The 141,774-nt window shown below is 47.4% G+C and overlaps 5 protein-coding genes and 1 pseudogene across 14 annotated transcripts; 2 read left to right on the top strand and 4 right to left on the bottom strand.

Moving 5' to 3' along the window:
• The first annotated feature begins 25,941 nt into the window (after positions 1-25,941).
• LOC133381768 (alpha-2-macroglobulin-like) lies at positions 25,942-62,347 on the top strand. Its single transcript, XM_061621190.1, is given in 21 exon segments — positions 25,942-26,032; positions 29,902-30,044; positions 30,312-30,461; positions 32,252-32,425; positions 39,852-40,107; positions 40,442-40,568; positions 41,835-41,956; positions 43,670-43,724; positions 45,030-45,110; positions 47,856-47,940; positions 49,174-49,330; positions 50,371-50,445; positions 51,848-52,013; positions 54,057-54,289; positions 55,061-55,094; positions 55,097-55,275; positions 56,194-56,321; positions 59,053-59,143; positions 59,838-59,906; positions 60,981-61,083; positions 61,610-62,347. Coding segments are annotated over 18 exon segments (2,310 nt in total). The 5' UTR covers positions 25,942-26,032; positions 29,902-30,044; positions 30,312-30,461; positions 32,252-32,360; the 3' UTR covers positions 61,894-62,347.
• LOC133382652 (5S ribosomal RNA) lies at positions 42,046-42,164 on the top strand (annotated as a pseudogene).
• Positions 62,348-65,725: 3,378 nt separating the features above from the next.
• LOC133381767 (zinc finger protein 345-like) lies at positions 65,726-89,371 on the bottom strand. Of its 2 annotated transcripts, XM_061621188.1 has the most exons (5): positions 89,286-89,371; positions 88,603-88,680; positions 87,157-87,362; positions 76,318-78,793; positions 65,726-67,041 (listed from the first exon to the last, which is right to left on the bottom strand). In XM_061621188.1, the coding sequence occupies exons 4-5, from the start codon at positions 78,709-78,711 to the stop codon at positions 66,328-66,330; spliced, it is 3,108 nt and encodes a 1,035-aa protein (XP_061477172.1). In that variant the 5' UTR covers positions 78,712-78,793; positions 87,157-87,362; positions 88,603-88,680; positions 89,286-89,371; the 3' UTR covers positions 65,726-66,327. The 2 variants fall into 2 exon arrangements, with proteins under 2 accessions (XP_061477172.1, XP_061477171.1); XM_061621187.1 differs by lacking the exons at positions 65,726-67,041; positions 88,603-88,680 and adding an exon at positions 88,108-88,214 and having other exon boundaries at positions 75,650-78,793; positions 89,286-89,350.
• LOC133381781 (zinc finger and SCAN domain-containing protein 31-like) lies at positions 67,174-71,206 on the bottom strand. The gene is made up of 3 exons (XM_061621244.1): positions 71,187-71,206; positions 69,548-70,010; positions 67,174-67,328 (listed from the first exon to the last, which is right to left on the bottom strand). The coding sequence occupies exons 2-3, from the start codon at positions 69,953-69,955 to the stop codon at positions 67,236-67,238; spliced, it is 501 nt and encodes a 166-aa protein (XP_061477228.1). The 5' UTR covers positions 69,956-70,010; positions 71,187-71,206; the 3' UTR covers positions 67,174-67,235.
• A 7,767-nt stretch (positions 89,372-97,138) lies between the features above and the next one.
• Positions 97,139-114,252, bottom strand: LOC133381772 (zinc finger protein 850-like). Of its 3 annotated transcripts, none has more exons than XM_061621205.1 (6): positions 114,174-114,252; positions 113,711-113,939; positions 112,875-113,054; positions 112,471-112,610; positions 106,053-106,137; positions 97,139-100,623 (listed from the first exon to the last, which is right to left on the bottom strand). In XM_061621205.1, the coding sequence occupies exon 6, from the start codon at positions 100,110-100,112 to the stop codon at positions 98,274-98,276; it is 1,839 nt and encodes a 612-aa protein (XP_061477189.1). In that variant the 5' UTR covers positions 100,113-100,623; positions 106,053-106,137; positions 112,471-112,610; positions 112,875-113,054; positions 113,711-113,939; positions 114,174-114,252; the 3' UTR covers positions 97,139-98,273. The 3 variants fall into 3 exon arrangements, 2 of the variants coding, with proteins under 2 accessions (XP_061477189.1, XP_061477190.1); XR_009761731.1 differs by lacking the exon at positions 97,139-100,623 and adding an exon at positions 103,593-103,779; XM_061621206.1 differs by lacking the exon at positions 112,471-112,610.
• Positions 114,253-128,059: 13,807 nt separating this feature from the next.
• LOC133381777 (zinc finger protein 420-like) lies at positions 128,060-133,228 on the bottom strand. 7 transcript variants are annotated; one of them, XM_061621231.1, is made up of 4 exons: positions 132,997-133,207; positions 131,088-131,171; positions 130,452-130,575; positions 128,060-130,291 (listed from the first exon to the last, which is right to left on the bottom strand). In XM_061621231.1, the coding sequence occupies exon 4, from the start codon at positions 130,209-130,211 to the stop codon at positions 128,748-128,750; it is 1,464 nt and encodes a 487-aa protein (XP_061477215.1). In that variant the 5' UTR covers positions 130,212-130,291; positions 130,452-130,575; positions 131,088-131,171; positions 132,997-133,207; the 3' UTR covers positions 128,060-128,747. The 7 variants fall into 7 exon arrangements, 6 of the variants coding, with proteins under 6 accessions (XP_061477215.1, XP_061477216.1, XP_061477212.1 ...); XM_061621232.1 differs by lacking the exon at positions 130,452-130,575 and having other exon boundaries at positions 128,060-130,294; positions 132,978-133,207; XM_061621228.1 differs by lacking the exon at positions 130,452-130,575 and having other exon boundaries at positions 128,060-130,294.
• Positions 133,229-141,774: the final 8,546 nt, after the last annotated feature.

Raw genomic sequence — 141,774 nt, 5'->3', positions numbered from 1 at the left:
AGGGGGTGGTGGTGGTGGTGCCACAGCAGCAGCAGCGGCGGCAGCAGCCTCTCCTTCCCTTGGGCGATGGTCTCTTCTTCCTGCAGGCACTGGGTCTCCGAGGCCACCTCAGCCAGCCGGCTTATGTATCCCTCCAAAGAGGGACAGGTGATGGAAATTAGTCACAGCTGGCTGGGTACCGGGGACCTGGTCCTGCCAGGCAGAAGTCCCACAGGGGAGGGTGGTGGAGGTGGTGGTGCCACAGCAGCAGCAGCGGCAGCAGCAGCCTCTCTTTCCCTTGGGCGATGGTCTCTTCTTCCTGCAGGCACTGGGTCTCCCAGGCCACCTAAGCCAGCCGGCTTATGTATCCCTCCAAAGAGGAACAGGTGATGGAAATTAGTCACAGCTGGCTGGGTACCGGGGACCTGGTCCTGCCAGGCAGAAGTCCCACAGGGAAGGGTGGTGGAGGTGGTGGTGCCACAGCAGCAGCAGCGGCGGCAGCAGCCTCTCCTTCCCTTGGGCGATGGTCTCTTCTTCCTGCAGGCACTGGGTCTCCCAGGCCACCTCAGCCCGCCGGCTTATGTATCCCTCCAAAGAGGGACAGGTGATGGAAATTAGTCACAGCTGGCTGGGTACCGGGGACCTGGTCCTGCCAGGCAGAAGTCCCACAGGGAAGGGTGGTGGTGACACAGCAGCAGCAGCGGCGGCAGAAGCCTCTCCTTCCCTTGGGCGATGGTCTCTTCTTCCTGCAGGCACTGGTCTCCCAGGCCACCTCAGCTAGCCGGCTTATGTATCCCTCCAAAGAGGGACAGGTGATGGAAATTAGTCACAGCTGGCTGGGTACCAGGGACCTGGTCCTGCCAGGCAGAAGTCCCACAGGGAAGGGTGGTGGAGGTGGTGGTGCCACAGCAGCAGCAGCGGCGGCAGCAGCCTCTCCTTCCCTTGGGCGATGGTCTCTTCTTCCTGCAGGCACTGGGTCTCCCAGGCCACCTCAGCCAGCCGGCTTATGTATCCCTCCAAAGAGGGACAGGTGATGGAAATTAGTCAAAGCTGGCTGGGTACCGGGGACCTGGTCCTGCCAGGCAGAAGTCCCACAGGGAAGGGTGGTGGAGGTGGTGGTGCCACAGCAGCAGCAGCGGCGGCAGCAACCTCTCCTTCCCTTGGGCGATGGTCTCCTTCCTGCAGGCACTGGGTCTCCCAGGCCACCTCAGCCAGCCAGCTTATGTATCCCTCCAAAGAGGGACAGGTGATGGAAATTAGTCACAGCTGGCTGGGTACCGGGGACCTGGTCCTGCCAGGCAGAAGTCCCACAGGGAAGGGTGGTGGAGGTGGTGGTGCCACAGCAGCAGCAGCGGCGCGAGCAGCCTCTCCTTCCCTTGGGCAATGGTCTCTTCTTCCTGCAGGCACTGGGTCTCCCACGCCACCTCAGCCAGCCGGCTTATGTATCCCAACAAAGAGGGACAGGTGATGGAAATTAGTCACAGCTGGCTGGGTACCGGGGACCTGGTCCTGCCAGGCAGAAGTCCCACAGGGAAAGGTCGTGGAGGTGGTGGTGCCACAGCAGCAGCAGCGGCGGCAACAGCCTCTCCTTCCCTTGGGCGATGGTCTCTTCTTCCTGCAGGCACTGGGTCTCCCAGGCCACCTCAGCCAGCCGGCTTATGTATCCCACCAAAGAGGGACAGGTGATGGAAATTAGTCACAGCTGGCTGGGTACCGGGGACCTGGTCCTGCCAGGCAGAAGTCCCACAGGGAAGGGTGGTGGAGGTGGTGGTGCCACAGCAGCGGCGGCAGCAGCCTCTCCTTCCCTTGGGCGATGGTCTCTTCTTCCTGCAGGTACTGGGTCTCCCAGGCCACCTCAGCCAGCCAGCTTATGTATCCCTCCAAAGAGGGACAGGTGATGGAAATTAGTCACAGCTGGCTGGGTACCGGGGACCTGGTCCTGCCAGGCAGAAGTCCCACAGGGAAGGGTGGTGGAGGTGGTGGTGCCACAGCAGCAGCAGCGGCGGCAGCAGCCTCTCCTTCCCTTGGGCGATGGTCTCTTCTTCCTGCAGGCACTGGGTCTCCCAGGCCACCTCAGCCAGCCGGCTTATGTATCCCTCCAAAGAGGGACAGGTGATGGAAATGAGTCACAGCTGGCTGGGTACCGGGGACCTGGTCCTGCCAGGCAGAAGTCCCACAGGGAAGGGTGGTGGAGGTGGTGGTGCCACAGCAGCAGCAGCGGCGGCAGCAGCCTCTCCTTCCCTTGGGCGATGGTCTCTTCTTCCTGCAGGCACTGGGTCTCCCAGGCCACCTCAGCCAGCCGGCTTATGTATCCCTCCAAAGAGGGACAGGTGATGGAAATTAGTCACAGCTGGCTGGGTACCGGGGACCTGGTCCTGCCAGGCAGAAGTCCCACAGGGAAGGGTGGTGGAGGTGGTGGTGCCACAGCAGCAGCAGCGGCGGCAGCAGCCTCTCCTTCCCTTGGGCGATGGTCTCTTCTTCCTGCAGGCACTGGGTGTCCCAGGCCACCTCAGCCAGCCGGCTTATGTATCCCTCCAAAGAGGGACAGGTGATGGAAATTAGTCACAGCTGGCTGGATACCGGGGACCTGGTCCTGCCAGGCAGAAGTCCCCCAGGGAAGGGTGGTGGAGGTGGTGGTGCCACAGCAGCAGCAGTGGCGGCAGCAGCCTCTCCTTCCCTTGGGCGATGGTCTCTTCTTCCTGCAGGCACTGGGTCTCCCACGCCACCTCAGCCAGCCGGCTTATGTATCCCTCCAAAGAGGGACAGGTGATGGAAATTAGTCACAGCTGGCTGGATACCGGGGACCTGGTCCTGCCAGGCAGAAGTCCCACAGGGAAGGGTGGTGGTGCCACAGCAGCAGCAGCGGCGGCAGCAGCCTCTCCTTCCCTTGGGCGATGGTCTCTTCTTCCTGCAGGCACTGGGTCTCCCACGCCACCTCAGCCAGCCGGCTTATGTATCCCTCCAAAGAGGGACAGGTGATGGAAATTAGTCACAGCTGGCTGGGTACCAGGGACCTGGTCCTGCCAGGCAGAAGTCCCACAGGGAAAGGTCGTGGAGGTGGTGGTGCCACAGCAGCAGCAGCGGCGGCAACAGCCTCTCCTTCCCTTGGGTGATGGTCTCTTCTTCCTGCAGGCACTGGGTCTCCCAGGCCACCCCAGCCAGCCGGCTTATGTATCCCTCCAAAGAGGGACAGGTGATGGAAATGAGTCACAGCTGGCTGGGTACCGGGGACCTGGTCCTGCCAGGCAGAAGTCCCACAGGGAAGGGTGGTGGAGGTGGTGGTGCCACAGCAGCAGCAGCGGCGGCAGCAGCCTCTCCTTCCCTTGGGCGATGGTCTCTTCTTCCTGCAGGCACTGGGTCTCCCAGGCCACCTCAGCCAGCCGGCTTATGTATCCCTCCAAAGAGGGACAGGTGATGGAAATTAGTCACAGCTGGCTGGGTACCGGGGACCTGGTCCTGCCAGGCAGAAGTCCCACAGGGAAGGGTGGTGGAGGTGGTGGTGCCACAGCAGCAGCAGCGGCGGCAGCAGCCTCTCCTTCCCTTGGGCGATGGTCTCTTCTTCCTGCAGGCACTGGGTCTCCCAGGCCACCTCAGCCAGCCGGCTTATGTATCCCTCCAAAGAGGGACAGGTGATGGAAATTAGTCACAGCTGGCTGGGTACCGGGGACCTGGTCCTGCCAGGCAGAAGTCCCACAGGGAAGGGTGGTGGAGGTGGTGGTGCCACAGCAGCAGCAGCGGCGGCAGCAGCCTCTCCTTCCCTTGGGCGATGGTCTCTTCTTCCTGCAGGCACTGGGTCTCCCAGGCCACCTCAGCCAGCCGGCTTATGTATCCCTCCAAAGAGGGACAGGTGATGGAAATTAGTCACAGCTGGCTGGGTACCGGGGACCTGGTCCTGCCAGGCAGAAGTCCCACAGGGAAGGGTGGTGGAGGTGGTGGTGCCACAGCAGCAGCAGCGGCGGCAGCAGCCTCTCCTTCCCTTGGGCGATGGTCTCTTCTTCCTGCAGGCACTGGGTGTCCCAGGCCACCTCAGCCAGCCGGCTTATGTATCCCTCCAAAGAGGGACAGGTGATGGAAATTAGTCACAGCTGGCTGGATACCGGGGACCTGGTCCTGCCAGGCAGAAGTCCCCCAGGGAAGGGTGGTGGTGCCACAGCAGCAGCAGCGGCGGCGGCGGCAGCAGCCTCTCCTTCCCTTGGGCGATGGTCTCTTCTTCCTGCAGGCACTGGGTCTCCCAGGCCACCTCAGCCAGCCTGGTTATGTATCCCTCCAAAGAGGGACAGGTGATGGAAATTAGTCACAGCTGGCTGGGTACCGGGGACCTGGTCCTGCCAGGCAGAAGTCCCACAGGGAAGGGTGGTGGAGGTGGTGGTGCCACAGCAGCAGCAGCGGCGGCAGCAGCCTCTCCTTCCCTTGGGCGATGGTCTCTTCTTCCTGCAGGCACTGGGTCTCCCACGCCACCTCAGCCAGCCGGCTTATGTATCCTTCCAAAGAGGGACAGGTGATGGAAATTTGTCACAGCTGGCTGGGTACCGGGGACCTGGTCCTGCCAGGCAGAAGTCCCACAGGGAAAGGTCGTGGAGGTGGTGGTGCCACAGCAGCAGCAGCGGCGGCAACAGCCTCTCCTTCCCTTGGGCGATGGTCTCTTCTTCCTGCAGGCACTGGGTCTCCCAGGCCACCTCAGCCAGACGGCTTATGTATCCCACCAAAGAGGGACAGGTGATGGAAATGAGTCACAGCTGGCTGGGTACCGGGGACCTGGTCCTGCCAGGCAGAAGTCCCACAGGGAAGGGTGGTGGAGGTGGTGGTGCCACAGCAGCAGCAGCGGCGGCAGCAGCCTCTCCTTCCCTTGGGCGATGGTCTCTTCTTCCTGCAGGCACTGGGTCTCCCAGTCCAACTCAGCCAGCCGGTTTATGTATCCCTCCAAAGAGGGACAGGTGATGGAAATTAGTCACAGCTGGCTGGGTACCGGGGACCTGGTCCTGCCAGGCAGAAGTCCCACAGGGAAGGGTGGTGGAGGTGGTGGTGCCACAGCAGCAGCAGCGGCGGCAGCAGCCTCTCCTTCCCTTGGGCGATGGTCTCTTCTTCCTGCAGGCACTGGGTCTCCCAGGCCACCTCAGCCAGCCGGCTTATGTATCCCTCCAAAGAGGGACAGGTGATGGAAATTAGTCACAGCTGGCTGGGTACCGGGGACCTGGTCCTGCCAGGCAGAAGTCCCACAGGGAAGGGGGTGGTGGTGGTGGTGCCACAGCAGCAGCAGCGGCGGCAGCAGCCTCTCCTTCCCTTGGGCGATGGTCTCTTCTTCCTGCAGGCACTGGGTCTCCGAGGCCACCTCAGCCAGCCGGCTTATGTATCCCTCCAAAGAGGGACAGGTGATGGAAATTAGTCACAGCTGGCTGGGTACCGGGGACCTGGTCCTGCCAGGCAGAAGTCCCACAGGGGAGGGTGGTGGAGGTGGTGGTGCCACAGCAGCAGCAGCGGCGGCAGCAGCCTCTCTTTCCCTTGGGCGATGGTCTCTTCTTCCTGCAGGCACTGGGTCTCCCAGGCCACCTAAGCCAGCCGGCTTATGTATCCCTCCAAAGAGGGACAGGTGATGGAAATTAGTCACAGCTGGCTGGGTACCGGGGACCTGGTCCTGCCAGGCAGAAGTCCCACAGGGAAGGGTGGTGGAGGTGGTGGTGCCACAGCAGCAGCAGCGGCGGCAGCAGCCTCTCCTTCCCTTGGGCGATGGTCTCTTCTTCCTGCAGGCACTGGGTCTCCCAGGCCACCTCAGCCCGCCGGCTTATGTATCCCTCCAAAGAGGGACAGGTGATGGAAATTAGTCACAGCTGGCTGGGTACCGGGGACCTGGTCCTGCCAGGCAGAAGTCCCACAGGGAAGGGTGGTGGTGACACAGCAGCAGCAGCGGCGGCAGAAGCCTCTCCTTCCCTTGGGCGATGGTCTCTTCTTCCTGCAGGCACTGGTCTCCCAGGCCACCTCAGCTAGCCGGCTTATGTATCCCTCCAAAGAGGGACAGGTGATGGAAATTAGTCACAGCTGGCTGGGTACCAGGGACCTGGTCCTGCCAGGCAGAAGTCCCACAGGGAAGGGTGGTGGAGGTGGTGGTGCCACAGCAGCAGCAGCGGCGGCAGCAGCCTCTCCTTCCCTTGGGCGATGGTCTCTTCTTCCTGCAGGCACTGGGTCTCCCAGGCCACCTCAGCCAGCCGGCTTATGTATCCCTCCAAAGAGGGACAGGTGATGGAAATTAGTCAAAGCTGGCTGGGTACCGGGGACCTGGTCCTGCCAGGCAGAAGTCCCACAGGGAAGGGTGGTGGAGGTGGTGGTGCCACAGCAGCAGCAGTGGCGGCAGCAGCCTCTCCTTCCCTTGGGCGATGGTCTCTTCTTCCTGCAGGCACTGGGTCTCCCAGGCCACCTCAGCCAGCCGGCTTATGTATCCCTCCAAAGAGGGACAGGTGATGGAAATTAATCACAGCTGGCTGGATACCGGGGACCTGGTCCTGCCAGGCAGAAGTCCCACAGGGAAGGGTGGTGGTGCCACAGCAGCAGCAGCGGCGGCAGCAGCCTCTCCTTCCCTTGGGTGATGGTCTCTTCTTCCTGCAGGCACTGGGTCTCCCAGGCCACCCCAGCCAGCCGGCTTATGTATCCCTCCAAAGAGGGACAGGTGATGGAAATGAGTCACAGCTGGCTGGGTACCGGGGACCTGGTCCTGCCAGGCAGAAGTCCCACAGGGAAGGGTGGTGGAGGTGGTGGTGCCACAGCAGCAGCAGCGGCGGCAGCAGCCTCTCCTTCCCTTGGGCGATGGTCTCTTCTTCCTGCAGGCACTGGGTCTCCCAGGCCACCTCAGCCAGCCGGCTTATGTATCCCTCCAAAGAGGGACAGGTGATGGAAATTAGTCACAGCTGGCTGGGTACCGGGGACCTGGTCCTGCCAGGCAGAAGTCCCACAGGGAAGGGTGGTGGAGGTGGTGGTGCCACAGCAGCAGCAGCGGCGGCAGCAGCCTCTCCTTCCCTTGGGCGATGGTCTCTTCTTCCTGCAGGCACTGGGTCTCCCAGGCCACCTCAGCCAGCCGGCTTATGTATCCCTCCAAAGAGGGACAGGTGATGGAAATTAGTCACAGCTGGCTGGGTACCGGGGACCTGGTCCTGCCAGGCAGAAGTCCCACAGGGAAGGGTGGTGGAGGTGGTGGTGCCACAGCAGCAGCAGCGGCGGCAGCAGCCTCTCCTTCCCTTGGGCGATGGTCTCTTCTTCCTGCAGGCACTGGGTCTCCCAGGCCACCTCAGCCAGCCGGCTTATGTATCCCTCCAAAGAGGGACAGGTGATGGAAATTAGTCACAGCTGGCTGGGTACCGGGGACCTGGTCCTGCCAGGCAGAAGTCCCACAGGGATGGGTGGTGGTGCCACAGTAGCAGCAGCGGCGGCAGCAGCCTCTCCTTCCCTTGGGCGATGGTCTCTTCTTCCTGCAGGCACTGGGTCTCCCACGCCACCTCAGCCAGCCGGCTTATGTATCCCTCCAAAGAGGGACAGGTGATGGAAATTAGTCACAGCTGGCTGGATACCGGGGACCTGGTCCTGCCAGGCAGAAGTCCCACAGGGAAGGGTGGTGGTGCCACAGCAGCAGCAGCGGCGGCAGCAGCCTCTCCTTCCCTTGGGCGATGGTCTCTTCTTCCTGCAGGCACTGGGTCTCCCACGCCACCTCAGCCAGCCGGCTTATGTATCCCTCCAAAGAGGGACAGGTGATGGAAATTAGTCACAGCTGGCTGGGTACCAGGGACCTGGTCCTGCCAGGCAGAAGTCCCACAGGGAAGGGTGGTGGAGGTGGTGGTGCCACAGCAGCAGCAGCGGCGGCAGCAGCCTCTCCTTCCCTTGGGCGATGGTCTCTTCTTCCTGCAGGCACTGGGTCTCCCAGGCCACCTCAGCCCGCCGGCTTATGTATCCCTCCAAAGAGGGACAGGTGATGGAAATTAGTCACAGCTGGCTGGGTACCGGGGACCTGGTCCTGCCAGGCAGAAGTCCCACAGGGAAGGGTGGTGGTGACACAGCAGCAGCAGCGGCGGCAGAAGCCTCTCCTTCCCTTGGGCGATGGTCTCTTCTTCCTGCAGGCACTGGTCTCCCAGGCCACCTCAGCCAGCCGGCTTATGTATCCCTCCAAAGAGGGACAGGTGATGGAAATTAGTCACAGCTGGCTGGGTACCAGGGACCTGGTCCTGCCAGGCAGAAGTCCCACAGGGAAGGGTGGTGGAGGTGGTGGTGCCACAGCAGCAGCAGCGGCGGCAGCAGCCTCTCCTTCCCTTGGGCGATGGTCTCTTCTTCCTGCAGGCACTGGGTCTCCCAGGCCACCTCAGCCAGCCGGCTTATGTATCCCTCCAAAGAGGGACAGGTGATGGAAATTAGTCAAAGCTGGCTGGGTACCGGGGACCTGGTCCTGCCAGGCAGAAGTCCCACAGGGAAGGGTGGTGGAGGTGGTGGTGCCACAGCAGCAGCAGTGGCGGCAGCAGCCTCTCCTTCCCTTGGGCGATGGTCTCTTCTTCCTGCAGGCACTGGGTCTCCCAGGCCACCTCAGCCAGCCGGCTTATGTATCCCTCCAAAGAGGGACAGGTGATGGAAATTAATCACAGCTGGCTGGATACCGGGGACCTGGTCCTGCCAGGCAGAAGTCCCACAGGGAAGGGTGGTGGTGCCACAGCAGCAGCAGCGGCGGCAGCAGCCTCTCCTTCCCTTGGGTGATGGTCTCTTCTTCCTGCAGGCACTGGGTCTCCCAGGCCACCCCAGCCAGCCGGCTTATGTATCCCTCCAAAGAGGGACAGGTGATGGAAATGAGTCACAGCTGGCTGGGTACCGGGGACCTGGTCCTGCCAGGCAGAAGTCCCACAGGGAAGGGTGGTGGAGGTGGTGGTGCCACAGCAGCAGCAGCGGCGGCAGCAGCCTCTCCTTCCCTTGGGCGATGGTCTCTTCTTCCTGCAGGCACTGGGTCTCCCAGGCCACCTCAGCCAGCCGGCTTATGTATCCCTCCAAAGAGGGACAGGTGATGGAAATTAGTCACAGCTGGCTGGGTACCGGGGACCTGGTCCTGCCAGGCAGAAGTCCCACAGGGAAGGGTGGTGGAGGTGGTGGTGCCACAGCAGCAGCAGCGGCGGCAGCAGCCTCTCCTTCCCTTGGGCGATGGTCTCTTCTTCCTGCAGGCACTGGGTCTCCCAGGCCACCTCAGCCAGCCGGCTTATGTATCCCTCCAAAGAGGGACAGGTGATGGAAATTAGTCACAGCTGGCTGGGTACCGGGGACCTGGTCCTGCCAGGCAGAAGTCCCACAGGGAAGGGTGGTGGAGGTGGTGGTGCCACAGCAGCAGCAGCGGCGGCAGCAGCCTCTCCTTCCCTTGGGCGATGGTCTCTTCTTCCTGCAGGCACTGGGTCTCCCAGGCCACCTCAGCCAGCCGGCTTATGTATCCCTCCAAAGAGGGACAGGTGATGGAAATTAGTCACAGCTGGCTGGGTACCGGGGACCTGGTCCTGCCAGGCAGAAGTCCCACAGGGATGGGTGGTGGTGCCACAGTAGCAGCAGCGGCGGCAGCAGCCTCTCCTTCCCTTGGGCGATGGTCTCTTCTTCCTGCAGGCACTGGGTCTCCCACGCCACCTCAGCCAGCCGGCTTATGTATCCCTCCAAAGAGGGACAGGTGATGGAAATTAGTCACAGCTGGCTGGATACCGGGGACCTGGTCCTGCCAGGCAGAAGTCCCACAGGGAAGGGTGGTGGTGCCACAGCAGCAGCAGCGGCGGCAGCAGCCTCTCCTTCCCTTGGGCGATGGTCTCTTCTTCCTGCAGGCACTGGGTCTCCCACGCCACCTCAGCCAGCCGGCTTATGTATCCCTCCAAAGAGGGACAGGTGATGGAAATTAGTCACAGCTGGCTGGGTACCAGGGACCTGGTCCTGCCAGGCAGAAGTCCCACAGGGAAAGGTCGTGGAGGTGGTGGTGCCACAGCAGCAGCAGCGGCGGCAGCAGCCTCTCCTTCCCTTGGGTGATGGTCTCTTCTTCCTGCAGGCACTGGGTCTCCCAGGCCACCTCAGCCAGCCGGCTTATGTATCCCTCCAAAGAGGGACAGGTGATGGAAATTAGGCACAGCTGGCTGGGTACCGGGGACCTGGTCCTGCCAGGCAGAAGTCCCACAGGGAAGGGTGGTGGAGGTGGTGGTGCCACAGCAGCAGCAGCGGCGGCAGCAGCCTCTCCTTCCCTTGGGCAATGGTCTCTTCTTCCTGCAGGCACTGGGTCTCCCAGGCCACCTCAGCCAGCCGGCTTATGTATCCCTCCAAAGAGGGACAGGTGATGGAAATTAGTCACAGCTGGCTGGGTACCGGGGACCTGGTCCTGCCAGGCAGAAGTCCCACAGGGAAAGGTCGTGGAGGTGGTGGTGCCACAGCAGCAGCAGCGGGGGCAACAGCCTCTCCTTCCCTTGGGCGATGGTCTCTTCTTCCTGCAGGCACTAGGTCTCCCAGGCCACCTTAGCCAGCCGGCTTATGTATCCCACCAAAGAGGGACAGGTGATGGAAATTAGTCACAGCTGGCTGGGTACCGGGGACCTGGTCCTGCCAGGCAGAAGTCCCACAGGGAAGGGTGGTGGAGGTGGTGGTGCCACAGCAGCAGCAGCGGCGGCAGCAGCCTCTCCTTCCCTTGGGCGATGGTCTCTTCTTCCTGCAGGCACTGGGTGTCCCACGCCACCTCAGCCAGCCGGCTTATGTATCCCTCCAAAGAGGGACAGGTGATGGAAATTAGTCACAGCTGGCTGGATACCGGGGACCTGGTCCTGCCAGGCAGATGTCCCACAGGGAAGGGTGGTGGTGCCACAGCAGCTGCAGCGGCGGCAGCAGCCTCTCCTTCCCTTGGGCGATGGTCTCTTCTTCCTGCAGGCACTGGGTCTCCCAGGCCACCTCAGCCAGCCTGCTTATGTATCCCTCCAAAGAGGGACAGGTGATGGAAATTAGTCACAGCTGGCTGGGTACCGGGGACCTGGTCCTGCCAGGCAGAAGTCCCACAGGGAAGGGTGGTGGAGGTGGTGGTGCCACAGCAGCAGCAGTGGCGGCAGCAGCCTCTCCTTCCCTTGGGCGATGGTCTCTTCTTCCTGCAGGCACTGGGTCTCCCAGGCCACCTCAGCCAGCCGGCTTATGTATCCCTCCAAAGAGGGAGAGGTGATGGAAATTAGTCACAGCTGGCTGGGTACCGGGGACCTGGTCCTGCCAGGCAGAAGTCCCACAGGGAAGGGTGGTGGAGGTGGTGGTGCCACAGCAGCAGCAGCGGCGGCAGCAGCCTCTCCTTCCCTTGGGCGATGGTCTCTTCTTCCTGCAGGCACTGGGTCTCCCAGGCCACCTCAGCCAGCCGGCTTATGTATCCTTCCAAAGAGGGAGAGGTGATGGAAATTAGTCACAGCTGGCTGGGTACCGGGGACCTGGTGCTGCCAGGCAGAAGTCCCACAGGGAAAGGTCGTGGAGGTGGTGGTGCCACAGCAGCAGCGGCGGCGGCAACAGCCTCTCCTTCCCTTGGGCGATGGTCTCTTCTTCCTGCAGGCACTGGGTGTCCCAGGCCACCTCAGCCAGCCGGCTTATGTATCCCTCCAAAGAGGGACAGGTGATGGAAATTAGTCACAGCTGGCTGGGTACCGGGGACCTGGTCCTGCCAGGCAGAAGTCCCACAGGGAAGGGTGGTGGAGGTGGTGGTGCCACAGCAGCAGCAGTGGCGGCAGCAGCCTCTCCTTCCCTTGGGCGATGGTCTCTTCTTCCTGCAGGCACTGGGTGTCCCACGCCACCTCAGCCAGCCGGCTTATGTATCCCTCCAAAGAGGGACAGGTGATGGAAATTAGTCACAGCTGGCTGGATACCGGGGACCTGGTCCTGCCAGGCAGAAGTCCCACAGGGAAGGGTGGTGGTGCCACAGCAGCAGCAGCGGCGGCAGCAGCCTCTCCTTCCCTTCGGCGATGGTCTCTTCTTCCTGCAGGCACTGGGTCTCCCAGGCCACCTCAGCCAGCCTGCTTATGTATCCCTCCAAAGAGGGACAGGTGATGGAAATTAGTCACAGCTGGCTGGGTACCGGGGACCTGGTCCTGCCAGGCAGAAGTCCCACAGGGAAGGGTGGTGGAGGTGGTGGTGCCACAGCAGCAGCAGCGGCGGCAGCAGCCTCTCCTTCCCTTGGCGATGGTCTCTTCCTGCAGGCACTGGGTCTCCCAGGCCACCTCAGCCAGCCGGCTTATGTATCCCTCCAAAGAGGGACAGGTGATGGAAATTAGGCACAGCTGGCTGGGTACCGGGGACCTGGTCCTGCCAGGCAGAAGTCCCACAGGGAAGGGTGGTGGAGGTGGTGGTGCCACAGCAGCAGCAGCGGCCGCAGCAGGAGCCTCTCCTTCCCTTGGGCGATGGTCTCTTCTTCCTGCAGGCACTGGGTCTCCCAGGCCACCTCAGCCAGCCGGCTTATGTATCCCTCCAAAGAGGGACAGGTGATGGAAATTAGTCACAGCTGGCTGGGTACCGGGGACCTGGTCCTTCCAGGCAGAAGTCCCACAGGGAAGGGTGGTGGAGGTGGTGGTGCCACAGCAGCAGCAGCGGCGGCAGCAGCCTCTCCTTCCCTTGGGCGATGGTCTCTTCTTCCTGCAGGCACTGGGTCTCCCAGGCCACCTCAGCCAGCCGGCTCATGTATCCCTCCAAAGAGGGACAGGTGATGGAAATTAGTCACAGCTGGCTGGGTACCGGGGACCTGGTCCTGCCAGGCAGAAGTCCCACAGGGAAGGGTGGTGGAGATGGTGGTGCCACAGCAGCAGCAGCGGCGGCAGCAGCCTCTCCTTCCCTTGGGCGATGGTCTCTTCTTCCTGCAGGCACTGGGTCTCCCAGGCCACCTCAGCCAGCCGGCTTATGTATCCCTCCAAAGAGGGACAGGTGATGGAAATTAGTCACAGCTGGCTGGGTACCGGGACCTGGTCCTGCCAGGCAGAAGTCCCACAGGGAAGGGTGGTGGAGGTGGTGGTGCCACAGCAGCAGCAGCGGCGGCAGCAGCCTCTCCTTCCCTTGGGCGATGGTCTCTTCTTCCTGCAATCACTGGGTCTCCCAGGCCACCTCAGCCAGCCGGCTTATGTATCCCTCCAAAGAGGGACAGGTGATGGAAATTAGTCACAGCTGGCTGGGTACCGGGGACCTGGTCCTGCCAGGCAGAAGTCCCACAGGGAAGGGTTGTGGAGGTGGTGGTGCCACAGCAGCAGCAGCGGCGGCAGCAGCCTCTCCTTCCCTTGGGCGATGGTCTCTTCTTCCTGCAGGCACTGGGTCTCCCACGCCACCTCAGCCAGCCGGCTTATGTATCCCTCCAAAGAGGGACAGGTGATGGAAATTAGTCACAGCTGGCTGGGTACCGGGGACCTGGTCCTGCCAGGCAGAAGTCCCACAGGGAAGGGTGGTGGAGGTGGTGGTGCCACAGCAGCAGCAGCGGCGGCAGCAGCCTCTCCTTCCCTTGGGCGATGGTCTCTTCTTCCTGCAGGCACTGGGTCTCCGAGGCCACCTCAGCCAGCCGGCTTATGTATCCCTCCAAAGAGGGACAGGTGATGGAAATTAGTCACAGCTGGCTGGGTACCGGGGACCTGGTCCTGCCAGGCAGAAGTCCCACAGGGAAGGGTGGTGGAGGTGGTGGTGCCACAGCAGCAGCAGCAGCAGCGGCGGCAGCAGCCTCTCCTTCCCTTGGGCGATGGTCTCTTCTTCCTGCAGGCACTGGGTCTCCCAGGCCACCTCAGCCAGCCGGCTTATGTATCCCTCCAAAGAGGGACAGGTGATGGAAATTAGTCACAGCTGGCTGGGTACCGGGGACCTGGTCCTGCCAGGCAGAAGTCCCACAGGGAAGGGTGGTGGAGGTGGTGGTGCCACAGCAGCAGCAGCGGCGGCAGCAGCCTCTCCTTCCCTTGGGCGATGGTCTCTTCTTCCTGCAGGCACTGGGTCTCCCAGGCCACCTCAGCCAGCCGGCTTATGTATCCCTCCAAAGAGGGACAGGTGATGGAAATCAGTCACAGCTGGCTGGGTACCGGGGACCTGGTCCTGCCAGGCAGAAGTCCCACAGGGAAGGGTGGTGGAGGTGGTGGTGCCACAGCAGCAGCAGCGGCGGCAGCAGCCTCTCCTTCCCTTGGGCGATGGTCTCTTCTTCCTGCAGGCACTGGGTCTCCCAGGCCACCTCAGCCAGCCGGCTTATGTATCCCTCCAAAGAGGGACAGGTGATGGAAATTAGTCACAGCTGGCTGGGTACCGGGGACCTGGTCCTGCCAGGCAGAAGTCCCACAGGGAAGGGTGGTGGAGGTGGTGGTGCCACAGCAGCAGCAGCGGCGGCAGCAGCCTCTCCTTCGCTTGGGCGATGGTCTCTTCTTCCTGCAGGCACTGGGTCTCCCAGGCCACCTCAGCCAGCCGGCTTATGTATCCCTCCAAAGAGGGACAGGTGATGGAAATTAGTCACAGCTGGCTGGGTACCGGGGACCTGGTCCTGCCAGGCAGAAGTCCCACAGGGATGGGTGGTGGTGCCACAGTAGCAGCAGCGGCGGCAGCAGCCTCTCCTTCCCTTGGGCGATGGTCTCTTCTTCCTGCAGGGACTGGGTCTCCCAGGCCACCTCAGCCAGCCGGCTTATGTATCCCTCCAAAGAGGGACAGGTGATGGAAATTAGTCACAGCTGGCTGGGTACTGGGGACCTGGTCCTGCCAGGCAGAAGTCACACAGGGAAGGGTGGTGGAGGTGGTGGTGCCACAGCAGCAGCAGCGCAGCAGCAGCCTCTCCTTCCCTTGGGGCGATGGTCTCTTCTTCCTGCAGGCACTGGGTCTCCCAAGCCACCTCAGCCAGCCGGCTTATGTATCCCTCCAAAGAGCGACAGGTGATGGAAATTAGTCACAGCTGGCTGGGTACCGGGGACCTGGTCCTGCCAGGCAGAAGTCCCACAGGGAAGGGTGGTGGAGGTCGTGGTGCCACAGCAGCAGCAGTGGCAGCAGCAGCCTCTCCTTCCCTTGGGCGATGGTCTCTTCTTCCTGCAGGCACTGGGTCTCCCAGGCCACCTCAGCCAGCCGGCTTATGTATCCCTCCAAAGAGGGACAGGTGATGGAAATTAGTCACAGCTGGCTGGGTACCGGGGACCTGGTCCTGCCAGGCAGAAGTCCCACAGGGAAGGGTGGTGGAGGTGGTGGTGCCACAGCAGCAGCAGCGGCGGCAGCAGCCTCTCCTTCCCTTGGGGCGATGGTCTCTTCTTCCTGCAGGCACTGGGTCTCCCAGGCCACCTCAGCCAGCCGGCTTATGTATCCCTCCAAAGAGGGACAGGTGATGGAAATTAGTCACAGCTGGCTGGGTACCGGGGACCTGGTCCTGCCAGGCAGAAGTCCCACAGGGAAGGGTGGTGGAGGTGGTGGTGCCACAGCAGCAGCAGCAGCGGCGGCAGCAGCCTCTCCTTCCCTTGGGCAATGGTGTCTTCTTCCTGCAGGCACTGGGTCTCCCAGGCCACCTCAGCCAGCCGGCTTATGTATCCCTCCAAAGAGGGACAGGTGATGGAAATTAGTCACAGCTGGCTGGGTACCGGGGACCTGGTCCTGCCAGGCAGAAGTCCCACAGGGAAGGGTGGTGGAGGTGGTGGTCCCACAGCAGCAGCAGCGGCGGCAGCAGCCTCTCCTTTCCTTGGGCAATGGTCTCTTCTTCCTGCAGGCACTGGGTCTTCCAGATAGTCTCCTCCTCTGTCCTCACCAGTTTTTCTCCTCATATGTTGGTGATGGCTAAAGGGGTCATCGTGCAATCGGGGACCCACGTTCTGCCTGTAGAGCACAGACAAGGTAAATGCCACCCCATTCCGGTTTCTCCCCCTTCATTCTGGGGTGCCAGCCTCCTGGGAGTTAAGAGTGTGCCGATTCCACTCATGGGGATGGGCCTTTTCATTCAGCACTGCCACCCCCTGTCCAAGGACATTCTCAGGGTAGAAACACACTCCCTGTTCTGCCGGTTCCAGTGCGCCTCCACCTCTCTCTTCTGAAAACCAGGGCACACGACGCTAGTCAAACCCCGCCCCTTTATCCCGCAAAACCTTTTGGGATTTCTTTCAAAGAGATTCTGCCACTGATCAGCAGATCAACCCATTTTCCCCCTCCAGGTGTGGCTGACGGCAACATAGGCAACTAGTGGGCTCACAGCCTCAGGCTCTTCCCTGCTGAATGCACAAGAATATTGCCCCATAGCAGTGGAGAGGTGTCTCTCCCTTCATCTGCAGACACCTCCCCACCCCTTCCACTTTCTCACATTGCAAGCAGATGGTGCAGAAACTGGGCTCTTCCTGTCTTGCACTAGTCAGGAGTGCAGCAGAGTTGGCCCTGATATTAGGCAGAGTGAGGCTGTATCCTGGGAGGGGGGCAGTGTCCCTACCTGTTTCTCCCGAATCTCCCCCCCCAGTTGTTGTTGTTATGTGCCTTCAACTTGATTACGACTTCTGGCGACCTCATGAATCAGTGCTCTCCAAGAGCATCTGTCGTGAACCACCCTGTTCAGATCTCGTAAGTTCAGGTCTGTGGCTTCCTTTATGGAATCAATTTATCTCTTGTTTGGTCTTCCTCTTTTTCTACTCCCTTCTGTTTTCCCACCATTATCATTTTTTCTAGTGAGTCATGTCTTCTCATTAGGTGTCCAAAATATGATAACCAAAGCCAAATTAATTTCACCCTGAGCCAGTGAATCATAGAATAGTAGAATGGAAGGGGCCTACAAGGCCATCGAGTCCACCCCCCTGCTCAATGCAGGAATCCAAATCAAAGCATTCCCGACAGGTGGCGGTCCAGCTGCCTCTTGAAGGCCTCCAGTGTCGGAGAGCCCACTACCTCTCTAGGTAATGTTTGTAGTGATGTCTGCTTGTTGCTGGCCTGTCCCTCTTGCCTAGTCTTTTCCCAATGCCTCACAGAGAGCACTGCTTGGGGAAGACCCTGGACTCTGAGAAAGCAGCCAAAGAGACAGCCAGGCCAGGCAGCCACATGCTGCAGCAGGCATTCTGCATCTGCACACGCACATGAACACACGCACACTATCATTTTCTGCATTGCATCTGCTTGCGTAGGTAGTGAGGAGGTCCCAAGCGGAGATGGCGCGATGGAGGAGAGAGCTGTGTGTGCACCACCCAAGCTGCCACCTCTGTGCCTTCAGGTGTGGCAGAGGATGCTTTCTTGAGTTGCCAGTGTGGAAGTAAGATAAAGCAGCCTTGGGCAGGAAGCAGAAGGGTCCAGAGGCTGGGAAAAGCAGGATAGCAGAGGGCTTTTAACTTCTGGTTCTCGTATGACCTACTTCAACGTTTTCCTCAGTTTTATCCTCTGCCACAGCCTCTCCCAGCCTGTCACCCGGAGAGATTAGCATCCGCACACCAAGAAGCTTCTAAAATACAAAAGGCAGAAAATAAGGATAGAATCATAGAATAGTAGAGTTGGAAGGGGCCTACAAGGCCATCGAGTCCAACCCCCTGCTCAATGCAGGAATCCAAATCAAAGCATTCCCGACAGATGACTGTCCAGCTGCCTCTTGAATGCCTTCAGTGTCGGAGAGCCCACTACCTCTCTAGTAATTGGTTCCATTGTCATATGGCTCTAACAGTTAGGAAGTTTTTCCTGATGTCCAGTCGAAATCTGGCTTCCTGCAACTTGAGCCCATTAATCCGTGTCCTGCACTCTGGGACGATTGAGAAGAGATCCCGGCCCTCCTCTTTCTGACAGCCTTTCATGTACTTGAAGAGTGCTATAATATCTCCCCTCAGTCTTCTCTCCTCCAGGCTAAACATGCCCAGTTCTTTCAGTCTCTCCTCATAGGGCTTTGTTTCCAGTCCCCTGATCATTCTTGTTGCCCTCCTCTGAACCTGTTCCAGTTTGTCTGCATCCTTCTTGAAGTGCAGAGACCAGAACTGGATGCAGTACTCAAGATGAGGCCTAACCAGTGCTGAATAGAGCAAAGCCAGTCAGTCAGTCAGTTTTTATTACGGTCAAAGACCAGAATACAAAGGTAAAATAGAACATCAAAACTACAATTATTATTAGAATGATATCTTATTCAATTAAAATTAATTAAAATCAATTTCCAAACCGTATGGAATATTTATTATTCATTAATAATTAACACCGTAATAAACCAATTATTATTATAATAATGCAGAATACATTTTAAAATTGATTAAACTAATTAAACATTGGTTAAACTCTAACCTGCTTTTAAGACCATATAAAATAAAACAATAAAATTCATTTTCAGTAACTTTTACCCGATTTCTCCTGCAGATAATAGCAGCTGTGCAAAATTTTGCAACTTTCTCTGTGATTAATTGCTGGTGATCTCCAAGTAAATGATCCAAAAGCATTTCTTCATTTCTACCAGGCACAAGATCAAGAATAGGTCTAATTATTTGATTTCTAAGGTCTAGGTAGTAAGGACATCGTAAAAGGACATGAGCAATTGTTTCAATCTCATCCACACTGCAAGGGCATTTCCTCTCATAGTATGGAATTTTATTGAATCTTCCCTCTAAAAGTTTTGAAGGTAAGGTATTCATTCTTGCGAGAGAAAAAGCCCTGCGGTAATTAGGAATAGTAAGAAAGGATAGATAAGGCATTGGGGTTAACAATTTTGGATTATATCTATGCTTCCTAACCTGTAGTAAATGATGTTGAAAGTCTATATCCTTAATTCTTTGTAATATACTCAACTTGGCTTTTAAATAACCCATTTCCTGAATCACAGAAATAGAAAAGCCCAAGGACAGTAGTTTATCCGTTATCATTTTAACCTAGGGAGATTGAAAGTTATCTCTTAAGATGTTAGAAGAGAGCCCAGTAGGGTTAAATAACAATTTGAGCCAAGTAGAAATTCTCAAGGCCCAAATCTTAGATTCTATAGTGGGTAAACATGCCTCAAGTCTAAGGATAAAACTAGGAATGCATTTAGGAACCGCAAAAATAGCTCTTAGAAAGGAATTTTGAATCGATTCCAAAACAGAAAAATTCTCAAAAGTGGTAACCTGGACCCCATAAAGTAGCTGAGAGACTACCTTTGCAGAAAAAACTTTGATTACTGGGACAATAAGCTGACCACCCTTATTGTAAAAATATGACAGAAGGGCTTTCAATGTTTTTTTTGCATTCCAGACCATTGTTTTAATCTGCATCTGCCATGATCCTGACGATTGAAATGTTAAACCTAGATATAAAACGGAATTTATTTGCTCAATTGTCTGGCCGTTAATTTGGCAACGATGAATTAATCTTTTTTTAGTAAATATTAAGACCTTAGTTTTCTCATAATTAATTAGCAGCCGTTCCTCCAAGCAATATGTAGACAAAGCTGTTAGAAGTCGTCTAAGGCCCACCAGAGATCTTGCCAATAAGACTATGTCATCTGCATATAGAAGTATAGATCTTGAACAGCCAGCTAATATTGGGGCATGTGAAGAGATAGTGGCCAGGGAATCGACTATTCCATTTATATATAGGTTAAACAGAAGAGGCGCTAAAACACATCCCTGTTTAACCCCTTTAAATGTAGGGACAAGATTAGATAAGTGACCCATGTTGTTACATCTGATCCGTAAAGACGTGTCAGTATATAGTCCCCGTATTAATATCAACAGTCTTTTATCGATATCCATGGCATTTAATTTCATCCAGAGCCTCTCGCGAGAGATGGAGTCGAACGCCGATCTAAAATCAATGAAGGCTGTATACATCATAGTATCTGGCTTAGTCGAATATTTAGAAATAAAATGGTTTAGAATCAGGGCCTGGTCTATAGTTGAACGTCCAGACCTAAAACCAGCTTGTTCTTGGGCCAGTAAGTTCTTTTGTTCTACCCAGGCATTCAATTTATCATGCAAGTGGGTCGCATAAAGTTTACTGATTATATTCAGTAAACTTATTGGCCTATAATTGGCTGGATCATTATGAGAACCTTTTTTATAGAAAGGAATAATTATAGCAAGCCCCCATTCTTTAGGGATTTGCATTGAATTATTGATGTAAGTAAAGAGGGCAGCTAGGAGTGGGGCCCACCAGTCCGGGTTTAGTTTAAAAACTTCCGCAGGAAAATTATCACTGCCAGGGGCTTTCCCTGATTTAAGCCTAGCAATTAAATCAAGGATCTCCGGTATGGTGACCGGGGGCCATTTAGGGGCTTCAGCTTCCGTATAGTGTATTACTGTAACATTATCACGATTCTTTTGGTATAGCCTGGCAAAGTAGTCCTCCCAAATAGCTGGAGGTATGCAACAGTCTAGATTGGATAACGACTTTGGCCAGTTATAGGAGACAAGTCTCCAAAACAAGGTGGAATTTTTTAGCTTGGAAGCATGTAATAAGCGTAACCAGGTTTTATTCAGTTCTATTTTCTTTTTGTAAGTTAACAGATGCTCTGGTGTTCTATTTAGTTTATAAGATTTGTAGGTCAATACTAAATGTTTTTTATTATCACGGCATTCTTGATCAAACCATGTCTTGGAATTCTTTGGTATATTTCTCCTGGTACTATTAGAGATTATTAAAGGAGATTTTTGAAAAGAGGCTATTAGCTGTTGAAAATAAAGTAATGGATCCTCCGGATATATTGATGTAATAATTAGATCTTTTAACGCTAAAGTATCAGGGGTGTTTAGCCATACAATTAGTTCTTTTTCAACTTTAGGTATCCATTTCAGCCTTCCTGGTCGGCTGACTATCTCATTATTAGTGAAAGTCCGGTGCCTCAGTAATAGAGATGAAATATTACAATTAATTACAATAGTTATAGGCCGATGGTCACTTTCCGGACGGTCTTCCACTTTGAGATTGTCCACTAAGTGGAAAAGCTCATGGGAGACAAAAGCCAAATCTATTTGAGATGTACCTCTTGGAGAAAGGTAAGTAAGTTCCCCTTGATAATCTCCACAGGTGCGGCCATTTAGAAGTACTAGGTTTAGTTTGATTAATTTTTGCATCAAGTAGATGCCAGTATAATTTGACCCATTATCTCTTGATTGCCTTATAGGGATGTTACAAAAACCTTCTATATGAGGAAGAGTCAAATGATATTTAGAGTATAAGGCAGAATCAGAGGGACCTAGTCTGGCATTAAAATCACCAGCAACTATAAGAGAGGCTTCAGGGTGTTTCACGGATAAGTTCTCTAAATAACCCTCCAAGCACATTACTTTGTCAATAGCATCGTTTTTGTCTTTGCTAGGCGGTAAGTACACATTGACAAGCAGTAATAACCGGGAGGGAAATTTTAAACTTATAGCAAGAGCTAAATTTGGCAGGGGATCAAGCTTTACAATCTGTATATTAATTTTTGTAGATGCAAATATACAAATGCCACCTTTTGAATGGCCACCGTTAGTACTTTGTCTAGCTTCTAAATAGAAAGAAGTATAACCATCTAGTTGTGGTTCGTCAACTAACCAGGTTTCTTGGAAGAAAATAATATCAAATTGTGCTAAAAAATCAGTTGTATATGGATCAAGATCTTTATTCTTCTAGCCTGCTATATTCCAAGAGGCAATCTTGAGTTGTTGTAAATTTGGAGGTGGGTTTTGTCAGGTTTTAACAAGCTGTGGAGCAGATACAGCCTCAATTGCTATTTCTTTCCCAGCCTTCAATTCCAAAGGATACATAGTATTAGCCTGACATAAGGAACTAGACATTAATAAAGTATGAGAAATTAATTTTTGTCTAGAATTTCCCCCTTCCAGAGTCACACTAAGATCCTTGCTCTCTTTCCCAGTATGACTACTATTATTAACAGCATCAATTTGTCCCTTCCTTTTTGCTTTTAAAGCGGATACTAAGTTTTCAAAGTTAGCCAGAATTTCTGACTGTACTTCAGCTGAAAGTTCAGTATATGATTCCAGCAAATATTGTTCTTCCGGGATATGAAACAGTTCTTCCTCATTTATAGTAATCCTAGGGTTAATTTCTTCACAACTTGCTTGTACCTCAATAATATTTGTGGATAATTCTTCAGGGGACGCCAGCAATGGAGCCTGGTCACTTGCCTCCCCGTTTGATTTTAAAGATCGGGATTTAAGCCCATTTAAATTTGAAGGTAATAGGCTTTGTACCGGGGCTATATTTTCAAAGACTCTGAGACACTTTAAGTTCTGCAAAAGAAGTAGATTTCTATTTTCATATATGAGGCCAGCTATTTTTTTATCATGAAATGAAAGTATGGCTCTGGCTTCTACATAGTTATAGAAAAGGTATTCTATTGAGGCAACTTCCATACACCAATCTATTCCAGGTAAAATATGTTCCATTATGGATTGAAAGTTCTGTCTTCGTTGAAATTGAGTCAATGCTCCTTTCGGTTTAGGATAGTTTATTATAGCTAATTTTGCCTTATTTAGGACTAATTCCCACGATTTAATTTTGGGAATCTTGGCCAATTCAGGATCCTCCAGAGTCACTTTTTTTGTTGTAAAGGAGATTTCACATTAGTAGGGATGGGTAGTGTAATTAAGGTATTAGACTCCAATCTAAGAGGTTCTTGATCAGCAACAATATTATTTTGTTCCATTTGAATCGATATGGATGTATTTGCCCTCTTTTCCAGCTTTGTTTTCTTAGACTTCCTTTTTCTCCTCTTTTTCCTCTTGTTAGGAGCAATAGGAGTATCCAGTAATCTAAAAAGTTTATCAAATCTCATATGAGATTTATGACGAATTTTGCAGGATTTAATGTTTTTGCTCTTCTTATGGTGTTTATGTTCCTGCGATTTTGACTTTTTAGATGATATGCCATAAAGGGATTTCATTCAAATGGAATGCGTGGGTTGTATGGATGTAGGTAAGTTTACTATTGGTTCTTTATGATGATATTCTTGCTTGGTAATAACATCCATTAGAATAGAAAGCAGAGAATTTGACTCAGCTACAAATTTGGAAATTTGAATCAAAGATTGGGACACCATTTGGGACCAGTTTTCATCCACCACAGAGCCTTGTTGGTTGTTCACAACCAGATCTTCTGTCTCTTTCTGGGAGTGACGAAATTCTAAGGAGTCTTGTGTTCTCCATAGATAGATGAGGATTCAAGTGGGGGCATTGAACTGGAAACACTTACAGCTGAGATATTAGCTGCCCTTCCCTGTATAGCTGAGTCATAGAAGGAGGAATTTTCCTCCGCAGCTGTTATTAATTCTTGAGCCAAGCTGGGCCCTGTTGAATCCTTGGCATTAAGTAACCATGCCAAGGAATTATTTAACAACCAGTCATTAATATCATCATTTTTAGTCACTGTAGTTTCCACCTCCTTCCTTTGTCTTACTTCCTTTGTTGTCTCTTTTATATTATAGAAATGCGTTATCTTAGTCTGCATTCCTTTGGTTTGTAAAGAGTCAAAATCAGTGCATAGTTCTATTCCAAGGTCTTTACATTTTTTCCTAGTAAGAACCACCTTTTTAGCTTTTAGCTTTTTACTTGATAAATGAATTCAGCTGCAGCTGCAACAGGACTAAAGATTGACGACTCTTAAGATAACGCAGTCAAAACAGAATCCAACTTCAATGGTGAGGCAGCAAATATTTATATCCAAAAGGGTTAGAGAAAGCATAGTCTAAAATAAATCATGGCAAACTTTGTTAATTATTAGTCAGTTATCTAATCATTAAAAGTACTTGTTTGCAGTACTTGTTTGTAGATAGTCTTTACCTCTGCCGGCGTTTTGGGACGTCAGGTGAATTTTTCTCTTTCTGCAGAAGGTTAGCTTTAAAATCATAATTTTTCCAATGTTCTTTTAAGTTGGTAGATTAGAAGATTTTTCCAATTATCTAGAGCAAAGCCATTTGATGCCTCTGTAGTCTCTGCATATCAAAGGAGAAATCAAAAGCATGCAAAAAATATGACGGCCGGTGAGGATCCTCCCCCGGGTAAGACACTTATCCAGCAGCTCGTGGAGCTAGTAGCAATTATATCTGAAATAATACCCAACATAACTTGGAATTTTGAATTTTGAGTCTCCTTTGCCAAGCTGATTTGCTGAGGTTCTTTATTACTCAAGACAGGTTAAAAGTAATAAAAGAGAGGCAGCAGAGCGAAGCCTCATATACTTGGACTAATTGCCGCCATTAACCTGACTAACTGCTGCAATTCACTGCTATAATCTATGCTGCAATCTATGCGAGAGTAATTAGAACGCCTTCTAATTTGAGTACAAAGCGGTGTGAGGCAAACATATCAACAGATAGATTGGAGTGAGGGGTGTAAGAACCCCAGTGCATTGACTGCAAGTAACGATTTAAAGGAAGATCTTTGCTAGTATAAATATAAGGAAGTGGGGAAGTGCTCAGTTATGGAGGATGGAACTGGATTAAAGGATCGACAAACAAAGATAACTAATTATTTTCCCCGTGCTCAAGAAATACCCTGTCCTTTTAGGACTACACAAATCTCTCAGTTAAAATACCCTACACGGGCAATGCCTCATGAATGGCCATTGGGAAAATCCTTCTTAGTAAATAAATATACAGAGAATGCTGCTAGAATATCAGTTACAAACTTAGAGGAGGAGCTCATAGATGCAGGCTTCAAATGTTCTTATGACCCTTTTAACTTATCTGACGATCTACCACCTTCGGAACCTGTCACTATTGACTCTTATCATGAGCCACTCAGTGGAAACTCCTCCATTTTCAACTCTCCTGGATCCCTTGAATTATGTTCGTCAGTATCTGCGGCACTTGATGATTCTAAACCAGCAGAACCTGACTGGCAACACATTATCTTTCAGGAACTGAGATTAATTAAATCCTTTATCACTGAAACTAACAACCTACTTACCACCCTGGTGAAATATAAGGGGTCTCTTACTGCATGTGATAATGTGGAGCAGTCATTGCCGCCCGTGGTGGATCCTGTCTCTTCACAGCAGCAGCCATCTGTAAAAGAAACAGATAAAAATAAAAAAAAGAAGAAGAAGAACAAACATCAGCAGCCCAAGGTCATTTCTGGTGGGAGAGGAAAGTTAAGGCAAACAAAGAATACAAAGAAATCTAAAAACTACAAAAACTCAGAAACCCCAGCACCGGCAAAAATGAACTTTAAACCTTTATTTAAACTGCTTGAACAACCAAGACCGGATCCCAAGCTAAGAGAGCATGTTTTATCTAAACAAAACAATCATCAGACTGTACCCTCCACATACTTCATGGATAACTCTGCAAGCGAAACTACAATAACATCGGGGAACGAGAGCCTTACCTTAGAGCTCACTCAACTGGACAAAAAGACATGCTGTACCAAAACGTATTCCAGACCTTGGGAACTAGTTTTGCAACCTGATAAATTGGCAATAACGTACAACTCTAGGACTTTAAGAAGATGCCCCCCCTTTCCAAGTGTGCCCTTTCTGGACAATTATTTTGCTCGCTTTTTACACCCTGGACAACCCACTAACTATGTCAGATCTTTGATTAATGAATCTTCTAAATCTGGAGTGTGGCGTTTGATTGTGACATTCCATTCCTCGATAATAGCTAATCAGATATATCGTGTAAGAGAGGAGCTACACTATAGCGGCCTCTTAATACAACGTTATTACATTAACGCCTCTGCCCCAGTACCCTTATGGACTCACACAGGGAGATCAGTGAGTTCTTCCTCCGCAGAATCTGAGATAGATATGAACTATGCTTATTCTCAAGACAAGGAACGATCTCCTGTTGCACCACCTGTTTCGGCCCTATCGTTTTCGACCTTGCTGGGTGAATTGGAACCGGAAGAGATCCAACTTACTGCATTATGTTCTCAAATATCAGATCTGGAAAGAGACATGGTTATCCAAAGACTATATGGCCTGATACAACGTCTTACAACTACGAACCAACAAAAGGGCTCCATTGGGGACAAGTCTACTTCTTGCAATTCTGGGAGGACTACGCCCTCATATGTAGTACCCCGATCCCAGGTTGCAACTCGGAAAATGTGCCCATCTTCAGGGGCGGTATTTAATGACAATCTGGGCATTCTGAATCACATAGAAGAGTTACATTGACAGCCCCAGATTATATCACCCTTGCCAGCTGGGGACTCCAAGCCCATCCGTAAGTGTATTACCTCAGTGATGAATGACACTCCATTACACCTGCTGTCCTGGAATATAGCAGGATGGTCATCCAAACAAAATATTCCAGATTTTATTGATTTTTTAAATCATCAAGATGTAATTTGTTTACAGGAAACTTGGTGTATTAATGACCTAAACTTAGATGGTTTTAACTCTACAACTTTACCAGCTGTTAATCAAATAGACAAAACGAAAGGACGCCCTAAAGGAGGTCTGGCAATCCTCATCTCTACAGGGCTAAATGTACACTGTAACAGTATCCCAGCATGCCATAACTTAGCTATGGCAGTTCACTTGACGTTTGACAAACTAGCCTTTCTATTAGTAAACGTCTATATTCCCCCTGCCACTTCCAGAATAATTATGGATCAAATATGGGAAGAATTAGACCACTATATCACGGAGCTGGAGTCCCGATTCCCCAGAGCCTTGGTAATCATCATGGGTGATTTTAATGCTAGGATCGGCCAGGATAATGAGAGTCTCCTGTCCTCCAGATTATGGAGGGGGGAAACTAACTCTCATTTAGTTATGGACCTAGAGAGAACCTCAAAAGATCATACTGTGAATTATCAGGGAATTTGTTTAACTCGTACTGTCGGTAGCCACAACCTTGTCATCTTAAATGGACTAAAGCCCCTTGATGCCTGTGCGGAATATACATACATTTCAAATAGAGGAAGCAGCGTGATCGATTATGCTATCACGTCCCCCCATCTCCTGAATTTAATTACAAAATTCTCAATTGGCAAGAGACTAGACAGCGACCACTTACCTATTACCCTTCTACTACAACCAAAGGTGAACTGTAGGTTAGTGGCAGAGTATAACCCGGTTATTAACCAAATGTATTTTAAATACAAACGGCCCATGTGGACCTCATTAGTTGCCGCCAAAATTGAGAAATTCATAGATTCTCCCCTGGCCAAGAATATACAAGAGTCTATTGAGAATTCTTCCAATCTTTCTCAAACTTTAATTATATTTGACTCCTTGGTTGAGACTCTCCAACCTTTGCTAATCCCGAATAAAGTGCCCAGCAGAGCAAATATTTACAATGGCCCACATAAATGGTTTGACCAAGATTGCCTAAATCTAAAAAGACAACTCAGAAGCATATATCTATGCTATCGCCATCAAAATGCTAAAATCTTGCCTGAGGCCTACTATAAAACCAAAAGGATCTATAAAGCCCTTATAGCTAATAAAAAGAGACAAGCATTACAGCTGGGATGGGAGTCCTTAAGACAGGCAGCCAAAGATAAAAATTCAAAAAAGTTTTGGTCACTAGTTAATGGCTGTATCAGACCCTTTAACCTTGCCACCTGTAACATCCTCCCAAGTGTTTGGGAACAACATTTCGCCGACTTCCAAATGGACTTTCATTATTTTCCTTTAAAGTCCCCTCCTGTAGCTGATCACGGATCCCTTCCCATCTGGCCGCCGGTCACACAGATAGAAATACTCGATTTGATTAAAAACTTAAAACTGGCTAAAGCTCCTGGTGGAGATAATCTCCCCCCTGAGCTTTTAAAAACACATCCAGATTGGTGGGCGCCTATTTTAGCAAATCTATTTACTTTGATTAATAACAAGGGTCACTTCCCACAGTCCTGGAAGGAAGCCATAATTGTGCCAATCTATAAGAAAGGTTCCAGGACCGACCCTGCCAGTTATAGACCAATCAGCTTACTTTCTGTGATTGGAAAGCTATATGCTAAATATTTAAAGAACAAATTGGCCAACTGGATGGAGGAAGAAAATGTCCTGGGTGCGGAACAGGCAGGCTTTAGGAGTGGTAGATCGGTTATGGACCATTGCCTCCTTCTTAATCACCTTGCGGAAAAATATAGCAATCACGTAGGGAGTGGTTTATACGTCGCTTTTATTGACCTGAAGGCTGCGTTTGACTCAATTCCACGGGATTTGCTGTGGGCAAAACTGGCTAAAACATCGATGGATAAAAGATTACTGTTTTTGATATATAAGTTACACCAGAACACTTCCCTCCGCGTTCGCTGCGGCCAAAATGGTGATCTCTCCAACTCAATCATCACATCAAAAGGGGTCAGACAAGGCTGTGTGTTGGCCCCGCTCCTTTTTAATCTTTTCCTTAATGATTTGGCCTCCAATTGTCTCTCTGCTGACCTTCACTCGCCTAAAATTAAAGGAAGTAGATGCCCCATCTTGCTTTATGCTGATGATGCAGCCTTGCTCTCCTTTTCAAAAGTTGGCCTAAAACGTTTGATTAGAATTTTTATGAAATATTGTTCAGAGAATGTATTAACAATCAACTTCTCCAAAACTAAAATTCTAGTCTTTGCAAAATCATCATTAACTCCGGAATGGAAAATCAATGGCCATGTAATTGAGCAAGTTAGAGCATATAAATATTTAGGCATCTTATTCCATTCTTCCCTTTCCTGGGTGCCTCACATCAGTGCGGCTGTTGCAACGGCCCGAACAGCGATGAAGAGCATTGTCCGATATTATTATAATAATGGGGGGCAATACATTCCAGCAGCATTACAGGTGTTCAGAGCTAAAATATTACCCCAACTTTTGTATGGTGTCCAGATTTGGATATATGCTTTCAACCCTAAAGTGGAGTCAGTGCTATCTATTTTTTTGCGTCGAATTTTTGGAGTCCAAAATTGTGTTCCTAACGCCGCCTTGAGAATGGAAGCGGGATCTTACTCAGTTGAATGCTTAGCATGGTTATTTTCCTTTAAGTTTTGGACCAAAATCATGTATGCATGCCCGACAGGTTATCTTTCATCTCTTGGGGAAGAAGGTCACCTATCCACTTGGATGAAATGCTTTTTGGACAAACTACCCTATTTAGGCCTTTCGATTGAATTTCTTTCTTCTATAGAGTTTAGTAAGGCCAGACAGATTATTAAGGATAGGCTTAAGGATATTGATAGACAATCCACAACACAGGCGGCAGCTAAAACATGTTCCCCTTCCCAGCATAATCTCGGTTTTCACTTTCCAAAATACGCCCCATACCTAGATGTCCTAACGAATCCTAAATTCCGTCTAGCCTTTACCAAGGCTCGTTTCAACTGCCTGGAGTCTGCGCTCTTGGAGGGCAGATTCAAGGGCATGCCCTTAGCCCAACGTTTCTGTATATGCAGAAAAGGACACTTAGAAACACTTCACCATGTCCTGTTTGCCTGCCCACTTTATATTGAGGAAAGGGACTTATATATTGCACCCCTTATACAAAAACAATCCAATAGATCTCCAGAACAGTGGTTAACATGGCTTCTATCTGGCAAAAATAGCTCTTATTTGATTCCAGTCGCTAAGTTTTTTTATACAGCACAACGCAAACGTATGTTATCTAATCCTATATTGTAATGTCTATTGCTTTTTTATCTTGTATGTAACTGGCTGTAATTTTATTTTCTTGACGGGTCATTGACCGTAATAAACATAACGGTAACGGCAAAAAATATATGAAATCATAGCCATAATGTTTCACCCTAGATGCCAGTGTTTAAGTAAACTAAGGCTGCGATCCAGTACACGTCTACTCAGAAGTAAGCTCCATTGGGTTCCATGGGACTTACTCTCAGGGAAGTGCATTTTGGATTGCAGCCTAAACAACCAGTCTGGTTAGCAACTGTTCCAGCTCTGAGCAGCAAGGAGAAAAGTTGGGGAAATGGTATAGCTGAGAACTTTCAACTTCTAGTTCTCGTACGACCTTACTTCGACATTTCCTCAGTTTTAACCTCCTGCTCCTCTGGGCAGCTGAAGCTCAGCCAAACGGGTACCATTGGAATGAACTCCCTCTTGCCTCCCTCTCCTACTCGTCTTGTGGATTACTTTATTTACCAGCCAAAGGGGTGTTTCTTCTGGACCTCTCTGTGGGCGCAGATACTGCACCATTGGCCCGTCTGCTTCTGTACGCGATTTTGTCCAGCGGGGAACTAGCTGCTCACTCGGCAGATTTCGCTGTGGAGAACTGCTTCGCAAACAAGGTGAGGTTGTGGGGACTCTCTGAGGCCCAGTGCAGACATGGCCAAGGGGTCATTGGTCATTCCAGGGTGGATTCTCACCAAAGGTCTCTCTTTGCTCAGCTGACTGGTTACCCAATAAAGCACCGCTTTAGTGGCTGGACGTGTAAAACACCTTCGTTGCCGGCCATGGAGGGCAATCCAAGCTGAGAAAACAAATCCCATGGGGGATTATTCTATGCTTTTGTGCAAGGGAATGAACTCTTCAAAGGCCCTTTATTATGTTTCCAGGTGAAATTGTGGTTCTCTGATGCCGAAGGCCTCCCTGCCAGCGGAACGCACCTCCACCTTAAAACCGCCAAAGGTTCCCTCTGTGCCATCCACGCTGTTGATAAGAGCGTCTTTCTCCTGAAGCCTGAAGCTGAGCTCTCCCCTCAGACTGTGAGTCCACGCTGCCTCTGAAGCTGTCTTTGGGTGAAAAATTTCTAGAGCCATTTCCTTCGCTTTAGTGGCTCTAGAGCCAAAGCTCTTTCGATAATCAGCAGGCAAATGTAAATGAGGTGGGGAAGACTTGAAGCGCAGGAACACAGGCTCCTTTTTTTTTTAAAGATGCTTCAGAGTGTTTTTAGTGCTTTTGTTTGCTGCCCTGGGCTCCTACTGGGAGGAAGGGCAGGGTATAAATCTAATAAATAAATAAAAGAAAGTTTCATAAATGCAGGAGATGTTAGCTCTATTCTTTTTTCAAGAATGAAAAAGTCTGTCAATATGGTGGGGATCTTGCATTCCTGTTTCTCTACAGAATACTTGGGTGTTTATGTGCATGTTAAACTAATCTGTCACCTCATTCATAAACCTTCTAAAAACAGTTTGCAAAAGTCCTATGGGATTGGGGGCTAGAGCATTACTTGGCTCCAGTGGTGGCACAGGCACTAGCCAATAGGAGCCTTCCCCTGCCACACGCACCCATATTAACAGAGTAAGCTGCCTTATACTTAAACAGGCCCTTGGTGCATCTAGCTCAGGATTGTGTATTCTGTCTGGCCTTGGCTCTCCAAGCAGGGGTCTTTCTCACCCCTACCTGGAGATGCATAGGTTTGAACTATGGATGAGTAGAACTGCTGGTTCCACTGTGGCAATCGGCCGAACGCACTTGCTCATCTTTCCCAAAATTCTGTAGCTGATTGTGCGGCATCTGGAATGGAGTCTGCAATCCACTTCAAGTGATAGTAGAGAGGTCTGATTGATTTCATCCCACCCCTAGAGAGGACAAGCGCTGGCCATAAAGGGACTGCGGAATGGCTGGCTGTGCGGAACATAAGGCGAGCCTGTTGGATCAGGCCAATGGCCCATCTAGTTCAGCATCCTGGGAAGCCCACAAGCAGTGACTGAGCACAAGAACGCTCTCACCTCTTGAGGTTTCTAGCAACTGCTATTGTGAAATATTATTATTAAAAATATTGCTGTCCCGCCTTTCTACCTACAATGGGGTACTCAGGGCAGCTTACAATGCCATCATACACAGTAAAACACACACACACACACACACACATTAAAATACAGTAGGGCCCCGCTTTTTGGCAGTGTGCTTTTCGGCATTCCGCTAATATGACGGCTTTCAGTTAGAGTGAGGCCCCATTCATACGGCGCTTGTTCTGCTTTTACAGCTTTTTTCAGGCGTTGGGCACCATTTTATTGATGGAGTTCTGCTTTTCGGTGGGTTTTGCTTTGGGGCGGAAGTCTGGAACGTAACCCGCCGTATGAGTGGGGCCCTACTGTAGATAAAAATACACAAAATACAGTTAACTATTCCAGGTGAGTGATATTAAAAGGGAACAAAAAAGGTTAGATTAGGAAGTGGGGGGAAATAAAATCAATTTCAGGCTATATCTTCAGTCCCCTATCAAAGGCTCTCCAGAACAAGATGGTTTTTCAGAAGTCTCCAGAACACCATCAGGGAGGGAGCAGAGTGGGCTTCTTGGGATAGGGCATTCCAGAGCTTGGGGCCACAGCTGCAAAGGCCCTCTCCCGTGTTCAAGCCAGTCTAACATCTTTCATTCCAGGCACGCAGAGGAGATGATCTTCAGCCATGGCCATGTGTTCTTAAGTCATTGGCAGTTACATATGGGTGTGAGCTGTCCCTTAGGTCCATTGGTCCAAGGCCATCCAAGTATATGGCCTCACTGTGAAGGCAATTTTCAGCTCAGGCTGAACTGTGGCTGCTTTGTTTTCAGGTTTACAATTTGCTCCCTGTGAAGAGTCTCAAAGGCTATCGCTATGGATACCACAATCTGGATGAACCAAGCAGTCGTCCCTGTGTGGATAGGAGAAAGATAATTGAGGATGGCATCCGCTACCACTGTGAGCCTTATTATTATGGTGAAGTTGACACTTATGCAGTTCTCCAGGTGAGCACCAAATTCACTGTGAGGTCATGTGTTGTAGGGACCCCGTGTGTCAGGGGAGGCTCAGACAACCAATAGCAGGAGCAGGGACGTAAAAAGGCACATTCCGCCCTGTGTTCACCACATGCTGGCAATGTTTCTGTTCCGCTGCATTGTGTCTCCCACCAAAAAAGTATGTTATGAATGAATGAATGAATGAATGAAACTTTATTTTTACCCCGCCCTTTTTCCAAACTGGAACTCAGGGCGGCTTACAAATAAAACTACATGCAGTTAAAAGCATACAAAAACATACAATTAAAATACAATTAAACTATACGCAACCTTAAAACCATGAAACGGGCACTTAAAATACTAAAAAATGATTTAAAATAATACAAATAATGGCATAAAACAATAAGCCAAACCTTGTAGAGCACAATCCTAAACACCTTCTATCCCAAAAGCCTGTCGGAATAAAAAAGTCCGCTGTAGTGAAATTGTCTAACCTGTATCTCATTACTTAAATGATATTGTCGTTATGTCATTATAACTGATATGTTTCAGTGCACGCATTCCGGACACGGGATGCATAAGTAAACATAGGCAATTTCAGCTCTTCTTTCCGTTTTCGTCCGAATTCTCTGATATCCCTAATTAGAAGTAACCTTTTTTTACATAGGAAAATGTGTGTTTGCTAAAAAGGGACACTTCAGACTGTCACTATTTTGTGGGAGGGTTTCAAGGATGTACCAGAACATTAGGTTTTTGACAAAAGGGCTTTGTTGCCCATGCACAACAAATCCACTGAAAAAAAAACAAAGCTGGACTTTTTTTTTTGCTATTTGGGAAGTATCAGGGAAATGTGGCCTGATGTAACAGGAAGATGTGCAAACTTCCTGTGAGCAAAGCAGGATTCATGCTCATCACCATATAACTGCCCTGTGAACAAATCAGAATGAATGTTCAATAAAGACTGGGTAGGTCCCATGCTTTGGATACTCTGTTCATAGGGATGAAAGTTGGACAGTGAAAAAGGAGGATAAGAGAAAAATCAACTCATTTGAAATGTGGTGTTGGAGGAGAGCTTTGTGCATACCATGGACTGTGAAACAAATTAAACCAGAACTGTCACTAGAAGCTAAAATGATGAAACTGAGGTTATCATACTTTGGACATATCATGAGAAGACATGATTCATTAGAAAAGATAATAATGCTGGGGAAAACAGAAGGGAGTAGAAAAAGAGGAAGGCCAAAGAAGAGATGGACTGATTCCATAAAGGAAGCCACAGACCTCAACTTACCAGATCTGAACAGGGTGGTTCATGACAGATGCTCTTGGAGGTCACTGATTCATAGGGAATCATAGGGTCGCCATAAGTCATGGGAGACCACCTGGGAACCATATGTAAGCCACCTTGGGTTTAATGAAAATAGAAAGACGGGGTATAAATGTAACAAATAAATCATAAATAGGGTCTAATCACCACATAAGCTTTGTGCAGGCAAATCAGGATGAATGCTGAATAAACACGTTGTCTGTAGGAACTACAAGTGATTTTTTATTTTAAAAAGGTGGGAGAGCCAATCCTGGGCCCCTCACATTGTAAGTAGTTTGGCTCTGAGAAGTCAAAAGAGTCATGTTAACAGATAGAGAAAGATAAAGGCAGGATCAGCATCCTCAAAGAGTTGTCAAATTGCCCCCATTGTTTTGGGAGTCTCCACTGCCAAACCCTGGCACATCATCACTGCCCAGCAATAATAATAATAATAATAATAATAATAATAATAAAATTTTATTTGTTAGTCGCCTATCTGTCCGAATTAACGGACACTCTGGGCAACTTACAGCAGCAACAAAATACAATACACAATACAATAAAATACAATACACAATACAATAAAATACAACCACATTCATCAATTAAAACTAACATCAAAAACATCACCTTGTGGCCATGGTGTTTTCTTCTTGCTCATCTGCACCAAAGACATTTATGATAGAGTGATCCAATCTCCAAGCAGAATGGATGTGAGGCCACTGGAGAGATTTGTAAGATAAGAGGGAGGGAAAGTAAAGAATGGAGAAGCCAGTGGTGGATGTAATTGGTGTGAACAATAATGAATGCAAACCAAAAGCCCTGTAGAGCTGGACAGGGCAATGGGGGCCCAACTAGTCCAGCATCCTATTGTCACAGTGGCCAAACAGATGACCCAATGGGAAGCCCACAAGCAGGACCTGAGTGCAAGAGCACTCTCCTCTGTTGCGGCTTCTGGCAACTGGTTTTCAGAAGCATATTGCTTCCTACTATGGAGGCAGAGCACAGCCATCGTGGCTCATAGCCATTGATAGCCCTGTCCTCCATGAATTTGTCTAATCTTCTTTTAAAGCCATCCAGATTGGTGGCCAGCACTGCCTCTTGTGGGAGCGACTTCGAGCTTAATTGGATGTCCACAAGTTCTAGCGTCATGAGAGAGGGAGAAGACGTTTTCTCTATCTACTTTTTCCATGCCGTGCATAATTTTATATTTTTATATATTTATATTTTTATGTGATCTCAGTTGTGACGTTAGACGAGAAAGAGCTGATGTTCAAGGAAGAAAGCTGAAAGCTGAAAGCAAGAAGAAAGAAAATTGAGGCGTTGAGAAGGGACAAGTTGTTCCAGTAGTTTGTGGATGGAAGGAAGAAGTGAGGGAAGGGAGAGAAGCTCCAAAAAAGGGGGTGGTGGCTGTTTTTAAGAATGGATGACAACACCTAAACAATCAGAGCAAGAGAGGAAAGAAGAGGAGGGGCATCAGTTAACAAAAGAGCAGGAGGAAAGGGGTTCAGGAGGAATCCTCCTGCCTTTGCCTGTAATGTCCTAGGAGGTTCTTGTCTTTTCTCTGACCCCACCTCACTCTGATGACTACTTTCCCTACAGAAATTGAAAGGGAGGCGGTGGTGGTGGGGTGCGAAAAGATTAGTCTAGGGTGCAGAAAGATCTGCTTTTGGCAGCCTTCAGGATAGGCATCACCATCTCCATCTGTGCCACCCGTATGTAATTTGCCAACAGGCCATCTGGTGTTCTCGCATATGGGATCCATCTGCTGTCTTCCCGTCCCAGAGCTGCAGCTCCCAGAGCAGTTTAACAGTTAATCCGTCTTACCAAGGAACTCTGGGAATTGGAGCTCCGTGAGAGGAAAAGGGAGGTGTCCCCTAACAGTTCTCAACGCTCTAAACAAACCAGTTCCCAGGATTTTGTGGGGAGGAAAGCTATGACTATTTAAAAGTGGTATAACAGCTTTAAGCTTAACTATCTGTACTCTTTAAATAATATTCCATGGTGGCTCATGCGCTTGTTTTTTCAGGACTTTGGTTTGAAAGCTTTTTCCAGCACTAAGATGCACAAGCTTACATTTGCTATGGAATGTATGGTAAGAACTTGAACCAGTGGTGGAGGTCTCCTGTAGTTACCGTCGCTTCCTTCTCCATTATGTGGTCAAAGCCACAAGACGTAAGCTCTGGAGATACAAGAAAAGTGCTCATCCAAATTCCTCTTAAGGGCTTTGCTGTGGTACCCAAACCTCCCCTGAGTTAGTAGCTCTGTAGCTGTAATTTTAAATATTAAGATTTTTGGTGGGAGGGCTTTCCAGGGGTGGAGGTTATAATTGTTCTGTCGCTATTCATGAATTTGTTCCCTTCATCATTGTGGTATAGTAATGTATATAACTTAACAAAGTATTGTTATATTATTGCAATGTTAGATAGTGATCTAACATTGGGGGAAGGGCTGTAACTCACTGATAGACTACCTGTTCTGTATGCACAATGTCCCAAGTTCAGCTCCCAATGGGGGACATCTTCAGGTACGGCTGGGAGAGAATCGTGCCTGAAATCCTGGACAACTGCTATTGGTCAGTGTAGAAAATACTGTGCTAAGATGGACCAATGGTCTGACTCAGTGGGAGACAGTTTTCCTATGCTTCCTATCAGTTTATCTGGCCTTATGAATCTGGTATGTATTCAACTGTTCTACTTATTGTTATACAGCCACGAGGGTGGCTGTATACTACAGCGTGGGTTTTTCACATTCCGCAATGTTCAATTGAAAATACCGCCATGCCATTGTGATGCTTCCCATCAGCTCCTTTCAAAATGAAACCTTACAAAACTTACAGTCCTGAACTCAGAAACACTCTCTAAGTGTTCAAGGCGATACACAAAATAGTCAGAGAGAATCGAGTTCAAAGTGTAAAAAGAGAGGAAAGAAACCCAGACCCCTTTTTTTCTGTCAGAGTTCTCATAATTTGTTGAAATTTGTAGGAATTTGAGCAAGTGGCAGTTTGTGAGAAGGGGATAAGATCCAAGTTAAATATGAAAGGAGAAGGGGAGGAGAAATTAGAGGAGATGAGTAAAAATAGGTTGGGAGGTGAAGGGAAGGATATAAAATAAAAGCCCCCTCTACTTAAAGGAGGACCAAACGATTGTGGGGAGTAGGCACTTGGGAAGAAATTCAGTTCAGTCCACCACTGAAAGGCAGATCAACTTAGTTCATACTTTTCTGAAATGATACGAGAGGCAAGACATAGCCATCTTTTGGAAATCCACACTTCTCTGAATTTTGCAATGAAGTTCTCCAGACAAGCAAAGTGTACAAAAATGCATATACTCAGGTAAAGCATGTGTTAAAAAATGCACATGAAAATTGTCAAGAACAGCTAAGTTGGCCAAGGTAAAAATGGGATTATGGGGAAGATCTTCCATGGCTTTCTGGGATGCTCTAAGCTGGGAAAAATTAGTCCAAATGCAGCTCCGTAGCCGAGAAGGGAGGCAGCTGAATCTTATCTGTGCTGCCTGACATTCAAGGTCAGGAGGCCTGAGCAGCTGTAAATTCGTGGGCCTGCCCTTGCGGTGAGCATCCAGACTATTCCATCACCAGGAGGTGTCATGATTGGCTAATTGGCCCTCTTGCTGTTGCCGGGCAAGTTCCCATAAAAAGAGGGGCAATCCTTCAGCTAGTTGCCCCATTCCATCCTGACTTACTTGTGTGATGTTTGCTGGTATAAGGAGCCAAGGGGACCGGCTCTTAATACTTTCCTGTTTGTGAGTATTCAGCCTTGAAGAGGTGAGCGTTGTTGTTTGGACCTCCTCACTGCGCGTTGCTCATGCCTAACTCTGTTTAAGGGTGCTTGGCTTAAAGGAATTGTATGTTGCTCTTCTTATACCAGCATATTTTAATCAATGAACTACCTCATATTATCTGGAGTGCGTTACTTGGGACATTGTGGCTCTGAATCCAGCACTTGAACACAAAGCTACTGACTCCTTGACTCAGGGTGGGAGACCAAGTTAAGACATGCTGGCAGTCTGCCTACTTTACAGTGTTGGTGTTTAGTTTAATTCAGCCCTGGAAAGGGAGGCACAGGTTGTGCCTGGCTGGGTTCAATTGCCCGGGGGCTGGAAGTTGATCCCAGTGTTATTGACAAAATGATATGCAAAAATGTGCAGCATCACACACACACACAGCATATCACAAACTGATCATAGAATCATAAAATAGTAAAGTTGGAAGGGGCCTATAAGGCCATTAAGTCCAACCCCCTGCTCAATGCAGGAATCCAAATCAAAGCATTCTCGACAGATGGCTTTCCAGCTGCCTCTTGAATGCCTCCAGTGTCAGAGAGCCCACTACATCTCTAGGTATTTAGTTCCATTGTCATATGGCTCTAACCAGTTAGGAATTTTTTCCTGATGTCCAGTCGAACTCTGGCTTCCTGCAACTTGAGCCCATTATTCCGTGTCCTGCACGCTGGGACGATTGAGAAGAGATCCCGGCCCTCCTCTGTATGACAACCTTTCAAGTACTTGAAGAGTGCTATCCTATTTCCTTTCAGTCTTCTCTTCTCAAGGCTAAACATGCCCAGTTCTTTCAGTCTCACCTCACAGGACTTTGTTTCCACTCCCCTGACCATCCTTGGTGCCCTCCTCTGAACCTCTTCCAGTTTTATTAGAAAACTGAGAAACGGAAAACATAAAACTGACAGATTCAATCATCTCAGGGGGGGGGGAGGAAGGCCCTTATTGCAGTCCCTGGAAGGCAAAGAGGGTGAAAATGGGCACGACAGCTTTCCCTGGTGGTGGCCCCCCTCCCAGGGAAGATCAGGCAGTCCCCTTCCTTGGCCACATTCAGGAGGAATTTGAAGGCTTTTTCATCCAGGCCCTTGGAAAGGGAAAAATATGCCCACTCCAGCACCTTGGCTCTCTCACATAGCGGTAAATCCCTCCGGTGAGACAGTTGAATGCCCCAGCAGTTTGTTTGCTGAAGGGTGCCTTAGAATTCATCCTCATCTTCTGTGTTCTCCTGAGTCCCAAAGGGGCCCTGACCCAACTGGTGATGACTTCCCTAGCCGCTCTTAAGAGGGAGGCTGATGCTCCTGTTGTCATTCCAAGACAGGTCTCTAAAAGCTAGTTCCCAAGATGGCCTGACCACTGACCACTAAAGTCAGGATCATTGAGACCATGGTATTCCCGATCTCTATGTATGGATGTGAAAGTTGTGAAAAATGCGGATAAGAGAAAAAACCACTCATTTGAAATGTGGTTTTAGAGAAGAGCTTTGTGCATACCATGGACTTCGAAAAATACAAATAATTGGGTGTCAGAACAAATTAAACCAGAACTGTCACTAGAAGCTAAAATGATGAAACTGAGGTTATAATACTTTGGACACATCATGAAGAGACATGATTCACTAGAAAAGACAGTAATGCTGGGAAAAACAGAAGGGAGTAGAAAAAGAGGAAGGCCAAACAAGAGGTGGATTGATTCCATAAAGGAAGCCACAGACCTGAACTTACAAGATCAGAATAGGGTGGTTTATCACAGATGCTCTTGGAGGTCGCTGATTCGTACGTCGTAATTGACTTGAATGCATACAACAACAAAAAGAGCTGCCTTAGCATAGCGGCTAAGAGACTGAGGTAATATTGACATGTGCTCCAAGTTTGTTGAAAGGGTGAGGCAGTGATGGCCACCAAACATGGATGGGTTTAAAAGGGATTTAGAGAAATTCATGGAGGCTATGGAATGCTACTAACCATGACGGCTGTGTTCCACCTTCAATGTTGGAGGGAGCGTGCTTCTGAATATCAGTTGCTGGAAATGGCAGAAGGGGAGAGTGCTTTTGCACTCAGATCCTGCTTGCATGCTTCCCAGAAAAGGCATCTGGTTGGCTACCGTGAGAACAGGATGCTGGACCAGATGGGCCGCTGGCCTGATCCAACAGCAAGACTCTTCTTATGTTCTTAAGTTACAATGAGGCAATGCATGCAAAGTGCTTTGAACACTTGGAAGGTGCTGTATATATTGCCATTGCTACATGAGTCGGCCTGGCAAATGAGAAGATTGCTTGCTGAAAGGTGCCCTAGCGATGTTCCTCACCGTTGTGTTGTTCCCCTTTGTCCTTCAGTGACGACCTCTTGACAGCAGAGGCTGGCGTGGAAAGCCAAGCCGACATCCCTTTGACCATTCCGGACACCATCACGGAATGGCGAGCGGGAGCCTTTTGCATGTCGGCGGACGCGGGCTTTGGCCTGGCCCAGACGGCCTCCCTCAGGGCCTTCCAGCCCTTCTTCCTGGAGCTCACCTTACCCTACTCTGTGGTGCGGGGCGAAGTGTTCACACTGAAGGCCACCGTCTTCACCTATCTGCAACGCTGCATCAGGGTGAGAAAAGCCCCGAGCTTGGCTCCCGATTCCTGAAACCTCCTTGCCCTCTTTCCTTGCCACAGAGCTTGGACCACCTGGGCACAGAATCATGTATTTGCATGAAGTGTGCACTCAGCCCGCTTATGCTAACCTGCAATATGCCGACAACAGAGGCTCGCTCTCCCTCCGGCCATGAATTCTCATGCCATGGTGACTTCATAGGCTCACCTGACCACTGCCATGATGTCTTGTGTTCCACCTTGACCTCTTCCTCCTCCCCTTCTGAATCCTTTTTCACAATGGAGCAACATTGCATTCTCTCCCCAGTAACACCTCTCTTGTCTGTGGACAGGTCCGAATATCTCTGGCACCTTCCTCTGAGTTTGTGGCTTCCCCTGTGGAGAAGGAGGAGGAATCTTATTGTCTGTGTGTGAATGAAAGGAAAACGGTCTCCTGGATGGTGACCCCAAAATCTCTGGGTAAGCACAGCAGCAACCCTAACATCTCACGGTCTCATTTAGTGGTACAACAACAATCTAATCCCTTACTTAGGTCCAGAAGGAGAGAACATAAGAAGGGATTGCTGGATCCGGCCAATGGCCCATCTAGTCTAGCATTCTGTTCTTGCAGTGGCCAACCAAGCAAGCAGGACCTGAGCACAACAGCTACTCTCCTCCTGCAGTTTTTAGCAAGTGGTCTTCAGAAGCATAAAGCCTCTGACTATAGAGGAAGAGCTTAGCTTATAGCAGGATGGGTTTAAGAGATAACCAAAGGCTTTAACACATGCATATAATAAATGCAGATATCAATTGCCCTGGGGAGGTGAATTATTTAACAGTTTAACTGATTTACAGCACAATCCTGTGCGTGCTTACTCAGAGGTGAGTCCTGCTAAGTTTATTTATTTTGTTTTATTTATTTATTTATATTTCCATTTATAGACCGCTTACTGTCTGAAAGATCTCGAGGCGGTTTACAACAGAATACACAAGGTGCAAAAAAAAAAATCAAATTAATTTAGAAAGCAAAATAAATGAATAATATCCATATACATAAACACAGTATAAATACAGAGTTCAATTAAACTTACCCGCAGGTAAGTATGTATAGGATTGCACACCTTAACTTTTTTAAAAAAAATATTGTTCCTGTTTTTATCATCATCATTAACAACAACAACTGTTTAATAAAATTATACCTAACCTGGCCCAAGGCATGTAAATATTTAGACAGCACTCTGCCACCACTTCCCTCATGGCCCTTAAAAGAACAATGCTATATTTTGGACTGCGAAAAAGACAAATAATTGGGTGTTAGAACAAATTAAACCAGAACTATCACTAGAAGCTAAAATGATGAAACTGAGGTTATCTATCATACTTTGGACACATCATGAGAAGACGTGATTCACTAGAAAAGACAATAATGCTGGGGAAAACAGCAGGGAGTAGAAAAAGAGGAAGGCCAAACAAGAGGTGGATTGATTCCATAAAGGAAGCCACAGACCTGAACTTACAAGATCTGAACAGGGTTATAACAGATGCTATTGGAGGTCATTGATTCATAGGGTCGCCATAAGTCATAATCAGCTTGAAGGTACATAACAACAAATATTTTGGGAGTTTCTTGAGTTATCTCCCAGTTCTTAACAGACTGAGAAGAAGGGAAAGTCATGCAAGAGAGATGGGCAAGCAGGCTCTTGACAGATGGGATGAGATGGCCATATCCCCCCTCCTTTGTTCTAGGGGAAGTGAACTTCACCGCCAGCGCTGAGGCCCTGAACTCCGACCAGCCCTGTGGGAATGAAATAGTGGAGACGCCCAGCAAGGGACAGAAGGACACCGTCATCAAATCCCTTTTAGTGGAGGTAGGAGGGCAGCTTTTTAATCTTGGTGCATGGGGGCAGGGGAGGGCTAAGTGATAGTATAGACATAATTGCACATATTTATGCTAAAGAACTACAGCCATACTACCCTGAACACGCCCAATCTCATCTGATCTGGGAAGCTAAGCAGGGTCAGGCCTGGTTAGTACTTGGATGGGAGACCGCCTGTGAACACCGGGTGCCGTAGGCTTTGAGGAAGGCAATGGTAAGCCACCTCTGAATGCCTCTTACCATGAAAACCCTATGAATATGAATATATACATAAAGAATGATGGGGTCGCCATAAATCATAATTGACTTGAAGGCATATAGCAACAACAGCAAGGATGCTGGAGAACAATACCATAAAGATCACAACATCCTGCCACATCAGCCTCTTTCAGAAGTTACCCTCCATGCGGTCCAAGAACACACATTGGCTCCCACCATGTAATCAAGGATGGGGGGAACGTGGGTAGGGGTGGCACATGCAGCCCCCTCCTCATCTCTATGTTCTTGGAATGTGGAGGGTCCCTCCTGAAGGGGGTTATATAATGATTTGCCAGTGTCAGTTTTTGTCCCTGAAAATGAGTATTGGGGTCTAAACCCATTTTTCCATTCAGTATTTTTCCATCTAGTTTATTTATTTATTTATTTATTAGATTTATATCCCGCCCTTTCTCCCAGTAGCAGCTCAGCTAGTTATTGATTTTAGTCCACAGTTTCTAAGGAAAATAATTATACATCCACGAGAGTAGCTGTAGACAGCATGGATTTTTTGCATTCTGCCTTGTTAAATTGAAAATACCCACATGCCATTCTGTTGCTTTCCACAAGCTCATTTCAGAACAAAATCTTACAAAACCTATAGTCCTGAACTCAGAAACACTTGCTTAACAACCGTTGAAGTTTTCATGGCAATACACAAAACACTCAGAGAGAATCCAGAATTCAAAGTCTGAAACATGAGTAAAAAAATCCAGACCCTTGTTGGACTTTTTTCTGTCAGTGGTCTAATAATTTGTTGAAATTAATTGAAAGCCAGGCATATTCACAGAGTACATTTAATCCTGTTACTGACCTTGCCCCATACTCTTTCATCTGATTTTTAATTAATTTAAGAAAATTTGCATTGGAGCCTATGATAAGCACAGGCATGCTCACTAAGAACCAACTGTCAGTGTTCTAATCTGTTCTGTTTGGCTTGGCTGATCTGGGAGCCATGCCTACACCAGACTAACTACAAAACTACTCATTTCTGATGTACAATGTAATATTTGCTTCCAATAATCTTACGCAAATACACAATTCCACAACATGCGTTAACATTAGCCAATTTACATTTTCAGCATTTGAAATGATTCAGAGTAGATCTTATTCAGCCTGGCTGGTGTTATCTGCCATCTAAGAAACGATTTGTACTGTGGTTCTTGAATGCCAAGATTTAAAGAGACTAGTTCAACGGTGACCAAGCAAGTGGCTGTTTTATAGGTCTGTCCTTTGCCCTGGATATAGACAGTTGCTAGGAAATAAGCAATAGCCTGTCCTGAGAAATCAGTGCTCTTCTGCATTCTCCTCTCTTTCTCTGGTGTTCTCTTTCTCCCACACATATATTTTATTTCCTTCTCAGCATAGACATTACTTATGCAGGTACCTACTCAGATTGTCTCATACTCACTTTTCCCCATTTTCCTCCTCCTTTCTCTCATCGTGAAGCCCGAAGGGGTCGAGAAGGATGTGGTCTTTAGCAACCTGCTCTGTGCAGCTGCCGGTAAGTGCCTGGTGGGGCTCCCTCTCCCCGTTTCACTGCATTTCACTGCATAAAGCTCACACTGCGGGTAAGCTCATATCCACACCAAACATCTGAAACATTCTTATGCCTCTTGTAACAGGCATGGCTCCCCCCCAAAAAAAATCCTGGGAACTGTAGTTTGTTATGGATGGTGAGAGTTGTTAGGTCAACCCTCACAGAGCTGCAGTTCCCAGGATGATTTGGAGGAAGCCGTGACTGCTAAAGTGGAAGTGCTTTAAATGGATGGTGCGGATGTGACCTTGACAAAGTTGATCTATGATGATCAGAGATCATCTCTCCAAAGGTGATTGGGCTCAGTAGGCACATTGCAGCAACACGCCCAGAGCTGATCTCGAAGGGCACCTCTTCCAAAGGGGCCTCTCTGGATATGCTGAGGCTTGCCAGGGTTGCTGCTCTCTGTGTCCTACTGAGACAACACCTGCTTCTTCCCCGTTTTCTAGAATGAGGCAAGTCACAGCCTCAGTATTTCTGCACTACAAACCTAGGCCATTCTATCTATACCACTTTTATCTCCCTCAAAGAATCCTGGAGTTGCAGTTTCATGAGGCTGCTGGGAATTCCATGTTAGGGGTCCATAAGGGCTCCCCACCCCTGGCAGAACTACAGTTCCCAGCCTTTCCTGGGGAAAGGAATGACTACTAAACAAGCTTCAGTCTGTAGTACAGCAGTAGCTGTGGCCCTTGGGGTGTTGCTGGTCCAGCCAGCATGGCTAGTGGTCAAGGATGGGGAATGGAGTCCAACAGCATCTGGACAGCCCCGTAGGTCCACTACCCCTCCTGTAACTCATGCACTCCCTTTCATAGGGGTGCTCCAAAATCCAGCTCCGCCCCCTGAGTCTGGAAACAGAGTTCACTTGGATTTACTTTGTGCAGGTACAGAGTTTAGTATTGGGCCAGCTTCTACCAATGGACCAAGAGTATGCCTGGTCCTAGAGGGGTGACGGCTCTCAAATCTAGAAGGAAAGAAGCAACAGGCTCACAAACGTTCCCACTAACTGGAGAGAATAAAAAACGGGTGAGGAACAGAAGACCTCTTGGTTGCCAGGCCCAGTCTTGAAAAGGTCTTCTGCATCTTTAAAAGTTGTGCAGGATGAAGGGAGAATTCCATCTTGTGGTTTTTCCCATTAGAGAGTTGCAAGAACATCTGCAGTTGGCTGATTTTCTCTTCTCCTAAAGATACAGGATCAGTCTGAGGCCCTGAACCTGGCAACCCTATCTTAGGGGGGCACAGTGATGATCAAAAAACTCTCTGTTTTGCTTGCAGAAAAGCCATCGGGAGCTGTTTCCTTAAAGCTGCCAGAGAATGTGGTGGAGGGCTCAGCCCGGGCCTCCTTCTGTGTGCTGGGTAAGTGGTGCAACCCTGCCCGGGCTCCTGCTTCAAGGAGCTGCTCCTGCTCTGAATTCCACCCCATCTGGCCCAGCCTTCACCTTTTTCAAAAATCTTCTTATCCACCCACCACTCTTACTTCAAAGGTCCAGGGTGGAGTGCCATTGCTTATGCAGCCAAGAGAGAGTTGCAGGAGGCTTGGAGGAAGCCCAAGATGTACAGAAGTACCAAAAATCTTTACTGGGCGGGGGAAGAACAGAACAATCCCAAGAGAAAGCTCAATGAGGATTGAGCATGCTGCATGGCCATGGATACTAACTGACGTTTGGGAAGGGAAACCAGGTGGGAAGGGAAGTGGAATAGAGCAGCCTGGAAAAGGGCATGGCTGGCAGACTGGAGCCCTGAACGGGAGTGCTTTGCATTGCAACATTTCATTGTGGGCCTCTTTTCTGCTCGCCTTTCCTCAGTTCTAGCATGTTATTTCCTGCCTTGGTCATCTCAGCGGCGAGACCACCTGTGAGCCAAGCAATGAAGCGTACAAAATTCACAGGGCAACCCTTTGCACCTCTACTTGGAAGCTAGACCCGCTGAATTCAGTAACGGTGTACAGGAGGGCAGCCTCGCTCTCTAGGTGTAAATGTCCAGGTACCCCGTAAACCTTCTAGGCTAACGCTCAGTTTGCACCCCAAAGTGAGTGCTGTTTGTAGTGACTGAATGAAGGTCAAGGAGGGTCTCCACTCAAGGCACCGCAAATGCTGTCCTCTGTGTCACCGGGCTGTGGTTCAACAGCTTCCCTCCGGTAGCCTCTGTGCCCCATGAGAGCCTCTGTCCTTTGGGACAGCTGCCTGGGAGTCAGGCATGGATTGCCCTGGAGAGACTGAAGTGCTTCCTCCAATGCCCATCCTCCCAGGACACTCCACTCCTGCCCTCCAACATTCTTGCTTCCCTTATTCTCATCAGTGCTTAAAGTCTCTCCTTCTATCTGGCCGTTTTTTCTTACACTTTCACCCTCTTCAGCCACCTTCCTCCTCTCCGATTTCCTTCCAGGATCCCCTTGTCTCTCACATTGCTTCACTGTGTTCTGTTGTTAAGCATTTCATTCCTCCAGTCTCCAGAGCTTCCCCATATTCCAAACGGCCTCTTGTCTCTCTCTCTGTCCTCCTTCTCTTCCTATGTCCCAGGAGACATCCTGGGCACGGCCATAGAGAACCTCCACCAGCTCCTCCGGATGCCCTGTGGCTGTGGGGAGCAGAACATGGCCCTCTTCGCACCCAACATCTACATCCTGGATTATCTGAATAAAACAGGGCAGCTGACGGAGGAGGTCAAATCCAAGTTTGCTGACGACACTAAATTGTTCAGGGTTGTTAAAACAAAAAGGGATTGCGAAGAGCTCCAAAAAGACCTCTCCAAACTGAGTGAATGGGCGGAAAAATGTCAAATGCAATTCAATATAAACAAATGTAAAATTATGCACATTGGAGCAAAAAATCTGAATTTCACATATACGCTCATGGGGTCTGAACTGGCGGTGACCGACCAGGAGAGAGACCTCGGGGTTGTAGTGGACAGCACGATGAAAATGTCGACCCAGTGTGCGGCAGCTGTGAAAAAGGCAAATTCCATGCTAGCGATAATTAGGAAAGGTATTGAAAATAAAACAGCCGATATCATCATGCCATTGTATAAATCTATGGTGCAGCCACATTTGGAATACTGTGTACAGTTCTGGTTGCCTCATCTCAAAAAGGATATTATAGAGTTGGAAAAGGTTCAGAAGAGGGCAACCAGAATGATCAAGGGGATGGAGCGACTCTCTTATGAGGAAAGGTTGCAGCATTTGGGGCTTTTTAGTTTAGAGAAAAGGCGGGTCAGAGGAGACATGATAGAAGTGTATAAAATTATGCATGGCATTGAGAAAGTGGATAGAGAAAAGTTCTTCTCCCTCTCTCATAATACTAGAACTCGTGGACATTCAAAGAAGCTGAATGTTGGAAGATTCAGGACAGACAAAAGGAAGTACTTCTTTACTCAGCGCATAGTTAAACTATGGAATTTGCTCCCACAAGATGCAGTAATGGCCACCAGCTTGGACGGCTTTAAAAGAAGATTAGACAAATTCATGGAGGACAGGGCTATCAATGACTACTAGCCATGATGGCTGTGCTGTGCCACCCTAGTCAGAGGCAGCATGCTTCTGAAAACCAGTTGCTGGAAGCCTCAGGAGGGGAGAGTGTTCTTGCACTCGGGTCCTGCTTGCGGGCTTCCCCCAGGCCCCTGGTTGGCCACTGTGAGAACAGGATGCTGGACTAGATGGGCCACTGGCCTGATCCAGTAGGCTCTTCTTATGTTCTTATGTTCTTACTTAGTGGCTGGTGAGAAAGACTCTTGTGGGGCTGGAAGGGAGGAATTCTGCTCTTGTTGTTTTCCGTGGGGTGGGGCGGGGAGACAGTATTAAGAATCAGATGCTGCTGGGTTTAATCAGTACTTTTACCGTTTGATTGCTTGGAGCCACATTTAATCAGTCCAGAGCATGCTTGCTTATCCTTTGAACCTATTTTGAGTGGCTCTTCAATGGGAAAAGAAAAAAACTAAGACTAAACCGCTCAGAGAGCTTCGGCTATGAGGCAGTATATAAATGCAATCAATCAATCAATCAATCAATCAACCAATCAATGTGAGCTTCTTTTCCAACAGTGTGAGCACTTCCATTTACTAAACAGCATTGAGATTAAAAAAAATCGAATTCTCCCTCCATTTCAGGCTACCAGAGGCAGCTGAACTACAAGCACTCTGATGGCTCCTATAGCGCCTTTGGAGAACGCCACCAGGGGCCAGGAAACACCTGGTGAGAAATTGACAGAGAGAGACTCATATATGCAGGGCTCTCTCTGTGTGTGTGTGTGTTGGTGTGTGTGTGTGTGTGAGATTCTGCAGGACCCGTAAAAACCTGTAGCCCATATTGTTGGTCATGGGATCCAGCTTCCTGAAAAGCAAGTTGCTAGCCTTTATGGGTGTAAAGTTATGCTTGTATGTTTGTGGGTAATAACTAGTGAAATCTGGGGTGGTGGTGTTAATGTTTCATTGCCCAGCAAAGGCCCCTGGCCCCCTCTGTGATAACAAAAGCAGAATAAAGCATGCACAATAGTAAAAATTGCAGAACGTGGAATGTGAAATAAAACTGATCAGTTTAAACAGGTAGCAGAATGTGAATCACCTTAGTACGGAATATATATCCCACATAGACTTGCTTATCTGTCACCAGGAGGCCAACAATAAACTAAGCCTTGAATTGTGCAAAAGCCAGTGGTCGATGCTCCATCCTCCCTTCTTCAAGAAGGAGGACCCAAGCTGGGGCGATGCAGGTGGGGAGGGAAGACTCTGAAGGTGGGGACAGGCCAAAAGAGCAGATGTCCCTCTGTGCTGTCCCAGTGAGATCCTCAAGTGTACTGACTCCTTCCCCCACCCAGAAGTGAATATCTCTCATTCATTCCTATGGAAAAGCTCTGCTCTTGGCAACAAGGATGTGGTGAGCTGGGAACCTGCTTGGTGCCCTTGATCCTGGGAAGCCCACCCCTCACTGTCAAGGCTCCCACAAGGGTGGATCCCTGTAAGTCAACGCCTCTCTGCATACAATGCACACAGAGTGATACAATTTGCACCCTCCGGGGGCCATTGCAATGTACCAGCCCACCCTGTCAACAGATATCGCAGCCATCACGAATGAGAGGCTGTAGGAGCAGCTGCGCATCCCAGGTGAGGCAGAGGCCCTCTGCTTCCCCCTGGGAATCCATCGGAACCGTGACTGGTGGGGCTTCACACAGCAGAGAGGACCTATTTATTCCCTGGGGAGGAGACTTCATAGCCCTACCATAGCTGCAACTATGCATGAGGCAGAAATTCAATTTAGTTTGCATTTAAAGGCAAAGCAAAACGCAGCCATCCTTTGACATTCACACTTATCCAAATTTTGCAATGCAGTCCTCCAACTCAAAGAATGTTTACAAAAAGACTTCACAGACCCCGCTGAGTCCAGGATGCTGCAGCCCAGGAGCTGACTCGGCGCCGGTCTGTCTTGCAGGCTGACGGCGTTTGTGCTCAAGTCCTTTGCCCAGGCCAGGCGCCACATCTTTGTGGAAGAAAAGCACATCCAGGATGCTCTGGCCTCGCTGGCCGCCAGGCAGAAGGAGAACGGCTGCTTCCGTAGCACTGGGACCCTCGTGCACAACGACCTGAAGGTACAGACGGAAGGAGGGAGGGGGACTCCGCAGCCAGAACGAGACTTTGGCACAATCTCAGGGGGAAATGTTTCAGCAGCGGTGTTCATTTGGCCGGCCTTTGGGGCTCAGAGTGAACGTGGGCAACTTCAGGGAATGGCTTCTCTTATTCTGCTTCCTTGACTTCTGCCTTTGTTACTGTTTCTGAGCCTTCAGGACAGGGTGGGCTCTCCATATAAATAAGGCCATTGCTAAAGGGATGATCAACCTACGTAGCCCCCAAATACTTCTGGCAGAGCTTAGCAGCTGGTGCAGCAAATAAAACCAGAGCAAGATATTGCGCCGTGGCAGTGATTGACAGCTGCAAGAACTCCTTGCCCCTCCTGACCCGCCACCTAAGTCACATCATGGCTCAGGACGGCTCCTCATAGGGACGGCCCTGGATAAAGCAACTTAATTCACACTGTCTGCCATTTCCAGGGGAAAATAAAGTTCCAATGAATGGATCTGGCCATAAAGCGGGACATTTGGGTTTCATAAGCCTTCCAAAGATGCCAACTTGGCATCCAACTGATTGGGCTGGCATTAGGCTGGTTGAGGTGGCCCCCTTCAGGCAGCAGATTTTGGGGGGTGCTGGTGAAAGGCAGCAAGTCCTTGTCAGACTTTCACAACTATGGCAGAGGCAATTTGCACATTTTGCCTCAGGGGCCGAAAGGCTGAGCTCTCGTGGAGGCCTCTGAGGCTGATCTGAGCCGGTGCTGAGGTTCAGAGCCCGGAGCGAAGCAGGAACATAAAGGGAATTGCAGTGTGGAGAACTGCACCCGGGGGAAGTGGTGCAGAACTGGAATGGGGCGTGGAGGAGGACCGTTTGCACGGCAGCCACTGTGCAAGGAGACCAGCGCGGATGGGAGCTCCCGGTATTGTGGCCAGCCAGGAGAAATCCACGCTGGCATCAGGGGAGGCTTAGAGAAGGAGACTGATCTTGGGAGGAGTGCTCGGGAGATGGCGAAGGGCCTTCTCATTCTGTATGGTGCTGAGGGCTTCCTTCTCCTTCCCTCCAGGGCGGGGTCGATGATGAGATCACCCTCTTTGCCTACATCCCCACCGCTTTGCTAGAGATTCCTCTGCCTGTCGGTGTAAGTAGCCATCTGCTCCTTCCCACCACCCATCAGGGAGAACCTGTCAGGGTGGGCGGGTGGGGGGCTGCCCCCCACAATCATAGCCAAACTCTCCCTGGCAAATAACAGATCAAGGACCCAGTGCGGTGAACGTTTCCCACTCAGGCGAAGCAACGAGACTTCTTTCTCCAGCACAGGGATGAGGACCTGTGGCCGTCCAGATTTCGTTGAGCTACAATTCCCATCAGCCAAAGCAAGCACGGCCAATGCTCAGGGATGAGGGGAGTTCAGCAACATCCAGAGGGCCAGAGGGTTCCCCTTCCTTGCTCTAGCAGCAAGAGGCCTTCACGTGTCCCGTGGGGCTGCTAAGTTGTTCCACAGTCCTTCCCACAGCCTGGTAGGTCTGAGGATTTGCTTGCGGTTGCTTTTCTCCTGCCCAAACGGGAGAAGCTTTGAAAGGGCAAAATTTCTGACAGGACCCTGAAAATTGAGGAGGAATGCAGAACTGCTGATTGCAGGAATGTGTATCTGGAGTAGGGATGGAAAGATCTGTCTGTTTCGGTTGTCTCAAGTGTCTCATTGTTCCAATCTTAAACTCAGTTCTCTACATTTCTACAGCTATCTGTGAATTTTTTTCAAAAAAAAATCCTCATTAAATTCTCCACCATTTTAGTGCAAATTTCTTGAAATAAACACATTTTTGTAGGCAGCTCTGACTAACGCACACATTTTTGCAAGCCATTTCTCGCCACGTCATGCCTTTTTACATGCTGTTTTCACTCATGTATTCTTTTTTATGCACACTGTCCCCTAATACGTGCATTTTTGTAATGTTGTTTAATTGGCAAACTGCATCCCAAAATTCCAATAAATGCAAATTTTGAAGGGCGGCTGTGTTTCGGTTCTCAGATTGTGTAGGAAATTGTGAATTTTTATAAATTCTGCTTGAAATTCTGCGAACTGAGTCGAAATTCTCACCCATCCCTAACTGTGGTGGATCATCTGTAGTTGTTGCTGGTTCACTCTTTTGCTTTGCGTCCGTTGCAGTTAGGATTGAACAATAAGCAGATACAGCAGCTGAATATGTTCAAAAGTGGACCTTAAAGCCTTGAGGAGAGTCTGCCACATGTATACTGCTGACCACCCTGAAATCCAAAGTGGTGCCCCTGAAGCTGATCCACACAGGCCCAAGCGCTGCCCCCTCCTCTTCCACCCTCCGGCACTCACTCTGCACCCCCTTTCTCCTGCCTGTCCAGCCTGGATACAAGCCCTCTGGGGAGAAGTGGGTAGCTTCTTGGCTCTGCCCAGCATACTGCAGCCAGTGGCTCTGGCTCTGCCATCCCAGCCACCCGTCAGGCCTTCTGAAGTGGCCAACGTAGCTTGGGGTGAGCCCCTCTCCTTTCCTCCCTTCTCTCCCCAGCACTCCGTGGTGCGCAATGCTCTGTTCTGCCTGGAGACGGTGGCGCAGGCGAAAGAGATCCACGTTTATACCCGGGCCTTGCTGGCTTATGCCTTTGCCCAGGCAGGGAAGGGGGAAGAGAGGCAGAAGATGCTGCAAATTCTTGAGGCGGAAGCTGTGAAAGAAGGTAAGGCCTAAGCTCCGGGGATGGGGGGGATCTTAATCCTCCCCCCTCCACACACACACAAAAGAATGTGGCTCCTCCTGCCCTGGCTGTGGGGTGGTCTGTGCCTGTTGCCCCTTCTCTGTCTGTGAGCAAACTGCACAGCCGTCTCCCTTGACCATCTAATTAGCCAAGATAATCACTTTACAGCGGCTTACCATTAATTACAGCAGAAGGGCTGTCATAAAAACAATGCAAAACACATTTTTAAAAAGCTGCACACAGACCTGGTCCTGCTCAGAGTAGACCCACTGAAACGAATGAACCTAAGTTAGCCATGTCCATTGACTTCAAAGGGTCTACTCTGAGTAGGACTGGACATCCCGACAAGATTACTGCGGGGCAAGTAAGATGCAGTGGGGAGACACATGATGCCTTTTTCTTTGGGGCCTCATTTGGGTTGGGGCTGCTGTGCCCCCCTCCTCAATTGCCTCAGTGGCATCCGTGGTACCTGGTTAAGTCCTTTATAATGGCTATTGCCTTCCTCCATAGCTGCTCAACCCTACCAGGTTGCGGATCTCTCACATTCGGTAGAAACACACTCACGACGGTAGTCAAACTCTGCCCCTTTTTACTGTAAAACCTCCTGGGAGCAGCTTGAGTGTTTTGTTTTGTTTTTTAAAAAATCAGCTTCAAAGAGATTTTGCAACTGATTGGCAGATCAACCTGTTCCCCCTGCAGGGGATATATTATTATTATTATTATTATTACTACTACTACCACTACCACTACAACAACATTTGTATACCGCCCCATAGCCAAAGCTCTCTGGGCAGTTTACAACAATTAAAAATATTAAAAACAAATATACAAATTTAAAAACACTATTTTTTTAAAAAAAACACACATGCTAAAATGCCTGGGAGAAGAGGAAAGTCTTGACCTGGTGCCAAAAAGATAACAGTGTTGGCGCCAGGCGCACCTTGTCAGACAGATTATTCCATAATTTGGGGGCCACCACTGAGAAGGCCGTCTTAGGTGTTGCTAACAGAAACACTTTGTTCTGGCAACTAGTGTGTTTACAGCCATTATATGTCTGTATGTTAAAAGTCTGATGGCTGATTATGCAGAAGAGAAAGGAGAGAAGCCTTTGCACTGCAAAAAGGGGGTGCTCTGCCCAAAATTGTATTAACTTTATATTTGTGTTAGAAAATGCTTCGGAGAAGAGCCACTCTGGAGCCTTGTGTGTGAAAAGGCCCTTAGTGGTGCCTGGGTTGCCTGAGCCAAACACTTGTGACTCTCTCTCTCTCTCTCTCTGGGCTTATCCACATAGGAGCATTACTTTGTACTAAAGATGCTGTTTTTACCTCCATTTCTATTTGCACCGTCCACAGGAAGGGCTCAATGCCAGCTGCAAACACGGTGTTTTCTGTTCACACTGAGGGAAGGATCAATCAAGCAGTTTCCTAATGACCACCCCCTCTAATTTAACATTTCCACTCCCTCTGGTTACCTGGCAACTGAGCATGCTCAGTATGTTCTACCAGTTAGTTTTATTTTTAAAAGACAATAAACCAGAAGTGCGATTATTTGTATTTTCACTGGTGCAATACAACTGAAATACAAATCTTTGTTTGAGCAGTGTTATGCTTTCGCGCACAAGCTAGGGGGGAAGAAAAATAAGGCACCCTTTGCAGCAACATAAAAAGCTTGCAGAATGGGGGAGAGCAGCTGTAAGTTGCTTGTTAGCTGGCAGGAAATGAAATGAACGAAGGGAGGAGGAGGGAGTGGGCGCGGAGAGGGAAACGATTTTCACACCCACCTAAAAGCATCAGAGCAAAGTGTCTGAAAGCACTAGAGATGCAGAGTGAAGACGTTTCTTCCTACCCTTTTTGTATTATCAGAAGATTGGGTTAGTATGGATTTACAGGGGGAAATCTGCACGATAGCTTCTGTTTGCTGGCCAGGTCATGTGAACCATGCAAATTAAAAGTGGATGTAACACCAAACATACACTAAAACCACCATGTAGATGAGCCCTCTCTCTCTCTTTCTCTGTCCCTGAAGCGGACGGCTCCCTTCACTGGCATCGGCCCGGGAAGCAAGAGAGGGAGGCTGACCTTCCACCCTACCTCTCCCGCCGCGCCGCCTCTGCAGAGGTGGAGATGACGGGCTATGTCCTCCTGGCTTACCTGACCAAACAGCCAGCACCTTCCCAGGAAGAACTGGCCACGGCCACCAACATCGTCAAGTGGCTTAGCAGGCAGCAGAACCCCATGGGGGGATTCTCCTCCACTCAGGTAAATTCACTTCCTTCCTGGGACCCAGTAGCAGAGAATGCCGGGAGGAGCTGGGCACAGCCAGTCTCCCCTGGTTTGGGAGACGAGTCCTTTCTCAGGACAGCTACGAACCCCTGAACTCGCAGCCTCCCCCGGTGCCAGGTTCTTCCCTGGCTTAGTACCAGATAGGGGCATATAGTGTGATGCCCACATCTCTTGCTCAGGGTGGCCACTTAGACCTCGTCAACAAAAAATAGGACAACAGACATGCACACAGAGAGATGCAGACGCTGGAAAAACAAACCCCAGGGATCAGTGGGGATGTCAATGAAGTTTAGATTCCTTAGTCCAGAATACAAACCTCAGGGACTCGAAATTCTCACAGTTGATTTGAGGTGAACACTGATATTCCTTCCCTGGCTTGGTACCACACAGCCTTACGGCAGATTGAGGGATATGGTGTGATGCCCGCATCCTCTGGAAAGACTCCCTTGCTCAGGGTGGCCACTTAGAGATCATCAACAAAAGAGGACAACAGACTTCCACACAGAGAGACGCAGATGTGGACACATTTGCTATAATGTACACTGAAATGTAGTATATTGATCTGAGACCTGTGCGCCTCCTCAGTCTGATGTCTTGATGGGCAACGCCAAGGCCATTCTTGCTCTCCTTTCTGGGGGTTCTAGGTGACACCTCCAAATAGGGGACTGTCCCCTGCCATCCTTTCAGATAGAGGACCGCCCTCTGTGAAGTAGGACGGCCAGCCATTTCCCTTGGTCTCTCTTGCAGGACACCGTGGTGGCCCTACATGCCCTCTCACTGTACTCTTGACGTACTCCCAGAGCAGTGCAGGTGCAGAAGTGACCCTGAGCTCCGGAGGGGACGTCCTGAGGCAGTTCCAGGTGGACAGCACCAACCGCCTGCTGCTTCAGTGCCAGGCTCTGCCCAGAGTGCCAGGGGACTACGGCAGTGGGTCCACAGGGGACGGCTGCATCTATACCCAGGTGAGTTGAGCGTCCCGGGACGGGCGCCTGGGAGACAGAGAAAAGGTCAGTTCCGGGGTGAGGCAGGCGAGGGAGGAGAATGGCTCCCAGCTGCCGGTGGAGACTGTGGAGTGAAGAGAGGGAGGGGCACAAGGCAAGGAATGAGGGTGACGGAGGAAAGGGGTGAAGCAACTCCAGGAAGAAGAGAAGACTTGATGGACAGCTTTCTCTGGGCACGCAGACAGGGCCTGTGCTTGGGTTGCAAGGATGAATCACCTTGCCAGAGAGAATGGAGGGTCTGAGAGCAGGTGGTGCCGCTTCTCCCAGGGCCAGCCTCAAGAGAGTCTGGATCCCAGCGTTGCATCTGCACCTGCCAGCTCTGCAGAGTGCAAAAGATTGGGTGGCCCAGGCTGGGGTGGCCCAGGGTGCTGGTGCTGGCTTCACTAGGGCAGCCTTTTGTCCTGCCCTGATGGCTCTGAGCCCCTCGGGGCGGAGCAGGTAGCCAGAGCAGAAGGGTCGACGGGCAGCGTCATGGGGCAAAAGTGGCCAAAGAAGCCCGGGCAGGTGCCAGGGAAGAGGCAGCTTGTTCTGACCAGGGCTGGCTGGGGACTGAGCCGTTATATAGTCCCTAGGCTCCGCCCCCATGCTGGAGAGTGAAGATCCTTAAAGGGGCAGCCCTCCATCCTGAAGCCAGGCACTCATTGGTGGGACGTGATGCCCTTGGGCATGACGATGCCAGCCCCTCTGTGATCTCTGGCTCAGGGGCTGCAGACGCTGGTTGCAGTGATGTCGGGACCCAGGTTAGCACCTCTGTGGGTTGTGCTGGTCTAGTGGCCTCTTTCCCACTGAACTGGTGTCCACGTCGCTGCTGGAAATGTGAGCCATGGAGAGTGATGCATCCAGAGAGAGAGAGAGAACAGAGCGCCGTTTCCTTTCCAGACCACCTTGAAGTACAACGTACATCTGCACCAGGAAGAGGCACCTTTCGCTCTGGAGGTCCACACAGTTCCGGAGACTTGCGCTGGGCCCAAAGCCCACAGAACATTTGACGTTGCAATCAATGTCAGGTAATCGCTGCACAGGCCAAGGCTGATTGGGGAATCCGGGCCATTGTGTGAGCACTGGGGCTGGGAAGGGGGAAAGGGGAGGTGTGACTCTCACCCCTAACCCTTGCCAGAGCTGCAATGGTTCTGGGGGAATATCTGCACTACGCTTTACAGAATATCAGCTGATGAGCCCACCTACCCCCTGCAATGTAGTGCAGAACCTGGAAGGTCTCAACCTTGACAGATATGCTTAATTTTTTTGATTTACTAGAACCCCAAGATCTATCAGGCTTACAATAGTGCTTGGCGGGTGTGACAGCACTCAGTGCCTCTGAGTACCGGCTCAGCCCAGGGTTTTGTTTTCAGTATCAGAACTGAGCTCACATTCCTTTCACTCAGAAATCCACTCCTGGGTTTCCTTACAAGCTTTCTTCATCTCAGCAGCCTAACTTAGAAAGGAGGTGGGTGGAAATCTACCCTTTTTGTTGTTACTGTTGCTCAGTAGCCAGAATCCTTGCTGATCTACTGCAAATCACCAATAGGTTCTGATCCACCATTTGCCCGCCTCTGGTGTGATAGGCCAGGACTGAGATCTGGGTTCAAGTCTCTGTTCCTCCAATGAAGCTCACCAGGTTGCTTTGGACAGTCGCTTGCACAAAGGTCCCATCTGTACTACGCATTCAAAGCAGTGTGATATCACTTTACACAGTCATGTCTTCCCCCAAATAATCTTGGGAACAGTCGTTTGCTGAGAGCGCTGAGAGTTGTTTGGAGACTCCTATTCCCTTCACAGAGCTACAATTCCCAGAGTTTCCTGGGGAAAGGGTTTGACAAACCACTTTAACATAAGAACATAAGAAGAGCCTGCTGGATCAGGCCAGTGGCCCATCTAGTCCAGCATCCTGTTCTCACAGTGGCCAACCAGGTGCCTGGGGGAAGCCCGCAAGCAGGACCCGAGTGCAAGAACACTCTCCCCTCCTGAGGCTTCCGGCAACTGGTTTTCAGAAGCATGCTGCCTCTGACTAGGGTGGCAGAGCACAGCCATCATGGCTAGTAGCCATTGATAGCCCTGTCCTCCATGAATTTGTCTAATCTTCTTTTAAAGCCGTCCAAGCTGGTGGCCATTACTGCATCTTGTGGGAGCAAATTCCATAGTTTAACTATGCGCTGAGTAAAGAAGTACTTCCTTTTGTCTGTCCTGAATCTTCCAACATTCAGCTTCTTTGAATGTCCACGAGTTCTAGTATTATGAGAGAGGGAGAAGAACTTTTCTCTATCCACTTTCTCAAGGCCATGCATAATTTTATACACTTCTATCATGTCTCCTCTGACCCGCCTTTTCTCTAAACTAAAAAGCCCCAAATGCTGCAACCTTTCCTCGTAAGGGAGTCGCTCCATCCCCTTGATCATTCTGGTTGCCCTCTTCTGAACCTTTTCCAACTCTATAATATCCTTTTTGAGATGAGGCGACCAGAACTGTACACAGTATTCCAAATGCGGCCGCACCATAGATTTATACAATGGCATGATGATATCGGCTGTTTTATTTTCAATACCTTTCCTAATTATCGCTAGCATGGAATCTGCCTTTTTCACAGCTGCCGCACACTGGGTCGACATTTTCATCGTGCTGTCCACTACAACCCCGAGGTCTCTCTCCTGGTCGGTCACCGCCAGTTCAGACCCCATGAGCGTATATGTGAAATTAGGATTTTTTGCTCCAATATGCATAATTTTACACTTGTTGATATTGAATTGCATTTGCCATTTTTCTGCCCATTCACTCAGTTTGGAGAGGTCTTTTTGGAGCTCTTCGCAATCCCTTTTTGTTTTAACAACCCTGAACAATTTAGTGTCATCAGCAAACTTGGCCACTTCACTGCTCACTCCTAATTCTAGGTCATTAATGAACACTTTGGGAATTGTAGCTCTGTGGGGGAAATATGGGTTTCCTAAATCTCCACACCCTTAACAAGCTAGAGTTCCCAGGATTGGGCCAAAGTGTAATCCAGCCTCCAACCCCCCCACCCCCCGAGTGTTTCAGACTACAACTCCCATCAGCCCCCCCCCCCCCCACAGTTATATGATTCTGTAGTGGCATGGACACTTTAGAATTTCCCTCCTTTTGGAATTCCAGTGTGACATAGTGGTTAAAGTGTTGGACTACGACCTGGGAGACCAGGGTTCGAATCCCCACCCAGCCATGAAGCTCACTGGGTGATCTTAGGCCAGTCACTGCCTCTCAGCCTCAGAGGAAGGCAATGGTAAACCCCCTCTGAATACCGCTTACCATGAAAACCCCATTCATAGGGTCGCCATAAGTCGGAATCGACTTGAAGGCAGTACACAAATATTAGACAGGCGCTGTCTCTGCTATCTTTTCGGTGCCTACTGAAGACCTTCCTCTTTCAACAAGCCTTTTAAGTAGAGACCTTATCCCTGTCTGTGTATGTGCTGGAATTGCTTTTTAAGATGTTTTAATTGCCTTATTGTTTGTGTGATTGCTGTCCTGAGCTCCTTCTGGAGGAAAAGTGGGATATAAAATTTAATGATGATGATGATGCAATTCCTTTGACAAACTGACCGGCAAATCGATAAGCTTTTCTTCCCAGGGCGGGGCAATCTCATGTTGGCATTGTTTGGGATGTGCTAGAAACTGCATTGGTGGTTACAGGGTGGAAAGAGAGACAAATGGCTTACTTTAAGAGTTCCAGCATGTGAAATCCTTTCCTTTCCTTCATTGGTTCCCCAGTTACACCGGCAAGCGCCCAGGCTCCAACATGGCCATTGTTGATGTTAAGCTGCTCTCAGGATTCATCCCGGAGAAATCCTCCGTTAGGAAGGTAACAGCCGTGATCGTGTGTCAGCCCCCCCACGACCCCATATGACATCCCCCACTCCCTTGGCCATCCCATCATGTCCCCTTAGCCTAGCCATTCTCTCGCTAAAAGGAGCCACCCAGATACCTCTGGGAGGCTCATAAACCGGACATGAATGTGCCGGCCTCCTCCTTGTGAGTGTTCGTTTGCTCTCAGAGTTCGCTACTCTGTGTACTGCTCCTGTCCACAGAGGCTCCACTGAGCTATCATGGCTGATGGAAATTGATAATAGTGACCATGATTTGTCCAATCCTGTATTAGCTTTAAAGTCAGCTCTGGCTGTGTACACACCATAATTGTAATGCACATTTAAAGCGTGCCACATACTGAATCCTGAGAACTGTAGTTTGTTAAGGGTGCTGGGAATTATAGTTCTGTCAGGGGTAAGCTACAGTTCCCTAGGTTCTTTTTTGGGGAGGGGTGTGTACTTTAAATGTATGGTGTGCATGCAGCCTATGCTAGTGCAGCTGCGAATGTTGTATCGGCCAAGGGTACCCCTCAGCTCAGCCTCCTCTGACAGGACTACAGAGAAGCCCCCCTTTCCCTCTCCTTAAAGCACTCTCTGTTACCTGAGGCTTCAGATGGCGGCCGGGATGGTGGCTTGGCCCCACTGCTCAATAATAATTAAAAAAACCTCTCTCCATTTTGCCCCCTCCAGCTGGAAGGGCAACAGCAGGTCAAGCGGACAGAAGTCAGCACCAGCCACGTCCTCCTGTATTTGGAGCAGGTGAGCGAGGAGGAGGGCAAAAGATGGAGGGCGAGAGAATCGCTCCCTTTGGGAGTGCCAGTGGGCACGGCGAGGGGAGGTGGAGTCACCCCCCAATCTTCCCTTTCCATTGCCCTGGGAAACACAGGTATGCTAATGAGGCAGCGGATGAGCTGTTCCAATTGGCCACCACATACACACACACACAACCACTGTGCACTTCGCCCCCACCTCCAGACATTCACTCTGGAATGCTCTGATGGGTTCCCCTGAATGGGACAAGCTGCATCTTTCTCCCATTCAGAGTATTCCAGAAATGATAGGATCACATTCTTCAAGGACTTGAAAGGTTGCCACACAGAGGAGGGCCAGGATCTCTTCTCGATCATCCCAGAGTGCAGAATAATGAGATCAAGTTACAGGAAGCCAGATTTCGGCTGAACATCAGGAAGACCTTCCTGTTGGGAATTAGGAACCAATGACCTCAGGAGGTGGGGGGCTGTCCAACAATGGAGGTGTTCAAGAGGCAGCTGGACCGCCACCTGTCGGGGATGCTTTAATTTGGATTCCTGCATTGAGCAGGGGGTTGGACTTGATGGCCTTATCGGCCCCTTCCACCTCTACGATTCTATTCTATGGTCTCTCCCTTCTCTGTCACCACTTGGCTGGGCAAGGAGAAGAAATGCTGTTTTAATCCTTCCCTTCCCCTCTTCCAGGAAGGAGGAAAAGCAGTGAGGCTGTAGAGACAAATGTCCTTCCAGCCTAGGAGTGACGGGGGGGGGGAGGACACACTGGATGCCACTCGATGCGTTTCATCGAGCAGGGCAGTGGGAGTGTCACTGTGTGTGTGAGAGAGAAAGAGACAGAGACAGACCTGTACAGTCCCATAGGCTAGGCGCTGGTGCTCCTTACACACACACTGAAGAAGGGCACAGCTAATCTGAAGAAGCCCCCCCAGCATCAAAGACAAAGCCAGGTTGCTCACATCCTCCACCGTCGCTTTGCTGGGTGTGGTGAGGGTCTGCATCAGCTGCTGGGTCACTTGGATCCCAAGCCGTGATGATGATGATGATGAGCCCACCTGGTTCTCCACAGGTGAACAACATCACCCAGAGCTTCTCCTTCACAGTGGAGCGGGACGTGCTCGTCCAGGCCCTGAAGCCGGCCTTGGTGACAGTCTACGATTACTACGAACCAGGTGAGAAAAGGGCTCCGGCACTGCAGAGCTCCTCAGTGTCTATTATTATCATTATGATTAAAGTGCACATCTCAGTTCTGAGGTTATCATACTTTGGACACATCATGAGAAGACACGATTCACTAGAAAAGACAATCATGCTGGGAAAAACAGCAGGGAGTAGAAAAAGAGGAAGGCCAAACAAGAGGTGGATTGATTCCATAAAGGAAGCCACAGACCTGAACTTACAAGATCTGAACAGGGTGGTTCAGGACAGATGCTCTTGGAGGTCGCTGATTCATAAGGTCGCCTTAAGTCATAATCAGCTTGAAGGCACATCACAACAACTCAATTCTTAGTTCCCTCAAAGACGTTTTCTCCAAAATTAAAACCACCGTACAAAAGGAGTTACAAACATTCTAAAAACTTGAAAACAATTTGCTAGCCTAAAGCAAGACGAAGTCTGGTAGCTATGGAAGATGGGGGGGAAAGGGGAGGCAGAGTCTGGGCCTGACCATCTCTCCCTCTTGCTTCTTCCTCTTTCCAGATGAAAGAGCTGCCGCAGAGTACAACGCCCCATGCAGTACAGGTCAAGTATGGGCGGAGATTGCCTCCCACCAGGCCACAAACCAAACGTTGGCTGCTTTGAAGCCAAAGGTCCCTCTAGGCCAGCATCCAGCCAGATGCCTTTGGAAGGCTCACAAGCAGGGTGCAATCTGCAACCCTGCACCAAAGCCTCCGTCCTCTGGCAAGACGGCCGCATCAGACGACACGGAGCTGAACAGAGGGCTGGCCTCCCACGAGGCAGGATGGGGACCCCACCTGGGCTGAAACAAGAGAGGCAGGAAAGGGCAGGAGCCTGTCAACTCTCTGGCTTATGGGGTATGGGGGTCAACATGTGGGTGTCCTGCTTCAGACTCCCAAATGCCTTGACTTTCTGTGGCTTAAGCTCCAAAGGAGATTTTTCTGCTGTTTCCTCCACGGTAGATGAAACTAAACAGAGGAACGCATGACGAATGAAGCCCAATTCTGCTGGCATCTTCCTTCCACCAGCCGACACCGGTGGAGAGAGCAGGCCATACAGCAATGCAGAGACTGAAGAGGGGAAGTGTTTTCCAAGGTGCTGCCAACACAGTCTAGCCCGTTTTCCTTGCTAATTCCACTGCCTGATCAGCCCCAAGGCCTTGGCCTCCTCTGGTGATACCCAGAATCCGCACGCGGGAGAGCACGAACTGGTGGGGAACACCCTGTGAAAACCGTGAGCCCACCTTTTCTCGGCCTCCTCTAGACAAAATAAAGAGAACAATGTTTCCGATTCCGTGGTCATACGTCAAGCCCATCTCGCTACCAGCTCGGGGGTGAGGAGGGGAATCCATATATTTCTACCTATTTTTTTGTCTTGCCTGATCCGTTTTTTGGGGTGTTTTTCTGGCCAACGCAGAATTAGGGCTGAACTGCCAGTTTGGCCACAAACTCATTATGTGTGCTACTTCTGTGCTTTCCGGTGAAGGTGGGAGGAGAGTCCTGAACTCCTCATCTACCCCGGCTGCTTTCCCTCTAGACAGACTCTGGGCCCGTAACCAGGACTCGACCTACCGCAAAGATGATCAGGAGGGAGGGGGAGTGTTGCAAGGGTAAAGCTGCAGCTGGGGCAGAGGCATCAACCCTCCCCTTTCCGCCCACGGCTTCTCCACTTGAAATGACCCCTCATGCAACTCTGCCCCGCTGTGGGGCAACCTTGTAAGCAACAGACCTGCTGCTGCCATATCTCGGGGGGCCCTTAGAGCAGGTGTGGGGACCCTTTGGTCCTCCTGGGGTTGACGAACCGCAACTCCCAGCTAAGCACGCTTAGGCTTGCCACCGGAATGTCTGACCGTTGCACAGAATCCACACACAGAATAATGGATGCATGGCGGGCATTCTGATTTTTTTTTTTTTAATTAAATTTGATGGAGCTCAATTGACTGATCCTCCTGGTTGGCACTCCCCCCCGCTTTTTCTTAAAAAAAAAAACATATACTGGCAGAACACTTGGAAGAGCTGGCTGTTCTGTAACCCTAGAGAAGGTAAGATTCAAGTGGACACGCAGTAGCCATCATGACATATTGAAAGGGCTCTCAGAAGATGGAACAAACTTGTCCTGTGTTGTTCTTGACCGGGGTGGTGGTGGGGATCTTCAGGCTAGGCTATCTTGATATGGCCCTTGAGACTCTTATCCAGGCCACATGCTGGCCCTAGCCACACCCCCTCTGGCTCTGATTTGCACCCGAGTTTTTTTTTGGGGGGGGGGCTGGTTTGAGTGTGCCCTTCCACTCCGATTATGCCTAGATGGAAGGACTAAGAGGGGTGTGTGAGAGTGTGTACAAACTAGCCTACTCTACAAAGGTAAAATGTGCATTGCTCTGCCTGCTTTTGCTTGCACCCCCACCCCCACTGGCATATGGCCCCCCAGAAGGTGGCCCAGATGGAAATACGGCCCGGGGGCTGACAAGGTTTCCCCACTCCCACTCCAGAGGACAGGACTCCAATGGAAGCATCAGGATACACCTCCCAGCAGGATGAGTTGGCTAACAGAGGGACAACAGACAGCCTGAAGAGCTGGAGGGCTCTCCATCATTGTTTTTTAAGCAGGGGCAAGGTGGCCATCGCCATGAGCAGCTTCCAACTTATATCAGTACTCGCCCTTAGCCAGCGTAAGGAGAGCCCTGTAGGATCAGAGCAATGGACCGTCTAGTCGTCCAGCATCCCGCTCTCACAGTGGCCAGGCAGATGCCTCAGTGGGAAGTCCACAGACAGAACCTGAGCGGAACAGCGCACTCTGCACTTTGCAGAGCATAGCCATCATGGCTAGTAGCCACCGATCGCCTTAGAAGCATAGAACAGTACAGTTGGAAGGGGCCTATAAGGCCATCTAGTCCAACCCCCTGCTCAATGCAGGAATCCAAATCAAGGCATTCCTGACAGATGGCTGTCCAGCTGCCTCTTGAATGCCTCCAGTGTTGGAGAGACCACTACCTCTCTAGGTCATTGGTTCCATTGTCCTATGGCTCTAACAGTTAGGAAGTTTTTTCTGATGTCCAGTCGAAATCTGGCTTCCTGCAACTTGAGCCCATTATTCCGTGTCCTGCACTCTGGGACGATCAAGAAGAGATCCCAGCCCTCCTCTGTGTGGCAACCTTTCATGTACTTGAAGAGTGCTATGATATCTCCTCTCAGTCTTCTCTTCCTCAGGCTAAACAGGCCTTATCGTCTGTGAATTTGTATAAATCGCATTTAAAGCCATTCAAGAGAGGCGGAGTGGTTGGAGTGTTGAACTATGACCTGGGAGGCTAGGGTCTGAATCCCTAGACAGCCATGAAGCTCACTGGGTGACCTTGGGCCAGTCACTGCCTCTCAGCCTCATAAGGAGGCAATGGTAAACCACCTCTGAATACCGCTTACCATGAAAACCTTATTCATAAGGTTGCCTTAAGTTGGGATCGACTTGAAGGCAGTCCATCCATCACAAAGTCATCCAAGTTGGTGACCATCACTGTGTCTTGTGGGAGTGGATTCCATAGTTTAACTATGCGCTGCACAAAGTCCTTTCTTTTGTCTGCCCTGAATCTTTCAACATTTCTAGTGATGCAAGAGGAGAAAAAAGTTTCTCCATCCACTTTCTCCATGCCCTGTATAATTTTATACACTTCTATTATGTCACCGTTTGCTCACCTTTTTTCGAAACCAAAGAGCCCAATACTGCAAACTTTCCTCCTCACAGGGGTGTCGCTCCATCCCCTTGATCGCTTTGGCTGCCCTTTTCTGAACCTTTTCCAACTCTACAATATCCTTTCTGAGGTGAGGTGACCAGAACCGTACACAGCATTCCAAATATGGCTGCATTATCATATTGGCAGTTTTATTTTTAGTTCCTTTCCTAATGATCCCTAGCATGGAATTTGCTTTTTTCCCAGTAGCCATACTCTCAGTTAATTAGGAACTTCTACACAACTACACTGGGATCATCCCAGCATTACTGAAATGTGTCTTCATAAGCCTCCTTAAGAGAGCAATCCGAACAACAGGAAGCCGGAGGAAATTACGCTGGCTTAAGTGATGCTGACGTAAGTATTCCAAACTCCATTCAAAGCAGAGCTACTGCTGGCTCAGAGGCGGCCCGAACCTGGCAGAGGAAAAACTAGCCTTTAAAATAGTTCAACTTGTACCTCTTTTTGCTGGCGTCAGTTCCACCAGCTTGCCAGGTCACGTGAAAGATCTGAAAAAGGTTTGGGACAAGTCTAAGTCTCTCCTTGCGCCCTGTCCCATCCTTTTTTTGGACTTAGGCTGGGGTAAATTCTGCGTGCTCATGTCCTGCTGCCTTGACTAGCGTAGGCCTGGCCCAGCCGGGTAGAGGGACTTACTCCTGTGTTTCCCCAGCTGAGCTGGGATGAGGGGGGTTACACCACCTCAGCTGGGGCAGCCCATGATCTGCCTGTCCTAAACTCACTCATCCTGATGGTTGGCTTAGATTGCGCTGTTACAGAGGCATAGACAGAACCCCAGTTCAATGAACAGAAATAGTTTCCACTGAATGTCTAGATTTTAAGAGGAAAATAGGCATAGGAGAAAATAAAAATGTTTTACGCAAACTGGTTGATTAGCCCTCTTTTACAAGTGATGACAGACTTCCATAAGGTTCAAAGTGCACATTATATGCTACAAGAAAGTACACATCCCAGGTAAAGAAACAAGGGTCAACACTTTCGTTTGTGACTGAAGTGGCCTATCAGCCTTTGATGAGAACTGCAATGAAGTTTGCTTTCTTATATGAGATCTTGGTATACACTGAACATGGTATATTTTGCTCTGGCTGAGGCTCTTTCCACATTCCCAAACACAGTAATACCTCGCATTAACGTACTCAACGGGACCAGAGCGAGTACGTAAACCGAAAATGTCCTTAAAGTGAAGCACTACCTTTTAAAACTTTTTCTACCTCTCCTTCATGCGGAGCCTCAAAGCCCCACGCTAAAGCCTCTGCTGCTGCGCTGGCGCGCCTCCCAGCTGATCACGATCACGCCTCCCAGCTGATTTGCGCTGGCGCAATCGCGTCTATTTCCATCCCCACACGCTAAAGCCTCTGCTGCTGCGCTGCGTTTCTGGAGAAATACAGGCATATGGAGCAAGGCGACATTAAGTGAAGCGACGTTAAGCGGGGTATGCCTGTATTAATTTGAGGAAGGGGGAAGCGTCTCTCTCACGCAAATTTTCTAATAAGGGGTAATTTTAGCAATAGCGTTCTTGCTTAATCTCAGAAGTTATACGCTGTTTTTCCTGCACAAGTTCTCTGGTAGGATGTACGATCGATACACCATCTGAAGCCATTTCAACACGCCAAGACATGACAGGTCTTTCTACCCTTCTGTGAATTCTATGATGTCTGTTTAGTTCTGTTTTTCTGTAAAAGCTCTTTCCGCATTCCAAGCATTGGTATGGTCTCTCCCCTGTGTGCACTCTTTGATGTGAAGTGAGGGTTGCACGCTGCCTGAAGTTCTGTCCACACTCCTGGCATTTATATGGTTTCTCTCCTGTGTGGATTCTTTGGTGTCGAATAAGATTCTGTTTGTCACAAAAACTCTTCCCACAACCGGTGCAGTTATAGGGCTTCTCTCCTGTGTGAATTCTTTGATGGGAGGTAAGGTTCACCTTGTGACTGAAGTTCTTTCCACATTCCAGGCATTTATATGGTTTCTCTCCTGTATGGATTCTTTTGTGGGTATTGAGATGGGATCTATCGTAAAAGCTCTTCCCACAGTCTGAGCAGTGATAGGGTTTCTCTCCTTTGTGGACTCTCTGATGGGCAGTCAGGATGAAGCTCCGATGGAAGCTCTTTCCACATACCAAGCATTTGTACGGTTTCTCCCCCGTGTGGATTCTTCGATGTAAACTAAGGTATGTGCTCTGGCTGAAGTTCTTTCCACAGTCCAGGCATTTATATGGCTTCTCTTCTGTGTGATTTTTCCAGTGGACATTAAGGTTTATCTTGTGAATGAAGCTTTTCCCAAACACTGGGCAGACATTCCTTCTTGTTCCTTTCTGTTTTTCTTGATTAATTGTGATTTCATGCAAGTTCTCACCCTGGGAAGTATTGGATTCACTCACCCATGTCTCCATTAGGCTTCTTTCCTGGTCTTTTAGTCCCTCTGACTTTCTGAAGTGCTCTTCCATGTCTTGAAGCTTGTTTTTCCCACATGGTCCGTCGTCTTTCTTGCTTTCCCACTTACCACCTGTTGGAACAGAAAGAGGAATCTAATAAGAGAACAACGGGGGAAGAAATGTTTGAATTAAGGATCACATCCAGTCCAGTGCTGTAGAGTATGTGTGGCTCTGCCTCCTTAGCTGTTGCAAGTGCTTCGGCTAACCCCCACTTTGGTTCATTTGGAGTTGAAGGAGTGGCAAGGGCCTCGAGTATTCCGGATTAGATTTTCCACCCTACACCCGGTTTTCTGACTCGTTGTGCCTTCCTAAATACTGTGAAATGAGGACAAGAAGCAAGGGCCATCTTTTGGCACTTTCGGGGGAACGTGAAGACCCTGAATTAAATATCATTTCATTTCTTGGCAGATTTCCCTCTTGCCCAGCAGAGCAATCACATTGTTCAAAGACAGCATTAGAAAGCAGAACTAGTTGCTTTTTTCTGACTGTCAGCAAGAAATACACACACAATGTGGTATCACCTCATAACCAGACCCCTCCTTTTCACATTGATTTGTAACATGGAAAGTGTATTCAAGAGCAGGATTGGGGACCCAGGATGGCGATCTGAGCTCCAACATGTGTAACTACGCTCTCAAGGAACACAGCGCAGGACTGCAGGCCACAGATCAGGAACAGAGTCTGTGTCTCAGTGCAAACCTTGAGGCAAAGAGATTCCTTCCTGCATTTTGGCCAGAGCGTTCACATAGCTCCGTCAAAGACTTAGAGCAGGACCACATGACCCCAGCTGTTCCTAGACCATACCATTTCAGGCTCCTATTGCAGGATCCACAAGTTTTAGCTAGGGCTGGGGAAGCAGAAGAACTTTACCCCAAGTATCCACGGGCTGTAGGCAGGCCCAGGACTGCATTGTTAATCTCGATTCCGTGCCCACCCCATTCCAAAAAAACCCAGCATTGGATGCATTTTAAAGCTTTGGGTCTGCTTTCGAATAAAGCAACTTTGGATTTTTTTCAAAAAGGAGAAATACAGATGTAAACATGGTTCTCCTTGTAGTTCAGGTTTAAACCCTGATCTCTCTCAGTATCCACTCACCTTGGTGACAGAGAAGTCAGAGAAATTGACTTTTCGCCTGTCTATCTCGGCATATCAGAATTACCAGGATGACCAGAGTGCCCATCAGACCCAAACCAGGTCTCCAGGCCATGAGAAACACCTTGGCATCTGTGGGTGTCCCCTCAGCCACACCTCAGCAGAGGAAATGAAAGCCCAGCGTTCCCTCTTTGGGAACATTCCGCTCTGACCAAGGGCCACCAAATATGGGCTTTCCCCTTTGTGAAGAGGTCCCAAATCCGGCCAGGCCAGAAGACAGTGGAATAGGTGCAGCAGCCACCTCTAGGCCACAGACCTCCCAATGAAATCTTCACTTGCAATAAACACGGCAACTTCACATTTTAACTCAGAGCAAACGAGGGAGCCTTACCTAGAGAGGTCAGGTTCCCCAAATCCTCCACCAAGACTTCCCTGGGCAGGGCGCTTTGGCTGGGATGCAGTAGAGCCCACTCCTCCTCCTCCTCCTTGGTGAAACACACAGCCATTTCCTCAAAGGACAGAGAAGCCTGACAGGGGAAGGCAACATTCCGTATGAACAGGGAAACCCAAGGTGGGTGGGAAAACTCTTCCTCCTTCACTCACAAATTCTCCTTCACTCAGAAATCCTGTGGTGATAGGCAGTAGCTCTCTGCAGTTCCAGATGGGGGTCATCCCAAGCCCTACCTGGAAATGTTGGGGACTGAAACTAATTTATGCAAAGCAGATGCTCTGCCACTGAGCTACACCCCTTCCCAAGAAGGGGACAGGATAGAAGCGTTCCAGTAAACAAATAAGCCTTCCTAAAGAGGCTCTTTGACAGTGATAAAATGTTCAGATTTTTATCCCACCCTTCCTCCAAAAGGCTCAGGGCAGAGTCTATGGCTTTCCATCCCTTCCATTTCATCCTCACAACAGCCTTGTGAGGTAGATGCATGCGACTGCCCCCTGCCCCCCTAGTGAGCTTCCTGTGTAGGGACATTAAAATTGATCCTCCTTAGTCCAATTCTAACTTAGAAAACAATTTGCTTTGCCCCCCCCCAAAGCTGGAGGCCCGAAGAGAGCCTGAGCGGACCGTGCATCAACAGTTAATGTTCTGCAACAAGAAGATCGTTTATAGAGACAGTAAGGTGTTCTAAAAATACAGTGTCCTTGCATGCCTGCCCTGTCTCTTGGAACCACCAGGTTTTAACATCCTCACCTGCTCCTCTTCCTGCTTCTTCCCCTCAGCCTGGCTCAGGAGGAAACCTTCCGCCAGAGCCACCGCCTGGGAGCTGGTCTCCGCTCCGCACTCCCTGACCCAGCTCTCCATCTCCGGGGGGAGGACAGCCAGGAACTGCTCCAGGATCACCAGGTCCAGCATCTGAGCTTTTGTGTGCCTTTCCGGCTTCAGCCACTGACGGCAAAGGTCGTGAAGTCGGCTGCAGACCTCCCGCGGTCCCTCGGCCTCCTGGTAGCGGAAATGCCTGAAGTACTGGCCTTGACCGTCTGTGCTGCCAGCATCCCTGCCCAGGGCCTTCTGTACTTTTCCATCCTGGAATTCCCCACTGCGAGGGCCTTTTCCTGTCTCCTTCCCAGCTTCGTGACCTCCTTGGCTTTGTGCATCCATTTCGCTCTGTGCGCTCGAGCACAGCTGCGACTGGTCCAGCTGCTCCCTTGTAAGTCTAGAAAGGAGCAGAGTATTACTCGGAGGGAGCCTTTCTTCCCAAGGCAGCCTGAGGCATTGAATCTGCCCAGAAGATCACCCTCTGTATGGGAGTGGCCAGGGGCTGAACCTGGTGCGTACATGGTTGTGCAGCTGACACATGAAAAATGATAACAGGGTATGAACGGGCAAAAATACAGGCTGAATGTGAGCATTATGTGACCAAAGGAAACAAAGCCCAGCTGGAGAGAAAGGCAACGAGGGTGAGAGGTAAGAATGAAAGGAAGAGTGGAACGCGATAAGGCTGGCAGAGAACAGCCTCAACGGGGCATCTGGACGAGAGGCTAAAAAAGGCAGCCAACTTTCTGGGGTCCAACGGAGAACAGAACATCAGGATCAATTTGAAGCAACTCTCCCACTCTGCCAAAGAACCCCCCCCCCTCCAATCAGAAGGAGTGATTTGCTCAACCCTTGTGTGCTGGCAAACATATTATTATGATTGCATGGGCTTGATATTATTGCTGATTATTATTAATAATAATAATAGTATTTCTTAAAGGTCCTTCACCCTAAGGTCCCAGGGTCGATTACAACAACGTCAATATCATTATTATAATTGTTACCGGCCTTTCACCCTAAGATCCCAGAGTGGATTACAATGCTAATAACAATAATACTTCTTAGTGGCCTTTCATCCTAAGGCCCCAGAGTGGATGATGATGATGATGGTAATTCTTACTGGCCCTTCACCCTAAGGTCCCAGGGCGGGTTACGCCAATTTAAAATGCAATGCTTAAAAACAGCTGTAAACCGCGTTGCAGTCCGAGGCATCCTTGGGCGGCTCCTGATCCAAACCCGGGCGACCACCCCGACCCCCGAGCAGCCCGAAAGGGCTGGAGGGCTCCCTTCCTCGCACGACTCTTGCTGATTCCCCCCCAAGAGGCATTTCAAGGGAGGAAGGGAGGCTGTGGCGAACCCTCCGTGGGACTCCCCCCCCCCAAGTCACCAGGGCCCGGGCGAGGTCCGTTCCCACCAGGTGCCCAGGGCGCGGGGCAGGCTTTTGCATGCCAGGAAATAAAAGGGGGGGAGCGAGACAGGACTTCTGCCCCCTTCCGCGACTCCCCCGCGCACCCTCCTTGGCCCGCCCTTCCCAGCGGAGGCTTCCCGAGGGGCCCGGCGGCGCTCGCCCCCCCACCTCCAGAGGCTGCCCCCTTGCAAAGGGGTCGGGGGGGGGGAGCTGAAAACGAAAAGAGAGTCCGGATGCCTAGAATGTCTTGGAAAGAGGCACTTCCTTCCTCTCCCCAGGTCGTTCCCCCCCCGCCGCCTTTTTCGGGCGTGTGTCAGATTAGGCTGCAAAGTGCATTGCGTTAAACGTAAGGACCCTCCTCTCCCCCCCCCGGAGGGTGCAAAGTGAGGGAGGGTCTGCCTAGGAACAAGAGGGAGGGGGGTTTCACTCCCTCCTCCCCTCGCGGGCGCTCCAGTTTGCTCCCCCGCCCCTCCTCGGAGCGGCACCTTGCAGCTGCTGCAAGTATCGGGGGTCGCACAGCAAGGGGGTGCGGAGAGAGAGACGGGAGGGGGAAAGCAATGTGGGTAGGGGTTTTTGCAGGGGGGGAGAAAAAAAGACCAAAAGGCTGGGAGGGCACTCCGGGTTGGGAGGGGCTTGGAGCGCTGAACCCAGGAAGGCGCCGTGCACTGAGCTCCATCTAGGCCAGTACTGCCTGCTCTGACTGGCAGCAGCTCTGCAGGGTTTCAGGGAGGGGGCACCGCCAGGGATCCAACCTGATGCTCACTGCGGGACGCCCCCAAGCAGGACCACAAGAGCGCGCCCCCCCTGTGGCTCCCGGAAACTGGCGTTCCGAAGCATGCTTGCCTGTGACCAGGAAGGGAGAGCGTAGCCATCACGGCTAGTAGCCATTGATGCAGGGGGTTGGACTCGATGGCCTTACAGCCCCTTCCAACCCTACGATTCTAAGATAGCCTTATCGCCCATTTATTTGTTAATCCCCTTTTAAAGCCATCTAAGTTGGCGGGAGCGAATCCCATAGCTCTTGTGCTGTGTGAAGAAATACTTTCTTTTGTCTGCCCTGAATCTTCCAACGTCATTGGATGCCCCCCCCCATTGGGTTTTAATATTACAAGAGGGGAGGGGGAACTTTGCAGGGCATGGCCATCATGGCTAGTAGCCACTGATCGCCTTATCCTCTATGAATTTGTATAAACTGCTTTTAAAGCCATTGCTGGCCATCGCTGCCTCTTGTGGGAGTGGATTCCATAGTTTAACTGTGCACTGTACTAATAAGTCCTTTTTTTTTGGTCTGCCCTGAATCTTTCAACATTTCTAGTGTTGCAAGAGCAGAAAAACTCTTCTCTACCCACTTTCTCCAACCCGTCCATAATTTTATTAACTTCTGTCATGTCACTGTTTGCTCGCCTTTTCTCTAAACGAAAAAGCCCCAAATGCTGCAACCTTTCCTCATACGGGAGTCGCTCCATCCTCTGCAGTATTCAAAAGACATGAAGGAAAATTCACAGCTTCCTGAACATCAAATTAAAGTTTATATTCCCTTGAACCCCCCAAATACACACTGGATTACTCCATGTTGTGTATCTCCATGGTCAGAGGGTTCCCACTACAAGCAGAACAATGAAGTTATTTACACTTTGGGCCAGAACAAATCACAAGCCCAAGCAAATGAGATGCATGCCACCTGGGCCAAAGCGTCACGGATGTGGGCAATGATGCAAAACGAAAACAGTCAAACCATACAGAAAAAAAATGAATGTGCTTTGGGCAAGGACAAATCATACACCCCAGTAAATGGGAGAGGGTCCTCTACAAGATGCCAATGCATCCTACCTGGCCCAGAGCTTCCTGTCTGCACATGGCATAAATAAAAACAAAAATAGCCAAAATATGTAGTCTGGGGATACTCCTGGTTTGTGGCTAGAGGCTCAGGTGACCTCAGCGGCTAGGAGTGCCTTTTACCAGCTTCAGGTGGTAAGATAGCTGCTGCCGTTTCTGGATGCAGATAGCTTGATTACTGTTGTCCATGCACTGATAACCTCCAGGCTGGATTACTGTAATGTGCTGTATGTGGGGCTGCCCTTGAGGTTGGTCTGGAAGCAGCAGCTGGTGCACAATGTGGCAGCTCAAATACTCAGTGGGGCAGGGTATCACCAATATGTCACCCCACCGCTGAAAGTATTGCATTGGCTGCCCATTAGCTAAGTTCAAGGTACTGGTTTTGCTGTATAAAGCACAACATAGGGAGTGTTGTGGCACCTACCCTTTGAAATTCACTCTCCTTAAATATTAATTATGGGAAACAACAAAGAGTCTTGTGACATCTTTAAGACTAACATGTTTGTTATGGCATGCATTTTTTTTTTGGAGCAGAGACGATTTCATCAGATGCATGCAATGATGATGAAATGGCCTGTTGCTCACAAAATCATGTCATCTCTCCACTAGAGCTGTTCAGGAAAACTAGGTTTCAGATTATGTGCAACTGGGACACTTGCATGCAGCTATAGCTTTGGAGATAACAGATCATCTTATTTTGTTCCAAGCAGATTCTTGCAGCACTAATTTATTTGCCATTGCCCTCTGAACCCATGCAGAAGACATTGCTTGTTGCTACTGAAGGTTGTTAAATCTGAAGCATGTCTGGCATTGAGCGTGCCTGGATTATATGGAAAATATCTTTTGAAGTCTTTACGTGTGTATGTACACTCAATAGAGTAGTTTATGTTCAGAACAGCTCCAATCCAAGTCCCAGTCAATGTTTACATTTGTCAAATTTTTCAGTGGAATACTTGTTTATATTAACGGTTGATGCTGTGCTATTCAGTTGCAAAAGGCTATTGGAATATTTTAGGGAAAGAGTGATATGCAGATATATACGTTATATAAAAAAAACCCAACTCATTTTATCCCTTGGCTTTTGTTTTTTGTGCATTTCTCAACCGCTGGAAGGAAAAGCGGCGGGCTACGATTACTAAAGCATGCTTTTTCATGTGAGAATCTACTTTCTATATGCAACTCTGACCAGAGTTTGGGATCTTTTTTGATGCTGAGACCCAAGGTTATTTAAGAGTTAATTAAGTAAGTTTTATTATGTTAAAGAAGTTAGAATATTGATTTAAAAGACAGTAAGTAAAAACAGACTTCCATTAAGCAATGTATTGTTATAGGATTGTGGGGTTGGTCTGGATGGTGTTTTATGAGTCCCCTCCTCTACTGGTCAGACCAGTTTTCTTCCATAAACTAATAGATTGTGGCCTCTTTGTTCGCTGGATGGACCAATTTGCATATGTAAGGATGTGGTCCAGAGTAGTCCTGTAGCTATGGGTAGTCTTTCCAGAGAGAGGCCCTCCTCCCCCTCTCCCATCCTGAAGCCCAGAGGCTTGTGTTTTTTTAATTAGTCTGAGGTGAAGCTGGAAAGACACAGAGAGGCCTGCTCTCCGTGCTGAATCCAAGGCCATGGTTTTGGGGTGCCTCCCTAGAAGCCTAATGGGGAAGCAAGATCTATTGGACTGTCCCTGCTGCCAACCCCTCCATCTTATGCTCAGGTTGTATATATGTGTTAATAAAACCAAACACCCGAAAGACACCACAGTCTTGGCTGACCCTCATTTTAAGGAAAACAATCTTTGGTAAGTCCTGGAACCCCTGGAAGTCTTGCACTATTCAGACACTGGGGTGCACATAACACTGGTTAGTGTTACGTGGGATTGAGTTTCCTGGAGCAAGGTGTGCCTGAGTCAAAATGGAGGAAGGAATAGCAGCAGCCCTGGAACTGATTAAACTGATGTGCCAGGAGATCCAGCTGCAAATAAACAGCTTAAGAAAGAGCATCAGAAAAATCAGCAAAAGCAATGGTAGAATCAGGAGCACTGGCTGCAAACAGAGCAGATGTGCCAGCAGGCCCCCCGGGGCTAGAGGACCTTGAAAGCATCTTTGAAGAGAAAAAGGAGAGTCCATGTGAGGAGGTGAGAGCCTGGCCTGATCAGCCACTACAAGGGCACTCAGACTCGGGTGGCTAACAAGATCCAGGAAGTGGATGGGCAGCTGGAGGGCTTAGACTATAAAGAGTTGCAGTCAGTGGTGGAGGAGGAAGGGGCTTTAATTGTCCAGGAACCTGCCAGCAGGGAAGCCACTGGAAAGATGGAGGTGAAGCCCCAAGAATTGGGGGAGGACAGGCTGGAAAAGGAAGAAGAAAAGTGAAGTACATGCTCAAGACGAGCCGTTTCCCTCTTAACACCATGATCCCAGGCTGCAACCCAACACTACCCTGGGCTATAACATCTCTGAGAATTATTTCGATACAAGAATGACTTACAATGCCACGCTAGATCTGTTCTCCTGGGCAGGCAAATGTTCCAAACGCCAACTGTGCAAGACAGAATAAACTGCTGGTTTTCATTGAAGGGGTTGACTCACAACACCTCCATCCCAATTTCAACAATGATGGGCATTGACAAAATCCCTCAGGTAGGAATATACATCTGCCAGCACCCACACCCACAGTGTAGTTAAAGAAAAATGTACAGACATGGAATATCAACACTGTTTTGGGGGGAAAGTGTATAAGAATTAATCTTGATTTATTACAGAACCTTTACTGTACAGTGAGCATTCATACGACTTGACTCCTTGTGAGTTCCTCCAAGCATTTAAATAATACCCCCCACCCCCAGATATTTTGATGTTCCCTGTGATGAACTCTGGATGAAATTCTTTCCACAGACCACACATTTCTATGATTTCTTCCTTCTGTGGATTCTTTTCTATGTAGGAAGGCTTCTTTTTTCACTGAAGCCCTTTCCAGCATTTATACATTTGATTTCTCTCACTATGTGAGTTCTTTGATGTTCAGTATATTCCATCAATGAAGGTCTACAAACTTTCCATACATTGATGCAGTTTCTCACCAATGTAGGTTCTTTGATGTGAACAAAGACCATTGGGCCAACAGAAGGCGTTTCCATATCCTATACATTTACATAGTTTCTCTGTTGTGTGTGTGTGTGTGTTGTGTATATTAAATGTTGAACCCTAACTGAAGCACTTTCCATGCTCCATATATTGAAATGGTTCCTCCCTTAAAATCTTTTTTGTGACTGAAACTGATTCCATGTGCCCCACATTTATACAGCTTCTCTCCTGCGTGGATTCTTTGATGCTTAGTAAGTGTTCCACGAGCAATGAAGCTCTTTCCACACTCCATGCATTTAAATGGTTTTTCCCCAGTGTGGATACGTTGATGAACCTTAAGAATGGCTTTCTGACTGAAGCTCTTTCCACATTCCTCACATTTATATGCCTTCTCTCCTGTGTGAGTTCGCTGATGTGAAGTAAGGTTTGAACCTTGACTGAAGCTCTTTCCACACTCCATGCACTTATAGGGCTTCTCCCCTGTGTGGATACGTTGATGAACCTTATGACCTGCTTTGTGACTGAAATTCTTTCCACACTCTATACAATGAAATGGTTTCTCCCCTGTGTGAGTTCGGTGATGTAAAGTAAGCCCAGAACCCTGACTGAAACTCTTTCCACATTCCATGCATTTATATGGTTTCTCCCCTGTGTGTGTTCTTTGATGAGAACTTAGGTGTCCACTCTGACTGAAGCTTTTTCCACATTCCATACAACTATATGGCTTCTTTCCTGTGTGTACTCTTTGATGGTTAGAAAGTCTTCCACTACCAAAGAAGCTCTTTCCACACTCCATGCACTTAAATGTTTTTCCCCCTATGTGGATATGTTTATGAACCTTACAATCTTTATTTTGTCTGAAACTCTTTCCACACTCCTCACATTTATATAGCTTCTTTCCTGTGTGGATTCTTTGATGTTTACAAAGTGTTCCACTAGCACTGAAACTCCTTCCACACTCCTTGCATTTAAATGGTTTTTCTCCTATGTGGACACGTTGATGAACCTTAAGAATGGCTGTCTGACTGAAGCTCTTTCCACAGTCTATACAATGAAATGGTTTCTCCCCTGTGTGAGTTCGGTGATGTAAAGTAAGCTTTGATCCCTGACTAAAACTCTTTCCACAGTCCTCACATTTATACGGTTTCTCTCCTGTGTGAGTTCTTTGATGTACACTAAGGTTTCCACTCTGACTGAAGCTCTTTCCACATTCCATACATTTATATGGTTTCTCTCCTGTGTGTCTTCTTTGATGTTTAGAAAGTGTTCCACTATCAAAAAAGCTCTTTCCACACTCCATGCACTTAAATGGTTTTTCCCCTGTGTGGATATGTTGATGAACTTTACAACCAGCTTTGTGACTGAAGCTCTTTCCACACTCCATGCATTTATATGGCTTTTCTCCTGTGTGGACACGTTGGTGAATGTTATGATGTGTTTTGTGAATGAAACTCTTTCCACACTCCTCACATTGATATGGTTTCTCTCCTCTGTGGATTCTTTGATGTGAAGTAAATTCTTCATTCACACTAAATCTCTTTCCACAGTCCTCACATTTATATGGTTTCTCTCCTATGTGAGTTCTTTGATGAGAAGTAAGGTGTCCACTCTGACAAAACCTCTTTCCACATTCCATGCATTTATATGGCTTCTCTCCTGTGTGGATTCTTCGATGTATAGTAAGTATTCCATTATCCAAGAAGCATTTTCCACATTCCATGCACTTAAATGGTTTTTCCCCTGTATGGATACGTTGATGAACTGTATGATGTGCTTTCTGACTAAAACTCTTTCCACACTCCTCACATTTGTATGGTTTCTCTCCTGTATGAGTTCTTTGATGCTTTTTAAGTGCTCCCTGTTCACTGAAGCACTTTTCACATTCCATGCATTTAAATGGTTTCTCCCCTGTGTGGGTTCTTTGATGTTTTTTAAGTGCTCCCTGTTGACTGAAGCATTTTCTACACTCCATGCACTGAAATGGTTTCTCCCCTGTATGAGTTCGTTGATGTAACATTAGGTATGATTCCCAACGGAAGCTCTTTCCACACTCCATGCATTGAAATGGTTTTTCCTCTGTGTGCATTCTTTGATGTTTTTTAAGTGTGTCCTGTTGACTGAAGCACTTTCCACACCCCATGCATTTAAATGGTTTCTCCCCTGTGTGGATTTTTTGATGTTTTTTAAGATTGCATCGTTGATTGAAGCACTTTCCACACTCCAGGCATTTAAATGGTTTTTCCCCTGTGTGGATACGTTGATGAATCTTACAATCTGTTTTGTAACTGAAACTCCTTCCACACTTCTCACATTTATACGGCTTCTCTCCTGTGTGGATTCTCAGATGTTTGCTAAGTGTTCCACTAGCAATGAAGCCCTTTCCACATTCCATGCATTTAAATGGTTTTTCCCCTGTGTGGATACGTTGATGAACATTACGATCTGCTCTATGACTGAAGCCCTTTCCACACTCTGTACAATGAAATGGTTTCTCCCCTGTGTGTGTTCTTTGATGATTTTGAAGTGCTCCTCTTTTGCTGAATCCCTTTCCACATTCCATGCATTTAAATGGTTTATCTCCTGCATAGACTCTGCAATTAATACTAACTTTTGATCCTTCCTCGAGTATATTCCCAAACATGGCAATCTTTTCCCTTGTCTTTGCTTGCTGATCTTCTTGAAGGATTAGGAGTTCGTCAGTACCTGAAGAAACAAATTTCTTCATATCGTTCTTTGACTGGTTCCCCTCTTGCTTTTCTGGTCCTCTTTGATTACAGAGCATTATTTATTTATTGTTGCTTCAGGCTTCATTGTTTCCAATGGCACTACAGATGCGCCTCTACAACTCCCGTTGTGTCCATCACCTGCGTAGGGGTGGAGGGTGGGGAGAAGAAAATCCTGTTAGCATTTCCAGAAAGAAGTTGAGGATCTCAGCACACATCCACTTCAATGAGCTCCTACTCGTATTGGTGCTTTTCATGCTTGAGTTTTTGCTGTCTCCTGGGATGCAACTGTGGTATCATTTTCACAATATGTCATGGGTGGAAATGGAAGCAAAACCAGGGGAAGCAACTGGTCAGACAGAAAGGCAGCTTTGGCCCAAGCTCTGCTCTACAAAGGTTAGTGCTGTTGTTCTGTACTGGAAGGGGAACGCCTCACCTGCTAACACCCAGTAGGTTGGGTATTTCACCTGCAACCTCTGGTTCTAGTCTAGGGTGGAACTTGCAGAGGTGGAAAGGGGGATCAGAGGAACAGAGATAGGCACCATCATATGAGTTCTTCAGACTCAGGAGGCACTGAGAGATGAGGTCCTCTGAGGAGAGAAGAGTTACTTCAGCTGAGGAGCAAAAGCTGAATTGAGGGCTTTACAGGGCCTTGCATTGCATACAGACAACTGGTGATGCAGGGGAAAAGCAACTGGTGCCTGATTGCTGGGAATCCAGTTTGAGACACCCATCCCAATGACTTACCATCCCCCATCAGTTTCCCTAAACAATATTGGGCAGGGAATCTTCTGCCTGATCTTGTGTCTGTCTTCTGTCCTGGTGGAAATTCTTTCCCCAAGTATCTCTCACTGTCCTTTCTCTGAGTGGCCAATTAATCAGGACATACCTTTTCTGTTCTAGCAGGGAGAAGTTTCAACTAGTGCCACTGAGAGACAGGTAGAAAAGGTCAGTTTCTCCTGGGCCTGGAGTGAGCAGGGGGCCTGGCCATGCGGTGCGAGGGGGACCTGGCAAGACATGCCTACCTTGAGTGCCCAACAGCACCACAGATACAGTGGGAACACAAACCAGCCTGCACCTTGGTTTCATATAGCTGAGGTATAGATGCCCACGGGCTATGCTTTCTGGAAGATGGACTGCTGGCAAGTGATGGGTTAAACCTCACAAGGACTGGGAAGAATGTGTTTGGACACAGCATAGGCTCTGATGGGGCCCAGTAATAGTCTTCATAAAAATATAGGAAGAAGCCATGCAGTAAATCACAAGGTCTTAAATGTCTGCATACTAATGCCCACAGAATGGGAAACAAACAGGACAAACTTGAACTCTTAATACAGGCGAGTAAATATGACTTGATAGATATAACTGTAACTTGGTGGGATGACTCCCATGACTGGAATACAGCAATTAAAGGACATAACTCTTTCAAAATAGCTCCAGGCGCTATTGGATGAAACTGATTATCTAGATCCATTTCAGTCGGGTTTTAGGCCTGGTTTTGGCACTGAGACAGCCTTGGTCGCCCTGTACGATGACCTATGTCGGGAAAGAGACAGAGGGAGTGTAACTCTGTTGATTCTCCTTGATCTCTCCGCGGCTTTTGATACCATCGACCATGGTATCCTTCTGGAGAGGCTCGCGGAGTTGGGAGTTGGAGGTACTGCTTGGCAGTGGTTCCGCTCCTACTTGGCGGGTCGTCTCCAGAAGGTAGTGCTTGGGGAACATTGCTCGACACCGCGGGCTCTCCAATATGGGGTCCCGCAGGGGTCAGTTTTGTCCCCCCTGCTTTTTAATATCTACATGAAGCCGTTGGGAGAGGTCATCAGGAGTTTTGGAGTGCGTTGTCATCAGTATGCTGATGACACGCAGCTCTACTTCACCTTTTCACCTTCTTCAGGTGAGGCTGTCGATTTGCTGAACCGTTGCCTGGCCTCGACAATGGACTGGATGAGAGTTAACAAACTGAAGCTCAATCCAGACAAGACTGAGATGCTGTTGGTGGACGGGTTCTCTGATCGGATGGTGGATATATACCCTGTCCTGGACGGGGTTACACTCCCCCTAAAGGACCGGGTTCGTAGTCTGGGAGTCTTTTTAGACTCTTCCCTCTCACTTGAGGCTCAAGTAGCCTCGGTGGTTAGGAATGCGTTTTACCAACTTCGGTTGGTAGCCCAGCTACGTCCCTATTTGAGTAAAGAGGACCTTACATCAGTGGTACATGCTCTGGTAACCTCACGTTTGGATTACTGTAATGCGCTTTACGTAGGGCTACCTTTGAAGACAGTTCGGAAGCTACAACTAGTGCAAAATGCGGCGGCCAGATTGCTGACAAGGACCAAGCGGTCCGAGCATATAACACCTGTTCTGGCCAGCTTGCACTGGTTGCCAATATGTTTCCGGGCTAGATTCAAAGTGTTGGTATTAACCTATAAAGCCTTATACGGTGCGGGACCACGATACCTTGCGGAACGCCTCTTCCGATATGAACCGGCCCGTGCACTACGTTCTGCTACGAAGGCCCTCCTCCGGGTTCCAACTCACAGGGAGGCCCGGAGGGTGATGACAAGATCTAGGGCCTTCTCAGTGGTGGCCCCCGAACTATGGAACAGTCTCCCCGAGGAAGTACGCCTGGCGCCGACTCTGCTCTCCTTCCGGCGCCAGGTCAAAACCTTCCTATTCTCTGAAGCATTTTAAGTTACACTGATTTAATTTTTAAAATGTTTATTGTATTGGATTGTTGATTGTATTTTAGTATTATTTTGTTATTCATTGTATTTTTATGCTATTTTATGTTCACCACCCAGAGAGCTATTGCTAGTCGGGCGGTATATAAATTTAATAAATAAATAAATAAATAAATAAAAAGAACAGAAGGAATAGAAAGGGAGGTGGAGTCGTACCATATGTTAAAAGTATATATCCCTGCACAGAAATACAGGTGGATGAGCTTGGCAGCTACACAGAGAGTATCTGGATTAAAATTAACAGGGCAAGGAATAAAAGGAATATGGTGGTTGGAGTCTATACTGACCACCCAATCAAGGAGAAGATGAGGGTGAAATGCAAATTACCAATGCTTTGAGGAGGCATGATGTAGTAGTAATGAGGGTCTTAAATTACTCCAGTATCCGATGGGAGACAAATTCTGCCGAGTACGGCCCCTCCAAGAAATTCCTGACTTGTGTTAGTGATAACTTTCTCCTACAGAAAGTGGAGGAAGCAACTAGAGGATCAGCTACCCTTGACTTGATTCTAACCAAAAGAGATGACTTGGTAGATGAGTTATGGGAACTCTGGGGGAAAGTGACCATGCTATACTTGAGTTCTTGATTTTAAAGGAAGAAAAGCTGAGCCGTACGCATACCCTAGACTTCAGGAAAGCTGATTTTAATAAACTCAGAATAATGATAAATATGGTCCCATGGCAAGCGACCCTTATGAGAAAAAGAGTCCAAGATGTGTGGGAGTTTCTAAAAGAGAAAATTCTAAATGGTGCAATGGCAAACAATTCCGGCAAGAAAAGAAAGAGGGAAGACAGCAGAAGAAGCCAATGTGGCTTCACAGAAAGCTTAGAGAATGCCTGAAAACAAACAAAAAAAGACACATACAGGAAGTGGAAGGAAGGCCAGGCCACAAAGGAAGAATACAGACAAGTAGCACGGAATTGCAGGGATGGCGTCAGGAAGGCTAAAGCTGAGAATGAGCTGAGGCTAGTGAGAGATGCCAAAAGCAACAAAAAAGCTTTCTTCAGGTACGTCCATAGTAAAAGACAGAGAAAAGAAACAGTGGTACAACTACTCAATGAGGATGGCAAAATGATAACAGATGACAAAAGTAAGAAGTGCTCAAATCCTACTTTGGTTCAGTCTTCTCCCAAAAGAGGGTCCATGACCCTCCTGGTAAATGTGAAGTTGAAGGGGCAGGATTGCAGCTTGAAACTGATAAGACCAATATAAATATATATGTAATAAATAAATAGTGAAAAAAATGAAAATGGACTGTCTTCAAGTCAATTCTGACTTATGGCGACCCTATGAAGAGGGTTTTCATGAGGCTGAGAGGCAGTGACTGGCCCAAGGTCACCCAGTGAGCTTCATGGCTGTGTGGGGATTCGAACACTGGTCTCCCAGGCCGTAGTCCAACACCTTAACCACTACATCACACTGGCTCTCTTTACATTTACATTTAATATTTACATTTTTGTAAATATTTCTGATGTGTATTTTGTATTTGTGTTTTTTTGTGAGCCTCGAGGGCCTCTTTGGCCAAAAGATGGTGTAGAAATAAACCATAACATAACATAACAACATAACATAATTCCAAAATGACCTCTCCAAACTGAGTGAATAGTCATTAAAACAGCAAATGAAATTCATTCTTAGGCAAAAACAACCCCTTGCGGTTTAAGAATGTACCTATAGTCCACAGATATTTCTATGAAACTTTAAAAAGCAGGGAAATTGGGCAGCTATAGTGAATGCACCAGGGGAGCAGGAGACCTGACCTCCTCTCTGAGATATTGGACTGCCCTACAAATTTGTCAAAATGCAAACACCATTTGGGTTGGTCTTTCACAGTCCAATCCACTTCCTGTGTAGCTTGGAAGAATTTGGTAATGTGCCTCTGAGCATATGGTGAGTGGTGGCAACACCTGCAATCAGCCAAATTACCGAAACACAAGACGTGCTGTGCTGGGAAGGAGGTGAGGGGGTGCAAGGAGAAGGACAGAGGGAGAGGAAAAGCAGGGTAATTTGTATCCCGCCTTTCCTCCCAGCAGGAGCCCAGGGTGGCAAACAAAGCACTAAAAACTCTTTAAAACATCGTAAAAACCAATCTTAAAATACATTAAGACAAAACAGTGTTAAAAACATTTTTGAAAAAACTTTTAAAAAGGGTTAAAAACATTATTAAAAAACATATTAAGCAATTCTGACACAGACACAGACTGGGTTAGCGCTCAACTTAAAAGGCTTGTTGAAAAAGAAAAGTCTTCAAAAGGTGCCGAAAAGATAGCAGAGATTGTGCCTGCCTAATATTCAAAGGGAGGGAATTCCACAGGGTAGGTGCCGCCACACTAAAGGTCCGTTTCCTATATTGTGCAGAATGAACCTCCTGGTAAGACGGTATCTGCAGGAGGCCCTCACCTGCAGAGCGCAGTGATTGACTGGGTATGTAAGGGAGAAGACGGTCTTTCAGGTATCCTGGTCCCGAGCTGTATAGGGCTTTGTACACCAAAACTAGAACCTTGAACTTGGCCCAGTAGCAAATGGGCAGCCATTTGCATGTTTATTGAGTTCAATGGGATTTACTAACATGCAGTCATGCTTAGGATAGGTTAAACTGAATCTGGGGAAGGAGGAGAAGGGGGAGGAGAGAGGATGAGTAAGGGAGGGGAGATAAGCAAGGGAAGCAGGGGGAGGGGATTGGAAGGGAAGGGGGTGAGGGGATGGGACTGGGAAGGAAGGGGCAAGAGGGAGGGGATAGGAGGGAAGAGGAGAGCAGGTTTAATCATCTGCATGCTTTTTGAATTCAATGGGATTTACTCCTGTGCAATCATGCTTAGGATAGGTGAAACTGATCATGGGAGAGGAGGAGGGAGAGGGGGAAGTGAGGAGGAGGAGGAGGGAGGGAAGGAGATTGGGTGGGTGAGCACTAGGCAGAAGGGAAGCCCCTTTCCTTTCCAAAAGGAAAACATTGTGAACAGTATCATTTCTTTTCAGGGTTCCCCCCAGCTTTTTATTCGACAGCAGGCACATGTTGTCTCCCATCCAAATTCAAACCAAAGCTGTCCCTGGCCACATCCACACCAAACCTTTATTCTACTTTAAACTGTCATGACTTCTCCCAAAGAATCCTGGGAAGTGTAGTGTGTGAAGGGTGCTGAAAGTTGCTAGGAGAGGCCCTATTCCCCTCATAGAGTTACAATCCCCAGAAGAGGGGCTGACTGTTCAACCACTCTGGCCCTGGAGCTCTGTCAGGGGAATAGGAATCTCCTCTCAGCACTATAATAGACATCAATGTTAAATTTCTTAAATTAATTAAAAATTGGCCAGGCATTTTTTTTAACTTTTAAATTGCAGAATATGAAGGTCAGAGTATGGGGCAAGATTAGTTATAGGATTACAGGTACTCTGTGAACATGGCTGATTTTTAATTAATTTCAACAGATTATGAGAACTCTGCTAGATAAAGGTCCAAAAGAGGTCTGGATTTTTTTCTTATTACACTTTTCTCTTATTATACTCTCAATTCTCTCTGAGCGATTTGTGTATCACTGTGAAAACTTAGAGAGTTGTTAAGCAAGTGTTTCTGAGTTCAGGACTATAAGTTTTGTAAGGTTTTGTTTTGAAATGAGCTTATGAGAAACAGCAGAATGGCATGGGGGTATTTTCAATTTAGCATGGCAGAATGTTAAAAATCCCCATTGGCTATAGTATACAGCCACGACAAGTGTAAAGTTATGCATATTGGAGCAAAAAAATCTCAATTTCATATATACGCTTATAGGGTCTGAACTGGTGGTGAGTGACCAGGAAGGAAACCTTGGGGTCAGAGTGGATAGCTTAATGAAGATGTTGACCATGTGCAGCAGCTGTGAAAAAGGCAAATTCCATGCTGCAGATCATTAGGAAAGGTACTGAAAATAAAACTGCCGATATCATAATACGGTTGTACTAATCTATGGCGTGGCGGCATTTAGAATACTGTGCACAGTTCTGGTGTCCTCACCTCAAGAGGGATATTGTAGAGCTGAAAAAAGTTCAGAAAAGGGCAACAAAAATGATCAAGGGGGTGGAGCATGCCCCTGATAAGAAAATGTTGCAGCATTTGGGGCTTTTTGCAGACTGCAATCTTATTTTTTCAGTGTTGATTTGCAAATTGTAAAATGGCAAAACATTGCAAACTAAAAGGAAAAAATGTTTTGCTTTGGAACTACAGGTACATGTTGCTTCAGAGTGGGAGAATCTGCCCCCCCCCCAAAAAAAATCCCCTGCAGTATTCAGCAAAGAACAACTGCCACCTATATGAGGTTCTAAGGGTGATGAAACTTCCCCAAATTTATTTTCTGTACGTTGGATTTCAGGCCAAATGGCACTAATTGAAAGTCATATTTCAATCCTTTTGAAAATTCAAATAAAATAATTAGGGGAGCCAGGTTTGAAGTGAGGGGTGGGATTGTTATGTTAGCTCAAAGGGGACACAAGTTAAAAACAATTGAGAAACACTGGCTTAGATTGTTAACAAAGATAGGAGAAGACTAACAGTTTGAGACCTTGCCTGTCCTTTGACAATCATTTCAGAAAGAACAGTCCTTAATATTTGCCTTTTTCCACTCTTCGCTACCACCTCTCCTTCTATTTGCCCCATTAATCTGGTAGGGAAAGAAGGTTTTAAAACCCTGACCAGGTCCATGGGGCTTTTGTAGAACTGCCCACCCATTTACCCCCATTGCTGGGAAGTTCCTATGTTCATCTTTAATTTGGAAAGTTGTGCATTTATTTATTTGCTTTTTACATTTATGTCCCACCTTCCCTCCGAGGAGCTCAAGATGTTGTGGCATATCTGGTTCTCCCCCTCCTCATTTGATCCTCACAACAACCCTGGGAGGTAGGTCAGGCCGCAGTGCCTTATGGTAGCACTACATCCTCCAACTAATCGCTTGAGTACTTTAGAAAGGCGCTTTTTCAACCTTTCAGCCAAAGCTCCTTTGTAGGTAGTACTAATAACATTACATCCACCAGTGCTATGTGTTTATTCTGCACCTACGTGTCAAAGGCGATTTCTCTTATTTAATATTTTTTATGAAGGTTTCTCAGGTGGAGTATTATGCTACATCTGCTTATAATAATAATAATAATAATAATAATAATAATAATAACAATAATAAATTTTATTTGTTGGTCGCCTATCTGTCCAGGTTAGTGGACACCCTAGGCGACTTACAATAATAGAGAGCAGTACGTAATACAAAATAAAATACAAGCAAACACAATCATAATCCATTTAAAACCAATTTCTATTTATATGGACCATTTACGTGAAAGCGTTGTTTCCTCTGCATGTAAGCCCTGTGACGTAGAAGTATCCTCTATGTGCCATTTTTGTACTCCAACAAATGCATTTTAATAGACATTTTTCTTTGACAAGAGGGGGTTGCCATATTTTAAAGAGGTGGGCCCACGAAGGAGGAGAAGCATGGTTTGAGGAAAGGGAGGGGACAAACGGTTCACAGATACCCTAATCAGAGCTTGGAAAAGTTACTTTTTTGAACTACAACTCCCATTAGTTCAATCCAGTGGCCATGCTGGCTGGGGCTGATGGGAGTTGTAGTTCAAAAAAAGTAACTTCTCCAAGCTCTGCCTGTGCTCAAGGGCCCCCACAAACTTGGAGCTGGCCCTCATTCTTGCCAAACAGGTTGACTGGGGTGGGGGGAGGAAGGAGATGCAGGGCCCCAACCCAAATATAATGTACCAGGCCCAGGAAATCCTGTTGGCATAACTCACCAACTCTTTCCCAGCCTCTGATGCAGGACGTGGCAGCAACCTGGTTGGGATGCTCAGATGTCGCTGCTGCCGGTGGTGATGGGAGAGACGCAGGAAACAGCCTTCGCAGGACGCCCCCCCTTCCTTAGACCCTCTCTAGCATTGCAGATCTAGCCTCTTTAAAACTTTCAGAGAGGAACTCGCACATCAGGACCAGCTGCAGGTTCCTGGGAGGAAGGGAATAAGCAAAGGGCACCTCAGAGCCCCTAGAGGGATATTCCTGCCCCAGACATTTGGCTGCCTAAATCTCTCTTTCCTACAAACAAAAGCACATTTTCTCTCCCCCTCCCTGCTTCCACATGCAGACACTTCCAAAGCCCACTCCTTTCCCTTCTTGGGAGGGGGGTTTAGGGGCTCCTGTGCACCCAAGAGATGATTTGGGGTGCCTTTGATATGCCTACATCACCCCCTTCCCTCCCATGAATTGGGTGTTCCTTTCCTCCTGGACCCCACCACACAGGAAAAGGGGGAAGGTGTAAAAGCCAGAATGGAAATGTATGGGCCCTTTATAAAAGAAATGTATGCCAAAACCAATGGGATGTGCTCCGAGGCACTTGAGGATGGAACATTTAAGAACCAAATGCCGTCCGATATTATATTTTATCGTGCCTTTAGCAACCCACACAGACCTGAACTTACAAGATCTGAACAGGCTGGTTTGTAACAGATGCTATTGGAGGTAGCTGATTCATAGGGTCGCCATAAGTCGAAATCGACTTGAAGGCACATAACACCATCACTAGAAGCTAAAAGTGATGAAACTGAGGTTATCATACTTTGAACACATCATGAGAAGACATGATTCACTAGAAAAGTCAATAATGCTGGAAAAAATAGAAGGGAGTAGAAAAAGAGGAACGCCAAACAACAGATGGATTGATTCCATAAAGGAAGCCACAGAGCTGAACTTACAAGGTCTGAACAGGGTGGTTTATAACAGATGCTATTGGAGGTCGCTGATTCATAGGGTCGCCATAAGTCGTAATCAACTTGAAGGCACATCACAGCATCACTAGAAGCTAAAGTGATGAAACTGAGGTTATCATACTTTGGACATATAATGAGAAGACATGATTCACTAGAAAAGACAATAATGCTGGGAAAAACAGATGATGGATGCATGGACTGCCTTCAAGTCGATCCTGACTTATGGCGACCCTATGCATAGGGTTTTCATGGTAAGCGGTATTCAGAGGGGGTTTACCATTGCCTTCCTCTGAGGCTGAGAGGCAGTGACTGGCCCAAGGTCACCCAGTGAGCTTCCTGGCTGTGTGGGGATTCGAACCCTGGTCTCCCAGGTCATAGTCCAACACCTTAACCACTACACGACACTGGCTGGGAGTAGAAAAAGAGGGCCATACAAGAGATGGATTGATTCCATAAAGGAAGCCACAGACCTGAACTTACAAGGTCTGAACAGGGTGGTTCACGACAGATGCTCTTGGAGGTCGCTGATTCAGAGGGTCGCCAGAAGTCGAGATCGACCTGAAAGCATATAACAGGAAACCAACCCACATGCCATCTGGAAGAGAATGGAATGGCCCAGAACGGCATCTCCAATGCATTCCAGTGATTCTGCCCTCAGCCTCTTTTAAAAAGGGCCCCTTTCATCCCGCCCCCAGGAAAGGGCATAGAAAAATATCCCAAGGGTCTTTATATATCTCCTCTCCGCTTAAAAACGGCTCCTTTTCTCCTGCCTGCCTTTCATCTCTGCCCCCTTGGCCTGCCTGCAGCTTTTGCATTGCAGACCTCCCCCACAAAAAAAACCCTTTGATGCATCATTTGTTTCAGCCTGGCTGGGGCAATCGGGGGGAGGGATGGAAAGAGGGCCAACTTCGGGGAAGGGACGTGTCTGTGGGTGGGGGTGTTGTACCCCCTTTCTTCCTAGATCAATGAACCCCCTGCAGGGTTCTGGGGGGGGCAAGGAGCAACCAAGGGAGCCTCGAAGGGCCATTCCCCCCAAAAAGGGCCACGTGGTCTGACCTTGTCTCCCCACCCTATTCCTCGGCTGGGCTTCTCCCCTCCCAACACTTAGATCTTCCCCCCGCCCTGCACGGAGTCTCCCCCACGGCCCCCTTGGCGCGGCTCACCCCTCTCCCTTGGGGCTGAATCCGTTCCAAACACGCGAAAGCGGAGCAGCCGCCCAAGTTGTGCAGGTGGAGTGCGGCTGAAGCCCCCCCAAGTGGTGGAGGAAGTGTCATTTTCCCAGGCCTTTCTAGGCTTCCGAGCTCTCTCGCTTTCTTTAACCCTGAGATGGACTTTGCCCACCCCACCCTATGCATGGCTTGCAAGGACAAGGAGCGTCCCTCCGCGCCGAGAGTCTGGCAGGAAGCCCAAAAACGCAGAGAGGGATCCTTGGCACGGATTTATTTGCACTTGCACTTGGCTTTGCAGCTAGCCTTATCGGGACATGCACCATAGGGGCACCATCTCTTGAACGGTGTGATTTCTTTACCCGTGTCTGTATGTGTGACATTCACAGAAATCACAGACTAGTAGAGTTGGAAGGTGCCTCTAAGGTCAGTGCAGGGATCCAACTTAAAGCATTGTTGTTGTTATATGCCTTCAAGTCAGTTTCGACTTATGGCGACCCTATGAATCAGCGACCTCCAAGAGCATCTGTTAATATTTTCAATTTCCAGGAGGAAAACCCCTTGTCCATCAAGTACTTTCTATAACCCAACTCCTTTTGAGCTCTTTGTGGCTAAAGTAGATTCTCTTGTAGTCTCCATTTCTCTTCCTCATTAACAAATGGGGGAAAAAAGATAATTCGCCAAGGTTTAAGTTTCAACTGACCTTTGATATCTCTCCCATTGCAAGTAATCCAAATTAAAATAGTTAAGAAGGTGAGCTGTATGTGGGTCTTGTGCCTAAACTAAGACTCTTTTAAGCATTGGAACTTGTAGTCCTAGGTCTCGTTCTCCACTCCGTTCGTGGTCAACCTCCAACTCCTCAGTGGTTTCCTCACTAATGGGAGCATTTTGAGACACTTGTGGAAAATCTCTAGCACTCTCTTTATCCAGAGAGGGTCTTTTGCTGATCAAAGGAAGACTCCTGTTCAGCATAATTACTGCTTAAATTTTTTCTGATGCGGAGCTCGCTCAGGAACCGCGATCCGCCACGGGTGCTCACCCGGAAGTCAAGCCATTTTGGATATTGACTGTGCCGAGATATTGATAATCCTTGACAAGTTCAATGTCCTTGCCATCAACTTTAAAGTTACAGAAATCCCGCATGTTTCTATGGAGTAGCTCACTGCTGTTCATAATAGCTCCAGATGTGTGTTTTATGTTTTGGGATTCAGTCCAGGTCCTTGTCAATGTTTATATTTGTTGAGTTTTATATATAAATTGTATATATTAATGGCTGATGCTATATTATTCAGCAGCTAAGGGTACTGGAATATTTTAGGGAAAATGTGATGTGCACCTCACATATTAGCTATAAAAGACCCTCATTTTATGTACCCTCATTGATGTACACCGCCCAGAGAGCTTTGCTATGGGCGGTATAAAAATTGAATTAAATAAATAAATAAATTTTATCCCTTGGCTTTTGTTTTTGAGCAATTCTCCACCACTGGAAATAAAAGTGCTGAGCTATCATTACCAAACTTGCTTTTTCATGCAAAAATCCACTCCCCACACATGCAGCCGTGACACAATTGAGGGTCTTTTTGATGCATAGCAAAAAGGATGCCCCATGCCTCATCCCATTGGCATATCTTCTGCCTCATCTCTCTCATCCACTGAGAGTATCTGGATTAAAATTAATGGGGCAAGCAATAAAATGAATGTGGTGCTTGGAGTCTACTACCGACCACCCAATCAAGGAGAAGATGAGAATGCAACTTTTGAAAAGCAAATTGCCAATGTTTCAAGGAGGCATGATGTAGTAGTAATTGTTGTTCAGTAAAGCAAGTTATGAGACTCACAGACAGGGTTTTCAGTGAAAGAAGGAAACCTGCAATAAATGGGTTAAACAGAGCAAGAGGGGTTGCCAGGTTCCTCAAGGCCAGCAGGTGGTTGGCAAGGGCAACCTGGTAGATAAGAAGCTGCTCTTGCAGAAGCTCTGGTGTGGGGGAAAGTCATTTTGTGTTTAATGCTTTTTGTCAGTAAAGACTCTTACAAGATACTTGCCTGGCCTGGCTTATTTACTGAATCTATCCGGCACCAGAATTTCTTACTTGTGCGATATCTATACGCACACACCAACAGGGGTTCTGGGCCCAGCTTATCACACAAAGTAAGGGGTTCAAGTGTCGTTTACGTGACGTTGCTGCAGAGAAAAGAAAGTGCAAGAAAGAGGCAAGTAAGAGTGGACAACATGGCTGTAAACCTGTCATCCGGGATGCCGATGGAGAGACTGAATGCTGTAAACTACTCCAGCTGGAAATGGAGAATGAGAGCAGTTCTGATTAAAGAAGATTTGAATGATGTTGTAGAAAAAACCCCTCCGGCAGCTCCTTCAGCAGCGTGGACGAAGAAAGATGAGAAAGCGAAGGCTTTTATTACTCTGGGGCTGTCTGATTCTCAACTGTTGCTGGTGAGTAATGAGCCGACAGCTAATCAAATGTGGGAGAAGCTAAGGGCCGCTCATGTGCAGCAAACCGCAGGGAGCCGGCTGTGTTTAGCGCGGAAGCTTTATCAGATGCGTTTTACAGATGAAGTGACTATGACAGAGCATCTGGCTGAATTTTGTAGATTATTTGCTGAACTTCAAGATAGAGGAGTACATCATAGTGACATTCAGATGGTCTATATACTGTTATCTTCATTTGATCGAAAATGGGATGTACTGGTCTCTAGTTTGGAGACTTTACCAGACAGAACTTTATCTCTGGACTTTGTAGAGCAGAAACTTCAACAAGAATGGAATAGGAGACAAGAGAGTAAGAGGACTGAGATAAAAGAGACTGAGGCTGTACAACAACAACAATATCAAATAAACAGGCAAGAGAATAAAATATGTTATTTTTGTGGGTCCCGGGGACATATACAGAGACATTGTTTAAGTAAGAAGAGAAATAACAGGGACTTTGGACATCGGAAACCAAGCGTGAACTTTATTGCTAAGGAGGATAATAAACTAATTAACTCTAAATGGCTTTTCGACAGCGGGGTGTCTAATTGCCTGATCACAGACTCTAGTTTATTTTACACATCAAAGCCAGTGCAAGAGAAGATTTATCTGGCTGACGGATCAACTCAGGACACAATTGCAAGAGGCACGATCAGATTAAGTAATTTGGGAACTATATTGACAGATGTGTTATTAGTTTCTGGTTTAAAATATAACATACTATCGGTGAGAAAACTAGCTCAAATAGGTTGTAAAATTACATTTGAAGGGAATAGATGTTTTGTGAGAAAAGATGGTGAAATCTGTATGCAAGGGAAATTACAGAACCAAATGTATATGGTAGAGAGCAAGCTTGATGAACCAAAATATGTCAAAAAGGGTGCATTCATAAGACAGTACATGATATTAAACAAGCTGCTGTGAAGAAATGTGCTGTAGAACAACCATCCCAGGAGGACGTTTCAGCCTCAATCAATACATCAGGTACACAAAGAGATCCCTCTAATTTGGCTGATATTGCTCAATTACCTCGTGCTCAGCAAGAAAAGTGGAAGGCTGCAATGCAAGAAGAACTAAATGCCATAAAGAAAAACCAAACATGGTCACTATGTACATTGCCAGAAGGAAAAAAGGCTGTGGGATGTAGATGGATATTTAAGAGAAAAAAGAATAGTGCAGGTATAGTCACAAGATATAGAGCCCGCTTAGTAGCGAAGGGCTACACACAGATTTATGGCACTAACTATGATAATGTGTTCGCGCCTGTAGTAAAATTCGAATCAATCAGGCTGTTACTAAAGATTGCTGCTATAAGTCAAATGCAGGTGTTCCACTATGATATTAGCACTGCCTTTCTTCATGGAGAGTTAACAGAAGACATTTACATGGAACAGCCAGCAGGGTTCACCGAAACACCAGGCTTAGTTTGTAAATTACATAAATCATTGTATGGCTTGTGTCAAAGTGCGAGGTGCTGGAACATGCGATTGGATGAAGTGTTAAAAGATATGGGTTTTTCCAGATGTGTTGCTGATACGTGCGTGTATGTGAAAAGCATAAATGGCAAGAAAACGTATTGTGCTATTTATGTTGATGACATTCTGTTTTTTTGCCCAGGAGAAGCAGAAGAAAGACAGTTCTTTGATAGCTTACAACAGCAAGTGGATACAAAGCGCCTAGGGCCAGTTGCACAATATCTAGGAACAGAAATAATACGCACTACTGATGGTGGTTTTGCCCTATTGCAGACAGGGAAGATAGATAGTCTGCTAGAGACTTGTGGCATGAGTGAATGCAATCCTGTGAGTACACCAATGACAGTTTCATTCCAGCAAGAAGAATGCAACAAAGCATATGAAAAGCCAGATTTTTACAGACATGTTATAGGGAAACTGCAATTCCTTGTAAAGGTATCTAGACCAGATATATGCAATGCAGTGGGCATTTTATGTAGAAAAGTTGAAAAACCATCAGAACATGATTGGCTTGGGTTCAAAAGAGTGCTAAGATACCTGAAAGGCACAAGAACAAAGGGATTAATGCTGTCAGCACAGAAACAAGGAGGCATGGACTGTTATGTAGATGCAGATCATGCAGGAGACCTAGCCAGTCGAAAATCTACAACAGGCATTATAATTAGATTGCATGGCTCAGCAATGGATTGGTGCAGCAGAAAGCAAAATATTGTAGCAACATCCAGTGCTGAGGCTGAATATGTGGGTCTGTCTGCAGCTTGTAATGAAATCCAATGGTTTACACAACTTGCTCAAGAAGTGCATGTGAATACTGTTTTGCCCATAACAGTATTCGAGGATAACCAGACTTGTATCGCATTGGCAACGTCGGAAGCTAACACAAAAAGAACGAAGCATATCAGTGTGCGATATTTCCACATTCGCGATTGTATACAACAGGGAGTCATTAGGCTACAATACTGTGACACAAGGCATATGTTGGCAGACATACTGACGAAACCACTCAGTGAAGATAAGTATCAATCTCTAGTACAGATGCTTAACGTGCGTGATATAAATGACTCTGTAAAACTTGTATGAATAAAGAAACAAAAATGGAAATGTAAATAGATACTGTAATGAAACAAAAAAAAACATGTACTGATGTGTATTGAAATGAAAAGATAATATTGTATAAATGTAACAATGAACATGTAGTTTTGTAATCTGTGAGTCTCAGGTGGGGGCTGTTGTTCAGTAAAGCAAGTTATGAGACTCACAGACAGGGTTTTCAGTGAAAGAAGGAAACCTGCAATAAATGGGTTAAACAGAGCAAGAGGGGTTGCCAGGTTCCTCAAGGCCAGCAGGTGGTTGGCAAGGGCAACCTGGTAGATAAGAAGCTGCTCTTGCAGAAGCTCTGGTGTGGGGGAAAGTCGTTTTGTGTTTAATGCTTTTTGTCAGTAAAGACTCTTACAAGATACTTGCCTGGCCTGGCTTATTTACTGAATCTATCCGGCACCAGAATTTCTTACTTGTGCGATATCTATACGCACGCACCGACAGTAATGGGGGACTTCAATTATCCCGATATCTGTTGGGAGACAAATTCTGCCAAACACGACCCCTCCAAGAAATTCCTGACTTGTGTTGGAGATAACTTTCTCAACCAGAAAGTGGAGGAAGCAACCAGAGGATCAGCTATCCTGGACTTGATTCTAACCAGTAGAGATGATTTGGTGGATGAAGTGGCAGTTATGGGAACTCTGGGGGAAAGTGACCACACCATATTTGAGTTCTTGATTTTAACAGAAGCGAAAGCTGACAGTAGCCATACGCGCACCCTGGACTTCAGGAAAGCTGATTTTAATAAACACAGAACAATTGTAAGTACAGTTCCATCTCAAGCGTCCCTAATGAGAAAAGGAGTCCAAGATGGGTGGGAGTTTCTAAAAAAGGAAATTCTGAAAGCACAATGGCAAGCAATTCCAACAAGGAAAAAGGGGGGAAAACAGCAGAAGAAGCCAATCTGGCTCCACAAAAAGCTTAGTGAGGACCTGAAAGCAAAAAAGGGCGTATACAGGAAGTGGCCAGGTCACAAAGGAAGAGTACAGGCAGTTACCATGGAATTGCAGGGATGGGGTCAGGAAGGCTAAAGCTGAGAATGAGCTGAGGCTAGCAAGGGATGCTAAAAGCAACAAAAAAGCTTTCTTCAGGTATATCCACAGTAAAAGACAGAGAAAAGTAATGGTGGCACAGCTACTCAATGAGGATGGCAAAATGATAATAGATGACAAAAGTAAGAAGTGCTCAATTCCTACTTTGGCTCAGTCTTCTCCCAAAAGAGGGTCTATGGCCCTCTTGAAAAACATGAAGTGGAAGGGGCAGGATTGGACCTTGAGATTGATAGAAAAACAGTTAAGGAATACCTAATCAAATCGGCAGGGCCCAATAAACTGCATCCTAGAGTATTGAAGGAACTGGCTGAAGAACTCTCAGAACCTCTGTCTATTATCTTTGCGAAATCAATGGAGGACCGGTGAAGTGCCGGATGACTGGAGGAGAGCTAATGTTGTCCCTATCTTCAAAAAGGGCAAGAAGGAGGAACCGGGGAACTACAGACCAGTCAGCCTAACATAAATCCCTGGAAAAATTCTGGAGCAGATTATAAAGCAGTCAATCTGTAAGCACCTTGAAAACATTGCAGTGATTACTAGGAGCCAACATGGATTTTATTCATTTAATTATTTGATTTATATCCCACCCTTCCTCCCAGCAGGAGACCAGGGTGGCAAACAAAAATGCCCAAAACTCTGTAAAACATCACCAAAAACAACCTTAAAATACACTAAAACAAAACAACTTTAAAAACATTTTTTAAAAAGGTTAAAAAATCTTTAAAAGGGTTAAAAACATTGGTTTTTTTTTTTTTTTTTAAAAACCGTATTAAAAAGCAATTCCAACACACAAGCAGACTGGGATAGGTCTCAAAAGGCTTGTTGAAAGAGAAAAATCTTCAAAAGTTGCCGAAAAGATAACAGAGATGGTGCCTGCCTAATATTTAAGAGGAGGGAATTCCACAGGGTAGGTGCCGCCACTGAAAAGCGCTGCTTCCTATGTTGTGCAAAACAGACTTCCTGATAAGATGGTATCTGCAGGAGGCCCTCACCTGCAGAGCGCAGTGATCGACTGGGTATAAAAGGGGTAAGACGGTCTTTCAGGTATCCTGATCCCGAACTGTATAGGGCTTTGTACACCAAAACCAGAACCTTGAACCAGTAGCAAATGGGCAGCCAGTGCAATTCTTTCAGCAGCAGGGTGACATGTCGGCGATACCCTGCCCCAGTGAGCAATCTTGCCGCTGCATTTTGCACCAGCTGCAGCTTCTGGACCAACCTCAAGGACAGCCGCATATAGAGCGCATTACAGTATGCATGGACAACAGTGGTCAGGCTATCTCGGTCCAGAAACGGCCGCAGTTTTCTTACCAGCTGAAGCTGGTAAAAAATATCATTAAAAAATTTATGAAGAACAAATCCTGCCAAACTAATCTTATCTCGTGTTTTATCGGGTAACCTCCGTTGTAGACTGTGGGAATGCTGTGGACATGATATATCTCGACTTCAGCAAAGCTTTCAACAAAGTGCCCCATGTTATTCTGATTAGCAAGCTAGCTAAATGTGGGCTGGATGGAACAACTATCAGGTGGATCCACAGTTGGCTCCAGAATCATACTCAAACAGTGCTTATCAATGGTTCCTTCTCAACCTGGGTGGAAGTAACGAGTGGGGTACCAGAGGGCTTGGTCCTGGGCCCAGTACTCTTCAACATTTTTATTAACAACTTAGATGAGGAGGCAGAGAGCATTCTTATCAAACCTGCAGATGATACAAATTTGGGGGGCATAGCTAATACCATGGAAGACAGAAACAAAATTCAAAGGGTCCTTAATACGCTGGAGCATTGGGCTGAAAACAACAGAATGCAATTCAACAGGGATAAATGCAAAGTTCTACACTTAGGAAAAAGAAACCAAATACACAGTTATAAGATGGGGGATACTTGGCTCAGCAATACTACATGTGAGAAGGATCTTCGAATTGTCAATCATCACAAGCTGAATATGAGCCAACAGTGCAATGTGGCTGCAAAAAAGGCAAATGCTATATTAGTCTGCATTAACAGAAGTGAGTTTCCAAATCACGTGAAGTTTTAGTTATCCTCTATTCAGCACTGGTTAGGCCTCATCTTGAGTACTGCGTCCAGGTCCGGTCTCCACATTTCAAGAAGTATGGAGAAACTGGAACAGGTTCAGAGGAGGGCAACAAGGATGATCAGGGGACTGGAAACAAAGCCCTATCAGGAGAGACTGAAAGACCTGGGCATGTTTAGCCTGGAGAAGAGAAGACTGGGGGGAGATATGATAGCACTCTTCAAGTACATGACATGTTGTCACTTAGAGGAAGGCCGGGATCTCTTCTTGATCGTCCCAGAATGCAGGACACGGAATAATGGGCTCAAGTTGCAGGAAGCCAGATTTCGACTGGACATCAGGAAAAACTTCCTAACTGTTAGAGCCATATGACAATGGAACCAATTACTAGAGAGGTAGTGGGCTCTCCAACACTGGAGGCATTCAAGTGGCAGCTGGACAGCCATCTGTCGGGAATGCATTGATTTGGATTCCTGCATTGAGCAGGGGTTGGACTTGATGGCCCTTCCAACTCTACTATTCTATGATCTCTTCAGACCAGCTTTTCTTGCCTTTGGGGGGGGCAGTTAAATAGGATTGTGGCAGGAGAGAACAGCAAGACATGATGTGTCAGCCCGTTGAAGTCTGTCATGGGTCCAGCTCAATCCACTGAAGCTCTTTCCGCATTCCGTACATTTATATGCTTTCTCCCCCATGTTGATGTCCAGCAAGTTTGCCACTATGACTGAAGCTCTTTCGACACCCCATGCAGTGATGTGGTTTCTCCTCTGTGTGGTACTTTTTGTTCAATCAAATTTGAGCTTCTAGTGAAGCACTTTCCACACTCCACATATTTAAATGGCTTTCCTCGTGTGGATATTTTGATGAACCTTATAAGTACTTTGGTGACTGAAACTCTTTCCACACTCCACACATGTATATGGCTTCTCTCCTGTGTGAGTTCTTTTATGTGAAGTAAGGTGATGCTGCTGAGTGAAGTTTTTTCCACATTCCATGCATTTGTATGGCTTCCCACCTGTGTGTGTTCTCATATGTGAAGTAAGGTTTCCAGTGATACTGAAATTCTTTCCACACTCCTTACATGTATATGGTTTCTCTCCCGTGTGGATTCTTTGATGTTTAGTAAGTGCTCCACTGTCATTGAAGCTCTTTCCACACTCCTCACATTTGTACGGTTTCTCTCCTGTGTGGATTCTTTGATGTGAATTAAGGCTTTGGCTCAGACTGAAACTTTTTCCACATTCCATGCATTTATATGGCTTCTCTCCTGTGTGGATTCTTTGATGTTTAGTAAGTGATCCACCGTCAAAGAAGCTCTTTCCACACTCCATGCATTTAAATGGTTTTACCCCTGTGTGGATATTTTGATGAGTCCTAAGGTGTGGTTTCAGACTGAAACTCTTTCCACACATCTCACACTTATATGGTTTCTCTTGTGTATGAGTTCTTTGATGTTTTTTACGCGCTCCCTGTTCACTGAAGCACTTTCCACAATGCATGCATTTAAATGGTTTCTCCCCTGTGTGGGTTCTTTGATGTCTTTTAAGTGACTCCCGTTCACTGAAGCACTTTCCACACTCCATGCATTCAAATGGTTTCTCTCCTGTGTGGATTCTTTGATGTGAATTAAGGCTTTGGCTCAGATTGAAACTTTTTCCACATTCCATGCATTTATATGGCTTCTCTCCTGTGTGGATTCTTTGATGTTTAGTAAGTGATCCACCGTCAAAGAAGCTCTTTCCACACTCCATGCATTTAAATGGTTTTACCCCTGTGTGGATATTTTGATGAGTCCTAAGGTGTGGTTTCAGACGGAAACTCTTTCCACACATCTCACACTTATATGGTTTCTCTTGTGTATGAGTTCTTTGATGTTTTTTACGCGCTCCCTGTTCACTGAAGCACTTTCCACAATGCATGCATTTAAATGGTTTCTCCCCTGTGTGGGTTCTTTGATGTCTTTTAAGTGAGTCCCGTACACTGAAGCACTTTCCACACTCCATGCATTCAAATGGTTTCTCCCCTGTGTGCATTTTTTGATGTGTTTTAAGACTGCCCCATTGACTGAAGCTCTGTCCACACTCCCTGCATTTAAATGGTTTTTCCCCTGTGTGGATTCTTTTATGAGTGGTAAGGTAAGAGTTCACCCTAAAGCTTTTTCCACACTCCATGCATTTAAATGGTTTCTCCCCAGTGTGGATTCTTTGATGTAATGTAAGCTTACACCCCTCACTGAAGCTCTTTCCACACTCCATGCATTTAAATGGTTTCTCCCCAGTGTGGATTCTTTGATGTAATGTAAGCTTACACCCCTCACTGAAGCTCTTTCCACACTCCATGCATTTAAATGGTTTCTCTCCTGTGTGGGTTCTTTGATGTGTTTTAAGTGAGTTCCGTAAACTGAAGCTCTTTCCACACTCCATGCATTTAAATGGTTTCTCCCCTGTGTGGATTCTTTGATGCGTTTTAAGATTGCATCGTAGACTGAAGCACTTTCCACACTCCATGCATTCAAATGCTTTCTCTCCTGTGTGAGTTTGGTGATGTAAAGTAAGATTTGAACCAAAACTGAAGCTCTCTCCACACTCCATGCATTTATACGGTTTCTCCCCTGTGTGAGTTCCTTGATGCTTTTTAAATGCTCCCCATTCACATTTTCCCCTTGTCTTCATTTTCTGATTTCCTTGAAGGAGTTCATGGGTATCAGTGCCTGAAGAAACAAAACATTTCTTCCTATCATTCTTTGACTGGTTCCCCTCTTGTCCGTTGGGCCATCTTTGATTACCGAGCTTTTATTTTATTTTTTTGCTGCTTCAAATGTTGTTTCTCGTGATGCTACAGTTTAATCAAATTTGAGCTTCCAGTGAAGTACTTTCCACACTCCACACATTTAAATGGTTTTTCCCGTGTGGATACGTTGATGAACCTTATAACTAGTTTGGTGACTGACTCTTTCCACACGCCACACATGTATATGGCTTCTCTCCTGTGTGAGTTCTTTTATGTAAGGTGCTGATGGTGACTGAAGCTTTTTCCACATTCCATGCATTTGTATGGCTTCTCACCTGTGTGTGTTCTCATATGTGAAGTAAGGTTTCCAGTGATATTTAAATTCTTTTCACACTTCTTGTTGTTTCTCGTGATGCTACAGATGCCGTTTTAGAATTCTCATCACCTGATCATCTGTGGGGGGGGGGAGTGAGGGAGGGGGAAGAAAGAAAATCCTGTTATGATTTCAGGGGAGAAGCTGAAGACCTCAGCACACATCAAGCCCAATGAACACCTTCTCTTATTTTAACAACTCCTAAATTCTCCTCTTCCCTATCTGTGTTCCCTTGCCTTCTGAATCCACCACTGCCTCAGACAGCAACATCAATTCCTCACTGGGGGTTTTTCACACTTGTAGACACAGATTTGTGTGTCTGCCCCCTCCAATTTCACAATATTATATAATGAGGAGGAGGGGGGGAAATAAAGCAAAACCAGGGGAAGCAACTGGTCAGATGCAAAGGCAGTGTTGGTCCAAGGTCTGTACTACACAGGTTACTGCTCTTGTTCTGTACTAGAAGGGGAAATCCCCACTTGTTAACACCCAATAGGTTGAGTATTTCAGCTGCGGCCTCCAATTCTAGTCTAGGGTGGAACTGCCAGAAGAGTGACCAGGGATCAGAGGTAGGCATCATCATACAAGGATGAGTTTTCCGACTCACGAGGTCATCTGAGGAGAGAGGAGTTGCTTGGGCAGAGGGCAGAAGCTGCACTGAGAGATTTCCAGAGCCTTGCATTGCATCTGGTGATGCAGGAGGAAAGCAGCTGATTCCTGAGAGCCCCAGTTCGAGACACCCATCCCAAAGGTTTACAATTCCCTTTCAGTTTACCTAAACAATATTGGGCAGGGAATCTTCTGTCTGATTTGTGCCCATCTTCTGACACATGACTGTCCTAGTGGAAATTCTCTTCCTAGTTCTCTCTCACTGTCCTTTCTCCTTGTCCAAATAATCCACCTGACATACCTTCTATTTTCTAGGAGGGAATACCTGGAAGCAGGGCCACCGAGAGATGGGAAGAAAGGGTCAGTTTCTATTGGGCCCAGAGCCAGCAGGGCCCCCAGATGTGGGGTGAGTGGGACCTAGACCTAGACATGCTTGCCTCAAATCCTCAACAGCACCACAGATAAAGTGGGAACACAAACCAGTCTGCAGCTTGGTTTCATATAGCTGGGCTATAGATGCCCAACACTATCTCTATCAATGGGTCTCAAGAACCTTTAGTATCCCATTCAGCTTCTGAACTTCAAAGTTACACTGAGTACCGACAGCAACCCTCTATGCCAGAGGTGGGCACCTGTGGCCCTCCAGATACTGTTGAACACTGAATCCCATAATCCCTCATCTGTATGATCCCTGTTTAGGGATGATGAGGGTTGAAATCCAACAGCATATGGAGGGTCACAGTATTTATATCCTTGCTCTACCATTTCCCCTTTTCTGAAAATGGTAAATAGCTCTACTTCAATTTCTCCTTCCTCTAATTACCACATCTTCCACTCACTCTGCCCTACTGCAAACATAACATAGCTCTGTGTTGTGTACATCCTGAGTTTCCCGTCATGTCTAGACTGTTAGAACCACCCACCATTTCACTAGCATGCTTCCCAATCCCTTAAATGGCATATAGTAGACCTCTGATATAGTGGCCATAAGGGAAACTTAGTGGAATGGATAGAACCAGTGGGAGACAGATATACATAGAGAGATACAAACTCTATAAGGACAGAGAAGGGTGTACGGAAGGTGGTGTCACTCTGTACATCAGATCCAACAAACTGGAAATCCCCAAATGAAACACTCCTATTACATACTGGGCCCAAAGAATAAATTAGTCCCTGGGATGTACTATTGTCCTCCTGAATGAAATGCTCAAGGTGATCTTGAGGTGGAGAATAAGTTCAAGGAGATATACAAATAAGGATGTGTCTAAAAAATAAGTTTCATATTGTGTCAAAATTAGAAAATAGATTTACACAGGCAATGTTTCAGGCCTGGATAAAGAAAGCGCAGGAAAGAGAGACAAGCTCTGGTGCTAGATGAGATTTATTGTGAGCTCGATGCGTTTCGGAACATGTCCTCCTTCAGGAGCTACAAACATTGAAACAGCCTCAAATCAATATAGTGGAGACAACACTGTGGTCTTAAACATGATATTTTAGAGACCACACTCCATATGACTCATTTTACAAACATTTAGAAGACATAATAAAAAAAATTAAATGTTGTCATTATATTATATCCTTAAACTTTGACATAATACTGACACCTTAAAAGAATGTACTGTGTGAGGTTAGGATACGAAAAACTGACCATGTGGGAGGAGGAGGGGAAGGACCGTATTGTAGGGGAGAGAGGAGGGTGGAGGGAAGGGCAGATTTGATAATTTGCATGCTTATATGATATGCAAATGTATTTACTTCTGTGCAATCATGCTTAAGATAGGTAAAACCGACCATGGGGAGGAGGAAGGGGAGGGGGGAAGTGGAAGGAGAGGATTGGAAGGGGATGGGGATGGGTAGGGAGGGGCAAAGGAAGGGGGAGGGAAGGGGCAAGAGGGAGGGGATAGGAGGGAGAAGGGAGGGTGGGTTTGATCATTTGCACACTTTTTGATTTCAGTGGGATTTATTTCTGTGCAATCATGTTTGAAAATGAAAATGGACTGCCTTCAAGTCAATCCCGACTTATGTGGAACCTATGAATAGGGTTTTCATGGTAAATGGTATTCAGAGATGGTTTCACCATTGCCTTCCTCTCAGGCTGAGAGGCAGTGACTGGCCCAAGGTCGCCCAGTGAGCTTCATGGCTGTGTGGGGATTCGAACCCTGGTCTCTCAGGCCGTAGTCCAACACTGACCCAGGGAAAGGGCAGGGAGGGGAGGGGGAGGAGGAGATTGGGTGGGTGAGCACTGGGCAGAAGGGAAGCCCCTTTCCTTTCCAAAAGGAAAACAATGCTGATGAAAGTTCAAGAGGAAAGCACAAAAGCAGGACTACAGCTGAATGTCAAAAGACTAAAGTAATGACAACATAAGATTTATGTAACTTTAAAGTTGACAATGAGGACATTGAACTTGTCAAGGATTATCAATACCTCTGCACAGTCGTTAACCAAAATGGAGACAATAGTCAAGAAACTTTCCTCTTTAACTTTCATCAGCATTCGTTTCAAATCATTACTGGTTTCTGCTAGTAGTAGTATGGTATCGTCTGCATATCTTAAATTCTTGATACTTCTCCCTCCAGTTTTCACACCTCCTTCATCTTGGTCCATTCCTGCTTTCCGTACGATATGTTCTGTGTATAGATTAAACAAATAGGGTGATAAAATACACCCCTGTCTCACACCCTTTCCAATGGGGAACCAATCGGTTTCTCCATATTCTGTCCTTACAATAGTCTCTTGTCCAGAGTATAGGTTGCGCATCAGGGCACCCCCATTTCTTTTAAAGCATTCCATAGTTTTTCAAGATCTACACAGTCAAAGGCTTTGCTGTAATCTATAAAGCACAGGGTGATTTCCTTCTGAAATTCCTTGGTCTGTTCCATTATCCAATGTATGCTTGCAATATGATCTCTGGTACCTCTTCCCTTTCTAACTCTAGCTTGAACATCTGCCATTTCTGGCTCAGTATCTCAGAGAGGGGAGGGGAGGAAAAGCCTGCAATCAAAAGTCTGCAAATTGGGGGGTGGGCATTTTGCAGCGGGATAGGAATGGATTCCTGGGGGAGGGAGGAGTTCCTTCCTTCCTTCCTGGGGGAGGGGTCGAGAGCACCCTTTCTCCTCCTACCACAGCAAAGTAAGGCTCTTTTCTCCCCAGCAAAGGTGGCCTGCTGCCCCCCCATCCCATGGGGACTGGAGGGGTGATCTCTCTAGGGAAGGGGACTTTAAACAACCTTCTGCAATGGCAGCCAGGCAGCTGTTCGCCGCCCACCCCCGCGCTGCAGCTGGGCTGTATGGATTCCGAAACAGGAGTTATGGGGGGGCTCTTCCTCCCCCCAAAAGCAAATTAGTCCCCCTCCACTTACCTCTTTGTTTTTCCCTCCAGGCATCAGCCTCCCCTGTGCAAGGAATCTGACCACACCGATTTCTCTTCCAGGAAAACGAAGGGAGGGGTCTCTGCTATTGTCCCTCCCCCTTTTAAAATCTGTCGCCCCTCGACAAACCCCTTCCTTCCCCCCCTCCACCAGCAAACTGTCTTTAAACACCACTCTTTGTGAAATGGTAGCAGCGGCACTTCGGGTTCCTTTTCGAACGCGGGAGCCCATAGAGCTACGCAGCCTTCAGCTTGCATTACACTTTCCGCCTGCAAATTCGGTCAGGGGGCGGGATGGGAGATTGTGCGACCTGAGCTGGGCAGACCGCCCTCATTTAATTTCCTCTTGCTTCATTAAAAAGGAGCCCTTCCTCGGAGCTTGCACGTGCCTGTGTGTCACGCAGTGGTATAGCGGCAAATTCATAAGTGCAAGGTCCGTTCATGTTAGTCACAGCCATGCCCCCCCTTTTTTGCTGCTGAGCTGAGAATTAGATCTTTGTTCATGCCTTCTCCCACAACAAGAGATATCCCTAGAAGCCAATCAGCATGAAAGGGGAGAGTGTTAGCTGCTGAGAAGAGTCCCCTCAATGGCTGACTCACCTCCTTTCTTCTGATAGGATCGAATCGGCAGGAAAGGACAAGGAAGCATGCTAGAAGACTCTTCTTCTAGCATTCCAGTGGCACCTGGTTGGCCACTGTGAGAACAGGATGCTGGACTAGATGGGCCACTGGCCTGATCCAGGAGGCTCTTCTTATGTTCTTATGCTCTTATGTTCTCAGTGGCTAACACACTCCCCTTTCACACTAATTGGCTCACAGGAGGCTGGAGACATAGGGACCCTACTCCCAAAAAAGTAAAGGTATTAAGACCCCGACACCTTTGATGATTACACCCCTGGTGTCTTGGATCCTGGTCCCTCCTGTCTGCTTTCCAAAGCCAGTTGTGCAGTGACAAATCCAGAAGTGCATCACAGTCACAGCCCCACCCCTTCTAAGATTATACGACCTTCTAAGGTGCTTTTTAACTTGTTTGTAAATGATCTAGGAGCCAGTGTGGTGTAGTGGTTAAAGTGTTGGACTACGACCCGGGAGACCAGGGTTCGAATCCCCACACAGCCATGAAGCTCACTGGATGACCTTGGGCCAGTCACTGCCTCTCAGCCTCATGAAAACCCTCTTCATAGGGTCGCCATAACTCGGAATCGGCTTGAAGGCAGTACACACACCCAGCGCACACTTAAACTATGGAATTCCCTCCCGCAAGAGGCAGTGGTAGCCACCAACTTGGATGGCGTGAAAAGAGGATTAGACAAGTTCATGGAGGATGAAGGTATGGATGGCTACTGTGCCTCTGAATACCACTTGCTGGGAATCAACAGGGGACAGCGTTGTTACACTTAGCCCATGCTTGCGGGCTTCCCATTGTGGCGTCAGGTCAACTACTGTAAAAATAGGATGCTGGAGGAACCAGCAGGGCTCTTCACTGAAATGAGACATACATACATACAGTCTTACTACATATTGAAGGACACACCTGTCCTGGATGAACATATGTTTCCTCCTCCTCCTTCTCCTCTTCTTCTGGTGTGGTCAGATTTGAGGATCAGAAGCTCTTATTTCTGGAATAAGAAACACAGAGAGTTATTATTTACTCCATATGTGACTGCAAAAATATTCAAATTAGTCTCTTGCAGCAAAAACAACCTTGTGGCCCCTTACACTCTCAGAAATGTATTATGGCATAAGGAATTTGAAAGGCAGACTCACGAGGGCTGAATCACTCCAAACTGCTTGGGAGCTGTTTAAAAACATTATAATAGAAGCTCAAGTGGAGTGTACCCAGCAGATCAGGAAAGACATTACTAGGGCCAAGAGGACGCCACCATGGTTAAAGAGCAGAGTCAAAGACGCTATTAGCAGGAAGAAAGCTTCCTTCAAAAAATGGAAGTCTCATCCAAACGAGGAGAACAAAAAGGAACACACACTTTGGCAAAAGAACTGCAAGGACATAATGGAAATATGGAAATGGACTGCTTTCAAGTCGATTCCGACTTACGGAGACCAGGGTCTTCACAGTAAGCAGTATTCAGAGGAGGTTTCCCATTACCTCCCTCTGAGGCTGAGAGGCAGTGACTGGCCCAAGGCCACCCAGTGAGCTTCATGGCTGTGTGGGGATTCGAACCCTGGTCTCCCAGGTTGTAGTCCAACACTCTAACCACTACACCACACTGGCTCTCAAGCACATAATAAGGGATGCTAAAAAGAAATTTGTGGAAACCAACAAAAAATATATATTTTTAATGCATTAGTAGCAAGAGACCATCTAGGGAGGCGGCTGGACCCTTGGATGACAAGAGAGGCAAAGGTGTGCTAAAGAAGAACAGGGAGATTGCAGAGAAGCCGAATGAATTATTTGCATCTCTGTTCACAATGGAAAAAATAGAGTGCAGAACCCTGTGCCTGAACTCAAACGTGAAATTGTTAATCTTCTAAAAAAAATTTAACTTGCCCCTCAGATCTGCCTCCATACCTCAGAACTAGAAAGTAGCCAATGTAACACCAATTTTTAAAAAGGGATCCAGGGAGATCCTGGAAACTACAGTCCAGTTAGCTTAACGTCTGTCCCAGGGAAACTGGTAAAAAGCATTCTTAAAGATGTCTGCATGTGTGTTGGACTTGCTTTTTAACATTTTTTTTAAAAAACAATGTTTTTTTAACCCTTTTTAAAGATGTTTTAAAGCTTTTCTTTTTTTTATTTTAAATTTTTTAACGTTTTGTTTTAATGTATTTTAAGGTCTGTTTTTATGATGTTTTAAAGTGTTTTTAGCATTTTTGTTTGCTGCCCTGGGCTTCTGCTGGGAGGAAGAACGGGAGGGCTTTAAACTGCCCTCCTCCTACCCCTCCTTCCTGCTTCCATCACCCTCCTCTTGGAAGAGTTTGGTAACATGTGCCTCTGAGCATATGGTGAGTGGTGGCATCTCCAAAGATGGAGAATTATATTTTTGCATGTTTGTTGGTGTTCTTCTTACTTTGCTTCTTTCCTGTGTTACTAATGTTTCCACAGAGCATCTAAACTAGAAAATTTTATTTCTCTCATTATTCATCCTAGAAATCTGTGTCAAATTTATTTTTATTAATTCCAAAGCCTTTTTATTGGTCAATGTCATATGATGGTGACAACAACCTTTTGTGTTTCAAACTGGAAGTCATATCCTAAGAACATAAGAACATAAGAAGAGCCTGCTGGATCAGGCCAGTGGCCCATCTAGTCCAGCATCCTGTTCTCACAGTGGCCAACCAGGGGCCTGGGGGAAGCCCGCAAGCAGGACCCGAGTGCAAGAACACTCTCCCCTCCTGAGGCTTCCGGCAACTGGTTTTCAGAAGCATGCTGCCTCTGACTAGGGTGGCAGAGCACAGCCATCATGGCTAGTAGCCATTGATAGCCCTGTCCTCCATGAATTTGTCTAATCTTCTTTAAAAGCCATCCAAGCTGGTGGCCATTACTGCATCTTGTGGGAGCAAATTCCATAGTTTAACTATGCGCTGAGTAAAGAAGTACTTCCTTTTGTCTGTCCTGAATCTTCCAACATTCAGCTTCTTTGAATGTCCACGAGTTCTAGTATTATGAGAGAGGGAGAAGAACTTTTCTCTATCCACTTTCTCAATGCCATGCATAATTTTATACACTTCTATCATGTCTCCTCTGACCCGCCTTTTCTCTAAACTAAAAAGCCCCAAATGCTGCAACCTTTCCTCGTAAGGGAGTCGCTCCATCCCCTTGATCATTCTGGTTGCCCTCTTCTGAACCTTTTCCAACTCTATCATATCCTTTTTGAGATGAGGCGACCAGAACTGTACACGGTATTCCAAATGCGGCCGCACCATAGATTTATACAACGGCATTATGATATCGGCTGTTTTATTTTCAATACCTTTCCTAATTATCGCTAGCATGGAATTTGCCTTTTTCACAGCTGCCGCACACTGGGTCGACATTTTCATCGTGCTGTCCACTACAACCCCGAGGTCTCTCTCCTGGTCGGTCACAGCCAGTTCAGACCCCATGAGCGTATATGTGAAATTAAGATTTTTTGCTCCAATATGCATAATTTTACACTTGTTTATATTGAATTGCATTTGCCATTTTTCCGCCCATTCACTCAGTTTGGAGAGGTCTTTTTGGAGCTCTTCACAATTCCTTTTTGTTTTAACAACCCTGAACAATTTAGTGTCGTCAGCAAACTTGGCCACTTCACTGCTCACTCCTAATTCTAGGTCATTAATGAACAAGTTGAAAAGTACAGGTCCCAATACCGATCCTTGAGGGACTCCACTTTCTACAGCCCTCCATTGGGAGAACTGTCCGTTTATTCCTACTCTCTGCTTTCTGCTTCTTAACCAATTCCTTATCCACAAGAGGACCTCTCCTCTTATTCCATGACTGCTAAGCTTCCTCAGAAGCCTTTGGTGAGGTACCTTGTCAAACGCTTTTTGAAAGTCTAAGTACACTATGTCCACTGGATCACCTCTATCTATATGCTTGTTGACACTCTCAAAGAATTCTAATAGGTTACTGAGACAGGACTTTCCCTTGCAGAAGCCATGCTGGCTCTGCTTCAGCAAGGCTTGTTCTTCTATGTGCTTGGTTAATCTAGCTTTAATAATATTTTCTACCAGTTTTCCAGGGACAGAAGTTAAGCTAACTGGCCTGTAATTTCTGGGATCCCCTCTGGATCCCTTTTTGAAGATTGGTGTTACATTTGCCACTTTCCAGTCCTCAGGCACGGAGGAGGACCCAAGGGACAAGTTACATATTTTAGTTAGCAGATCAGCAATTTCACCTTTGAGTTCTTTGAGAACTCTCGGGTGGATGCCATCCGGGCCCGGTGATTTGTCAGTTTTTATATTGTCCATTAAGCTTAGAACTTCCTCTCTCGTTACCACTATTTGTCTCAGTTCCTCAGAATCCCTTCCTGCAAATGTTAGTTCAGGTTCAGGGATCTGCCCTATATCTTCCACTGTGAAGACAGATGCAAAGAATTCATTTAGCTTCTCTGCAATCTCCTTATCGTTCTTTAGTACACCTTTGACTCCCTTATCATCCAAGGGTCCAATTGTCTCCCTAGATGGTCTCCTGCTTTGAATGTATTTATAGAATTTTTTGTTGTTGGTTTTTATGTTCTTAGCAATGTGCTCCTCAAATTCTTTTTTAGCATCCCTTATTGTCTTCTTACATTTCTTTTGCCAGAGTTTGTGTTCTTTTTTATTTTCTTCATTCGGACAAGACTTCCATTTTCTGAAGGAAGACTTTTTGCCTCTAAGAGCTTCCTTGACTTTGCTCGTTAACCATGCTGGCATCTTCTTGGCCCTGGCGGTACCTTTTCTGATCTGCGGTATGCACTCCAGTTGAGCTTCTAATATAGAGTTTTTAAACAACTTCCAAGCATTTTCGAGTGATGTGACCCTCTGGACTTTGTTTTTCAGCTTTCTTTTTACCAATCCCCTCATTTTTGTGAAGTTTCCTCTTTTGAAGTCAAATGTGACCGTGTTGGATTTTCTTGGCAATTGGCCAGTTACATGTATGTTTAATTTAATAGCACTGTGGTCACTGCTCCCAATCGGTTCAACAACACTTACATCTCGCACCAGGTCCCGGTCCCCACTGAGGATTAAGTCCAGGGTTGCCATCCCTCTGGTCGGTTCCATGACCAACTGATCTAGGGAATAGTCATTTAGAATATCTAGAAACTTTGCTTCTTTGTCATGACTGGAACACATATGCAGCCAGTCTATGTCCGGGTAGTTGAAGTCACCCATTACTACCACATTTCCTAGTTTGGATGCTTCCTCAATTTCATATCTCATCTCAAGGTCTCCCTGAGCATTTTGATCAGGGGGACGATAGATCGTTCCCAGTATTAAGTCCCTCCTGGGGCATGGTATCACCACCCACAACGATTCTGTGGAGCAGTCTGCCTCTTTTGGGGTTTCGAGCTTGCTGGATTCAATGCCTTCTTTCACGTATAGAGCGACTCCGCCACCAATACGTCCTTCCCTGTCCTTCCGATATAGTTTATATCCAAGGATAACCGTATCCCACTGGTTTTCTCCATTCCACCAGGTCTCCGTTATGCTCACTATATCAATGCTCTTCTCTAAGACCAAGCACTCCAGTTCTCCCATCTTGGTTCGCAGGCTCCTAGCATTAGCGTACAGGCACTTGTAAGCAGTGTCTCTCTTCAAGTGTCTTTGGCACTTGTGGTTAGGCCTGTGGTAATTTTGCTCTTCTGAATTTATATCCTGTGCCCCTGCTCTCACAATGCCTACTTCTAGGCCTACCCCTTTTAAAATTTCATCATTTCTTTGGTTTTTATCCCAGGGGGGAGGTTTATTCCGAAACGGACCTTTCTCAGCTCCTGTCGGGTTTCCCCCCTCAGTCAGTTTAAAAGCTGCTCTGCCACCTTTTTAATTTTAAGTGCCAGCAGTCTGGTTCCATTCTGGTTCAAGTGGAGCCCGTCCCTTTTGTACAGGCCTGGCTTGTCCCAAAATGTTCCCCAGTGCCTAACAAATCCGAACCCTTCCACCCGACACCATCGTCTCATCCACGCATTGAGACTGCGAAGCTGGGCCTGTCTGGCTGGTCCTGCGCGTGGAACCGGTAGCATTTCAGAGAAAGCCACCTTGGAGGTCCTGGCTTTCAGCATCCTACCTAGCAACCTAAATTTCTGTTTTGGGTGCATTAACAGTTGCAACACTTGTATATGTAATATTATGTATTTCTGTAACATTTGTTTACTTTTTTCTTTTTTTGGCATTATTTTGTATTTTGTAGCATTATAGGATGATAGTATGATTATCTCTGTATATTTTTGACATTTCTATAGCTGTAAACCTCCTTGAGTGCAGTGATGTAGAAAGGCAGTATACAAACTAAAAATGAAATGAATCTGAAACTGCACTTTGTTGTAAATGATTCTAGCTGTTGGGGGGGGGGAACCTGGCCTGCCCAGGATGCATGTTTTCAGCCTGCTATGCGTAAACCACCCCACTTAAAGAAAGGTGGACATGGTCAATTAAACATATAGAGCACACCTAGAATTTTGCTAGGGTATATTTCACCTCCCACTGTTTTATCTTGTGCAAATTGACACACTCCTGAGGTCCACTGGAGACTATTCTGCAGAAGTCAGTGCCATTATTATGTTTGGAGTTTTTTTAGTGTAAATTTTGCAGTGTTGCTGTACTTCACATATTCACAGAAACAGAAGCAAAAGAAAATGATTTATTATAGCAAGCTTCACTAAAATTGCAAAGTAAATCAAACATTTAGAGTGACTATCTGAACTATATCAACTATTTTAATATTGTTGCTTCCTCCCTGCTAAAATAAGATCAGCACAGCGCATGTCATGTTCCTGTTTTTTGGGCTGACTGCAGGTGTTGCCCCCACTCATCATACGCTCAGAGGCACGTTACCAAATGAACTTACCATGAACACCCTATTCATAGGGTCACCATAAGTAGGGATCGACTTGAAGGCAGTCCATTTCCATTTTTTACATATAATTGGGTGTTATAGAACAAATTAAACCAGAACTGTCACTAGAAGCTAAAATGATGAAACTGAGGTTATCATACTTTGGACACATCATGAGAAGACATGATTCACTAGAAAAGACAATAATGCTGGGAAAAACAGAAGGGAGTAGAAAAAGAGGAAGGCCAAACAAGAGATGGATTGACTCCATAAAGGAAGCCACAGACCTGAACTTACAAGATCTGAACTGGGTGGTTCATGACAGATGCTATTGGAGGTCACTGATTCAAAGGGTCGCCATGTCAAAATCGACTTGAAAGCATGTAACAGCATGGACTGCCTTCAAGTCAATCCCGACTTATGACGACCCTATGAATGGGGTTTTCGTGGTAAGCGGAATTCAGAAGTGGTTTACCATTGCCTCCGTCTGAGGCTGAGAGGCAGTGACTGGCCGAAGGTCACCCAGGGAGCTTCAAGGCTGTGTGGGGTTTCGAACCCTCGTCTCCCAGGTTGTAGTCCAACACTCTAACCACTACGCCACTCTGGCTCTCTAGGCTGGTTTACATAGTAATAAAAACGAATAAAGCCATGAAAACAATGCTTAAAACTTTTACAAGTTGGAGATTTAAAAATGGCTTTGTCTGGTTGGGAAAGGGGTTTCCAGAAATGGGGAGACATTTTGGAGGAGGCGTCTCCCCTCCCTTCTTGGGTACTACTCGTCTCCTCCCTCCCCTCCATTTTTTGAGTTTTTCCACTAAAAGGGAGTTTTTCCCTCCCTTTCTCCTTCTCCACCACCAACCCCCCCCCCCAAATACTCACCAGATCTCTCATGCAGATGCACCAGCAGCAACTTGGTCGGGAGGCTCAGATGTTGATGGGGGAGGTGTAGGAGACACGTGGCTTCTTGGACTAGACGTGTGGCTTCTTGGACTAGATCTTCTCTGGGATTCCTCTTGTGAGCTCCAAGGAGCTCACAAGTGAGAAGAAAGCGGCAGGCTCCTGGGATGGAGGAAGAGGCAGCATGTTAAAAACAGCTCAGCTTCTTCCCTCCATTTTGCCTGCCTTTATCTCCCCCCTCCCGGGAGATTTTGCATATGCCCCCTTCCTCCATTTCTCTTTCTCCTCCGTCCCCCCCCCGAAAAGCCCCCTTTTGGGAGCCCCCAGATTGCCTCCACCCCACTCCAAGCCTCTGATGCAAGAGCAGCTTCAGCCTGGCTGGGACATTCGAGGTTGGGGGATTCTGCTGGGGGGGGGGAGAGGGAAGATGCCTGTGTGCGTAGGGAATTTCCCGCCCAGATCCTTCTTTGGGATGACTGATTCCGCCACTTTCCAAAAAGCCACGGCTGCACCCGAGTCCCTGCGCTGCCCGAGATCAAGGCAATTGAAAAATAAGCCACGTGGGTTCAACCCCTCCCTCCCACTTTCAGAACAGGGCTTTTCTCATGCTGGGCGCTCACATTATTCCTTCAATCAGGCCCCCCACCTCCATGGTTGCTTACCTGCCCCCCAAGGCCCCCCTCTTCCGGGGGTCCCCCTTCCCACCATCGCCCCCTCCTCCCAGGTTGGCTCGGCGCTCCCCAAGCAGCCGCAGGATGGCAGAGCCCCCCTCCCCGCTCTGCTTCCAAGCCGGACCCCCACACACACTTTGCACCCACCTGATCCCGGGCTGGGGGGGGATGCACAACCCCCAAGCCCTCTTGTTCGCCGGGCGCCAACTCGCTGTTCTCTTCCTCGCGCCGCACGTCGCAACTTCGCCCCGGCGGGTGGCTAGATGGGAGGGAGAGACGGGGGCGGACGGGGGGAAGACCCGCCGGAGGGGGTGGAAGTGCCTCTTTCCGGGCCTCTCTAGGCGTCCTCTCCCTCTGTTTCTCCCTCTGGTGGACCCTGCCCAAAAGAGAAAGGAAGAAGACAAGCCCGCCTGGGACCCTCGGCTCAGCAGCCGCGAACCCTCTTTGGAGGTTCGGGCCCACCTGGGCTCCCCCATCTCCCCAGATGGGCTTCTGTCCAGGGCGTGCTGCAGCAATCCTTCAGATGCCCATCGCGGGCACCTAGTCTCGCAATAGCACCGGTTCAGCTGCCCATCGCGGGCATCGAGTAACACCCCCCCCAAAAAAATACCTCGCAGTAGCACAGGTGCAGGCGTTGCTATCCAGTGCGCCCAGGCCAAGATTCCCCTTGGTCTGACTGCGGGAGCTTCGCAAACCAACGGAGCGTCGCCTTGTGTTTGGATCAGACCCATTAGGGGCACTTTTATTTGAGCAAAAAGTGGGGACGGTGTAAAAGCCGGAACGGAACAGGCCGGAACGGGCCCTTTATAAAAGAAATTGATGCCAAAAACACTGGGATGTGTTACAGACACTTGAGAACAACATTTAGGAACAAAAACCATTCCGATAGGATTTTTTATTAACTCTTTAACAACCAAAATGCCCTCCGGAATGGAATGAAACAGCCTTCCCAGCGAGCCAGACCTCTGAAATTCACCAGTCCCACATGACTACATGGGATGCATACAATAAGACACAAAACTTCCATGCAAACCATATTCCGATACCCGTTCCAGGCTATAATATGCTTTTACGTAAAACCAGCGGCGTCACTAGCAAGAGTGCGGGGTGTGTGTGTGTGGACCTCTGGCGCACGCCCTCCCAGGGGCATGGACGAGGTGGCTGGGCTTGTGTGCGTGCATGAGCATGCACTCGAGGCCAGCCACCCCCCATCCATGACGCTGTTCCCAGTCTCGCCTGCCCGCCTCTGAGGAGGGCGCAGCCTTGCTGGGCAACAGCACGGGGCGGGGTGGCTCAGGGTGTCACCCCCCTCAGGGTGTCACCCGGGTGCGGTCTGCATTCTCCGCACCCCGGTTGTGACACCCCTGCATAAAACAGACTGGAACGGTGACTTCCCAGTGAGCCAGACCCACCAAATTCACCAGTCCAACACGACTACATGGGATGCATGCAATAAGACACAAAACATCCATGCAAACCACATTCCGATACCCGTTCCGGGCTATAATACACTTTTATGTAAAACAGCCCAGAACGGTGACTTCCCAGCAAGCCAGACCCACCAAATTCACCAGTCCAACATGACTACATAAGATGCATGCAATAAGACACAAAACATCCATGCAAACCACGTTCCGATACCCGTTCTGGGCTATAATACGCTTTTACATAAAACAGCCCGGAACGGCAACTTCCCAGAGAGCCAGACCCACCAAATTCACCAGTCCAACACGACTACATGGGATGCATGCAATAAGAAACAAAACTTCCGCGCAAACCACGTTCTGATACCCGTTCCAGGCTATAATACGCTTTTACGTAAAATAGCCCGGAACGGCAACTTCCCAGAGAGCCAGACCCACCAAATTCACAAGTCCCACATTACTACATGGAATGCATGCAATAAGACACAAAACTTCCACGCAAACCACATTCCGATACCCGTTCCAGGCTATAATACGCTTTATTTATTTATTTATTTATTCAATTTATATACCGCCCCATAGCCGAAGCTCTCTGGGCGGTTCACAACAAGTAAAACGTCTGATATACAATTAAAACCACATATCAAGCAATTTAAACATACATTAATAATATCAAAAATTAAAGCATATGTATGCACATACAAATGCCTATTAAATATTAAAAAGCTGAAATACTAAAATACTAAGATGCTAAAAAGCTAAAAAACTAAAAACTAAAATGCCTGGGAGAAGAGGAAGGTTTTTATCTGGCGCTGAAAAGATAGTAATGTTGGCGCCAGGCGTACCTCATCAGGAAGAATATTCCATAGTTCTGGGGCCACCACTGAGAAGGCCCTTTTTCTTGTTGTCACTTTCCGGGCTTCTCTCTGAGTAGGCACCCGGAGGAGGGCCTTCGATGTTGAGCGGAGTGTACGGGTAGGTTCGTATCGTGCCGTGCAAGGCTTTATAGGTTAAAACCAGTACCTTGAATCGAGCCCAGAAACATATAGGCAGCCAGTGCAAGCAGGCCAGAATCGGTGTTATATGTTCGGACCACCTGGTCCCATTTATCAGTCTGGCCACTGCATTCTGCACGAGCTGTAGTTTCTGAACCGTCTTCAAGGGCAGCCCCATGTAGCGTGCATTGTAGTAGTCTAATTTAGAGGTTACCAGAGCATGAACAACTGAAGCAAGATTTTCCCTGTCCAGATAGGGGCGTAGCTGGGCCACCAGCCGAAGTTGGTAGAAAGCACTCCGTGCCACCGAGGCTACCTGGGCCTCCAGTGACATGGATGGTTCTAAAAGAACTCCCAAGCTACGAACCTGCTCCTTCAGGGGGAGTGCAACCCCATCCAGGACAGGTTGAACATCCACCATCTGGTCAGAAGAACCACCTATTAACAGCGTCTCAGTCTTGTCTGGATTGAGCTTCAATTTATTCGCTCCAGTCCATTATCGCAGCCAGGCATCGGTTCAGCACCTTGATAGCCTCACCTGAACAAGATGAAAAGGAGAAGTAGAGCTGTGTGTCATCAGCATACTGGTGGCAACGCACTCCAAAACTCCTGATGACGGCACCCAGCAGCTTCATATAGATGTTAAAGAGCATGGGGGACAGAACTGACCCCTGCGGAACTCCATATTGGATTGCCCAGGGTGCCGAGCGATGCTCCCCAAGCACTACCTTCTGGAGACGACCCGCCTGGTAGGAGTAGAACCACTGCCAAGCAGTACCTCCGACTCCCAAATCCGCAAGTCTCCCCAGAAGGATACCATGGTCGATGGTATCAAAAGCCGCTGACAGGTCAAGGAGAACCAACAGAATTACACTCCCCCTGTCTTTCTCCTGACAAAGGTCATCATACAGGGCGACCAAGGCCGTCTCCGTGCCAAAACCGGGCCTGAAACCCGATTGAAATGGATCCAGATAATCGGTCTCATCCAAGAGTGTCTGGAGCTGGTCCGCAACCACTCTTTCGAGGACCTTGCCCAAGAATGGAGCATTTGCTACCGGCCTGTAATTGTTAAGGTTTTCTGGGTCCAGGGAAAATTTCTTCAAAAGTGGTCTCACTACTGCCGCCTTCAGGCAGCCAGGGACCACTCCCTCATGCAGTGAGGCATTAATCACTTCCCTGGCCCAACTGGCGGTGCTATCCCTGCTGGCTTTTATTAGCCAAGAGGGGCAAGGATCCAACACAGAAGTGGTTGCTCGCACCCGTCCAAGCACCTTGTCAACGTCCTCAAGCTGCACCAATTGAAACTCATCCAAAAAATCACGACCAGGCTGTGCTCCGGATACCTCATTTGATTCAACTGCTAACACATTGGAGTCCAAGTCTGACGGATGCAAGAGACTTTATCCTGGAAGTGCCTAGCAAATTCGTTACAGCGTGCTTCGGATGATTCTATCATGTCCCTAGGGCTAGAATGTAATAGCCCTCTGACAGTTTGAAAAAGCTCCGCCAGACAGCAGATAGAAGATTTAATAGTGGCAACAAAATATTGTTTCTTTGCTGCCTGCACTGCTCCAAAATATAACTTGGTATAGGCACTTACCAGAGCACAGTTGCATCCATCAGGAGTCCGCCTCCATCTGCACTCAAGCCAGCTCCTAGACTGTTTCATCGCTCTCAGCTCCAGAGTATACCATGGAGCTGTATGAGCTCTACATAGGAGAGGGCACGCAGGAGCTATCATGTCAGCTGCCCGGGTCATTTCAGTGTTCCACAATTCGACCAGGGTTTCGACAGAAGCGCCAGCCCTATCAGCCGGAAAGCTCCCCAGAGCCTTTTGAAAACCATCCGGATTCATTAGTCTGCGGGGGCGGACCATCTTAATAGGTCCCCCACCCTTGCAGAGGGGAAAAGCTGCTGTAAGTCTAAACTTCAACAAGCGGTGATCTGTCCATGACAAAGGGATTGATGTAAGATTCCCTACATGCAGATCACCATCACCATGTCCAGTCGCAAAAATCAGGTCTAGAGTATGTCCTGCCACATGCGTTGGGCCAGTAGCGTATTGGGACAGCCCCATGGTTGTCATGGAGACCATGAAGTCCTGAGCCGCCCCAGATAAGATGGCCTCAGCATGAATGTTGACATCTCCCAGGATCAACAGTCTAGGGGATTTCAGCAGAACATCCGAGACCACCTCCGCCAGCTTAGTTAGGGAGTCTGTTGGGCAGCGGGGTGGGCGGTACACCAACAGAATCCCCAATCTGTCCCCCTGACCCAACATAAGGTGCAAACACTCCAGACCGGTGGTTACATGGACATGGTGCTTGGAGAGAGAGATGGAACTCCTATAGACCACAGCAACCCCCCCTCCCCGGCCCTCAGATCTACCGTGATGCTGAACCATGTACCCCGGTGGGCACAGCTGGGAGAGACTAACTCCACCCTGCTCACCCACCCAGGTCTCAGTTATACATGCCAAATTGGCTGCCTCATCTCCAATTAAATCGTGGATGAGGAAGGTCTTATTATGTACCGATCTGGCATTTAAAAGCAACATCCGGAGATCAGAGAGCTGGCTGATAGGGCAACCAACAAACCTGTGGATGTGTGGAGGACCGGAACACGGCACAGCCGTTAACTGCCTGGGCCGAGTTCCCCTCACCTGGCAAGTCCTCCGCACAACGTCATATCTCCCTCTACCCGTCACTATCCTAATTTTACATAAAATAGCCCAGAATGGCGACTTCCCAGCGAGCCAGACCCACCAAATTCACAAGTCCCACATTACTACATGGGATGCATGCAATAAAACACAGAACTTCCACGCAAACCACATTCCGATACCCATTCCGGGCCATAATACGCTTTTAAGTAAAATAGCCCGGAACGTTTTTGTTCCTAAATGTTGTTCTCAACTGTCTCTAACACATCCCAGTGTTTTTGGCATCAATTTCTTTTATAAAGGGCCCGTTCCGGCCTGTTCCGTTCCGTTCCTGCTTTTAAACCGTCCCCCAAAAATGAGCAAACGGCTGATTGGAGAGAAAGTTAGACCCACATCAAAACATTGTGAAAGCCCCGAAACTCTTTCCCCTACAATTTTTACAGCACCTATGTGTTGTTGTTGTTGTTATATGCCTTTGTTGGGTTAAAATGAATTATGGAAGAAATAAAGTTGATTTCGGTTTATTTGCCCCTAACCTGACCCCCATCCCAGGAAGCTTTGCAGAAAGAACTTTAGTTCAGAATGCAAGCTGGATCCACCTTTTCTTATGCTCAGTGAGCTTTAACAAGATATGTGCCAAAGGATGAAAACCTTTGTCCCCTCAAGGAGATGTTTTGCATTTGTTCATGCTAAGTCCGTGTTTTACAATCCGCTTCCTGGTTGTTTGAGCTCTCTGGCTCCAGCCTTTATCTCAAGCCTGTAGCAGCCTGCAAATTCTGATTTACAAAGGGGCAGCATGCCCCGGGTGATTTTGCCCATCTCCCCTTCCTCTCCTCCCCCTTGTTATGACCTTTTGCCATTGTGTGATTTCTTTCTGCTTTATGGAGTCCACCCCCCTGACCTGTAGCCCTTCCTCAAGGGTATATAATCTGAACCCCTTTCAATAAACGGGGTTCCCATTTCTGGAAGGCACCTTGCTGGACAGGTTTGGGTCCCCTTTGTCAAAGGTTCTTTGTGTCGTTATTTCCTGGGTCTCTGGCAGTGGGTTCAAGTGACTCAGCTCCGCACTCTTCCTGGGGTGAATGTGAGGTGAGTAAGGTCAAGAGGACAGCTCAGAATTTTAGTTTTGACCTAACACCTTCAAGTCGATTACGACTTATGAATCAGCGACCTCCAAGAGCATCTGTCGTGAACCACCCTGTTCAGATCTTGTAAGTTCAGGTCTGTGGCTTCCTTTAAGGAGTCAGTCCATCTCTTATTTGGCCTTCCTCTTTTTCTACTCCCTTCTGTTTCCCCCAGCATTATTGTCTCTTCAAGTGAGTCATGTCTTCTCATTACATGTCCAAAGCATTCCAGTCATAGTGGTGAAAGGTGCTCCTAGTCACTGAGGCGACCTCTTTCTCTTTATCGTCATATGAATCTCCCTCTTTTTGGAATAGTGTGTGCTTTATGTAGGTAATGTCTTGATATTAAACCCAATACTTGACTACTTGGTTCCCGACTTGGTTGTTCAGCTTATGGCTGAGGAAGGAGAGGGTACCGCATTGACCTTTTGGGGGAATATCCTGCCCAGGCTGGATTGCACAGGAAAGGTGACAGCATACCTTGCAATTGTTGAGGCTAAATTTTGGGCGAAAATACACCCTTACCTTTTACCTGTATGGCCTCAGTACGCCCGGGGATAGGTGCGAGCCGAACCGGAGTTAAGTTGCTCCAACCAAGACACAGCCCTCCCCAGCAATCGCAATGAAAAAGACACAGACAGCTTTTTGAATCAAAAAGGGCTTTCACACTCACTCGGGCACAACAGCCTGGCAAGGATGAGAGCAATTCTTTATTGTTTTGCAAGAGCATATATAGTATTCTACGTTGCCTTAATCAATAAACAAAATGTAACTAAGACAAGAGAAATTTAACAGGTCTCGGCTACATATCACTAGTTACATATTAAAGTCTCGGAGGTTTCTCTCTGAAATTCAATGTTCCAGTGTGTTCCCAGGAAAGATAAGGGCTGGTATGTCGGGGTGAAGTAACACTTGGGGTAATAACAAATGCAGAACACATATACAAAAGAATACATATGGCCCTGAAAGTTATCTCTGAGGATATTCAGTTTCCTACTTCAGAGGAGTTATCGATGCATACAGAGGCATTCTACTTATTTATTACAACAGAGGTGACAATGTGTAGGGGTTCTCTGAGAATTCACGGAGTACAGTAGAAATAAAACATTCAAGGACTCTTGACTGGTGTAGAACATTGTTGACTGGTGTAGAACATTGTTGCAGCCTAGCTGGCGCCGTTTCCTGCTGAGCCACACATTCCCTTCTCAAGAATCGAAACCTAATACTTAGCTCAGGTTCTTTCCCATGAAGCATTGCTACTTTGGTTTGGTTTTAACATAAAAATATGCCCACGTGTGTGATGATGAAACAGAAATAAAATGCATGTAAGGTTCATACCCTGTGTTTCCTAACACAGGGTTGGTATTAATCCCTGGGCATTTGGAAACCGCTGAGTCACCAGTTTAGCATTCCTGTTTGGAGCACCTCCTTGACACCCTCCTCCTCTCAAAATCCCCCAGAACATTCAAGAGGAAGTTGAACTTCTCCATTCTCTAAGACTTACCTGCAGGGTGTTTTCTCTGTCAGTAGCAAGCAGACGGAGAGGTGTCTGTGACAGTAAATGGGTGGGGCAGGCAAGTGTGTGTGTGTGTGTGTGTGTGTGTGTGTGTGTGTGTGTGTGTGTGTGTGTGTGTGTGTGTGTGTGTGTGTGTGTGTGTGAGAGAGAGAGAGAGAGAGAGAGAGAGAGAGAGAGAGAGAGAGAGAGAGAGAGAGAGAGAGAGAGCACCCTCCAGGCAAGGGGCTTCATTCCTGCTCACCACTCCCTCCTTCATAAGAACATAAGAAGAGCCTGCTGGATCAGGCCAGTGGCCCATCTAGTCCAGCATCCTGTTCTCACAGTGGCCAACCAGGTGCCTGGGGGAAGCCCGCAAGCAGGACCCGAGTGCAAGAACACTCTCCCCTCCTAGGGTTGCCAGGTTCCTGGCCTGAGACTGATCCTGTATCTTTAGGAGAAGAGAAAGTCAGCCAAGTACAGGTGTTCTGGCAACTCTGTAATGGGAAAAACCACAAGGTGGAATTCTTCCTTCCCCTTCCACAACTTTTAAAGATACAGAAGACCTCTTGGAGGCCAGGCCTGGCAACCAAAAGGTCTTCTGTATCTTTAAAAGTTGTGCAGGGAGAAGGGAGAATTGCACCTTGTGGTTTTTCCCATTACAGGGTTGCAAGAACACCTGCGCTTGGCTGACTTTCTCTTCTCCTAAGATACAGGATCAGTCTCAGGCCAAGAACCTGGCAACCCTACTCCCCTCCTGAGGCTTCCAGCAACTGGTTTTCAGAAGCATGCTGCCTCTGACTAGGGTGGCAGAGCACAGCCATGGCTAGTAGCCATTGATAGCCCTGTCCTCCATGAATTTGTCTAATCTTCTTTTAAAGCCGTCCAAGCTGGTGGCCATTACTGCATCTTGTGGGAGCAAATTCCATAGTTTAACTATGCGCTGAGTAAAGAAGTACTTGACCAACTGATCTAGGGAATAGTCATTTAGAATATCTAGAAACTTTGCTTCTTTGTCATGACTGGAACACATATGCAGCCAGTCTATGTCCGGGTAGTTGAAGTCACCCATTACTACCACATTTCCTAGTTTGGATGCTTCCTCAATTTCATATCTCATCTCAAGGTCTCCCTGAGCATTTTGATCAGGGGGACGATAGATCGTTCCCAGTATTCAGTCCCTCCTGGGGCATGGTATCACCACCCACAATGATTCTGTGGAGGAGTCTGCCTCTTTTGGGGTTTTGAGCTTGCTGGATTCAATGCCTTCTTTCACGTATAGAGCGACTCCGCCACCAATACGTACTTCCCTGTCCTTCCGATATAGTTTATATCCAGGGATAACTGTATCCCACTGGTTTTCTCCATTTCACCAGGTCTCCGTTATGCTCACTATATCAATGCTCTCCTCTAAGACCAAGCACTCCAGTTCTCCCATCTTGGTTCGGAGGCTCCTAGCATTAGCGTACAGGCACTTGTAAGCAGTGTCTGTCTTCAAGTGTCTTTGGCACTTGTGGTTAGGCCTGTGGTAATTTTGCTCTTCTGAATTTATATCCTGGGCCCCTGCTCTCACAATGCCTACTTCTAGGCCTACCCCTCTTAAAATTTCATCAAAAGGTCCTCAAATGCAAAGATGTATCACTGAACACTAAAGTCAGGATCATTCAGACCATGGTATTCCCAATCTCTATGTATGGATGTGAAAGCTGGACAGTGAAAAAAAGTGGATAAGAGAAAAAATCAACTCGTTTGAAATGTGGTGTTGGAGGAGAGCTTTGTGCATAACATGGACTGCGAAAAAGACAAATAATTGGGTGTTAGAACAAATTAAACCAGAACTGTCACTAGAACCTAAAATGATGAAACTGAGGTTATCATACTTTGGACACATTATGAGAAGACACGATTCATTAGAAAAGACAATACTGCTGGGAAAAACAGAAGGGAGTAGAAAAAGAGGAAGACCAAACAAGAGATGGATTATTCCATAAAGGAAGCCACAGATCCGAACTTACGAGATCTGAACAGGGTGGTACATAACAGATCTTCTTGGAGGTCGCTGATTCATAGGGTCACCATAAGTCGTAGTCGACTTGGAGGCACATAACAACTACAATAGGAAACGTCACTAAAATTAAATAGTGAATGAAACATATTTAAAGTGACTATGTGAACTACAAAAATCCTCCGTGGCGCAGAGTGGTAAGCAGCGGTAACGCAGCCGAAGCTCTGCTCACGGCCGGAGTTCAATTCCAACAGAAGGAGGAAGTCGAATCTCCGGTAAAAGGGGTCGAGGTCCACTCAGCCTTCCATCCATCCGTGGTCGGTAAAATGAGAACCCGGCCTGTGCTGGGGGGTAAAGAAAGGCCAGGGAAGGAACTGGCAATCCCACCCCATGTATATGGTCTGCCTAGTAAACCTCACAAGACGTCACTCTAAGAGTCGGAAACAACTCGCACTATAAGTGCGGGGACACCTTTACCTTTTTTATGTGAACTGCATCAACTGTCTTAATATTGTTGCTTCCTCCCTGCTAAAACAAGATCAGCACAGCACAGGTCTTGTTTCTGTTATTTGGGCTGATTGCAGGTGAACAGTCATTAACGTTAGCGTTAATAGGTTGAAAGTATAGCAAATTTATTATTTAGGATTTGTTTAACTTGTGCTTAACATTGTTGTTTATATGGTCAGAGACATTTTATGTCTGTTCTGCCTTGTTAAGGGGACTTCATTTTAAATTTTCTGAAATGTCTGAAAAATATTCAAGAAAAAAGGATGTGAAGATCATTAAAACAGCAATCTAGAAGCACCCTATGTCTCCATTAACAATGTCCACAGTGAAATGCAACAGAAGATGGCCCTCCCTGCCCAAATTGTTCAGTTATAAATACTATCTGAGCTCTGTCCTGAAAATAAATACTCCATCTCTTCCTTTTCTGACTAGGTCAGCTATGTTTCTGTTAATCATTTTCTTGATGAAACACAATCTTCTTTCATCTACCGGATGATCCCAAATGAAGAACCCCCAAGTCCAGGGATTGTTAGACTACTCCTGCATTTCAGGTGGACGTGGATCGGTCTCTTTGCTCCTGAAACTGATAGCGGAGAAAGGTTTCTGAACACCTTGACCCCTGTGCTCCTTCGGAGCGGTGTTTGTGTTGCCTTCTCACAAACCATTTCACGAGAGGCTGTTGCTATAAAGCGTTTGTACAGAGACCTTCTGCACACGATTTTTTCTATGGACAGGCGAATCAATGTATTTCTATGCGAAGTCTCAGTCCTTCTATGATGCTGGACGCATACTAGAAATAGTGGAAATAGCTCTGAAACCAATTACAGGGAAAGTCTGGATCACAATAGCCGTGTCATATGTCAGCTCCAACATATCCCATAAGATAGGTCACAACCAGCACATGTACAGTTATTTATCATTATTTATCCAGACAAACAAAAGATTAAAACATGATGATAATCTGCCAGTTCCACCTCCTAATATTTCCCATCCACTTTGGCCAGAATGATATGATTGCTTATATGCAAAGCATGTGTTATCTGTGAAAGGCCAGAAGCGATGCAGAGCGAAGGAGAACCTGGAGGGCTTCCGTCAGGATGTCCTTGAAAGGAGCCTGTTTCAAGACACCTACGGCATTTTCAACACGGTCCAAAGCGAAAGAGTCCAGCCATCACAGGTATTGCTTTTAATATCCCCTCTAGTGATATAGATGGATTTGGTTCCATTAAAAATGACAGTTCCACTTTTTCTTTAAAGATGCCAGTTTGCGAAGCGGCCGTTGTTCAATGGTAGAACACATGAAGGTCACAGGTTCAATCCTTGGGGTCTGCAGGTAGATCTGGGTAGACTCCTGTATGAAACCCTGGACAGCTGCTGCCAGTCAGTGTCGACAATATAGACCTAGATGGACCAGTGGTCTGACTCTGTATAATGCAACTTACTATTTTGGGGGCAGGCTCTCAGAAGCAGTGGTGAGATGCCTATTTCTGAAGCGAGGTGGACTCTCCTCACCCCTGGCTGTACCTCTTTTGCTTCTGCTGGTGCCTATCTCTTAGGCTTCACCACGGGAGGAAGACTCATTTCCCAAGACCTCAAGTACAATGGTACATTTTAAAAAAATCCAAAATCTATAAACTCCATGTGGCCACTCTGTGTCCAGAAGAGATGAGCATTGTCTGTACTGAATGGCAACTGCTCTCCAGAGCTGCTGAGAGGGATCTTTTCCAGCCCTGCCTGGGGATTCCAGGATTAGAATTGCTTTACTCCCAGAAGAGCAGATATTGGATTAAATACTTTCATATTTCATAGCCCAGGGTCTGACTCTTGGACAGAAGAGGAAAAAAAACATTAAGCCATATTACTTACGCAAACTGCAAAAATCTTAAAGCCACCATTCCCTAATGTTGAAATTAAGCCTAGGCATGCCTGGATCAACAAGTCACAACCCTGGCTTCATTGGCTACAATCCTGAAAGGGCAGGGTTACAACCAGAGCTTTGAAAAGTTACTTTTTTAAACTACAACTCCCATCAGCCCCAGCCAGCATGGCCACTGGATTGGGCTGATGGGAGTTGTAGCTAGAGCAAGGAATTGTTCTAAAGGTCTGTAAAAAACAGTTGCGCGGGGTTGGTTGACGTTTTGGTCTATATCTTGGGAACCAGACCACCAAGAAACTTAATTTTTTTTAAATTGAAGCTGAGAGTCCGGAGATTAAAGGGTGCTAGCCGGAGAGGCCCCCAAAAACCAGAGACTCTGGCCGAAAACCGGAGACCTGGTAACCCTACCCACTGCCCTAAAAGAATAGCTTCATTGTGGCTCATTCCATGCTCACATTTCCCTTCCTGTCCATTCTTGAAATGTGCATTCTCATAAACATGTTTTCCTCCAGCTCTACACCTGCTCCTCAAACCACAGAGAGTCCACCAAAGAGCAAAGGCAGTTCTTCCCTTTATAATTTCCAAAATCATTGTAATTTATTCCACTTCTTGCAAAAACTCAAGGGATTTACCTACCAAACCACACCTTTGAGACAAATAACAGAAATGACAGAATGGAGAGTAGCATGATGTAACTTTCTATAACAAGCCTGAACAGCTGAGTGTGTATTTAAATGACTCCTCCTGTGCCATTGAGAGGTTTGGCTGAGCTTTGAGGCAGGCAGGGGCTATGTCAGTGTGAAGGTTTCGTATCATCTCTTGGGTCGTGAAGTCACTGAGGCCTTGGTCTTGCAGGAGACGTTGAACTTCTTCCCTTTAGCTAGTTCCTAAACAACAGAGGCAATGGCAGTTCTGCCCCCCTCCCAATTTAAAATCTCTTCCCGCCCCCCCAGGATCCAGTGGGGTCCCCATCCAGCTCTGGGACACAAACGACACAAGGCAGCTCGTGCACACACAAAACCCAGGAAGTGCCCCCCCAATAAGGCTGCTTGCTCTACGGGGGGAGCCGGGGTAGCTTCCCCAAAAGCACCTCGCCAGGGAGACCCTGCACTGGCTCTTTCTCTGGCAGCGAAAGGGGCAAAGCAGCAGCAGGAGGAGGTAGTGACCAGTTTTAAAGGGCTCTGGGGTCTCCCCAATCACTCAGACAGCAGATAAGGGGGAGCTGAGGAAGGGTGGGCCAGCAGCAGGGCTGGCTGGGGTCTCCCAGGCCCTCTCCCTCCTCCCCCAAGTCAACTGCAAGGAGACCCCCTCCCTGCACCCCTCTCCCCCTGCACGGCCCCATGGGCCTGTGCTAATGCGCTGAACTACCCGCACCAAAGTGAGGGGGGAGACAGGTGAGCTTTTGCAGCAACAAAAGCCCGGTTCTCCTTCCCCCTCCAGCCCCTTGTAGATCTCTGATCTCTCCAGCATGGATTGCATGAACCAGGGATTCACAAAGGGGGGGGTCATCCCCCATTTTCCCCCAATCCCCCCCTCTCCATGTTGCATCCCAATGCCCTCTGTAAGCGCCAGCCTCCTGTTCTCCAAGGCTGATTTCTCTTCCCAGAGGGAGGGAAGGAATGAAGCCGCCCCTCCTCATTCAGTATTGTATCTCCCCCCCTTGTGATTAAAACTTCCCGCCTCTCTAGGAACCAGAGTGCAGTTCATTGGCCCTTTGGAAAACTGAGATGCCTCTCCCCCAGAGCGATGCAGGAAGTTGCAAAAGACTTAAAGCTATTACTGCAGCGAAAAGTGGCTCTACCAAATATTAATGTGTGGGGGTTGAATACTTATGCAAGCAACATATTTCAGTTTTGTATGTTTCTCACAAACATTTCCCAACATAAAACCAATGTCACCTTACAATAATTGATTTTGAGTTTCAGTGTTTCAAAATAAAATATACAGAACGAAATTACAATGTACCATTTGTAATTTAGTAATATGAGAGCATTGGTCTGGGGTCTGATTACTTTTGCAAAGCATTGCATATCAAAAATGCCACAAATAAAAACAATTTCACACGGTTCACACATAAAAACAATTGAAATAATTTTAAAATCCAATACAGATACAGAGTGGGATAAAGATCTCCCCTTAAAAGGTTTGTTGAAGCAGGAAGGTCTTCAAGAGGCATCAAAAAGAAAAATAGATGCCGCCTGTCTGATATGTAACAGCAGAGAGTTCCGAAGGTAAGTGCCAGCACACTAAATACTGAATTCATCATACAGAATAGACCTACTGATTAGATATGTGCCAAGAAGCCCGCTGCTGCAGACTGCAACGACTGGTTTGGTAGACAGCAGGTGAGACTATATTTTGGGTATCCTGGTCCAAGCTACATAGGACTTTAATATTTGTAGCCCGCAAAATTTAAATTAACTAAAAACTTAACATTGCTAAATATTATCTTGGACTACATAAATTCCACCAGCCCTATAGTTTACAGATGTAGGGCAAGGCTCACACGAAAGTTCTTTGTACATTCTATTACTTTAAATGTGTATTCTTTGAGGACTAGTAAGGTTACTTCTTACATTAAAACTGTTCCCACACTCACTGCATTAAAATGGTTTCTCCCTTGTGTGCGTTCTTTGATGTAAAGTAAGGCTTCTGCTTATACTGAAGGTATTTCTACACTCCATGCATTTAAATGGTTTCTTCCGTGTGCGTTCTTTGATGACTAGTAAGGTTACCCCCTGCACTGAAGCTCTTTCCACACTCCATGCATTTAAATGGTTTCTCCCCCGTGTGTGTTCTATGACGTAAAGTAAGGCATCTGCTTATACTGAAGATCTTTCCACACTCCATGCATTTAACTGGTTTCTCCCCCGTGTGTGTTCTACGATGTAAAGTAAGGCTATTGCTTACGCTGAAGCTCTGTCCGCACTCCCTGCATTTAAATGGCTTCTCCCGTGTGGATTCTTTTATGAGTTGTAAAGTGAGTTCACACTAAAGCTTTTTCCCACTCCATGCATTTAAATGGTTTCTCCCGTGTGCGTTCTTTGATGAATAGTAAGGTTACCCCTTTGACTGAAGCTCTTTCCACACTCCCTGCATTTAAATGGCTTCTCCCGTGTGGATTCTTTTATGAGTGGTAAGGTGAGAGTTCACCCTAAAGCTTTTTCCACAATCCATGCATTTAAATGGTTTCTCCCCGGTGTGGCTTCTTTGATGTAATGTAAGCTTACGCCCCTCACTGAAGCTCTTTCCACACTCCATGCATTTAAATGGTTTCTCCCCCATGTGTGTTCTATGATGTAAAGTAAGGCTTCTGCTTATACTGAAGGTCTTTCCACACTCCATGCATTTAAATGGTTTCTCCCCCGTGTGTGTTCTATGATGTAAAATAAGGCTATGGCCTACGCTGAAGCTCTGTCCACACTCCCTGCATTTAAATGGCTTCTCCCCCGTGTGTGTTCTTTGATGAATAGTAAGGTTACCCCTTTGACTGAAGTTCTGTCCACACTCCATGCATTTAAATGGTTTCTCCCCTGTGTGTCTTCTTTGATGACTAGTAAGGTAACTCCGTGCACTGAAGCTCTTTCCACACTCCATGCATTTAAATGGTTTCTCCCCTGTGTGCGTTCTTTGATGAATAGTAAGGATACCCCTTTGACTGAAGTTCTGTCCACACTCCATGCATTTAAATGGTTTCTCCCCCGTGTGTGTTCTATGATGTAAAGTAAGGCTATTGCTTACCCTGAAGCTCTGTCCACACTCCCTGCATTTAAATGGCTTCTCCCCTGTGTGGATTCTTTTATGAGTGGTAAGGTGAGAGTTCACCCTAAAGCTTTTTCCACACTCCATGCATTTAAATGGTTTCTCCCCAGTGTGGATTCTTTGATGTAATGTAAGCTTACGCCCCTCACTGAAGCTCTTTCCACACTCCATGCATTTAAATGGTTTCTCCCCCGTGTGGGTTCTTTGATGTTGAGCGAGGCTACCAGAGTCAGTGAAACACTTTCCACACTCACTGCATTTAAATGGCTTCTCCCCTGTGTGGGTTCTTTGATGTGATGAAAGGTGACAGTTCTGACTGAAGCTCTTTTCACACAGGATGCATTTAAATGGCTTCTCTCCTGTGTGTGTTCTTTTATGTACTGTAAGGGTACGGTTCTCACTGAAGCACTTTCCACATTCCATGCATTCAAATGGTTTCTCCCCTGTGTGTATTCTTCGATGTTTAGTAAGATTACCGCTTACAGAGAAGCTCTGTCCACACTCCCTGCATTTAAATGGCTTCTCCCCTGTGTGGATTCTTTTATGAGTGGTAAGGTGAGAGTTCACACTAAAGCTTTTTCCACACTCCATGCATTCAAATGGTTTCTCCCCTGTGTGTATTCTTTGATGTTTAGTAAGGTTACCGCTTAGAGAGAAGCTCTTTCCACATTCCATGCATTTAAATGATTTCTTTCCTCTGTGCATTCTGTGAGGCAAACTCTGAGAAGTAGAGGATTTCTTCCTCCCATTCTTTGACTGGTTTCCTTCAGATGGTTTTGGGCTCCTGTCATTTTCAACCATCTCTTTTTATGCTTCACCCTTGGCTATTACCAATGACACCATCAGTGATTTCCTATAATTATCATTCTTCTGCCTATCATCTGCTGAGGGGGAAGAGGGAGAAAAAAACATAACGTTGGAATTCCAAGGCAAAAACAAAACATCTCAGCACAGATCAAGCCCAATTAGCTGCTGCTGAATATTGGCATCTCCACAATTCTCCCCTGCTCTGTTTGTATGCCCACCTGCAACCCAAGTTACCTGAACATTCAACAGTCCCACACAGCAAAATGAATTCCTTACAGGTCCATGTATCATTTGATGTCACCAAGCCCTGATGTGTCTGATTTTTCCTCCTGCCGCCAGACAACTGTGGTATACATTTCTTAAAGAAAAATGTATGCAATAAGTAGCAAGGAGAAAGGGGAAAGAATGCTGTGGAAGGGGCTGAACTGGGCATAGCTGACTGCTTCTTGGTTCTTCTGAATGTAACTGCCATCAGAAGAGGTGCTCAGACAGAAATACAGGAACACAGGAAGTTTCCTTATACTGAATCAGACCATTGGTCCTTCTAGCTGCATACTGTCTAAACTGGGTGGCAGCTGCTCTGCAGGTGTGAGATGAGGACGCTTTCAGGGGCCTGAAGATTCCAAGGATTAAACCTAGGAATTTCTTCCTAGAACCAAATGTGCCCTACCGCTGAGCTAAGGCAGCGACGCCCCAAGACCAAGATTACATGAGGTTGAGATGATGCTCTGAATCATAGGGGGAACTCCTTACCAGCTAACACACAGCGGGGTGTATATTTCACTGCCAGCCTTTTAATTTAGCCACAAGTCCTGCATCAACGATTTGTCCCCATTATAACATTTCCCCAGATATTTTTCAAATCCGTACCTGCAGATATCTCCCCTTCATCAACGCCCCATCCAATGGGAGCTTGTCCTTCCAGTGAAGAGATGAAGCCCTGTTTGGATATTTCTTTCAAAGGAAGAGACAAGCTGGTTAGTTCTGAACCTAAATTATCCAGGCATTCCATGTCCACCCATTGCTGTGGCCCCTTCCCAAATTCCAAGAAAGGCAGGATCGGAGATCTCCTGGTGATGAATAGACAGGCGTATGTGGAACCCACTGGCACTTGTGAACAGGCAACTGTACATAAAGCTCAGCTCAGTGGCACTATGGAAACCATTCCAGGTAATTAATTTGGGGGATTTCTTAGCAGACTGAAAGGAAACTTTAACCTGGAGGCCACCCCTCCCTTCCCATATTTCCAGAGGAGGCACACAGAAATCAGGCTGCCCAGGACCCCTTTGAGAGGAAGGGTGGGTCAGAATCATTGTGGGTGGCGATACTGGGCTCCAAGAGTAATTGAGACATACTGTATGTAGACTTTATAAGTATATTGTGTGAAATTCCTGAATAACATACTGTATTACTTAATAAACATGGATTTATATTATTCTGATTTACTGGCTATGGGCAGAGTTGATGTATGCTCACATATATCCACACAGAAATGTGTAGTCAATAAAAAGCATAATCTCCTTCAGCTGTGGAACGCCATTATTTTTCCTCATTTATCCTCAGTCCTGAGATAAGTCTCTGTGGGGCTTCCTCTTTAGATCTGCCTGTTCAGATACTCTGCTGTTGGAAACTGTGCAAGCCCAGGTGAGTGCAGTTGCTGACATACAAGGACTCTGAACAGCTTTAGGCTTAACGGAAAAGGTGAAGAACCCTCAATCCTGTGCATGGGCAAGAAAGAGGTCGTTTAAATGATTTCAGTCCAAAAGAGGAAAGGTTGTCATAAAGGGTGACTTTAACTACCCTCACATGGACTGGCTACATATGTGTTCCAGTCACAACAAACAAGAGAGTCTATAAAAGAGAGATGTCTCCTGCAGTTTTCGATCAGTCTTTCGTGGACTGATCTACTGTATCCAGCAGATTATTTCCTGGAAATTCTGAGTCCCTGTGGGTGAGACTTAAATATATTAATTCTTTTCAATCTATGTGTTAAGATATCTAGACCATGTAAGCAGAGAGAGGGGGGGGTTAAGGTGTTGGACTACTACCTGGGAGACCAGGGTTCGAATCCCCACACAGCCAGGAAGCTCACTGGGTGACCTTGGACCAGTCACTGCCTCTCAGTCTCATGAAAACCCTGTTCATAGGGTCACCATAAGGTGGAATCGACTTAAAAGCAGTACATTTACATTTAGATAGATAGACAGATAAAGATAAAGGTGTCCCCGCACTTGTAGTGCGAGTTGTTTCCGACTCTTAGGGTGACGTCTTGCGACGTTTACTAGGCAGACCATATATATGGGGTGGGATTGCCAGTTCCTTCCCCGGCCTTTCTTTACCCCCCCAGATAGATAGATAGATAGATAAATATAGATATAAATGGCACGCTGCTTTCCTCTGCTCAGTTTCCCTCGGGATGCTTGACGTACAAAAGGCCTTCATATTTAGGCCCTAACTCTATGTCAGACCCCTCCCCATTTCTCCCAGATGGTTCTCTAGGCCCTTCTCACCTACTTCGCCCCACCCCAATCCGGCCTTCACTCTCTCTCCCTCTCCTCCTTTTCCTCCAACCCCCCCCCATTTCCCCTACCCAGGGGCGTCACTAGGGCAGTGCGGCAGGTGCGGGCCGCACCGGGTGACACCACGAGCCGCCCCCCCCCCAGCCGGCAAGAACTCCCCTCCTCCTCCGTCCCGGTAAGCAGAGTAAGCGAGCGAGCGGGCCGCTCCTGGCTCTGCCGCCGCGCCGCCTGCGTCTCTCACTGCGCTGCGAGGAGCTCACCGGATCCCCACCGACGCAGCACGTCGCCAAAGAGTCCACGGAGAGGGCGGCCGGCCGGGGAAGCGGCTCTCTACCCGTTCCCGACTGGACGACGCAGCTTCCGTTCGCAACCCGCACTTCCCTTCCTCTCTAGGAAGCACGTTCACTTTCCTTAACCCTTCCGCGGCCAAGCTTCTCCGGGCTGACTTGTCCTGACTCCCGAGAGACTCCCGCTGGGCGAGGCTTGCCCAGGAGGGGACCCTCCCTCGCTCGGGTGGAGCCGCGGGCCCGGGAGCATGTAAATGAGTGTGTGCATTTGGAAAAGGGAGCGACTCTCTCTCTCTCTCTCTCTCTCTCTCTCTCTCTCTCTCTCTCTCTCTCTCACACACACACACACACACACACACACACACACTGCTTTTTTTAAAAAGGCGCACATGCTGTTAATGCTAAAAATAATCGTGTATGGGTGTGACTGATCTGGGACTGGGAGAACGGGTAACTGCTGCGGGGTATAAAATCCTAAACTCATACATCATATTAAGTAACGTGAGGAATTACCTGACCCTGTTTCTGCTGTCATAACCCCTGTTCTGGCTCAACAAATGTACAAGAGGCTTGTGGTCCTTTAAAAAGCAGATGTTTGTGCAATCCTATTTTTATTTAGAAACTTCTCTTGTCCTATACAAACTTTCGATGCAATAATAATAATGTTATACAATAACTGTTTATAGAACTGGTTGTGGCATGAGCTTTTGTGGGTAAGATGAGTGGGCTCTAGTTTATGGAAACTTGTGTCACAATCTGGATAGTATGTGTTTGCTCTGCAATTTGTTGTGTGTGTTACAATCCAAACTTCATCCAGAACTATGTGGTCCAAGAGGAGAAAATAGCTATCTTTGTACCCATACATTTCAATCTGAGAGGTGATTAATCTATGTTTAGTGGTCTTGTAAATGCATAATTTATCCATGTTGCAAGCTGATGATGTGCATGCAAGAGAAAGAACTGAGAGTGAAAACCAGCACCAAAGAGGAGGAGGAGTTAACATTTTTATAGCACTTTCAAATTTAACACACATTATCCAGATGTAGTGCTGGTATAGCACAGTGGGGAGGAGAGCCTGGCTGGGAATCCAGAGTCTGTGAGTTCAAATCCCCGCTCGTGTCTCCTGGGTGTAAAGGGCCAGCTAAAGATCACCCCCCACAGGGAGTGGCTCAGGGGTTACATGTCCTGCCACCTGTGCAGCCGTGGGCAAGCTGTATAGTCCCAAGGAGCCCAGTTGCCCCCCAGCTGGGCAAGCATTAAGCTGACTGGCCTGTAATTTCCAGGATCCATCCCGGATTCCTTTTTTTAAAATTGGTGTTACGATGGCCACTTTTCGGACTTCAGGTATGGAGGTGGATCTTAAGAAGTTACAGATTTTTGTTCGCAGATCACGTATCTCACGTCTGAGTTCTCTGAGAACTCAGGGGTGGAGATTTGCTTTTCTTTTGTCAATTAAGCCTAGGACTCCATGTCTCTCCACTATCGGCCTCAGTTGCTTAGACTCCCTTCCTGCAAATGTTACTTCACATCTTCTGCTGGAAGACAGTTTCAAAGAATTCATTCAAGTTCTCTGCAATCTCCTTATCCTCCTTTAGTACACCTTCAACTCCCTTGTCATCCAAGGATCTATCTTCCTCCCTAGACGGTCTCCTGCTGCTAATGGGTTTAAGTAATGGTTTTGTTGTTGGTCTTTATATTTTTAGCAATGTGCTCCTCAGATTTTTTTTATTTATTTTTTTAGGATCTCATTGCTTGCTTGCCTTTCTTTTGCCAACGTGTTCCTTTTAGTTATCCTAATTTGGACAAGACTTCCACTTTTTGAAGGAAGCCTTCTTGCTGCTAATAGCATATTTGACCCTGCTTATTAACCACACTGGCATTCCCTTGGCCCTGGTGGTACCTTTCCTGATCTGCAGTATACATTCCAGTTGAATTCAGTAGCACTATGGTGACTGCTCCCAATTGGTTCAACAGCACTTACATCTCCCACCTGGTCATGGACACCACTTAAATTGAATTCCAGGGTTACCGCCACTCTGGTCGGCTCCATAACAAACTTTTCTAGGTCATAGTTATTTATGGTTTCTAGGAACTTTGTCTCTTTGTCATGACTGGAACACATATGTAGCCAGTCTGTGTGAGGGCAGTTGAGGTCACCCATTACAGTAATACCTCAATTAAGGGTTCTTCCAGGGAGCAATCTCCTTTTAAGGAAGGTTTTTTTAAAAGGTGAAACTGACAAGTTTTGTTTTGCTAAGGATAAACTTTCAAGCCTCTGCCTTTGCTTTAAGGTGAAACTGATGAGCCTGTGTCTTTGCTTTACTATGAATAAACTTCCAGGCATGTGCCTTTGCTGTAAGGTGAAACTGATGAGGATGTGTCTGCTTTGCTATCAAAAAACTGATAAGCCTATGCCTTGCTTTGCATTAAAAAGATCTCTTGCTTTCTCCAAGGGCTGGGGAGGGAAGGATCCAATACGATTCAAAGGAGGAGGAGGGGAGGGAGGAGGAGGGTGGATGGGTGCTGGGTAGGCACCCTTTAAAGCCCCTGTTGAAGCTGCCCCCACCACCTATGAGCTGGTGTAGGAACCTATCCCTATTCTTTCCATGTTATTCCTACCTCTGGTACCAACGTTTCTGTTAAAGAAGTAATGGCCAGGAAGGCATCTCCTTTGTTAACTGAGGTATTACACGTTTCCCAGTTTGGATGCTTCCTCCATTTCATTCTTCATCTCGACAGCATCCTGAGCATTTTGATCAGGGGGACAATAGAACTTCCCCAGAACTAAGTTCCTCTTCGGGCCCAGGATTGCGACTCCTGTGGTGGAGTCTTCCCCTTTTGGGGTTTCTAGCTCCTGGACTCAGCACCCCCCCTCTCTCACCAAGTGTCACTGGCACTTGTGATTTGGCCTGTGGTCTCTCTGTGCAGTTGCCCTGTGCCTCTATACTCACAATGACCACTGGGTGCCTACTGCGAGGGAAGCTCGGAGGACGGAAACAAGGGAGAGGGCCTTCTCAGTGGTGGCCCCCAAATGATCTCCCTGACGAGGCACGCCTGGCACCAACACTGTTATCTTTTCGGTGCCAGGTTAAGACTTTCCTCTTTTCCCAGGCATTTTGGCATGTGTTTTTAATTTTATTTTTTTTAAAAAAATGTGTTTTTAAATTTGTGTATTTGTTTTTCATGGTTTAATTGTTGTAAACTGCCCAGAGAGCTTTGGTATACAAATGAAACAAACCAACAAACCAGACCCTACCCAGCTCCTGTCGGCTATCATCCCACAATCAGTCTAAATGCTTCTCTGTCACCTTGGACAACAGTCTGGTTCCATCTTGGCTCAGAAGGCCCTCCCATCCCCCAAGTCCACCTGGGGAGGGGGCATTCATTCATTTATTTATTCCTCTGCCTGGAGACTTTTAAGAAGGCCACGAAGGGCCTGGGCAGGTTGAACACCCTCTTATGCTCTTTCTGCCTCTCAATCTCAGAGGAAGGGAATGGTAACCCACCTCTGCATACCGCTTACCATGAAAACATTCAGAGGGTTGCCATAAGTCAGGATGGACTTGAAAGCAGTCTGCTTTTCAAAATACTAAGGATTAGCTGCTGTATTGAAATGCCTTTGGGTTATTTCTAAAGCAATTCACAGTGTCGCACTACGGCAAGAGATGAGCTTCTAACACAGGCAAAGCCAATGAAGAAGAGTTGCCTAATTAGCTGCAAATATTTGGCACACATATGATGCATGCAAAACACTTCAGAAAATAAGCTGAAAAAACAAAATCAGTCAGGCTGGATGCAGTGTTGGAGCAAATTGCCCCAATGTGCTCTAGCAGGCCATTTCCTGCCCAGAGGGCAATGTTTCCTTTGAAGTTATGGTTTTAACAAATAATGTTTTTGGCCCTACAAAATGCCATGAATGTCATGAACCTGTATATGTTCATGAGTTATTAAAATCCATAAAGGGAATATCTTTGTTCAAGCAAAGAATTCTGGGAGTTGAAAAGTTAAGAAAGACAGGCCTCTGATAGAATCCCACTTAGGTTTCGGTTTCCAGCTGAGGACGGTTAAGAAGAAGCCTAAACAGAAACACCTGGCTATCTGTGCTGATTAACAAGTGCCTGGCACCCAAGGTCATTCTTGGCCTGTACAGTGAAACACCGGTTGGGAGGGGGGCCTGGAAGGCACGAAAGAGTGAGAAACATCTAGAAGGGGTTACATCAGACATTTTCTGATTGGTTCCTGACATCATTCTCTCTTAGGAGAGATGCCACTTCAACCATCTACCTCATATGTAAGTATTAGGTTAGAAAAGGTTGTTATTTTCCTGTTGTGTGTATGAACTCTCTTGTATGTACCTAAACCCCTGTTTGGGTGTATGGTCTTAAAGGATTACGTGCTGCTATATTTGATGTGCACTTATCTATTTTAATAAAGCTACTTCTATTTAACCTGGTGTGTTTATTGAGAGAAAGGGTGGTTCTGAATTCAGCACCTTGACCATTCTCAGTCACATAACTACCAAAGAGAGAAAAAGAAGTTAAAAGCTTAATTCTATTTTGTGGGTTTTACCAGAGGTTTCCTGACAAGGAGTGTAAGTTTGGCTCTTGTCTTTTTGGACCTTGGTTTACCTAGTGTCTGGGCTCAGAGATCCCGACTCTGAGTGGTACCAGTAAAAGGGGTGGTGGCAGCCTACTATTCTACCTTGCAGGGTTGGCGTTGGACACACAGCCTTGGCAAGGGTGAATTGGTATATTTTGGTTCCAGATCAATTGCCCTAAGGGTGGGAATTGGGTCTGACGCATGATCCTAGTGCCTTGACGGCAGGGTTTCATGACAATGAACAGCCTCCTCTTGTTATCTTGCAACTTCCATTTTGTACGCAGGCACAAGCAGAACCTTAGATGTGAAGGGCACCCAAAGGCTGCAGTGTCCATTGCAAGATACACAGAGAAGGACCATGAGAACCTCTGCATGTTGTTCCAGAACCTTTTTTCAATGGGAAAAGTTAACATGGCCCCAAATTTTAACTTTTCCTCACCTGTCATGAAGACCAGTCTTGGGAGCATTAAGCCTGGGCCTGACTGTCTGTCACTTTGCTGTGGCTTGGAGCTGCTCCTGCTTGTGACATCATACATGATGTCATAATAATGCATCTGCATGCAGCCTAGGCTATCTTGATGGTAATGCCAATGTCAATCTGTAACCTGACCACCATCATCCTGTCAATACATCAAGTTTGACATTTAAGTTCACAACCGAAGCCCGGAGAGGAATTTAGGGTAACCAGAGGGTCTTGCCTTTTTAGGGGGAAAGGGGCTTTTCTAGTTCTCTCATAGCTGCTCTCCCCAGTCCTAGCCTTCTTCTGATTTCTTGACTATTGTCTCCAGTTTGGTTAATGACTGCGCTGAGGTATTGATAATCCTTGACGAGTCCAATGTCCTTGTTGTCAACTGTAAAGTTGCATAAATCTTCTGTTGACATTACTTTAATCTGCTTGACATTCGGCTGTAGTCCTGCTTTTGTGCTTTCCTCTTTAACTTTCATCAGCATTCGTTTCAAATCATTACTGGTTTCTGCTAGTAGTATGGTATCGTCTGCATATCTTAAATTATTGATATTTCTCTCCAATTTTCACACCTCCTTGATCTTGGTCCAATCCCACTTTCCGTATGATATGTTCCGCGTATAGATTAAACAAATAGGGTGATAAAATACATCCCTGTCTCACACTCTTCCCAACTGGGAACCAATCCGTTTCTCCATATTCTGTCCTTACAGTAGCCTCTTGTCCAGAGTACAGGTTGCGCATCAGGACAATCAGATGCTGTGGCACCCCCATTTCTTTTAAAGCATTTCATAGTTTTTCATGATGTACACAGTCAACGGCTTTGCTGTAATCTATAAAAGCACAGGGTGATTTTCTTCTGAAATTCCTTGGTCCGTTCCATTATCCAACGTATGTTTGCAATATGATCTCTGATGCCTCTTCCCTTTCTAAATCCAGCTTGGATGTCTGGCATTTCTTGCTCCATATATGGTAAGAGCCTTTGTTGTAGAATCTTGAGCATTACTTTACTTGCATGGGACATTAAGGCAATAGTTCGATAATTACTGCATTCCCTGGGATCCCCTTTCTTTGGAATTGGGATGTATATGGAACTCTTCCATTCTGTGGGCTATTGTTTAGTTTTCCATATTGGAAACAATACATTAAAACATTAAAATTTAAAACCATAACAGTAAGAAACCTAACCCACCCCAAAAGCCTGCCTGAAGAGCCAGGTCTTCAAGGCCCGGTGGAAGCTTATCATAGAAGGGGCATGGCGGAGATCATTTGGGAGAGAGTTCCACAGGGTGGTGGCCACTATTGAAAAAGCCCTCTCTCTAGTCCTCACCAGTCTAGATGTTTTAACCGGTGGGATCGAGAGAAGGTCTTCTGAGGCTGATCTTGTTGAGCGGCATCCCTGATGATGCTGGAGGCACTCCTTCAAATAGACTGGGCTAAAACCATATACGGTTTTAAAGGTCAAAACCAACACCTTGAATTGGGCCCGGTAAACAACCGGTAGCCAGTGCAACTCCTTCAGCACTGGAGTGATGTGATTTTGCCAGCAGCTGCCTTTAATCAGACGAGCCGCTGCATTCTGTACCAGTTGCAGCTTCCGGACCGTTTTCAAGGGTAACCCCACGTAGAGCGCATTATAGTAGTCTAGGCGAGAGGTGACCAGGGCATGTACTACTGGTGGGAGCAAATGGTTGGGAAGGTAGGGGCACAGCCTCCGTATCAGATGGAGTTGATAGAGCACTGCCCGGCTCACAGCTGAGACTTGAGCCTCCATGGTCAGCTGGGAGTCAAGAATGACCCCCAGGCTGCAGACCTGGTCTTTCAGGGGCAAACGTACCCCATTGAGCACCAGGTCCACATCCCCCAGCCTTCCCTTGTCTCCCACAAACAGTACCTCGGTTTGTCAGGGTTCAGCTTCAGCTTATTCCTTCCCATCCAGCCACTCACCGACTCCAGGTACTTGGACAGGGTTTCTACAGCCAACCTCGGTGAAGATTTAAATGAGAGATAGAGCTGCGTGTCATCCGCATACTGGTGACACTGCAGCCCAAATCTCCTGATGATTGCCCCCAGCGGCTTTATATAGATGTTGAACAGCATCAGGGAGAGGATGGAACCCTGTGGCACCCCACAAGTGAGAGGCCAAGGATCCGAAACCTCGTCCTCCAATGCCACTCTTTGGTACCTACCAGAGATGAAGGAATGGAACCACTGCAATACAGTGCCCCCCATGCCTAACCTCTTCAGGCGGTCCAGGATGATAACATGGTCAACGGTATCAAAAGCCGCTGAGAGATCAAGGAGGACAAGGAAGGTGCATTTGCCCCTATCCCACGCCCTCCTCATATCATCTACCAAAGCAACCAAGGCTGTTTCAGTCTCATGTCCAGGCCTGAAGCCCGATTGAAATGGATCCAGATAATCCGCTTCCAGAGCTTGGAAAAGTTACTTTTTTGAACTACAACTCCCATCAGCCCAATCCAGTGGCCATGCTGGCTGGGGCTGATGGGAGTTGTAGTTCAAAAAAGTAACTTCTCCAAGCTCTGTCCGCTTCCTCCAAGTGCACTTGCAACTGTTTTGCCACCACCCGCTCAATCACCTTGAATAAGAATGGCAAATTTGAGACTGGGCGAAATAGAAATATAGAGGTGATTCAGATGACATAGCTGGACTTTCAAAAGCATTTGACAAGGTACCTCACCAAAGTTTTAGTGAGTAAGCTTAGCAGTCATGGAATAAGAGGAAAGGTCCTCTTGTGGTTCAGAAATTGGTTAAGTACTGGAAGCAGACAGTAAGAATAAATGGATAGTTCTCCCAAAGGAGGGATGTAGAAAGTGGAGTCCCCCAAGGATTGGCATTGGGACCTGTGCTTTTTAACTTGTTCATAAGTGATCTGGAGTTAGGAGGGGTGCCAGGTTTGCTGATGATACTAAATTGTTCAGGGTTTTAAAAACAGAAATGGATTGCGAAGAGCTCCAAAAGAACCTCTCCGAATTGAGTGAATGGGAATTAAAATGGCAAATGAAATTCAATGTAAACAAGTGTAAAGTTATGCATATTGGAGCAAAACAACAACTTAATTCCATATATACACTGATAGGGTCTGAACTGGTGTTGACTGACCAGGAACGGTTACAGTGCATAGGTCGAGGAAGATGTCAACCAGTGTGCAGCAGCTGTGAAAAAGGCAAATTCCATGCTAGGGATCATTAGGAAGGGTATAGGAAATAACACTGCCACTATCACAATGTAGAGAATAACATTCCTCACAGACCCTTAGCAGCAGCAGCAGGAGGTATACAGTTATGCCACTGGATAAATCTATGGTCCAGCAGCTTTTGGAATCCTGCCTGATCCATCAGGCTCTTATGTGCTTATGCATCCTGGTTGCTACATAAGAAGGAAGGGCAATCTATGGGGATTCCAAGGACTACTAGAAAATAAGACAGAAGAAGGAAACCTTCACTAAAGAAGAGGGGTGAACTGAAGCTCTTCAGGCCCCCAGAGATTCCCACTATCTGCTGTCCAAACAACTCACTTAGTCACACTCTGACTTCACTCATTGACTAAAAAACCTAATAGGCGGGAACAACCAGGCTGGATCCTTTCACAGAAGTTGCTTACAAGGATCCCTGCACATTTTGCGTCATTGCTTTCTTTGTAGGAAGGCTAGAGACTTACTTTTT

Source organism: Rhineura floridana, chromosome 3 (assembly GCF_030035675.1).
Source record: "Rhineura floridana isolate rRhiFlo1 chromosome 3, rRhiFlo1.hap2, whole genome shotgun sequence".
Lineage (NCBI taxonomy): Eukaryota > Metazoa > Chordata > Lepidosauria > Squamata > Rhineuridae > Rhineura > Rhineura floridana.
The sequence above is the reverse complement of the archived record's forward strand: the minus strand, read 5'-3'. Positions and strand labels throughout refer to the sequence as shown.

Excerpts from the sequence above, each read along its gene's own strand:
- LOC133381781 (XM_061621244.1), bottom strand. The coding sequence starts at position 69,955 with ATGGATGCACAAAGCCAAGGAGGTCACGAAGCTGGGAAGGAGACAGGA. Across the intron at positions 67,329-69,547 it reads AGAAGCAGGAAGAGGAGCAG|GTGGTAAGTGGGAAAGCAAG; the intron begins GTGAGGATGTTA and ends CTGTTCCAACAG.
- LOC133381772 (XM_061621205.1), bottom strand. The coding sequence starts at position 100,112 with ATGAAGACAAGGGGAAAATGTGAATGGGGAGCATTTAAAAAGCATCAA.
- LOC133381777 (XM_061621232.1), bottom strand. The coding sequence starts at position 130,211 with ATGGTTGAAAATGACAGGAGCCCAAAACCATCTGAAGGAAACCAGTCA.
- LOC133381767 (XM_061621188.1), bottom strand. The coding sequence starts at position 78,711 with ATGCTCTGTAATCAAAGAGGACCAGAAAAGCAAGAGGGGAACCAGTCA. Across the intron at positions 67,042-76,317 it reads GAACTCACACAGGAGAGAAG|CCATATAAATGCCTGGACTG; the intron begins GCATATAAATGT and ends ACAGAAGAGAAG.